Consider the following 121,896-nt stretch of genomic DNA (forward strand, 5'->3'; position numbering starts at 1 on the left):
GTACCTGCCTTTCTGCGCAGGTGGAAAACCCAGGGGGCAATCCATTGTTTCTGTAGGGTGTCACACATGGCCGTCTTCGAGTGGTGCACATTCCCGTGCAGAACCTGTGCCATCATTGGGTACAGTACCTGTGGTAGGCAGACCTTTTCACCCCTCCCCCATAGTCCAGTGACGGTATCAGAGCAAGCCCCTATCTTTTGCCACCTATTTTTCTCCTCCTTACTTGCCTGTTCTTGTAACCGGGCTAAGATGTCTTTCGACACAAGTGGAGATGGTGGGGTGTCCAGGTGACATACTTTAGAGGCTACAGGAGTGCTTGCTGCTTTCTTGGCAGCCTGGTCTGCCAGTGCGTTACCCTTTGCCTGTCCATCAGTGCCTTTTGTATGTGCCTTTACTGTTATGATGCCTGCTTGGGTGGGAAGCTGTAGTGCATTCATAAGTTGCTGGACTGCCTCAGCATGTTTAATGGGGTGGCCATTTGCTGTCAGGAAAGCCCTGGCTCTCCAGATAGGCCCATAATCGTGTGCAATGCCAAAAGCATACCTGGAATCAGTGTAGATATTTACAGTCTTACCTTCTGCTAGTTTGCACGCTTCTTTGAGCGCCTTGAGCTCTGCTTCTTGTGCAGACATATGAGCTGGCATTGACTCTGCCTTGATTACCTCATGTTCTGAGACCACAACATATCTGGTACAGAAGCGTCCTTGGTCATCTTGGTGACGGGATCCATCTACAAAAAGCTCAAAATCAGCATTAGATATAGGCACACTAGAGACAATAGGGAGACCAGCCGTTTCCTGAGACATCAATTCTAGACAATCATGTGGTTTGGAAACCTGATCTTGTTCCTCTGGATCCATTCTAGAAAGAAAAAGAGTGTCCTTTTCCATGTCACCTACTCCTCATTCCCCCCTTTGGATCCATAGGAACTAGAGAAAAGTAGCGGGGTTTAGGACAGTGCACCTTTTCAAAGTCACATTAGTAGGCATGAGAATAGCACACTGAAGACGCAGCTGTCTGGCCATGGACAGGTGGCTAGGTTGTACTTGGTTAAGGATACTATGTACATCATGTGGGGTATGGACCGTCAGTGGGTGATCCAAAACAATCTCTGAAGACTTGTGTAGCAACAGCTGGACAGACAACACAGGCTGAACACAGGAGGAACTTCCTCTTGCCACTGTATCCAAGCGGCCGCTGTAAGAAGCAAAAGGTCTCTGTATTTGCATCTCGTAAGTCTTTGGTCATACCATCAATAAATGTATTTACCAATACTTTAACATCAAGTGGGTTTACTGGACTGTACCCCATGTCTTTCCATTTCAGCTGTAACTGTCCAAAGTACATCTCCACACTCTCTCCTTTTGTCACATCTGTATGTGTCTTAATTATGTGTCCTAGCAAGTCACCTGCTTTTGTGCTCACTAACTCCCTAGGCCTGCCCAGGTGCACTTATACGTCATATTGTCTTTATCTGAAAAATGGGAAAGGTTGGTTCTCAGGGTCAGCCAATTGTTTTAGCGTAGCTAGCTAGTCAGAGGGCCTCCAGGGATAATACTCCTGTATGTTTTACCCTACCTGATGTGGTTGGTTCTCTGGTGGTGGGGGTGACTAGACATGCTGGTCTACAGCTCCTTCCCAAAAGGATTACTGTCAGCCTACTCCCAAAAGTTAATGTCCCCACTATCCACCAACCACAATCCTGTGTCAGCTTCTTATATCACTACATGTGATCTTGTCTGGACAGGATTCAGTGCAATTCTCTTAGGTCGGGTTGCAGCACAGATCATACAAGTATTTCTCCAGTCTGGGTTTGTCTGATCACAGTCCATCTGTCTTATCTGGGTCTCTGGTTATACAAAGGTATGACCATAGCAGTAATGTGTCAGTCATAGTCGGACTTTTAAGCATCAAAACATTCATAATACACCTTACTTTCGTCCTGCTGCACTCTCTCAGACACCATTTATTCACTTGCTATATCAATCACTCAACTTGAAGCAGATGAATCTTTTACCAATCTTTCAATTACACTGATAATCAAACAATCACTTACAAATTTCCTTCTAAAACTAGGCACTAGATTTCACTTTCAATTTACAATATTTCTTTGTACTTCAAAACAATATTGTCGCTTTAAACAAAACACAAATCTACCAGTGCATACTACACCAAGAAAATACAGAGAGAGAGAGAGAGAGAGCAGCCACATACTGCCCCCTCCTTTTCAGGGACACAGAGATAAGAAAAATCACAGCATTCCTCTACACAGAGAAAGGAGGAAACAATAGCGCAGCTGCGTGACCCCTCCCATCGGGTATTTTAGAAAACTTTCACACAGATACGAAATACAGCAGTTCTCAGACTTAATTTCTACAAAACATTCCTCTGATCCTCCCTCTCCATCAACCTCTTTCCATGCTTCGTTCTTTAAGCCTCGCGCAACTCATAAATGAGCTTGCGCTTGTTCTCACAATCCTTTATCTTTCAACATGCCCCTTTGTTCTCTATGAGATTGTGCCATGTAGATGGCTGCAATCTCCCTTACTAGGGCAATCCTACATGCTTGTACAACCTGCCAACATTCCTGACTGCCTTCTTGCCCTCCCGTGACTCTACTATTGTCTTGACTTACACAGCATCCTCATTTAACTTGTGGGGCACAGACTTCTTCTGCTTTAAGAGATGCAGCATGACTCACAGAATACTATGGCCTTCTGCAGTAGGCCACTGACAGCGATATCAACACTGTGTCCTATAGCACGGAACCTCGCGTTCAACGTACTAGGAAAAGAGCCTCGCGCTCAATATTTCCTGTCCCTAACCTGAACAACAGTGATTAACAGACTATCCTGTCACGATATTCTAAACCGTTGGGAGGCAGTCTCCTTGTGAGAGCCCTCCACAAAAATTCTGGTGGTCCTGTATGGGGACATCTTAATTACCTGTTTCTGGTGGTCCCGCACGAGGACGTCTTAATTACCTGTTTGTACTCAAAAATTCTGGTGGTCCCCCACTTGGGACGTCTTAATTACCTGTTAGTACAATATCACAGAGGCTGCGTCTCCTATCCCTTTCTCTAAGCCGCCCCACAATCTACAACTTGCTCAATCTTTCACTCCACTTCACTACTAGACAATAGTCATGGGTAGGGTGGTTGAATGGAGTACAATGACCGGTGGAGGAGGTATGGTGTACCCGAGGACACGCAGGATGTGACATCTCTCAGTTGCTGGTTCAGAGCGTGGCACGGGATCGCGCTCGGTCTCACCACTTGACCGGTCACTCCTCAGACCCAAGGAGACCACAGACAAACCAATAACGGCTGAGACACTAGCAAGTGTGACACATACAAAGTATATGATCTCCACTTACCGTGTTTGGAGGGTGATCAGTCCTCGAGGTCAGCCACTACGGGTGTCGTCCACGGATATCCAGGGATGGGTCCAGGGGGTCTCGGATCGCTGGCCACGCCCCACGTTGGGCGCCAAATTGTCAGGGTCGTCACGACAATAACCCTCATTCACCAGTCATTCCAAATTAAAGTATGAGCCGAGCATCTGGTACCGGGTAAGAATGAGTCAGACAAATAGCTGGTTCAATCTTAGTTGATGCTCGTGCGTCCACAAGTGTCGGCAACGAACACAACAACTGCATTTATTTCCGGATACACAGTACTATATTGTTCTACAAAAAGGAATGCAATAGGCGGGGTTTAAGCAGTATATGTCTAGTATTCAGTCTGTCTGATTTGTCCTGATGTCTCCTGGTGGATCCTCCTTTCTTCACATTCCTGAAGTTTCAATTTCAGAAGAAATGATACTTCTTTCTTCAGAGACGAAAACTAGGGCAAAGGTGAATACTGGCAGCCATTTTAAATACAGTTATATCTGTAAGCATAGGAAAAACTTATTGTTTCACAGTATAAGATTATATAAAAGTACAAAAAGGTATAAAGATATATATTTTCACCTTGACACATGCATACTCCAACAAGAGTGTCCCTCTTCTGCTGTGTGTACCAGGCTTCTCCTTTTGCAGCCATCATTGCCAAATAAAAGATAGGATGGAAAAACAAAGAGAAAGGGAGGGGGTAATTGCAAGTACACACAATTGTCTCAGGACTAGTAAACACTGAGCTTGTTCTCCAAAACTTTTTTGCGCCAAGTCCTCACAAGAAATGTGCAAGTTTTTAGTGAGAGGAATGATTGCTCAAACCCGATCACTAATGCTCTATTACTATTATCCCACCGCTGCCACCAATATGTCAGGAATACCACCGTGCTGCCTCCAATATGTCACGGTTCATGGGGAGGATACCTTTATCACCCCCACCACTCACACCACTTTGTCATGAACCAGGGTTGTTTGATTGCCTCTGGTTCTTTCTGAAGGGGATTTATCTATATCCCACTTCCCAGTTCCGGTTTGGAACTTGCAGCTCTCTGGCGTCCCCCTTACCCTCTGGTCAGTCAGGGTACTGCACCTAGGGTAATTAGTCACCAGAAAGATTGCCTGCTATGTACTGGCTATTGGGCACGCTGCAGTGAGAGCGATATAACTACTCCCACTCAGGCGGGAACAATAATTGTCAACACCGCTGGTCGCTGCAAAGACTCACAATTGCACAGGACAAATTATGCTGCCACCAGCTATGATTGCTTAATTATTAACGGGTCCAGAGCCAACCCAGATTAGTAGTGTAATTCACTGCAGAGGATGCGACAGTTCATTATAGGGCAATGACAGACAAGCTAGTAATTTTATATTTTACTCCAAAAAAGGTAGGCAGTGTTTACAGAGGTATAAAAAATATATTATAAAGACAAATATATGTACAATAGAATTACAAATAAAATGGGATTAAAGTTGAAAAGAACACTTACATTTCGCTATGTCATCTTATTTCATTGCTGGCCGTGTGCTATGGAGGAGGGGCAAGCATATATCTAAATGCATCACAAGTCTGTATAGCAGCTAGACCCAGACCAAAGACACTGAAGACTGCTTGCTTCCCTTACTTATTTCATAGAATAAAACCAAGGCACTCCCCCTGTGGTGACCTCACTTAGCGTCTGAAACCTCCCCTTTTACTTAGTGTTATGGCAACCATTTTTCTACCTAGCTCGCTGTATGAATCTCATATATGAAATACACCAGGATCATGAGGTGCACCATAACGGGGCGATTCTTTTAAGTGTAAACACGTAACACATAACTCATGGGCCGCTCTCGCCCCGCAGGTCTCTCTCTGTATACAGTGATGACTCACGGGCTACTCTTGCCTCTCAGGTCTCTCTCTCTATACAGTGATGACTCACGGGCCACTCTTGCCACACAGTTCTCTCTCTGTATGCTGTGTGTTGTGAATTTGCTTTTTGCTCCCTCTAGTGGTTACTAGTTTTTTGACTCTGGTTTTTCTGTCATTCCTTTTATCCGCACCTGGGTCGTTAGTTAGGGGTGTTGCTATATAAGCTTCCTGGACCTTCAGTTCAATGCCTGGCAACGTAGTTATCAGAGCTAGTCTGCTGTGCTCTTGTCTACTGATCCTGGTTCCAGTTATATCAGCTAAGTCTGCCTTTTGCTTTTTGCTATTTGTTTTGGTTTTGTATTTTTGTCCAGCTTGTTCCAAATCTATATCCTGACCTTTGCTGGAAGCTCTAGGGGGCTGGTGTTCTCCCCCCGGACCGTTAGACGGTTCGGGGGTTCTTGAATTTCCAGTGTGGATTTTGATAGGGTTTTTGTTGACCATATAAGTTACCTTTCTTTATTCTGCTATCAGTTAGCGGGCCTCTCTGTGCTAAACCTGGTTCATTTCTGTGTTTGTCATTTCCTCTTACCTCACCGTTATTATTTGTGGGGGGCTTCTATCCAGCTTTGGGGTCCCCTTCTCTGGAGGCAAGAAAGGTCTTTTGTTTTCCTCTACTAGGGGTAGCTAGATTCTCCGGCTGGAGCGTGTCATCTAGAATCAACGTAGGAATGATCCCCGGCTACTTCTAGTGTTGGCGTTAGGAGTAGATATATGGTCAACCCAGTTACCACTGCCCTATGAGCTGGATTTTTGTATTCTGCAGACTTCCACGTTCCTCTGAGACCCTCGCCATTGGGGTCATAACAGTTTGCCAGGCCAGTATTAAATGTTTAATGCATTGCAGAAGAGGGATTATAAGAAAGAAGATTCTGAGTTTTTTTTTTTTTCTTCTTCCCCTTTACCTCAGAGTGGCTATGCTTGCTGCAGACATGAATGTCCAGACCTTGATTACAAGTGTGGACCAGCTGGCTACTCGTGTGCAGGGCATACAAGACTATGTTATCAGAAATCCTAGGTCAGAACCTAAAATACCGATTCCTGAACTGTTTTCCGGAGACAGGTTTAAGTTTAGGACTTTCATGAATAATTGTAAGTTGTTTTTGTCCCTGAGACCCTGTTCATCTGGAGACTCTGCTCAGCAAGTAAAAATTGTTATTTCGTTCTTACGGGGCGACCCTCAGGATTGGGCTTTTTCGCTGGCGCCAGGAGATCCGGCATTGGCTGATATTAATGCGTTTTTTCTGGCGCTCGGTTTACTTTATGAGGAACCCAATCTTGAGATTCAGGCAGAAAAGGCCTTGCTGGCTATGTCTCAGGGGCAGGACGAGGCTGAAGTGTATTGCCAAAAATTTCGGAAATGGTCCGTGCTGACACATTGGAACGAGTGTGCACTGGCCGCTAATTTTAGAAATGGCCTTTCTGACGCCATTAAGAATGTTATGGTGGGTTTTCCCATTCCCACAGGTCTGAATGATACTATGGCACTGGCTATTCAAATTGACCGGCGGTTGCGGGAGCGCAAAACCGCAAATTCCCTCATGGTGTTGTCTGAACAGACACCTAATTCGGTGCAATGTGATAGAAAAACCGCAAATTCCCTCATGGTGTTGTCTGAACAGACACCTGATTTAATGCAATGTGATAGAATCCTGACTAGAAATGAGCGGAAAATTCATAGACGCCGGAATGGCTTGTGCTACTACTGTGGTGATTCTACACATGTTATCTCAGCATGCTCTAAACGTATAGCTAAGGTTGTTAGTCCTGTCACCGTTGGTAATTTGCAACCTAAATTTATTCTGTCTGTAACTTTGATTTGCTCACTGTCATCTTATCCTGTCATGGCGTTTGTAGATTCAGGTGCTGCCCTGAGTCTTATGGATCTGTCATTTGCTAAGCACTGTGGTTTTACTCTTGAACCATTAGAAAATCCTATTCCTCTTAGGGGTATTGATGCTACGCCATTGGCAGCAAATAAACCGCAGTATTGGACACAGGTTACCATGTGCATGACTCCTGAACACCGCGAGGTGATACGTTTCCTGGTTTTACATAAAATGCATGATTTGGTTGTTTTAGGGCTGCCATGGTTACAGACCCATAATCCAGTCCTGGACTGGAAGGCTATGTCAGTCTCAAGTTGGGGCTGTCGGGGTATTCATGGGGATTCCCTGCCTGTGTCTATTGCTTCGTCTACGCCTTCGGAAGTTCCGGAGTATTTGTCTGATTATCAGGATGTCTTCAGTGAGTCTGAGTCCAGTGCACTGCCTCCTCATAGGGACTGTGACTGTGCTATAGATTTGATCCCAGGCAGTAAATTTCCTAAGGGAAGACTGTTTAATCTGTCGGTACCTGAACATACCGCTATGCGTTCATATATCAAGGAGTCTCTGGAGAAAGGACATATTCGTCCGTCTTCTTCCCCTCTTGGTGCGGGATTCTTTTTTGTGGCAAAAAAGGACGGATCTTTGAGACCTTGTATTGATTATCGGCTTTTAAATAAGATCACTGTCAAATTTCAGTATCCTTTACCGCTGTTGTCTGACTTGTTTGCCCGGATTAAAGGTGCCAAGTGGTTCACCAAGATAGACCTTCGTGGTGCGTACAACCTTGTGCGCATTAAGCAAGGTGATGAATGGAAAACCGCATTCAATACGCCCGAAGGTCATTTTGAGTACTTGGTGATGCCTTTTGGGCTCTCCAATGCGCCTTCAGTTTTTCAGTCCTTTATGCATGACATTTTCCGGAAGTATCTGGATAAATTTTTGATTGTTTATCTGGATGATATTTTGGTTTTTTCTGATAATTGGGATTCGCATGTGGAGCAGGTCAGGTTGGTCTTTAAAATTTTGCGTGAAAATTCTTTGTTTGTCAAGGGCTCAAAGTGTCTCTTTGGTGTACAGAAGGTTCCCTTTTTGGGGTTCATTTTTTCCCCTTCTGCTGTGGAGATGGACCCAGTCAAGGTCCGAGCTATTCTTGATTGGACTCAGCCCTCGTCAGTTAAGAGTCTTCAGAAGTTCTTGGGTTTCGCTAACTTCTACCGTCGTTTTATCGCTAATTTTTCTAGCATTGTGAAACCTTTGACGGATATGACCAAGAAGGGCTCAGATGTAGCTAACTGGGCTCCTGCTGCCGTGGAGGCTTTCCAGGAGTTGAAACGCCGGTTTACTTCGGCGCCTGTTTTGTGCCAGCCCGATGTCTCACTTCCCTTTCAGGTTGAGGTGGATGCTTCAGAGATTGGAGCAGGGGCCGTTTTGTCGCAGAGAGGCCCTGGTTGCTCTGTTATGAAACCTTGTGCCTTTTTCTCTAGGAAGTTTTCGCCTGCCGAGCGAAATTATGATGTGGGCAATCGGGAGTTGTTGGCCATGAAATGGGCATTTGAGGAGTGGCGTCATTGGCTCGAGGGTGCTAAGCATCGTGTGGTGGTCTTGACTGATCACAAAAATCTGATGTATCTCGAGTCTGCTAAACGCCTTAATCCGAGACAGGCCCGCTGGTCATTGTTTTTCTCCCGCTTTGATTTTGTTGTCTCGTATTTACCAGGTTCAAAGAATGTGAAGGCCGATGCTCTTTCTAGGAGCTTTGTGCCTGATGCTCCTGGAGTCGCTGATCCTGTTGGTATTCTTAAAGATGGAGTTATCTTGTCAGCTATTTCTCCGGATCTGCGACGTGTGTTGCAGAGATTTCAGGCTGATAGGCCTGAGTCTTGTCCACCTGACAGACTGTTTGTCCCGGATAAGTGGACCAGCAGAGTCATTTCCGAGGTTCATTCCTCGGTGTTGGCAGGTCACCCGGGAATTTTTGGCACCAGAGATCTGGTGGCCAGGTCCTTTTGGTGGCCTTCCTTGTCAAGGGATGTGCGGTCATTTGTGCAGTCCTGTGGGACTTGCGCTCGAGCTAAGCCTTGCTGTTCTCGTGCCAGCGGTTTGCTCTTGCCCTTGCCTGTCCCGAAGAGACCTTGGACACATATCTCCATGGATTTCATTTCTGATCTTCCGCTATCTCAGGGCATGTCCGTTATCTGGGTGATATGTGATCGCTTCTCAAAGATGGTCCATTTGGTTCCTTTGCCTAAGCTGCCTTCCTCTTCCGATCTGGTTCCTGTGTTTTTCCAGAACGTGGTTCGTTTGCACGGCATCCCTGAGAATATTGTGTCGGACAGAGGATCCCAGTTCGTTTCCAGGTTCTGGCGATCCTTTTGTAGTAGGATGGGCATTGATTTGTCGTTTTCGTCTGCTTTCCATCCTCAGACTAATGGACAGACGGAGCGAACCAATCAGACTTTGGAGGCTTATTTGAGGTGTTTTGTCTCTGCTGATCAGGACGATTGGGTGACATTCTTGCCGTTGGCTGAGTTTGCCCTTAATAATCGGGCTAGTTCCGCCACCTTGGTTTCGCCTTTTTTCTGCAACTCTGGTTTCCATCCTCGCTTTTCTTCGGGTCATGTGGAGCCTTCTGACTGTCCTGGGGTGGATTCTGTGGTGGATAGGTTGCAGCGGATCTGGAATCATGTGGTGGACAACTTGAAGTTGTCACAGGAGAGGGCTCAGCGCTTTGCCAACCGCCGCCGCGGTGTGGGTCCCCGACTACGTGTTGGGGATTTGGTATGGCTTTCTTCCCGCTTTGTTCCTATGAAGGTCTCCTCTCCCAAATTTAAACCTCGTTTTATTGGGCCTTACAAGATATTGGAAATCCTTAATCCTGTATCTTTTCGTCTGGATCTTCCTGTGTCGTTTGCTATTCACAATGTATTTCATAGGTCCTTGTTGCGGCGGTACATTGTGCCTGTAGTTCCTTCTGCTGAGCCTCCTGCTTCGGTGTTGGTTGAGGGCGAGTTGGAGTACGTGGTGGAGAAGATCTTGGATTCTCGCCTCTCCAGGCGGAGGCTTCAGTACCTGGTCAAGTGGAAGGGCTATGGTCAGGAGGATAATTCCTGGGTGGTCGCCTCTGATGTTCATGCGGCCGATTTAGTTCGTGCCTTTCATGCCGCTCATCCTGATCGCCCTGGTGGTCGTGGTGAGGGTTCGGTGACCCCTCACTAAGGGGGGGGTACTGTTGTGAATTTGCTTTTTGCTCCCTCTAGTGGTTACTAGTTTTTTGACTCTGGTTTTTCTGTCATTCCTTTTATCCGCACCTGGGTCGTTAGTTAGGGGTGTTGCTATATAAGCTTCCTGGACCTTCAGTTCAATGCCTGGCAACGTAGTTATCAGAGCTAGTCTGCTGTGCTCTTGTCTACTGATCCTGGTTCCAGTTATATCAGCTAAGTCTGCCTTTTGCTTTTTGCTATTTGTTTTGGTTTTGTATTTTTGTCCAGCTTGTTCCAAATCTATATCCTGACCTTTGCTGGAAGCTCTAGGGGGCTGGTGTTCTCCCCCCGGACCGTTAGACGGTTCGGGGGTTCTTGAATTTCCAGTGTGGATTTTGATAGGGTTTTTGTTGACCATATAAGTTACCTTTCTTTATTCTGCTATCAGTTAGCGGGCCTCTCTGTGCTAAACCTGGTTCATTTCTGTGTTTGTCATTTCCTCTTACCTCACCGTTATTATTTGTGGGGGGCTTCTATCCAGCTTTGGGGTCCCCTTCTCTGGAGGCAAGAAAGGTCTTTTGTTTTCCTCTACTAGGGGTAGCTAGATTCTCCGGCTGGAGCGTGTCATCTAGAATCAACGTAGGAATGATCCCCGGCTACTTCTAGTGTTGGCGTTAGGAGTAGATATATGGTCAACCCAGTTACCACTGCCCTATGAGCTGGATTTTTGTATTCTGCAGACTTCCACGTTCCTCTGAGACCCTCGCCATTGGGGTCATAACAGCTGTGATGACTCACAGGATGCTCTCACCCTGCAGGTCTCTTTCTGTATTCAGTGATGACTCACGGGATGCTCTCATCCCGCAGGTCTCTCTCTGGTGGTCGGGCTGGTTCTCTACATTTCCAGCATTAATGATGAGCTCCTGAATCGGCCGCGGGACGCAGAGTCTGTCTTCGGCTACAAGTTCGGCAGGTCCTTCGCCTTCGCTGCCATCTCCTTCCTGCTAAATTCTTGAGGGAGGGCTGAAATGAGGGGTTTTGGATTCACACACACACAGGCAGAGTGGGAAGAGGGGGGTCGCAAAGGCCCACAGCCTATGTGTCTGGAAGCAATGGAACTTTTAGGGTATGTGTCCACATTCAGGATTGCTTCAGGATTTGGTCAGGATTTTATGCAGGTAAAATCCTGACCAAATCTACACCTGAGGTCACTGGCAGGTCACCTGCGTTGTCCTAGAGTTTTTTCTGCTATGTAAGGACATGCTGCGTTCTTAAAAGACGCGCCGCATGTGAGTTTTCTCGGATGTGCCGCATGCGTCTTTTACTGCATAGTGGAGACAGGATTTCATGAAATCCCCTCCACTATGCTGTAACATCTGGACGCTGCGTTTTTTATGCATGCTGCACAATGCTGTATCAAAAACGCAGCGTTTCCTGAACGTGGACACATACCCTAAGGGTGACACTCAAACATGGCATATTCCCATTATCGTGACGCAGTATCTGCTAGGTGACTTCCCAGGCCAAGAGAGACAGAGGAAGAGAGAGGGGGCTCTAGTCCTGCCTCTGTGTCTCATACTTGTGCTCAAACTTAAGGCTCTCTCACTGTGCTGACCTCACTGTGTGGTTGGGGAACTCCCATTTCTGAACAGTTATGAAATACTCTATTACCCATATCTATTAGGGTGAACCTCGTAGAAGACCAAATTATCATTATGCTCAGCATGACATGGGGATTTAAGTATAAACACAAATTGGATACATGACCTGCTTACAGAGAAATCCATTCCTTGGATTTAGCTGGGCTTGGATCCTAGAGATTTCACTGGGTTATAGATCTATCGGTTGACATTCGGAATATGTAACTTTTATATCTCTATCACTAACTGGGGTCAAGTTATGCCCTACTATTAAGTTTTTAAATGAACAAAAGAGCACGTTTCCACAACTGCCTTCAGCCAGCTTAGGGCCATACACTACTCAGTGGGGGGCTGCTAGCACACTAGTATCACTTTGCACAAAGTGTGTAGTGAGAAGGAGCTGGGAGGGGGGTCAAATAGCCCACAGTGTGTGTCTGTGAAGCCATAGAAGCTTCTAGAACTATACTCAGAATATGGTATATTTACATTATCGTGACAAAGTGCCCAGATCCTGGAAATCTATTTTTCATGTTTCTGGAATTAATGTGTCTTATTGAATTTGACTTTGAGCATTTTGCTTATAAGATAAAGAGATCTTTGGGAGGAAAAACACATTCAGCTCTGCTGGCTGGCAGGTAATAAAAACTCACATTCCGCATGGACCATTTTCCTGAAGGGAGGGGGCGTCAATTCACAGAGAGAGAGTAGGATTTGGTCCTACAGAAACCGATAGTCGGAGGAGTAGAAGGCCAACTCTGGTTGTGTCCTCCAGAACAATGGAAAATAATTCATATTTTCCTGACAGGCAGGAGGATAGGGAGGGGGAAGAGAATTTAGACGAGGAGGAGGAAAGGAATGGGGAAGAGGATAGAGACAGGGAGGGTGATATAGACAGGGAGAATAGGGACTGGGAAGAGGATAGGGATGGGGAGAATAGGTCCGGGGAGGAGGATAGCAATGGGAAGGAGGATAAAGACGAGGAAGATAGGGAAGGGGAGGATAGGGACAGGGAGGAGGATAGTGACAGGGAAAAGTATGGGATAGGGAGAAGGATAAAGAAAGGTAAAAGTATAGGGATGGAGAAGAGGATAGGAATGGGGAGGAGGACATGGAGTAGGAAGAGGATGGGGCGGGGAGAATAGAAAGGGGGAGGATAGTATAGGGAAGAGCCATAACTAATCTGTGGGCTTAATGTCACCAGACAATACAAAGGTGACATCAACCCCACAAATATGAACCCCACTTGCCACCGCTACAGGGCAAGTGGGAAGAGCTTACATGGCAAGTGGGAAGTTACTATAGTGATCAGTACTACACCAAGATCACAGGACATAAAGCTGTGATATCACTGTATATACATCACTGGTGAGAGGTCAGTATAGTGATCAGTACTACAACCAGATCACCAGGACATAGAGCGGTGATATCACTGTATATACATCACTGGTGAGAGGTCACTATAGTGATCAGTACTACACCCAGATCACCAGGACATAGAGTGGTGATATCACTGTATATACAGTACAGACCAAAAGTTTGGACACACCTTCTCATTTAAAGATTTTTCTGTATTTTCATGACTATGAAAATTGTACATTCACACTGAAGGCATCAAAACTATGAATTAACACATGTGGAATTATATACTTAACAAAAAAGTGTGAAACAACTGAAATTATGTCTTATATTCGAGGTTCTTCAAAGTAGCCACCTTTTGCTTTGATGACTGCTTTGCACACTCTTGGCATTCTCTTGATGAGCTTCAAGAGGTAGTCACCGGGAATGGTTTTCCAACAATCTTGAAGGAGTTCCCAGAGATGCTTACGACTTGTTGGCCCTTTTGCCTTCACTCTGCGGTCCAGCTCACCCCAAACCATCTCGATTGGGTTCAGGTCTGGTGACTGTGGAGGCCAGGTCATCTGGTGTAGCACCCCATCACTCTCCTTCTTGGTCACACAGCCCTTACATGGCCTGGAGGTGTGTTTGGGGTCATTGTCCTGTTGAAAAATAAATGATGGTCCAACTAAACGCAAACCGGATGGGATAGCATGCCGCTGCAAGATGCTGTGGTAGCCATGCTGGTTCAGTATGCCTTAAATTTTGAATAAATCCCCAACAGTGTCACCAGCCAAGCACCCCCACACCATCACACCTCCTCCTCCATGCTTCACGGTGGGAACCAGGCATGTAAAGTCCATCCGTTCACCTTTTCTGCGTCGCACAAAGACACGGTGGTTGGAACCAAAGATCTCAAATTTGGACTTATCAGACCAAAGCACAGATTTCCACTGGTCTAATGTCCATTCCTTGTGTTCTTTAGCCCAAACAAGTCTCTTCTGCCTGTTGCCTGTCTTTAGCAGTGGTTTCCTAGCAGCTATTTTACCATGAAGGCCTGCTGCACAAAGTCTCCTCTTAACAGTTGTTGTAGAGATGTGTCTGCTGCTAGAGCTCTGTGTGGCATTGACCTGCTCTCTAATCTGAGCTGCTGTTAACCTGCGATTTCTGAGGCTGGTGACTCGGATAAACTTATCCTCAGAAGCAGAGGTGACTCTTGGTCTTCCTTTCCTGGGGCGGTCCTCATGTGAGACAGTTTCTTTGCAGCGCTTGATGGTTTTTGCCACTGCACTTGGGGACACTTTCAAGGTTTTCCCAATTTTTCGGACTGACTGACCTTCATTTCTTAAAGTAATGATGGCCACTCGTTTTTCTTTACTTAGCTGCTTTTTTCTTGCCATAATACAAATTCTAACAGTCTATTCAGTAGGACTATCAGCTGTGTATCCACCAGACTTCTGCTCAACACAACTGATGGTCCCAACTCCATTTATAAGGCAAGAAATCCCACTTATTAAACCTGACAGGGCACACCTGTGAAGTGAAAACCATTCCCGGTGACTACCTCTTGCAGCTCATCAAGAGAATGCCAAGAGTGTGCAAAGCAGTCATCAAAGCAAAGAAGAAGAAGAACCTAGAATATAAGACATAATTTCAGTTGTTTCACACTTTTTTGTTAAGTATATAATTCCACATGTGTTAATTCATAGTTTTGATGTCTTCAGTGTGAATGTACAATTTTCATAGTCTTGAATATACTGAAAAATCTTGAAATGAGAAGGTGTGTCCAAACTTTTGGTCTGTACTGTACATCACTGGTGAGAGGTCAGTATAGTGATCAGTACTACACCCAAATCACCAGGATACAGAGCGGTGATACCACTGTATATACATCACAGTTGAGTCTAGTGAATTCCTCTGTATTTGTAGTTTCTCCCCCGTTTCGGTAATGCACCGATGTTCATGGCTGAGAACACATGAAGCTAATGTCATCTCTCACACGTGTGACCAGGACATGTAATAATCGGCTGTGACTGACTCTTCTCTGGCCCTCGGTTTCCTCCAATGTTCAGGCTGATTCCTGGAGATTGTCTGAGCTGAAGACAATAAGAGATGACAGTTTGGGGGCTGACGGTGACCCCTCCATGACGACCGCAGAACATCAGAGAGACTCAGCCCTGTGGGGTCCTGAGAAACAGAAGAAATAATGTCACAGAATGCTGAAGAGATGAAGAAAGGAGGGAAAATACAGAGAAGGAAGGAGGGAAGGAAAGAGGGAAGAAAGGAAGAGCAGAGATAAAGAAAGGAGGGAAATACAGAGAAGGACAGAGGGAAAGAGGGAAGAAAGGAAGAGCAGAGATAAAGAAAGGAGGGAAAATACAGAGAAAGAAGGAGGGAAGGAAAAGGGAAGAAAGGAAGAGCAGAGATAAAGAAAGGAGGGAAATATAGAGAAGGAAGGAGGGAAGGAAAGAGGGAAGAAAGGAAGAGCAGAGATAAAGAAAGGAGGGAAATACAGAGAAGGACAGAGGGAAAGAGGGAAGAAAGGAAGAGCAGAGATAAAGAAAGGAGGGAAAATACAGAGAAAGAAGGAGGGAAGGAAAAGGGAAGAAAGGAAGAGCAGAGATAAAGAAAGGAGGGAAATATAGAGAAGGAAGGAGGGAAGGAAAAGGGAAGAAAGGAAGAGCAGAGATAAAGAAAGGAGGGAAATACAGAGAAGGAAGGAGGGAAGGAAAGAGGGAAGAAAGGAAGAGCAGAGATAAAGAAAGGAGGGAAATACAGAGAAGGACAGAGGGAAAGAGGGAAGAAAGGAAGAGCAGAGATAAAGAAAGGAGGGAAAATACAGAGAAAGAAGGAGGGAAGGAAAAGGGAAGAAAGGAAGAGCAGAGATAAAGAAAGGAGGGAAATATAGAGAAGGAAGGAGGGAAGGAAAGAGGGAAGAAAGGAAGAGCAGAGATAAAGAAAGGAGGGAAATACAGAGAAGGACAGAGGGAAAGAGGGAAGAAAGGAAGAGCAGAGATAAAGAAAGGAGGGAAAATACAGAGAAGGAAGGAGGGAAGGAAAAGGGAAGAAAGGAAGAGCAGAGATAAAGAAAGGAGGGAAATACAGAGAAGGAAGGAGGGAAGGAAAGAGGGAAGAAAGGAAGAGCAGAGATAAAGAAAGGAGGGAAATACAGAGAAGGACAGAGGGAAAGAGGGAAGAAAGGAAGAGCAGAGATAAAGAAAGGAGGGAAAATACAGAGAAAGAAGGAGGGAAGGAAAAGGGAAGAAAGGAAGAGCAGAGATAAAGAAAGGAGGGAAATATAGAGAAGGAAGGAGGGAAGGAAAGAGGGAAGAAAGGAAGAGCAGAGATAAAGAAAGGAGGGAAATACAGAGAAGGACAGAGGGAAAGAGGGAAGAAAGGAAGAGCAGAGATAAAGAAAGGAGGGAAAATACAGAGAAGGAAGGAGGGAAGGAAAAGGGAAGAAAGGAAGAGCAGAGATAAAGAAAGGAGGGAAATATAGAGAAGGAAGGAGGGAAGGAAAAGGGAAGAAAGGAAGAGCAGAGATAAAGAAAGGAGGGAAATATAGAGAAGGAAGGAGGGAAGGAAAAGGGAAGAAAGGAAGAGCAGAGATAAAGAAAGGAGGGAAATATAGAGAAGGAAGGAGGGAAGGAAAGAGGGAAGAAAGGAAGAGCAGAGATAAAGAAAGGAGGGAAATACAGAGAAGGACAGAGGGAAAGAGGGAAGAAAGGAAGAGCAGAGATAAAGAAAGGAGGGAAAATACAGAGAAGGAAGGAGGGAAGGAAAAGGGAAGAAAGGAAGAGCAGAGATAAAGAAAGGAGGGAAATATAGAGAAGGAAGGAGGGAAGGAAAGAGGGAAGAAAGGAAGAGCAGAGATAAAGAAAGGAGGGAAATACAGAGAAGGAAGGAGGGAGGGAAGAAAGGAAGCGCAGAGATAAAGGATGGAAAATACAGAGAAGGAAGGAGGGAAGGAAAGAGGGAATAAAGGAAGAACAGAGATAAAGAAAGGAGGGAAATACAAAGAAGGAAGGACGGAGGAAAAGAGGGAAGAAAGGAAGATCAGATATAAAGAAAGGAGGGGAAAACAGAGAAGGAATGAGGGAGGGAAGAAAGGGAGAGCAGAGCTAAAGAAAGGAGGGAAAATACAGAAAAGGAAGGAGATAGTGAAAGAGGGAAGAAAGGAAGAGCAGATATAAAGAAACGAGGGAAAATAAGGAAGGAGGGAGGGAAGAAAGGAAGTGCAGAGATAAAGAAAGAAGGGAAAATACAGAGAATGAAGGAGATAGTGAAAGAGGGAAGAAAGGAAGAGCAGATATAAAGAAAGGAGGGAAAATAAGGAAGGAGGGAGGGAAGAAAGGAAGTGCAGAGATAAAGAAAGAAGGGAAAATACAGAGAATGAAGGAGATAGTGAAAGAGGGAATAAGGGAAGAGCAGATATAAAGAAAGGATGGAAAATACAGAGAAGGAAAGAGGGAGGGAAAGAGGGAAGAACAGAGATAAAGAAAGGAGGGAAATAGAGAGAAGGAAGGACAGAGGGAAAGGGGGACAAAAAGAAGAGCAGAGATAAAGAAAGGAGTGTGAATAGAGAGAAGGAAGGAGGGAGGAAAAGAGGGAAGAAAGGAATAGCAGAGCTAAAGAAATGAGGGAAATACAAAGAAGGAAGGAGAGAGGGAAGAAAGAACAGAGATAAAGAAAGGAGGGAAATGCAGAGAAGGAAGGGAAAGAGAAGTGGAGCGCCTGCTACAGCCTTAGGGTACTCAGAACTGGGAAGGTCCTTAAAGGGATGTGTCACGGTGCCTGTGACCTGGTCCGTGGCCCTGGGCGTCCAATATAAGGGGGCACAGTTTATGGAAGTAAAGTCTATGGTAGTAGTGTTCATGATGCCACCTGTGGTATTCGGTCAGGGATGACCGACGCTGCTTAAAGGGGTCCTCTGGGGTGATGTTATGGCAGCTGGGATGGTATGGCTTCCCACAAGTGAAACCGGATCCCCAGGGTTCCCGGTGTAGTAGGCAAAGATGGTGTGGTGCCAGAAAGAATCAGAGGACACAAGGTTGCAGTCTCTTTACCTTTTACTGTAGTAATCAGCCACAGTTCAGGCTACGGAGCTCAGGTGATGGTGAGGTCTGGCCAGCTTGGAAGCGATTCAGGAATCCCCCTAGCCAGGTAGGGTTGGAAGCCTTCCTCTATGCGATGTGTTGTAGTCCCTTGCTGCCATAGGCCTCACACAAGGTCCTCACTTTCTGTCTGTCTCCTTTTGGTAGGACACTACCCACATGGTAGGCAACTCGAGCCTTTTTATAGGTGTCTCTAGGTATGACTCCGGGCTCTATGTGCTGCTGTGCCTTTGGGTGTTAATGGTGGGCAGGTGACTTGAAATCTCCTGCCTGACGGTTTCTGCTGTGGGGCATACAGTTACCCCCACAACCTCGGAATTCCGGCCTCCGGTATTCTGCGCTTCAGTGTGGAGGGAGCTCAGTCGCAGCTCCCCTCTAGCTCTTTACTTCTCCTCTGCTTCTTCTCCCCTATCAGTCTCCTACAGACTGTTCTGTTCCTCTTTCCAGGAGCTGCAGAACCACTTGTCTGCACGGCCCCAGCCTTCAACTCCTCAGACGCTCTCTGTCTGACTCCTTTCTCCTTCTGTTTCTGACAGACTCCCTCTAACTCCTCCTCCAGCCAGAATACATAGGGAAGTTCCCCTGAATCCGGGTCTCGAGCTCACCCCTTCTGGCCTGGAGTCAGAACAGTGTTGCATGTACTTGTTACCTGTTAAAGGGATCCTTCCTTGCTTCCAAGCATGGCATCACCCTCCCCGAGAGGAAAGCAATGCCACTGTAACATCCGGTTACCTGGGGTGTTACAGAAGAAAGGAAGAGCAGAGATATAGAAAGAAGGGAGAATACAGAGAAGGAAGGAGGAAGGGAAGAAAGGAAGCGCAGAGATAAAGGAGGGGAAATACAGGGAGGGAAAGAGGGAAGAAAGGAAGAGCAGAGATAAAGAAAGGAGGGAGAATACAGAGAAAGAAAGAGGGATGAAAAGAGGGAAGGAAGAGCAGAAATAAAGGAGGGAAAAACGAAGAGAAGGAAGGAGGGAGGGAAAGAAGAAAGGGAGAGCAGAGCTCAAGAAAGGAGGGAAAGCAGAGAAGGAAGGAAGAGCAGAGCTAAAGAAAGGAGGGAGAATACAGAGAAGGAAGGAGAGAGGGAAAGAGGGAAGAAAGGAAGAGCAGAGATAAAGAAAGGAGGGAGAATACAGAGAAGGAAGGAGAGAGAGAAAGAGGGAAGAAAGGATGAGCAGAGATAACGAAAGCAGGGAAAATACAGAGAAGGAAGGAGGAAGGGAAGAAAGGAAGCGCAGAGATAAAGGAGTGGAAATACAGGGAGGGAAAGAGGGAAGAAAGGAAGAGCAGAGATAAAGAAAGGAGGGAGAATACAGAGAAAGAAAGAGGGATGAAAAGAGGGAAGGAAGAGCAGAAATAAAGGAGGGAAAAAAGAAGAGAAGGAAGGAGGGAGGGAAAGAAGGAAGAAAGGGAGAGCAGAGCTCAAGAAAGGAGGGAAAGCAGAGAAGGAAGGAAGAGCAGAGCTAAAGAAAGGAGGGAGAATACAGAGAAGGAAGGAGAGAGGGAAAGAGGGAAGAAAGGAAGAGCAGAGATAAAGAAAGGAGGGAAAATACAGAGAAGGAAGGAAGAGCAGAGATAAAGAAAGGAGGGAGAATACAGAGAAGTAAGGAAAGAGGGAAGAAAGGATGAGCAGAGATAAAGAAAGCAGGGAAAATACAGAGAAGGAAGGAGGGAGGGAAGAAAGTAAGGGCAGAGATAAAGGAGGGGAAATACAGGGAAGGAAGGAGGGAGAAAAATGGGGAAAGAAAGAAAGAACAGAGATAAAGAAATGAGTGAAAATACAAGGAAGGAAAGAGGGAGGGAAAGAGGGAAGAAAGGAAGAGCAGAAATAAAGAAAGGAGGGGAAAAAAGAGAAGGAAGGAGGGAGGGAACAAAGGAAGAAAGGGAGAGCAGAGCTAAAGGAGGGAAAAACAGAGAAGGAAGGAGGGAGGAAAGAAAGTGAGAGCAGAGCTAAAGAAAGGAGGATAAATACAGAGAAGGAAGGAAGAGCAGAGATAAAGAAAGGAGTGAGAATACAGAGAAGGAAGGGGAGAGGGAAAGAGGGAAGAAAGGAAGAGCAGAGACATAGACAGTAGGGAAAATACAGAGAAGGAAGGAGAGAGTGAAAAAGGGAAGAAAGGAAGAGCAGAGCTAAAGAAAGCAGGGAAAATACAGAGAAGGAAGGAGGGAGGGAAGAAAGGAAGCGCAGAGATAAAGGAGGGGAAATACAAGGAAGGAAGGAGGTAGAAAAATGGGGAAAAACCGGAAGAACAGAGATAAAGAAAGGAGGGAAATACAGGAAAGGAAAGAGGGAGGGAAAGAGGGAAGAAAGGAAGAGCAGAGATAAAGAAAGGAGGGAGAATACAGAGAAGGAAGGAGGGGGAAAGAAGGAAGAAAGGGAGAGTAGATCTAAAGAAAGGAGCGAAAATACAGAGAAGGAAGAAAGAGCAGAGATAAAGAAAGGAGGGAAAATACAGAGAAGAAAGGAGAGAGGGAAAGAGGGAAGAAAAGAAGAGCGGAGATAAAGAAAGGAGGGAGAATACAGAAAAGGAAGGAGAGAGGGAGAGGGAAGAAAGGTAGATCAGAGATAAAGACAGGAGGGAGAATACAGAAGAAAAACAAAAAAGATGGAAATTAATGGAGAAAAGGAATGAAATGAGAGTTGAAGTATAGAGGGAAAGCAGGAAAGAGGGCACTATGGAATTAATGATACAAAAGGAAAGAAAAATGAAAGACTAGTGGTGTAGGAGGGATAAAGGCATAAATTAGGAGAGGCGGGCACCGTGTGCTCTCTGCGGAGAACATGGGATCGGTTGTTCCGTTCTTGCCTTTTGCGAGGTTCTGGAATGGTAAATACTGGCAACCACCATCACCGTGTAAAAGAACGTCACAGGAGTGGTGGAGACTCCTGGGTGTGGCTATGGAGGTTCACAGGTCCTAGGTCCCAGGACTTGGACATCACAGAAGTGGTGGAGACCCCGGGTGGCGGCTATGGAGGAAGGAACACGGGTCCCAGGACTCGGACATTACTGGAGTGGTGGAGACCCCTTGGGGGAGGCGGTGGAGGAACACGGGTCTTAGGTCCCAGGACTCGGACATCACAGGAGGTGTAGAAACTCCTAGGGACGGTGGTGGAGGAACACGGGTCATAGTTCTCAGGACTCGTACATCACAGGATTTGTGGAGACTCCTGGAGCGAATATGGAGGAACATGGGTTACAGGTCTCAGGACTCGGACATAACAGGAGTGGTGGAGACCCTTGGGGCGACTATGGATGAACACGGGTCATAGGTCCCGGGACTCGGACATCACAGGAGTGGTGGATACCCCTGGGGACGGTGATGGAGGAACACGGGTCATAGTTCCCTGGACTTGGACATCACAGGAGTGGTGGAGACGCCTGATGGCGGCTATAGGGGAATGCAGGACCTAGGTCCCAGGACTCAGACATCACAGGAGTGTTGGAGACCTCTGGGGGCAACTATGGAGGAATACGGGTCCTACGTCCCATGACTCGGACATCACAGGACTGGTGGAGACCCCTGGGGAGGCGGTGGAGGAACACAGGTCCTAGGTCCCAGGACTTGTACTTCACAGGAGTGGTGGAGACCCCTGGGGGCGACTATGAAGGAACACGGGTCCTAGGTCCCTTGACTTGTGTGACGCCCCAGGGTCCTGGTCGTCACAGTGGCATTGCTTTCCTCACGGGGAGAGTGATGTCACACTTGGAAGCGATGAAGGATAACTCTCACCAGGTAACACAAACATGCAACATGTTCACACTCCAGCCCACAAGGGGGAGCTGTTGATCCTCTTTTTAGGTGACTCCCCTGTATATAGAGATATATTGTTGTTACTCATGACTGTTGTGTTTGAAACTGTTAAACTGTAAAGAGCTGCGGAATATGTTGGCGCTATATAAATAAAGATTATTATTATTATATATTGTGGTTTGGAGGGAAAGTTAGTGCCGGAGAGCAGACTGGAGCAGTCTGAGGCAGCAAGAACGTATGAGGAGCCGTGCAGCCACGAGAAAGTGCTGCAGCTCCTGGACAGAGATAATACCGAAAGCCGAACAGATTGTAGTGAGCGTGTGGGAGAGCGAAGCACAGGAGAGGGACACCAGTAGAGCAGAGCAGAGAATTAGCTACCTCCCTGGCTGGCACAGATTACCGGTAACCGGAACACCGAGGTTGTGAGGGACTCTAAGACTGACAGCAGAAAACGGCAGGACAGCTGGATTACACGTCACCTGTCCACCCGAATACCCATGAGGCACAGTGTCAGATAGAGCCCGGGTCATGATAGAGATCCTGTAAAAAGACTCGAGTCACCTGCCATACGGGTTTATGTCCCACCTTTATGGAGGACAGAGAGAACTGTGAAGACGTTATCAGAAGCCATAGGCAGTAAGGGACTGCAACACCACCGTGCTATGAGGAAGGCTTTTAACTCCATCTGGTAAAGGGGACTCTGAATTCGCTTCCAAGCTGGCCGGACCCTGCCTGCCCTGTGATCTGGTGCCCTGGACTGTGGCTGCCTGAAGCTACAGTAAACCAGGTAAAGAGACTGCAAACCTGTGTCCTCGTTCTTTACTGCACTATTCACCATCGTCCATCTACACACTGGGAGTCTTGGTGATACACTTCACCTGTGGGAAGTTATACCATCTAGCTGCCATAACATCACCCCAGAGGACCCCTTAAAGCAGCATCGGTCCTCACTGATCGAATACCACAAGTGGCATCACGAACATTAACTTTATTCAATTTCCCTTTTACATGGGCGCCCAGGGCCACGGACCGGGTCGCCACCGTGACATCCCCCTGTGAATACCGAACCCTGTACCGGGTACCCCACGGCGCTGGCGGGCGTTGCACTTGGACATCACAGGAGTGGTGGAGACCCCTGGGGGAGGCAGCGGAGGAACACGGAACACAGGTCTAGGTCCCATGACTCCGACATCAAAGGAGTGGTGGAGACTCATGGGGATGGCGGTGAAAAAACACGGGTCGTAGGTCTCAGAACTTGGACTTCACAGGAGTAGTGGAGACCCCTGGGGGTGACTATGAAGGAACAGGGGTCCCAGGAGTTGGACATCACAGGAGTTGTGGAGTCACCTAGGGTCTGCTGTGGAGAAACACGGGTGCTAGGTCCCAGGACTCGGACATCACAGGAGTGGTGGAGACCCCTGTGGGAGGCGTTGGAGGTACAACGGACCTAGGTTCCAGAACTCGGACATCACAGGAGTGGTGTAGACTCCTGGGGGTGACTATGGAGGAACACGGGTCATAGGTCTCAGGATGTGGACATCATGGAGTGGTGGAGACCCATGGGGGTGACTTTGGATGAACACGGGTCATAGGTCCCAGGAATCGGACATCACAAAAGTGTTGGATACCCCTGGGGACGGTGATTGAGGAACACGGGTTCTAGGTCCCAGGACTCGGACATCACAGGAGTGGTGGAGACCCCTGGTGGCAGCTATGGAGGAACACGGGTCATAGGTCCCAGGACTCAGACATCACAGGAGTGGTAGAGACTCTTGGGGAAGGCAGTGAAGGAAGACGGGTCCTAGGTCCCAGGACTCGGATATCACAGTAGTGGTGGAGATCCTTGTTGGTGGCTATGAAGCAACACTGGTCCTAGGTCCCAGGACTCGGACATCACAGGACTGGTGGAGACCCCTGGTGGCAGTTATGGAGAAACACGGGTCATAGGTCCCAGGACTCGGACATCACAGGAGTGGTGGAGACCCTTGGGGAGGTGGTGGAGGAACACGGGTTGTAGGTCCCAGGACTTGGACATGACAGGAGTGGGGAAGACCCCTGGAGGAGGCAAAGGAGGAACACAGGTCCTAGGTCCCAGGATTCGGACATCACAGGAGTGGTGGAGACTCCTGGTGGCGGCTATGGAGGAACACAGGTCATAAGTCCCAGGACTCGTACATCACAGGAGTGGTGGAAACACCTGGGGAGGTGGTGGAGGAACACGGGTTGTAGGTCCCAGGATTCAGACTTCACAGGAGTGGTGGAGACCCCAGGGGGCAGGCAAAGGAGGAACACTGGTCCTAGATCCCAGGAGTCGGACATCACAGGAGTGGTGGAGGTCCGTGGGGGAGGCAGTGGAGAAACACGGGTCCTAGGTCCCAGGACTCGGACATCAAAGGAGTGGTGGAGATCCCTGGTGGCGGCTATTGAGGAACACGGGACATAGGTTCCAGGACTCGGACTTCACAGGAGTGGTGGAGACCCCTGGGGGAGGCGGTGTAGTTACATGGGTCCTAGGTTCCAGGACTCGAACATCAAAGGAGTGGTGGAGATCCCTGGTGGCGGCTATTGAGGAACACGGGACATAGGTACCAGGACTCGGACTTCACAGGAGTGGTGGAGACCCCTGGGGGAGGCGGTGTATTTACATGGGTCTTAGGTCCCAGGACTCGGACATCAAAGGAGTGGTGGAGACCCCTGGTGGCGGCTATTGAGGAACACGGGACATAGGTTCCAGGACTTGGACTTCACAGGAGTGGTGGAGACCCCTGGGGGAGGCGGTGTAGTTACATGGGTCCTAGGTTCCAGGACTCGAACATCAAAGGAGTGGTGGAGATCCCTGGTGGCGGCTATTGAGGAACACGGGACATAGGTTCCAGGACTCGGACTTCACAGGAGTGGTGGAGACCCCTGGGGGAGGCGGTGTATTTACATGGGTCGTAGGTCCCAGGACTTGGACATCAAAGGAGTGGTGGAGACCCCTGGTGGCGGCTATTGAGGAACACGGGACATAGGTTCCAGGACTCGGACTTCACAGGAGTGGTGGAGACCCCTGGGGGAGGCGGTGTAGTTGCATGGGTCTTAGGTCCCAGGACTCGGACTTCACAGGAGTGGTGGAGACCCCTGGGGGAGGCGGTGTATTTACATGGGTCGTAGGTCCCAGGACTCGGACATCAAAGGAGTGGTGGAGACCCCTGGTGGCGGCTATTGAGGAACACGGGACATAGGTTCCAGGACTCGGACTTCACAGGAGTGGTGGAGACCCCTGGGGGAGGCGGTGTAGTTGCATGGGTCTTAGGTCCCAGGACTCGGACTTCACAGGAGTGGTGGAGACCCCTGGGGGAGGCGGTGTATTTACATGGGTCGTAGGTCCCAGGACTCGGACATCAAAGGAGTGGTGGAGACCCCTGGTGGCGGCTATTGAGGAACACGGGACATAGGTTCCAGGACTCGGACTTCACAGGAGTGGTGGAGACCCCTGGGGGAGGCGGTGTAGTTGCATGGGTCTTAGGTCCCAGGACTCGGACTTCACAGGAGTGGTGGAGACCCCTGGGGGAGGCGGTGTATTTACATGGGTCGTAGGTCCCAGGACTCGGACATCAAAGGAGTGGTGGAGACCCCTGGTGGCGGCTATTGAGGAACACGGGACATAGGTTCCAGGACTCGGACTTCACAGGAGTGGTGGAGACCCCTGGGGGAGGCGGTGTAGGTCCTAGGTCCCAGGACTCGGACGCTCCACTCCGCTTGGGCTTGTGCCTTATATGAGAGCAGATCACCAGCTTTGTGCACTGGGGTCTGCAGGAACCTTCCATCACGTCCTATTACATGTCAGTCATGATGACAGGGGTCTGCACTGACATGTCTGCTCAGGGGTCCGTGTATACACAGCGATCAGAGCCTCTGCGGACCCCCGGGGTCACGTTCTCTAACACAACTGCTTTTTAATAGAATCCAGAGGAAATCTTAAATGTCAGCCTGCCGGAGCGAGGAGCAGACGTCATCTGGTGTCACCCTCATGTGCAGCGCCGGCAGGGGCCACGGGCAGAAGACCACCTGACATGACTTAGTAGGGGTCGCACTGAATAATGGGGGTCCTACAAGTGTGCAACACTATGTGTGCCTGGATGATAGTGGGAGTGATTAAGTAACCAAAGCTTGATCTCCTAATTGTGCCCAGTAATTCCAGCTTCTCCATGATTAAGAGGGGTCCTCTGCCCAGAACCAGTATGATGGGGGGGTCTCACCTACTTTCAGATATCTAACCAATTCCTGCCTGCATAACATCGCACACTACATCAGAGACTCCCCGAACAGCAGTATAACCCCCACCAGACATCAGTATAACCCCCACCAGATGCTGCCCCCCACATTAGTATAATCCCCACCAGATGCTGCCCCCCACATTAGTATAACCCCCACCAGATGCTGCCCCCAAAACATCAGTATAACACCTATCAGAGATCAGTATAACCCCCACCAGACATCAGTATAACCCCCACCAGACATCAGTATAACCCCCACCAGATGCTGTCCCCCAAACATCAGTATATCCCCCATCGGACATCAGTATAACCCCCATCATCCTCACTCTTTCTTGCAGACAATGGTGGGGGCTTTCCTTGCTCTATTCGCTCATCAGCGACTTCTCTATTTCTTTCCAGCAATGAATGGGTTAAAGAGGGAGGAGGAGGAAGCAATGGGTGTCTGACTCCTAATCTGCCAGGTTTCACTTACTGTCATTAATATTTAACCAGCCCCTTATACTACATAATTGTACCCCCTATAGTCTCTGTAAAAGACTGGGAGCACAGTTAGAGGGTGCAAAGTTAGAGGGAGTACAGTCAAGGGGTGCAAATTCAGAGGGTGCAAAGTTAGAGGGTGCACAGTAAGAGGGAGTAGAGTACAGTCATGGAAAGCACACTCAAGGGGCACAGACAGTAGGAGCACAGTCAGGGGGTCCACATCCAGGAGAGCACATTGGGGGGTGCACACTGAGGGGACCACATTGGGGGGGTTACACATCCAGGGGAGTACATTGGGGGGTTACACATCCAGGGGAGCACATTGGGGGGTTACACATCCAGGGGTGCACATTGGGGGGTTACACATCCAGGGGTGCACATTGGGGGGTTAGACATCCAGGGGAGCACATTGGGGGGTTACACATCCAGGGGTGCACATTGGGGGGAACACATCCAGGGGTGCACATTGGGGGGTTACACATCCAGGGGTGCACATTGGGGGGTTAGACATCCAGGGGAGCACATTGGGGGGTTACACATCCAGGGGTGCACATTGGGGGGTTAGACATCCAGGGGAGCACATTGGGGGGTTACACATCCAGGGGTGCACATTGGGGGGTTACACATCCAGGGGAGCACATTGGGGGGTTAGACATCCAGGGGAGCACATTGGGGGGAACACATCCAGGGGTGCACATTGGGGGGTTACACATCCAGGGGTGCACATTGGGGGGTTACACATCCAGGGGTGCACATTGGGGGGTTAGACATCCAGGGGAGCACATTGGGGGGTTACACATCCAGGGGTGCACATTGGGGGGTTACACATCCAGGGGAGCACATTGGGGGGTTAGACATCCAGGGGAGCACATTGGGGGGAACACATCCAGGGGTGCACATTGGGGGGTTAGACATCCAGGGGAGCACATTGGGGGGTTACACATCCAGGGGAGCACATTGGGGGGGAACACATCCAGGGGTGCACATTGGGGGGAACACATCCAGGGGTGCACATTGGGGGGTTACACATCCAGGGGTGCACATTGGGGGGTTACACATCCAGGGGTGCACATTGGGGGGTTACACATCCAGGGGAGCACATTGGGGGGTTACACATCCAGGGGTGCACATTGGGGGGTTAGACATCCAGGGGTGCACATTGGGGGGTTACACATCCAGGGGTGCACATTGGGGGGAACACATCCAGGGGAGCACATTGGGGGGTTACACATCCAGGGGAGCACATTGGGGGGTTACACATCCAGGGGTGCACATTGGGGGGTTACACATCCAGGGGTGCACATTGGGGGGTTACACATCCAGGGGTGCACATTGGGAGGTTACACATCCAGGGGAGCACATTGGGGGGTTACACATCCAGGGGAGCACATTGGGGGGAACACATCCAGGGGAGCACATTGGGGGGTTACACATCCAGGGGAGCACATTGGGGGGTTACACATCCAGGGGTGCACATTGGGGGGTTACACATCCAGGGGAGCACATTGGGGGGTTACACATCCAGGGGTGCACATTGGGGGGAACACATCCAGGGGTGCACATTGAGGGGAACACATTGGGGGTTACACATCCAGGGGAGCACGCTGAGGGGAGCACATTGGGGGGAGTACACTGAGGAGTGCACATTGGGGGAGCACACTGGGGGGTGCACATTGGGGGGAGCACACTGAGGGGAGCACATTGGGGGGAGCACACTGAGGGGAGCACATTGGGGGAGCACATTGGGGGGAGCACACTGGGGGGAGCACACTGGGGGGTGCACATTGGGGTGCCCTGTACCCTCCCCAGCATCCTCTGACCACACATGGAGCTGCTCTGCCATCATCAGTGCCATCATGTAACATTGGAGGGGGGCTTGTTGTTTTCGTCTCTTGTTCTCCCTGGGGGTCTCGGGCAGTCAGAGCCCCACATGCCAGTGTGCAGAGCCCTCGCTGATTGGTGGTGGGGGCAGGAGGAGGGTCCTGGTGGGAGATGGGAGCCCCGCGCCCTGATCGGTGACATTAGGGGGCTCCTTCCTTCCCGGAGCACCGCGCACCTGTGCTCCGCTGCCCGCTGCTCCGCTGCTCCCCGCCGCCGGGAGTCCTTTGTCTGCAGCCTCTCCCACCCTGCGCGGGGCATGAGGCGCCATGGCGTGGTGTGACCGCGGGGTGCAGGTGCTGCTCACCACTGTCGGGGCTTTCGCAGCCTTCAGCCTTATGACCATCGCCATCGGGACGGACTACTGGCTGTACTCCCGGGCGCACATCTGCAACGGGACCAACGTGACCACGGAAGACCCCCAGAGCCAAGCCAAGAAGACCAAGGGGGACCTCACCCACTCCGGGCTGTGGCGGGTCTGCTGCATAGAGGGTGAGTGCGGCAGACACCAGAGAGCAGCAGCAGCAGCGCGCCGTGCGGAGCCGTGTGTGGGGGCCCGGGGACCAGCCTCAGGTGGACGGAGGAATACTGAGGGCCACGGGATCCACAGTGGGGATGGAGCTCTCAGGTGGGGTGTGAAGACTTCTGCACAGTCCAGTAATTGCACAGACACTCAGACAGTAATGTAGGCGTGGAGGAGGGGTGAGGACAGACAGGTAAGTGCTCCACAGGACACAGCGTCACACAGCACCACAGGACACAGAACACAACACCACACAGCGCCACAGGACACAGAACACAACACCACACAGCACCACGGGACACAGAACACAACACCACACAGCGCCACAGGACACCACAGGACACAGCGCCACACAGCACCACACAGCGCCACAGGACACAGAACACAACACCACACAGCGCCACAGGACACAGAACACAACACCACACAGCGCCACAGGAAACAGAACACAACACCACACAGCGCCACAGGACACCACAGGACACAGCGTCACACAGCTCCACAGGACACCACAGGACACAGCGTCACACAGCTCCACAGGACACAGCGCCACACAGCTCCACAGGACACCACAGGACACAGCGTCACAGGACACCACAGGACACAGCGCCACTGGACACCACACAGCACCACAGGACACATAACACAACACCACACAGCGCCACAGGACACCACAGGACACAGCGTCACAGGACACCACAGGACACAGCGTCACACAGCTCCACAGGACACAGCGTCACACAGCTCCACAGGACACCACAGGACACAGCGTCACACAGCACCACAGGACACAGCGTCACACAGCTCCACAGGACACCACAGGACACAGCGCCACACAGCTCCACAGGACACAGCGCCACACAGCTCCACAGGACACCACAGGACACAGCGTCACACAGCTCCACAGAACACAGCGCCATACAGCGCCACAGGACACCACAGGACACAGCGCCACAGGACACAGAACACAACACCACACAGCGCCACAGGACACAGCGTCACACAGCTCCACAGGACACAGCGTCACACAGCTCCACAGGACACCACAGGACACAGCGTCACACAGCTCCACAGGACACAGCGCCACACAGCGCCACAGGACACCACAGGACACAGCGCCACACAGCTCCACAGGACACAGCGTCACACAGCTCCACAGGACACCACAGGACACAGCGTCACACAGCACCACAGGACACAGAACACAACACCACACAGCTCCACAGGACACAGCGTCACACAGCTCCACAGGACACAGCGTCACACAGCTCCACAGGACACAGCGTCACACAGCTCCACAGGACACAGTGTCACACAGCACCACAGGACACAGCGTCACACAGCTCCACAGGACACAGAACACAACACCACACAGCGCCACAGGACAGCGTCACACAGCTCCACAGGACACAGCGTCACACAGCTCCACAGGACAGCGTCACACAGCTCCACAGAACACAGCGTCACACAGCTCCACAGGACACAGCGTCACACAGCTCCACAGGACACAGCACCACAGGACACAGCGTCACACAGCTCCACAGGACACAGAACACAACACCACACAGCGCCACAGGACACCACACAGCGCCACAGGACACAGCGTCACACAGCTCCACAGGACACAGCGTCACACAGCTCCACAGGACACAGCGCCACACAGCGCCACAGGACACAGCGTCACACAGCTCCACAGTGCCACAGGACACAGCGTCACACATTTCCACAGGACACAGCGCCACAGGACACAGAACACAACACCACACAGCTCCACAGGACACAGCGTCACACAGCTCCACAGGACACAGCGTCACACAGCTCCACAGGACACAGCGTCACACAGCTCCACAGGACACAGCGTCACACAGCTCCACAGGACACAGCGTCACACAGGACACCACAGGACACAGCGTCACACAGCACCACAGGACACCACAGGACACAGCGTCACACAGCTCCACAGGACACCACAGGACACAGCGTCACACAGCTCCACAGGACACCACAGGACACAGCGTCACACAGCACCACAGGACACAGCGTCACACAGCGCCACAGGACACAGAACACAACACCACTCCACAGGACACAGAACACAACACCACACAGCTCCACAGGACACAGCGTCACACAGCTCCACAGGACACAGCATCACACAGCTCCACAGGACACAGCGTCACACAGCTCCACAGGACACAGCGTCACACAGCACCACAGGACACAGCGTCACATAGCTCCACAGGACACCACACAGCTCCACAGGACACAGAACACAACACCACACAGCTCCACAGGACGCCACAGGACACAGAACACAACACCACACAGCGCCACAGGACATAGCGCCACAGGACCATGCTCCACAGGACACAGCACCACACAACGCCATGCTCCACAGGACACAACACCACACAACGCCATGCTCCACGGGACACAGCGCCACAGGACACAGAACACAACACCACACAGCGCCACAGGACACAGCATCACAGGACACAGCGCCACGGGACACAGCGTCACACAGCGCCACGCTCCACAGCACCGCACTTCACACAACACCACACTCCACAGCAGCACGCTCCACAGCACCACGCTCCTCAGAACACAACACCACAGCGCCACGCTCCACAGAACATAGCGCCACAGGACACAGCATCATGCTCCACAGAACACCACACAGCACCACACTCCATACCACACAGTGCCACGCTCCACAGAACACAACACCACACAGCGCCACGCTCCACAGAACAGCACCACGCTCCACTGCACACAGCGCCGCGCTCCACACAGTGCCACGCTCCACATCACACACCACCACGCTCCACAGAACACACCACACAGTGCCACGCTCCACAGAACACCACACAGCGCCACGCTCAACACCACAGAGTGCCACGCTCCACAGAACACAACACCACACAGCGCCACGCTCCACAGGACATATCGCCACAGGGCACAGAGCCACGCTCCACAGAACACAACACCACACAGCGCCACGCTCCACAGAACAGCACCACGCTCCACTGCACACAGCGCCGCGCTCCACACAGTGCCACGCTCCACATCACACACCACCACGCTCCACAGAACACACCACACAGTGCCACGCTCCACAGAACACCACACAGCGCCACGCTCAACACCACAGAGTGCCACGCTCCACAGAACACAACACCACACAGCGCCACGCTCCACAGGACATATCGCCACAGGGCACAGAGCCACGCTCCACAGAACACAACACCACACAGCGCCACGCTCCACAGAACAGCACCACGCTCCACTGCACACAGCGCCGCGCTCCACACAGTGCCACGCTCCACATCACACACCACCACGCTCCACAGAACACACCACACAGTGCCACGCTCCACAGAACACCACACAGCGCCACGCTCAACACCACAGAGTGCCACGCTCCACAGAACACAACACCACACAGCGCCACGCTCCACAGGACATATCGCCACAGGGCACAGAGCCACGCTCCACAGAACACACAGCACCATGCTCCACACCACACAGTGCCACGCTCCACAGAACACACCACACAGCGCCACGCTCCACACCATACAGCGCCACACCACACAGCACCACGCTCCGCAGCACACAGCGCCACGCTCCACACAGTGCCACACTCCACACGCTCCACAGAACACAACACCACACAGCGCTACGCTCCACAGAACACCACACAGCGCCACGCTCAACACTACACAGCACCACGCTCCACAGCACCACGCTCCACAGAACACAACACAGCACCATGGCACACAGCACCACGCTCCACACCACACAGTGCCACGCTCCACAGTACCACACTCCACAGAAAACAACACCACACAGCGCCACACCACACAGCACCATGCTCCACACCACACAGCACCACGCTCCACATCACACAGCGCCACGCTCCACATCACACAGCGCCACACTCCACAGAACACAACACCACACAGCACCATGCTCCACAGCACCACGCTCCACACCATACAGCACCACACTCCACAGCACACAGCATAAGGGTATGTGTCCACGTTCAGGATTGCATCAGGATTTGGTCAGGATTTTTCATCAGTATTTGTAGCCAAAACCAGGAGTGGTACAATTAGAGGAAAAGTATAATAGAAGCATATGCACCACTTTTGCATTTATTACCCACTCCTGGTTTTGGCTTACAAATACTGATGAAAAATCCTGACAAAATCCTGATGCAATCCTGAACGTGGACACATACCCTTACACTGCACAGCACACAGTGCCATGCTCCACACCATACAGCACCACGCTCCACAGCACACAGCATCACACAGCACACAGCGCCATGCTCCACACCATACAGCACCACGCTCCACAGCGTCACACTGCACAGCACACAGTTCCACGCTCCACACCACATTCCACAACACAGAGTGCCACACTCCATACCATATTCCACAACACACAGCGCCACGCTCCACACCAAACTCCACAGGGCCATGCTTCACACCCCACAGTGCCACACTCCACACAGCGCTATGCTCCACAGCAGACAGCGCCACGCTCCACACCACACAGCGCCATGCTCCACACTACACTCCACACCACACAGCGTCACGCTCCACACCACACAGCCCACAACACAGCTCCACGCTACCCAGCACATAGCACCACTCTCCACAGCACACAGCTCCACACCACACAGTGCCACCGGATACAGCATCATGCTCCACAGCATGGAGCGCCACAGTCTACACCACACAGTTCCACACTCCACAGCACACAGTGTCACACTCCAAATCGTGCAGTGCCACACTCCACACCACACAGTGCAATTCTCCACATCACACTGTACCACGCTCCCACATCACACTGTACCACGCTCCCACATCACACTGTACCACGCTCCACATCACACTGTACCACGCTCCACATCACACTGTACCACGCTCCACATCACACAGTGCCACAGGACCCTTAGGGTACCGTCACACAGTGGCATTTTTATCGCTACGACGGCACGATTTGTGACGTTGTAGCGATATCGTTACGATCTCGCAGTGTCTGACACGCTACTGCGATCAGACACCCAGCTGAGAATCGTACGTCGTAGCAGATCGTTTGAAACTTTCTTTCGTCGCTGGATCTCCCGCTGTCATCGCTGGATCGTTGTGTGTGACAGCGATCCAGCGATGCGTTCGCTGGTAACCAGGGTAAACATCGGGTTACTAAGCGCAGGGCCGCGTAAAAGTAAAAAAAAACAAACAGTACATACTGACCATCTGATGTCCGTCAGGTCCCTTGCCGTCTGCTTCCCGCTCTGTCTGTCTGCCGGCCGGAAAGTGAGAGCAGATCACAGCGGTGACGTCACTGCTGCGCTCTGCTCTCACTGTACGGCTGCACTCAGTCAGAGCAGGAAGCAGACTGCAAGGGACCTGACGGACATCAGATGGTCAGTATGTACTGTTTGTTTTTTTTTACTTTTACGCGGCCCTGCGCTTAGTAACCCGATGTTTACCCTGGTTACCAGCGAACCTCGGCATCGTTGGTCGCTGGAGAGCGGTCTGTGTGACAGCTCCCCAGCGACCACACAACGACTTACCAACGATCACGGCCAGGTCGTATCGCAGGTCGTGATCGTTGGTAAATCGTATAGTGAGACGGTACCCTTAGTGTTTCCCCCACCTCTGACGGGTCAGGTAACAAGCTCTGGCCACTACTTCTACCAATATTATTACTCTCACACACAAAAAATCTACAAAAGTAAAAGAGTGGCGTACTTTAATGACATAATAGGGGGCAATATCAGAGCTAGATGCAGGAATCACCCATTGTTTCCCACCTGTTTACACAACACCAGGGACTCAGCGACATTCACCCCTGGCCTCCTACACATGACTTTTGGATATGGGACGGACCCCCACTCCATTGTAACACAACCATAGCTGCAGTAAACCTAGGCACTAGAATAAATACACAAAACACATTATTTTGGTTGTCAAAATGGCCACAACTTTATTTAAATCACAGGATTAAAACAACCACAGTAGGGGTCAGGTGACGTGCTAGTACATTGGTATTCACAAGTACTGCGATACCCCCAGCTGTCTGACATACAGCACCAGGACAGACAGCCATAAAGGGGCGGCACCAGGACAGACAGCCATAAAGGGGCGGCACCAGGACAGACAGTCATAAAGGGGCAGCACCAGGACAGACAGTCATAAAGGGGCAGCACCAGGACAGACAGTCATAAAGGGGCAGCACCAGGACAGACAGCCATAAAGGGGCAGCACCAGGACAGACAGTCATAAAGGGGCGGCACCAGGACAGACAGTCATAAAGGGGCGGCACCAGGACAGACAGCCATAAAGGGGTGGCACCAGGACAGACAGCCATAAAGGGGCGGCACCAGGACAAACAGTCATAAAGGGGCAGCACCAGGACAGACAGTCATAAAGGGGCAGCACCAGGACAAACAGTCATAAAGGGGCAGCACCAGGACAGACAGCCATAAAGGGGCAGCACCAGGACAGACAGCCATAAAGGGGCAGCACCAGGACAGACAGCCATAAAGGGGCGGCACCAGGACAGACAGTCATAAAGGGGCGGCACCAGGACAGACAGTCATAAAGGGGCGGCACCAGGACAGACAGTCATAAAGGGGCAGCACCAGGACAGACAGTCATAAAGGGGCAGCACCAGGACAGACAGCCATAAAGGGGCAGCACCAGGACAGACAGCCATAAAGGGGCGGCACCAGGACAGACAGTCATAAAGGGGCGGCACCAGGACAGACAGCCATAAAGGGGCGGCACCAGGACAGACAGCCATAAAGGGGCGGCACCAGGACAGACAGCCATAAAGGGGCGGCACCAGGACAGACAGCCATAAAGGGGCAGCACCAGGACAGACAGCCATAAAGGGGCGGCACCAGGACAGACAGCCATAAAGGGGCGGCACCAGGACAGACAGCCATAAAGGGGCGGCACCAGGACAGACAGCCATAAAGGGGCGGCACCAGGACAGACAGCCATAAAGGGGCGGCACCAGGACAGACAGCCATAAAGGGGCGGCACCAGGACAGACAGCCATAAAGGGGCGGCACCAGGACAGACAGTCATAAAGGGGCGGCACCAGGACAGACAGTCATAAAGGGGCAGCACCAGGACAGACAGTCATAAAGGGGCAGCACCAGGACAGACAGTCATAAAGGGGCGGCACCAGGACAGACAGCCATAAAGGGGCGGCACCAGGACAGACAGCCATAAAGGGGCAGCACCAGGACAGACAGTCATAAAGAGGCAGCACCAGGACAGACAGTCATAAAGGGGCAGCACCAGGACAGACAGCCATAAAGGGGCAGCACCAGGACAGACAGTCATAAAGGGGCAGCACCAGGACAGACAGCCATAAAGGGGCGGCACCAGGACAGACAGCCATAAAGGGGCGGCACCAGGACAGACAGCCATAAAGGGGCAGCACCAGGACAGACAGTCATAAAGGGGCAGCACCAGGACAGACAGTCATAAAGGGGCAGCACCAGGACAGACAGTCATAAAGGGGCAGCACCAGGACAGACAGTCATAAAGGGGCAGCACCAGGACAGACAGTCATAAAGGGGCAGCACCAGGACAGACAGCCATAAAGGGGCAGCACCAGGACAGACAGCCATAAAGGGGCGGCACCAGGACAGACAGCCATAAAGGGGCGGCACCAGGACAGACAGCCATAAAGGGGCGGCACCAGGACAGACAGCCATAAAGGGGCGGCACCAGGACAGACAGTCATAAAGGGGCGGCACCAGGACAGACAGCCATAAAGGGGCAGCACCAGGACAGACAGTCATAAAGGGGCAGCACCAGGACAGACAGTCATAAAGGGGCAGCACCAGGACAGACAGTCATAAAGGGGCAGCACCAGGACAGACAGTCATAAAGGGGCAGCACCAGGACAGACAGTCATAAAGGGGCAGCACCAGGACAGACAGTCATAAAGGGGCAGCACCAGGACAGACAGCCATAAAGGGGCAGCACCAGGACAGACAGTCATAAAGGGGCAGCACCAGGACAGACAGTCATAAAGGGGCAGCACCAGGACAGACAGCCATAAAGGGGCAGCACCAGGACAGACAGCCATAAAGGGGCAGCACCAGGACAGACAGCCATAAAGGGGCAGCACCAGGACAGACAGCCATAAAGGGGCAGCACCAGGACAGACAGTCATAAAGGGGCGGCACCAGGACAGACAGCCATAAAGGGGCAGCACCAGGACAGACAGTCATAAAGGGGCAGCACCAGGACAGACAGCCATAAAGGGGCAGCACCAGGACAGACAGTCATAAAGGGGCAGCACCAGGACAGACAGCCATAAAGGGGCGGCACCAGGACAGACAGCCATAAAGGGGCGGCACCAGGACAGACAGCCATAAAGGGGCAGCACCAGGACAGACAGTCATAAAGGGGCAGCACCAGGACAGACAGTCATAAAGGGGCAGCACCAGGACAGACAGTCATAAAGGGGCAGCACCAGGACAGACAGTCATAAAGGGGCAGCACCAGGACAGACAGTCATAAAGGGGCAGCACCAGGACAGACAGTCATAAAGGGGCAGCACCAGGACAGACAGTCATAAAGGGGCAGCACCAGGACAGACAGCCATAAAGGGGCAGCACCAGGACAGACAGTCATAAAGGGGCAGCACCAGGACAGACAGTCATAAAGGGGCAGCACCAGGACAGACAGCCATAAAGGGGCAGCACCAGGACAGACAGCCATAAAGGGGCAGCACCAGGACAGACAGCCATAAAGGGGCAGCACCAGGACAGACAGTCATAAAGGGGCAGCACCAGGACAGACAGCCATAAAGGGGCGGCACCAGGACAGACAGTCATAAAGGGGCAGCACCAGGACAGACAGCCATAAAGGGGCAGCACCAGGACAGACAGCCATAAAGGGGCGGCACCAGGACAGACAGCCATAAAGGGGCGGCACCAGGACAGACAGTCATAAAGGGGCAGCACCAGGACAGACAGCCATAAAGGGGCAGCACCAGGACAGACAGTCATAAAGGGGCAGCACCAGGACAGACAGTCATAAAGGGGCAGCACCAGGACAGACAGCCATAAAGGGGCAGCACCAGGACAGACAGTCATAAAGGGGCAGCACCAGGACAGACAGTCATAAAGGGGCAGCACCAGGACAGACAGTCATAAAGGGGCAGCACCAGGACAGACAGCCATAAAGGGGCAGCACCAGGACAGACAGTCATAAAGGGGCAGCACCAGGACAGACAGTCATAAAGGGGCAGCACCAGGACAGACAGTCATAAAGGGGCAGCACCAGGACAGACAGTCATAAAGGGGCAGCACCAGGACAGACAGCCATAAAGGGGCAGCACCAGGACAGACAGCCATAAAGGGGCAGCACCAGGACAGACAGCCATAAAGGGGCAGCACCAGGACAGACAGCCATAAAGGGGCGGCACGCACTGGCTTGCCATTCAAGCATAGCCAGTAAATTTCAGGGCACCAATGACCCTATTATCCTCACTCCTGTGCTTAACCACTGTTCCCGTCCCTGATTGACATTACCTGGCCACCAAAGCTGAGCCTGTTCACCACCATGAGGTTTTTACCTCCACTAATAGTTAAAACGAGTCCACCTTAACTTGTCCGCAACTTCCACCTGAGTGATTGTTTCCTCCAGTTCATCCGGTGAAAGAAAGAGGGAGAGAGACAGATTTACCTCCTCTATATAGTCCCCACAGAGAGAGGCATTACGGCCCACCCTCCACAGTGACACACCAGGCACACACATACTGTGCTCCTTCGTCTTAAAGCAACATCACTCTTGGTTAAAATCTACACCACAATACAAACAAAACTGCAGGAGTTAAAAATCCACCCCTCCCAAAGTCATGTCCTCCTCCGCTTAGTGCTCTGGTGGTTTCTTTACATGTCAATCATAAAGATAGTCATGGTCACTTATATAGCTGCACTACACTGGGGCTGTTTTGTCCATCCTTTGATGGATAACATAATGGAAACCAATATGACACCATTATAGTTAAAAGGATTCATCTGACGATGGGACCAATACAGCTTGTGAGAGAACTATTGGTGTTCCTGGTACCATATTTCTGTACTGATGATGGTTCTGGTAATGTAATCATGTACTGACGGAGGTTTTGGTGCTATATTCATTTACTGAATTTGGTTCTGGTGCTGCATTTATGTACTAAAAGTGATTCTGCTGCTGTATTCATGTACTGATGGTGGTTCTTGTGCTTTATTTATATTTTGATGGATGTTCTGGTGATATATTCATGTACTGTTGGTGGTTTTGGTGCCATATTCATGTACTATTTGTGATTCTGGTACTGTATTCATGTACTGATAGTGGATCTTACGCTATATTCATGTACTGATAGGGAGTTGTGTGTATATTCATTTACCAAGGTTGGATCTGGTGCTGTAATTATGTACTGAAAGTGGTTCGGCTGCTGTATTCATGTACTGTTGGTGGTTCTTGTGCTGTTTTCATATACTTATGATCATTCTGTATTCATGTACTATTAGTGCTTCTAGCTCTGTATTATTGTACTGATAATTTTTTTTGTTCTGTATTCATATACTGATGGTGGTTATGGTGATATATTCATGTACTGATGGTGGTTCTGGTAATATATTCATGTATTGATGAGGGGTTCTGGTGCTGTATACATATACTGATGGTGATTCTGGTTTTGTATTTATGTACTGATGGTATTTTTAGTGCGGTATTCATTTACTGAAGGTGATTTGGGTGATATATTCACAGTATGATGGTCTCAGCAGCCCCTCATATAGTATGAGGTCCACCACAGCTTACCTGTCACTATGTTGTACGTCATAGCATCCCCACATTGTATGGAGTCCACCACCGCCCACCATACACAGTCTGATGTCCCCCAGAGCCCCTGATAGTGCGTTAATCTCACCATCTGACTCCCAAATAATATAACAGAAATTTAAAGAAAGCTTATATTCACCTAATCTGGGCTCCCCATCCATCACAGCCTGTGTCTACTCTTCTATCCTGTGTAAAAGTAGAGGCGGGAGATGTGACGCAGTGATGTCATTGCGCCACTCGATGCCTCCTACAGGCCAGAGACTGGAAGTAGCCTGTGGCATACCGGAGAGACCACCAGAGAGGGGATATTATTAGAGTGTGGTGCTAATTAAAGCTCCTCTGCCCCTGTCTCAGGCAACCATCACATCTTCAGGACCAGAGAAATGGACTGGAAGACTCCAGAAAGTGGTAATGAGCCCTGCAGCAAATCAGCAGTCAAAAACAGGCTGATTCGCTTACACTTCCTACAGACATCCGAGGTTCATCTAAAAGGGATGTGAGAACTATAGCTTATTAGTGGCTACTGATAGGCTGCAGTGCTCACGGGGAATGATGAATTCATGTGAACCTCAGGAGACCGCTGGAACGAGAGGTGATTATCTGATATTTTTATATTTTTATTTTACAACATACATTTGGGAATATAGTATTTAAGAGGGTTTTCTCTGAGTGATGAACAACCCCTTTAAATAACGATGAAACACTTTATCTTGTTTATGTAAGCAGAAGAGATGCAGAAGCTCCTGGACATGGAGTCCTCCTCATGTGTGCCAGTATACATACCATTTAGCTGTATCAGTAGAAGACGTGTTGTTTCTTCCCAGTCTAGAAGGAGGACGGTTGTCCATAAAGTGTATCACATCTATAGGATGACACCGACGAGATGGCTACATTCAGAGCAGAACTTCTCCACCGTCTGACCTGATACACAGTGACATGTGCCGTCAAATGAAACCTCCTGTACCCGGAGGCCACAGCCAAATACAGACCTTTATAGACGACTAGTGAATAACTGGAGTGGCGATGTGGAGAAACTAGAAGACCATGTAACACAGACAAGTAACAAGTGTCAGTGGAAGCCGCGATGCTCTGTAGGAACCGAGCGTGAACCATTCTGAACGTGGCGGTGTAATGTAGGAGTGACGGCTGCCACCACCACGATCCCCCCAGCAGAGCGGAGAGAAAGGCCGAAAAAAAAGAGACAGAAATATGAAGCTAAAATACGAAGTCTGGTGAAGAAAAAGGAGAAAGACAGAAGAGAGTGTTCCCCCCCCCCAGAGCCCCCCGCAGGGCGATTATCTCAGGTGTGAACAGCGCTCCATGTCACAATGTAACCATGTCCTCCACAATTCTCATCCCGTAGAAACACTTGTCTGACATTGTGAGATGTGATTAACTGCTCCTGCAAATGAAGCCTTCACCTCAACCACCGGAGGCGTCATCACTGCACCATCTACTACCCTAGACCACCAGGGATGTTATCATAAACCCATCTACTACCCTAGACCACCAGGGATGTTATCATAAACCCATCTACTACCCTAGACCACCAGGGATGTTATCATTAACCCGTCTACTACCCTAGACCACCAGGGATGTTATCATAAACCCGTCTACTACCCTAGACCACCAGGGATGTTATCATAAACCCATCTACTACCCTAGACCACCAGGGATGTTATCATTAACCCGTCTACTACCCTAGACCACCAGGGATGTTATCATTAACCCGTCTACTATCCTAGACCACCAGGGATGTTATCATTAACCCGTCTACTACCCTAGACCACCAGGGATGTTATCATTAACCCGTCTACTACCCTAGACCACCAGGGATGTTATCATAAACCCATCTACTACCCTAGACCACCAGGGATGTTATCATTAACCCGTATACTACCCTAGACCACCAGGGATGTTATCATAAACCCATCTACTACCCTAGACCACCAGGGATGTTATCATTAACCCGTCTACTACCCTAGACCACCAGGGATGTTATCATAAACCCGTCTACTACCCTAGACCACCAGGGATGTTATCATAAACCCATCTACTACCCTAGACCACCAGGGATGTTATCATTAACCCGTCTACTACCCTAGACCACCAGGGATGTTATCATTAACCCGTCTACTATCCTAGACCACCAGGGATGTTATCATTAACCCGTCTACTACCCTAGACCACCAGGGATGTTATCATTAACCCGTCTACTACCCTAGACCACCAGGGATGTTATCATAAACCCATCTACTACCCTAGACCACCAGGGATGTTATCATTAACCCGTATACTACCCTAGACCACCAGGGATGTTATCATAAACCCATCTACTACCCTAGACCACCAGGGATGTTATCATAAACCCATCTACTACCCTAGACCACCAGGGATGTTATCATAAACCCATCTACTACTCTAGACCACCAGGGATGTTATCATTAACCCGTCTACTACCCTAGACCACCAGGGATGTTATCATTAACCCATATACTACCCTAGACCACCAGGGATGTTATCATAAACCCATCTACTACCCTAGACCACCAGGGATGTTATCATTAACCCGTCTACTACCCTAGACCACCAGGGATGTTATCATTAACCCGTATACTACCCTAGACCACCAGGGATGTTATCATTAACCCTTCTACTACCCTAGACCACCAGGGATGTTATCATTAACCCGTCTACTATCCTAGACCACCAGGGATGATATCATTAACCCTTCTACTACCCTAGACCACCAGGGATGATATCATTAACCCTTCTACTACCCTAGACCACCAGGGATGATTTCATTAACCCTTCTACTACCCTAGACCACCAGGGATGTTATCATAAAACCGTCTACTACCCTAGACCACCAGGGATGTTATCATTAACCCGTATACTACCCTAGACCACCAGGGATGTTATCATTAACCCTTCTACTACCCTAGACCACCAGGGATGTTATCATTAACCCTTCTACTACCCTAGACCACCAGGGATGCTATCATTAACCCTTCTACTAAACCAGGACCACCAGGGATGTTATCATTAACCCGTCTACTACCCGGGACCACCAGGGATGTTATCATAAACCCTTCTACTACCGGGGACCACCAGGGATGTTATTATTAACCCTTCTACTACCCTAGACCACCAGGAATGTTATCATAAACCTTTCTACTACCCTAGACCACCAGGGATGTTATCATTAACCCTTCTACTACCCGGTACCACCAGGGATGAAATTATTAACCCTTCTTCTACCCTGGAACACAAGGGATGTTACCATTAACCCTTCTAATACCCCAAACCACCAGGGATGTTATCATTAACCATTCTACTACCCTAGACCACCAGGGATGATATCATTAACCCTTCTACTACCCTAGACCACCAGGGATGATTTCATTAACCCTTCTACTACCCTAGACCACCAGGGATGTTATCATAAAACCGTCTACTACCCTAGACCACCAGGGATGTTATCATTAACCCGTATACTACCCTAGACCACCAGGGATGTTATCATTAACCCTTCTACTACCCTAGACCACCAGGGATGTTATCATTAACCCTTCTACTACCCTAGACCACCAGGGATGCTATCATTAACCCTTCTACTAAACCAGGACCACCAGGGATGTTATCATTAACCCGTCTACTACCCGGGACCACCAGGGATGTTATCATAAACCCTTCTTCCACCGGGGACCACCAGGGATGTTATTATTAACCCTTCTACTACCCTAGACCACCAGGAATGTTATCATAAACCTTTCTACTACCCTAGACCACCAGGGATGTTATCATTAACCCTTCTACTACCCGGTACCACCAGGGATGAAATTATTAACCCTTCTTCTACCCTGGAACACAAGGGATGTTACCATTAACCCTTCTAATACCCCAAACCACCAGGGATGTTATCATTAACCATTCTACTACCCTAGACCACCAGGGATGTTATCATTAACCTGTCTACTACCCGGGACCACAGGGATGTAATCATTAACCCCTCTACCCTAGACCACCAGGAATGTTATTATTAACCCACTCACTACCCTAGACCACCAGGGATGTTCTAATTAACTCACATACTACCCTAGACCATCAAGGATGTTATCATTAACCCATCTACTATCTTAGACCACCAGGGTTGTCATCATTAACACATTCATTACCCTGGACGACCAGGGATGTATCATTAACCCTTCTACTACTGAAGACCACCAGGGATGTTATTAATCCTTCTACTACACTAGACCACCAGGGATGTTATCATTACCCCAATCTACTAACCCTTCTGCTACTCTAGACCACCAAGTATGTTAGCTCTAACACTTATGCTACCCTAGACCACTAAGGATGTTATAATTTATATAATTTACCCTTCCAATACCCTAGACCACTGGGGAAGTTATTATTAACCCTTCTACTACTCTGGACCACCAGTGATGTTTGCATTAACCCTTCTACTACCCTAGACCTCCAGGGATGTGTCATTAACCCTTTTACTACTCAAGACCACAAGAGATGTTATCATTAACTCTTCTACTACCCTACACTATCAGGGATGTATCATTCATTAACCCATCCACTACCTTAGATCACCAGTGAAGTTTGCATTAACCCTTTTACTACCCTAGACTACCAGGGATGTATCCTTAACCCTTCTACCCTAGAAAACCGGGGATGTGATAATTAACCCTTCTACTACCCTAGACCACCAGGTATGTTAACTCTAACACTTCTGCTACCTTAGACCACTAAGGATGTTATCATTAAACCTTCCACTACCTTAGACCACCAGGGATGTTATCATTAACCCTTCCACTACCCTAGTCCATAAGGGCTGTTATCATTAACCCTTTCACTACCCTAGACCACCAGGGATGTTATCATTAACCCTTCCACTACCCTAGACCACCAGGGGTGTATCATTAACCCATTCATCACCCTAGACCACCAGAGATGTTATCATTAACCCTTCCACTACCGTAGACCACCAGGGGTGTATCATTAACCCATTCATCACCCTAGACCACCAGAGATGTTATCATTAACCCTTCCACTACCGTAGACCACCAGGGGTGTATCATTAACCCATTCATCACCCTAGACCACCAGAGATGTTATCATTAACCCTTCCACTACCCTAGACCACCAGGGGTGTATCATTAACCCATTCATCACCCTAGACCACCAGAGATGTTATCATTAACCCTTCCACTACCGTAGACCACCAGGGGTGTATCATTAACCCATTCATCACCCTAGACCACCAGAGATGTTATCATTAACCCTTCCACTACCCTAGACTACCAGGGGTGTATCATTAACCCTTCCACTATCCTAGACCACCAGGGGTGTACCATTAACCCATTCATCACCCTAGACCACCAGGGATGTTATGATTAACCCTTCCACTACCCTAGATCACCAGGGCTGTTATCATTAACCCTTTCACTACCCTAGACCGCCAGGGATGTTATCATTAACCCTTCCACTACCCTAGACCACCAGGGGTGTATCATTAACCCTTCCACTACCCTAGACCACGAGGGGTGTACCATTAACCCATTCATCACCCTAGACCACCAGGGTTGTTATAATTAACCCTTCCACTACCCTAGACCACCAGTGATGTATCATTAATCTGCAATATACTATAGGCCCTTCACGATGAGGCATGTGGTAGGATTTATCGGGGTCTTTGGTGTTGCTAACAGTTCTGCAGACATTATTCATCCTGGTGATATCACCGGCTCCAAGCAACAGAGAACATGACGATGACGGCGAGAGAAAAGCCGGAGCCGGGAGGGGAGAAAATGCAAATGTCAGAGTCAGGCTGCAGTGATGGGGGCAAGGGATCGTGTCACAGGGACCACCGGTCATCCCCGAGATGTCTGCACTGTACCCCTGTCTGCAGACCCCCACCCACAATGTAAGGTGACTCTACAGCACACTGTGTGCAGGACTATCAGCAGGGGGCACTGTGCAGAGTATCACTACTTTATATAGACCCTATACACACTGTGCAGAACCCTCAGCAGTGCACTTTCATTTTCTGCAGATTTCTCGCCTCTTGAATGCTGATTGGATGGAGCAGACCAGGCAATGTGTATGTATTTAATGGGGGCGTGGCCTCCGGATGCCCCACCCTCTATAGGGGTGTACTGAATTATTTCCTGACTGCAGAGGATGCCGCTCCTGAGATTGCAGTGAATGGAAGTTGCAAATTATTTGCACAAAAATTTTTGAAAGTTTTTTGACGGCAGAAAACTAAAATCTTGCTGGAGCCGAGCTGTGTCCTCCACCTGTGGACATGTCCCATCAGACCGCGGTCCGTGTATGCGGAGTACACACGTGAGTCATCATCTTCTCCTGTCCCCGTGGGTCACTTTTCGGATGAGAGTTCATTAGAGCTGACAGCCATGAGCAGCCGCCGCACACTTGTGTATGAGATGTGGCATTTGGGGAGAGGTTGGGGACAGGCGTCCGCCGGCAGGAGCGGCCCCCCGTCACCTCATTAGGAGCCTGGTTACCCCCGAGCTTCAGTCCCATCAGAGCCCGTGCGCTGCAGACAGGTCTGCTCCCTGACATCGTCCATGATGACACAGAGTCTGCTGCGGAGAGTCACTGATAGGCTTGGACTGGCCGGCAGGAGTGCAGGAGGATTCCCTGGTGGGCCCCCATGCAGGGATGGACTATGTACAGACAAGGGCTTCATCTCAACATTCATTAATCAAACTACAACGATACGTAGGACTAGGAGTAAATTTGTGAGAGAGGGCATGTCACTGAACAGTGGGCCACCACACTCCTTGTTACTGATGGGCCCTTGGCACCCCACCATTCCGGCACTGGGAGAAATGGGGATGGCGACTGTGGGGCCAGAGGTCTCAGGATGGCAGCATTCACAGCCACTGGTGTAGGACTTCTAGGTGATGCATATTCTGGTATGTTTGCACCCTCAAAACGGGGCCCCCAGAAATGTTCCTCAGGGAAGTCAGGAGTCTGATGGGAGCAGTCAGGACGCTTCCTAAGAAAGGGAGGTAATATATCACTGGAGCAGAATGTCTGCGCCTCTGGTCTCCACCTATGATGACTATGACTCTACGTCTTCTGCTCCCATCTCTAGATCTTCAGGGCCCTTTATATGTACAAATATCTGACCAAGTTCTGTCCAATCAGACCAAGATGGCCGTGTGTATACTGTATGTGGCCATTTGATCTGATTGAAATCTGTCTCGTCTCCCAGAAAATTGAAGGACTTAAACAATCCACCTGTCAAAGATGACTCCCCTATAGAATAGAAGGCATGATTACCTCCAACGGGAGGTCAGTAGATCTAGTGGTGCAAATGGCAAACTCAGTCCAATGTCATCATTGGTCTGATTGGTTTTATATCTGATTGTGTAAACCCAACTTATTACTCTTACGGAGATCCTCTATCATAGTAGGGTCTTCAACTGAGATGGTTGTGAGGTCCTCTACCATAGTAGGGTCTTCTATTGAGATGGCTGTTAGGTCCTCTACCATAGTAGGGTCTTCTACTGAGATGGTTGTGAGGTCCTCTACCATAGAAGGGTCTTCTATTGAGATGGTTGTGAAGTCCTTTACCATAGTAGGGTCTTCTACTGAGATGGTTGTGAGGTCCTTTACCATAGTAGGGTCTTCTACTGAGATGGTTGTGAGGTCCTTTACCATAGTAGGGTCTTCTACTGAGATGGTTGTGAGGTCCTTTACTATAGTAGGGTCTTCTACTGAGATGGTTGTGAGGTCCTCTACCATAGTAGGGTCTTCTACTGAGATGGTTGTGAGGTCCTCTACCATAGTTGGTTCTTCTATTAAGATGGTTGTGAGGTCCTTTACCATAGTAGGGTCTTCAGCTGAGATGGTTGTGAGGTCCTCTACCATAGTAGGGTGTTCTACTGAGATGGCTGTGAGGACCTCTACCATAGTAGGGTCTTCCACCAAGGTGGTTGGATCTACTGATGTCTTGTTCTTCTACCATGATAGTTAAGTCTTTTCCTAAGGCAGATAGCTCTTTTATTCTAATGTATCAGTCTTCTACCATAGAGTCCTCTACTACAAGAGCTTGGTCTTCTACTCCTATATCTGAGTCTTCTAAAAAGGTTTTTGGGTCATTTACCAGGATGTTGGGGTATTTTACTATAGCAGTTAGCTTTTCTATACCGATGTCTTGATCATCTGCTACATGCCTGGGTGTTCTCAGATGGTTGGATTTTCTGCCAAGATGGTTGTGATTTCCTCTATGATTGTTAACTCTTCTTTTCTGATGTCTTGGTCTTCCACTGTATCAGTTGGATCTTCTACTCCCATGATTGTTGACTATTTTATCGCAATTATCTCTTCTACTCCAATGTCTTGGTCTCCTACCATAGTGTTTGGGTCCTCTACTACAAGGGGGTGGGTGTCACAACCAAGTCCCGCCGCTCGGGGCTTCATGGTGGCCAATAATTTAAATACACCTGCACACTTGCTTGGTTTCCATATGTCTCTGCCCTACTCTGGCTTTGAGCTGTCAATCACAGAAGAGGGGGTGGAAGTTGAGGGAAAACAAGCAGGGGTGTAGGTGCATTTCAATAATTGGTCCTGCCGTGAAGCACCAAGCGGTGGAACTTATTTTGAACAGTCATCCTGTGCTGAGAAAGTCCCTTTAAAATCCATAAGACATCTTCAGAAGAAAGACGAGCTGACACTTCAACTTCCTTTGAAGTTGAATAACGCACCGACAGATGATGCTATCCATGCCATGTTTGATCTCTATATAAACATAAAATAGTGATAAGACATATGAAGTCAATATCTACCACCTGGGACCTCCAGGGATGAAGACATCCTGCAAGTTGGGGGATCTTATACAATCCTAAACGGCTGAGCACATCCACAATGAGCCCCCACATGGGCACATCAAGGTGAGGTAGTAAAAAGCAGAGTTTGGATTTCCAACGAGGATTTTTCTCTTGTATTTGCAGATATTTGCTCATGTTCTCATGTACGGAGCTAGTTTTGCTACTTGATCATCCTCCATGATTATTCTGTTTCTTCAGGTATCTACAAGGGAAACTGCTTCAGGATTAATCACTTCCCAGAAGACAATGACTACGACCACGACAGCTCTGAATATCTGCTACGTAAGTGACTATTCCACTATAACCGTGATGTCACCAGTAGGGGGCGGTGCTGACAACCTCTCACACATGTACACAGGCTGGTTGTCAGCAGTAATAGATGATATCCCTCTGGACGTAGCATTATATATAATATATATATAGATAGAACTCTTTAGAGGTCGTGGCTACACAGTGCCGTTCACTACGCTGTTCAATATTTTGGCAAATTTTACTCTTAAAAGAGGCAGTAACATGATTCCATAGAGAAACTGCAGCCCCCGGGCATCTCATTCTTAATGTGACATTTGTGGCCACTGACAGACGAGACAAGATCTGCCCCCCGAGAAGGCCTCAAAAAGCACAAATGTGGGTGCAGGCCCAGTGCCTGGCGCCATTCAATGACTTTCCAGGTTTCCAGTTTATTTATTGGCTTCAAATAGGAAAGGAAACGTTTCCTAAAGTAGTCCGGGCCTCGAGGACTGAACTGAAGCATTAACCAGAGCCCTCAACACAAAGAGAGTACACCCGGGGCTGAGAATTTAGTAGAAAACACCGGATACAATGTAACAGAGAGAAATGAAACCCCGGAAACAATGTAACTGTGTGTGTGTGTGTGTGTGTGTGTGTGTGTGTGTGTGTGTGTGTGTGTGTGTGTGTAACAACGGATACAATGTGAACCAAGAAAACTGTAGGAGAGATCAGCACAAATGGGGTCTTATCGGAGAGATACAGTGAGCTTTAGGCTCAGATTAAACTCACCTGTTTAATCTGTAGAAGCCGCATATAATGTGAAGTCAGCTGCAGTGGATAAACGGGTCAGACATCAGAAGCTAAAAGGAGTTAGTGGATAATCTCTGCGCTGCTGACAGGATTAAGACATACATCCCAGTGTGGTAAAGTAAGATGATGGTTTATTTTAACGCTTTTCAAAAGTACAAAGTTACGTCTTCTTCAGGAAAAAACATATACATATTGCTATATACACTCACCGGCCACTTTATTAGGTACACCTGTCCAACTTCTTGTTAACACTTAATTTCTAATCAGCCAATCACATGGCGGCAACTCAGTGCATTTAGGCATGTAGACATGGTCAAGACAATCTCCTGCAGTTCAAACCGAGCATCAGTATGGGGAAGAAAGGTGATTTGAGTGCCTTTGAACGTGGCATGGTTGTTGGTGCCAGAAGGGCTGGTCTGAGTATTTCAGAAACTGCTGATCTACTGGGATTTTCACGCACAACCATCTCTAGGGTTTACAGAGAATGGTCCGAAAAAGAAAAAAAATCCAGTGAGCGGCAGTTCTGTGGGCGGAAATGCCTTGTTGATGCCAGAGGTCAGAGGAGAATGGGCAGACTGGTTCGAGCTGATAGAAAGGCAACAGTGACTCAAATTGCCACCCGTTACAACCAAGGTAGGCCTAAGAGCATCTCTGAACGCACAGTGCGTCGAACTTTGAGGCAGATGGGCTACAGCAGCAGAAGACCACACCGGGTACCACTCCTTTCAGCTAAGAACAGGAAACTGAGGCTACAATTTGTACAAGCTCATCGAAATTGGACAGTAGAAGATTGGAAAAACGTTGCTTGGTCTGATGAGTCTCGATTTCTGCTGCGACATTCGGATGGTAGGGTCAGAATTTGGCGTAAACAACATGAAAGCATGGATCCATCCTGCCTTGTATGGAGCATCTTTGGGATGTGCAGCCGACAAATCTGCGGCAACTGTGTGATGCCATCATGTCAATATGGACCAAAATCTCTGAGGAATGCTTCCAGCACCTTGTTGAATCTATGCCACGAAGAATTGAGGCAGTTCTGAAGGCAAAAGGGGGTCCAACCCGTTACTAGCATGGTGTACCTAATAAAGTGGCCGGTGAGTGTATGTTTTTTCCTGAAGAAAAAGTAAACTCTCCCCGCTCCAATCTGTCCTGAATGCTGCTGCCAGGATCATATTCCTCACCAACCGTTACACCGATGCCTCTACCTTGTGCCAGTCATTACACTGGCTACCCATCCACTCCAGAATCCAGTACAAAACTACTACCCTCATCCACAAAGCACTCCATGGCTCAGCACCACCCTACTTCTCCTCTCTGGTCTCAGTCTACCACCCTACCCGTGCCCTCCGCTCCGCTAATGACCTCAGGTTAGCATCCTCAATAATCAGAAGCTCCCATTCCCGTCTCCAAGACTTTACCCGTGCTGCGCCGATTCTTTGGAATGCACTACCTAGGTTAATACGACTAATCCCCAATCCCCACAGTTTTAAGCGTGCTCTAAAAACTCATTTGTTCAGACTGGCCTCCCGCCTCAACGCATTAACCTAACTATCCCTGTGTGGCCCATTCAAAAAACTTAAACCATAATCAGGTTCCTCGCATCATGTTCTCACACACTTTATGCAGTTAATAGCCTATGTGTCTGTACTGCTACATACTTAGGCTGATAACTGGTTCATGCAGCTTTACATGAACACCCGAGCCTTACACTATGGCTGGTCCGAACAACGAAAGCAATTGTTACCATCCACCTCTCGTGTCTCCCCTTTTCCTCATAGATAGTAAGCTTGCACCCAGGATACAATGTAACTATCACCGGACACAATGTAACAGAAAGGGCAAGAAGTGATACAATGTAACAGTGTCTAACACCGAATACAATGTAACAGTGTATGTATGAGTAACACAGAACAACATGTAACTGTGTGTCTAACAGAGAGATGGAATAATGGGTACAATGTAACAGAGAGAGAAATGAAACACCGGATAGAATGTACCAGTGTGTGTTTAACACCAGATACAATGCAACAGTCTGTGTAACAAAGGCTACAATATAAGAGAGTAGGGAAACGCTGGAAAAAAAGTAACAGAGAAGTTAAATGCCACCAGATTAGTGATGAGCAAGTGTACTCGTTGCTCGGGTGACCTTCGAGTATTTGTTAGTGTTCAGAGATTAAGTTTTCATCGCTGCAGCTGAACAATTTACAGCTGTTAGCCAGGCTGAGTACATGTGGGGGTTGCCTGGTTGCTAGGTAATTCTCACATGTATTCAGCCTGGCTAATAGCTGTAAATCATTCAGCTGCGGCGATGAAAACTTAATCTCCGAACACTAACAACTACTCGGAGATCACCCGAGCGTGCTCGGAAAACCCAAGCAACGAGTACAGTCGCCCATCACTACACCAGATACAATCCAACAGAGAGGTGAAATCCCAGATACAATGTAACAGAGAGGTAAAACACCACATACAATGTAACAGAGAGGTGAAACACCAGATACAACGTAACAGAGAGGTGAAACACCACATACAATGTAACAGAGAGGTGAAACACCAGATACAATGTAACAGAGGTGAAACACCAGATACAATGTAACAGAGGTGAAACACCGGATACAATGTAACAGAGGTGAAACACCGGATACAATGTAACAGAGGTGAAACACCAGATACAATGTAACAGAGGTGAAACACCGGATACAATGTAACAGAGGTGAAACACCGGATACAATGTAACAGAGAGGTGAAACACCAGATACAATGTAACCGAGAGGTGAAACCCCAGATACAATGTAACAGAGGTGAAACACCGGATACAATGTAACAGAGAGGTGAAACACCAGATACAACGTAACAGAGAGGTGAAACACCACATACAATGTAACAGAGAGGTGAAACACCAGATACAATGTAACAGAGGTGAAACACCAGATACAATGTAACAGAGGTGAAACACCGGATACAATGTAACAGAGGTGAAACACCGGATACAATGTAACAGAGGTGAAACACCAGATACAATGTAACAGAGGTGAAACACCGGATACAATGTAACAGAGGTGAAACACCGGATACAATGTAACCGAGAGGTGAAACCCCAGATACAATGTAACAGAGGTGAAACACCGGATACAATGTAACAGAGAGGTGAAACACCGGATACAATGTAACAGAGGTGAAACACCAGATACAATGTAACAGAGAGGTGAAACACCAGATACAACGTAACAGAGAGGTGAAACACCACATACAATGTAACAGAGAGGTGAAACACCAGATACAATGTAACAGAGAGGTGAAACACCAGATACAATGTAACAGAGGTGAAACACCACATACAATGTAACGGAGAGGTGAAACACCGGATACAATGTAACAGAGAGGTGAAACACCAGATACAATGTAACAGAGAGGTGAAACACCGGATACAATGTAACAGAGAGGTGAAACACCGGATACAATGTAACAGAGAGGTGAAACACCGGATACAATGTAACAGAGAGGTGAAACACCGGATACAATGTAACAGAGGTGAAACACCGGATACAATGTAACAGAGAGGTGAAACACCGGATACAATGTAACAGAGAGGTGAAACACCGGATACAATGTAACAGAGAGGTGAAACACCGGATACAATGTAACAGAGAGGTGAAACACCGGATACAATGTAACAGAGAGGTGAAACACCGGATACAATGTAACAGAGAGGTGAAACACCGGATACAATGTAACAGAGAGGTGAAACACCAGATACAATGTAACAGAGAGGTGAAACACCGGATACAATGTAACCGAGAGGTGAAACACCGGATACAATGTAACAGAGGTGAAACACCAGATACAACGTAACAGAGAGGTGAAACACCACATACAATGTAACAGAGAGGTGAAACACCAGATACAATGTAACAGAGGTGAAACACCGGATACAATGTAACAGAGGTGAAACACCGGATACAATGTAACAGAGGTGAAACACCGGATACAATGTAACAGAGAGGTGAAACACCAGATACAACGTAACAGAGGTGAAACACCAGATACAATGTAACAGAGGTGAAACACCAGATACAATGTAACAGAGAGGTGAAACACCAGATACAACGTAACAGAGGTGAAACACCGGATACAATGTAACAGAGAGGTGAAACACCAGATACAATGTAACAGAGGTGAAACACCACATACAATGTAACGGAGAGGTGAAACACCGGATACAATGTAACCGAGAGGAGAAACACCGGATACAATGTAACCGAGAGGTGAAACACCGGATACAATGTAACCGAGAGGTGAAACACTGGAGACTATGTAACAGAGGTGAAACACCACATACAATGTAACAGAGGTGAAACACCAGATACAATGTAACAGAGGTGAAACACCAGATACAGTGTAACAGAGGTGAAACACCAGATACAATGTAACCGAGAGGTGAAACACTGGAGACTATGTAACCGAGAGATGAAAAACAAGATACAATGTAACAGAAGTAAAACACCAGATACAATGTAACCGAGAGGTGAAACACCAGATACAATGTAACAGAGGTGAAACCCCAGATACAATGTAACCGAGAGGTGAAACACCAGATACAATGTAACAGAGAGGTGAAACCCCAGATACAATGTAACAGAGAGGTGAAACACCAGATACAATGTAACAGAGAGGTGAAACACCAGATACAATGTAACAGAGGTGAAACCCCAGATACAATGTAACCGAGAGGTGAAACCCCAGATACAATGTAACAGAGAGGTGAAACACCAGATACAATGTAACAGAGGTGAAACACCACATACAATGTAACAGAGAGGTGAAACACCAGATACAATGTAACGGAGAGGTGAAACACCGGATACAATGTAACTAGAGAGGTGAAACACCAGATACAATGTAACTAGAGAGGTGAAACACCAGATACAATGTAACGGAGAGGTGAAACACCGGATACAATGTAACAGAGAGGTGAAACACCAGATACAATGTAACGGAGAGGTGAAACACCGGATACAATGTAACAGAGAGGTGAAACACCGGATACAATGTAACAGAGAGGTGAAACACCGTATACAATGTAACAGAGAGGTGAAACACCGGATACAATGTAACAGAGGTGAAACACCAGATACAATGTAACAGAGAGGTGAAACCCCATATACAATGTAACAGAGAGGTGAAACACCGGATACAATGTAACAGAGGTGAAACACCGGATACAATGTAACAGAGGTGAAACACCAGATACAATGTAACCGAGAGGTGAAACACTGGAGACTATGTAACCGAGAGATGAAAAACAAGATACAATGTAACAGAAGTAAAACACCAGATACAATGTAACCGAGAGGTGAAACACCAGATACAATGTAACAGAGGTGAAACCCCAGATACAATGTAACCGAGAGGTGAAACACCAGATACAATGTAACAGAGAGGTGAAACCCCAGATACAATGTAACAGAGAGGTGAAACACCAGATACAATGTAACAGAGAGGTGAAACACCAGATACAATGTAACAGAGGTGAAACCCCAGATACAATGTAACCGAGAGGTGAAACCCCAGATACAATGTAACAGAGAGGTGAAACACCAGATACAATGTAACAGAGAGGTGAAACACCAGATACAATGTAACAGAGGTGAAACACCACATACAATGTAACAGAGAGGTGAAACACCAGATACAATGTAACGGAGAGGTGAAACACCGGATACAATGTAACTAGAGAGGTGAAACACCAGATACAATGTAACTAGAGAGGTGAAACACCAGATACAATGTAACGGAGAGGTGAAACACCGGATACAATGTAACAGAGAGGTGAAACACCAGATACAATGTAACGGAGAGGTGAAACACCGGATACAATGTAACAGAGAGGTGAAACACCGGATACAATGTAACAGAGAGGTGAAACACCGGATACAATGTAACAGAGAGGTGAAACACCGGATACAATGTAACAGAGGTGAAACACCAGATACAATGTAACAGAGAGGTGAAACCCCATATACAATGTAACAGAGAGGTGAAACACCGGATACAATGTAACAGAGGTGAAACACCGGATACAATGTAACAGAGAGGTGAAACACCGGATACAATGTAACAGAGAGGTGAAACACCAGATACAATGTAACAGAGGTGAAACACCGGATACAATGTAACAGAGGTGAAACACCGGATACAATGTAACAGAGGTGAAACACCGGATACAATGTAACAGAGGTGAAACACCGGATACAATGTAACAGAGGTGAAACACCGGATACAATGTAACAGAGAGGTGAAACACCAGATACAATGTAACCGAGAGGTGAAACCCCAGATACAATGTAACAGAGGTGAAACACCGGATACAATGTAACAGAGAGGTGAAACACCGGATACAATGTAACAGAGGTGAAACACCAGATACAATGTAACAGAGAGGTGAAACACCAGATACAACGTAACAGAGAGGTGAAACACCACATACAATGTAACAGAGAGGTGAAACACCAGATACAATGTAACAGAGAGGTGAAACACCAGATACAATGTAACAGAGGTGAAACACCACATACAATGTAACGGAGAGGTGAAACACCGGATACAATGTAACAGAGAGGTGAAACACCAGATACAATGTAACAGAGAGGTGAAACACCGGATACAATGTAACAGAGAGGTGAAACACCGGATACAATGTAACAGAGAGGTGAAACACCGGATACAATGTAACAGAGAGGTGAAACACCGGATACAATGTAACAGAGAGGTGAAACACCGGATACAATGTAACAGAGAGGTGAAACACCGGATACAATGTAACAGAGAGGTGAAACACCGGATACAATGTAACAGAGAGGTGAAACACCGGATACAATGTAACAGAGGTGAAACACCGGATACAATGTAACAGAGAGGTGAAACACCGGATACAATGTAACAGAGAGGTGAAACACCGGATACAATGTAACAGAGAGGTGAAACACCGGATACAATGTAACCGAGAGGTGAAACACCGGATACAATGTAACAGAGGTGAAACACCAGATACAACGTAACAGAGAGGTGAAACACCACATACAATGTAACAGAGAGGTGAAACACCAGATACAATGTAACAGAGGTGAAACACCGGATACAATGTAACAGAGGTGAAACACCGGATACAATGTAACAGAGGTGAAACACCGGATACAATGTAACAGAGAGGTGAAACACCAGATACAACGTAACAGAGGTGAAACACCAGATACAATGTAACAGAGGTGAAACACCAGATACAATGTAACAGAGAGGTGAAACACCAGATACAACGTAACAGAGGTGAAACACCGGATACAATGTAACAGAGAGGTGAAACACCAGATACAATGTAACAGAGGTGAAACACCACATACAATGTAACGGAGAGGTGAAACACCGGATACAATGTAACCGAGAGGAGAAACACCGGATACAATGTAACCGAGAGGTGAAACACCGGATACAATGTAACCGAGAGGTGAAACACTGGAGACTATGTAACAGAGGTGAAACACCACATACAATGTAACAGAGGTGAAACACCAGATACAATGTAACAGAGGTGAAACACCAGATACAGTGTAACAGAGGTGAAACACCAGATACAATGTAACCGAGAGGTGAAACACTGGAGACTATGTAACCGAGAGATGAAAAACAAGATACAATGTAACAGAAGTAAAACACCAGATACAATGTAACCGAGAGGTGAAACACCAGATACAATGTAACAGAGGTGAAACCCCAGATACAATGTAACCGAGAGGTGAAACACCAGATACAATGTAACAGAGAGGTGAAACCCCAGATACAATGTAACAGAGAGGTGAAACACCAGATACAATGTAACAGAGAGGTGAAACACCAGATACAATGTAACAGAGGTGAAACCCCAGATACAATGTAACCGAGAGGTGAAACCCCAGATACAATGTAACAGAGAGGTGAAACACCAGATACAATGTAACAGAGAGGTGAAACACCAGATACAATGTAACAGAGGTGAAACACCACATACAATGTAACAGAGAGGTGAAACACCAGATACAATGTAACGGAGAGGTGAAACACCGGATACAATGTAACTAGAGAGGTGAAACACCAGATACAATGTAACTAGAGAGGTGAAACACCAGATACAATGTAACGGAGAGGTGAAACACCGGATACAATGTAACAGAGAGGTGAAACACCAGATACAATGTAACGGAGAGGTGAAACACCGGATACAATGTAACAGAGAGGTGAAACACCGGATACAATGTAACAGAGAGGTGAAACACCGTATACAATGTAACAGAGAGGTGAAACACCGGATACAATGTAACAGAGGTGAAACACCAGATACAATGTAACAGAGAGGTGAAACCCCATATACAATGTAACAGAGAGGTGAAACACCGGATACAATGTAACAGAGGTGAAACACCGGATACAATGTAACAGAGAGGTGAAACACCGGATACAATGTAACAGAGAGGTGAAACACCAGATACAATGTAACAGAGGTGAAACACCGGATACAATGTAACAGAGGTGAAACACCGGATACAATGTAACAGAGAGGTGAAACCCCGGATACAATGTAACCGAGAGGTGAAACCCCGGATACAATATAACAGAGAGGTGAAACACCAGATACAATGTAACCGAGAGGTGAAACACCAGATACAATATAACAAAAAGGAAACAAACTTTACACAATTTTTTCCACTGTTCCAATTCACAAATTTCATCCAAGTGCAGCCATTTAGTGCAGAGTGTAATTTCGGCTTTTTGGAGCAAAAAGACACCCCTAGTTCTTCACCCACTGCGGACTAAATGTCAATAGCCCCTCTCAGCACTGATTTCCATGGTTCCCCCTCCTTCACAGCCCCCGACCTGCATTGTCCCCGGACCCTCCTTTCCTTACATTTACCCCTGCCGGCTCCTGAGCCTCCCTGCCCCACTCTGTGAACTGTTAATTATCCCCTCTGTACAAAGCCCCCCTAAGCCCTGGACCCTTGTGCTTCAGCATTGCTGGTAACTGATCACCCCCTGCACCTGATTTTGTATCCCACAGGTATCGTCCGCGCCTCCAGCGTCTTCCCCATCCTCAGCACCATCCTGCTGTTACTGGGAGGACTGTGTGTCGGGGCTGGCCGCCTCTATAACCGGCGGAATAACATCATCCTGAGCGCCGGCATACTCTTCGTGGCAGCGGGTGAGTGCAATCATACGTCTACTCTATGCTTTACACTGCAGCTCTGCTCTACTGGAGTGACTCAGTACTTCATATCCATGGCCTATAGAAGGCTAAGGTACGTCACTTCATCAGCTGTAGAGACTATTGCCATGTCTGTCCCTAGTGCTTTATAGTGAAGCTTTGCTCACTTAGGTCACAGCTATAAACAGCGCATCTCCATTGTCTTTTGGAGATGGATGAGGTCTAAACTTCACCCATAGTTGTAGTAACGCCACCTCCTCCACCCCCAGTGTTAGTAACGCCACCTCCTTCACCCCCAGTGTTAGTAACGCCACCTCCTTCACCCCCAGTGTTAGTAACGCCACCTCCTTCACCCCCAGTGTTAGTAACGCCACCTCCTCCACCCCCAGTGGTAGTAACGCCACCTCCTTCACCCCCAGTGTTAGTAACGCCACCTCCTTCACCCCCAGTGTTAGTAACGCCACCTCCTCCACCCCCAGTGTTAGTAACGCCACCTCCTTCACCCCCAGTGTTAGTAACGCCACCTCCTTCACCCCCAGTGTTAGTAACGCCACCTCCTTCACCCCCAGTGTTAGTAACGCCACCTCCTCCACCCCCAGTGGTAGTAACGCCACCTCCTCCACCCCCAGTGTTAGTAACGCCACCTCCTCCACCCCCAGTGTTAGTAACGCCACCTCCTTCACCCCCAGTGTTAGTAACGCCACCTCCTTCACCCCCAGTGTTAGTAACGCCACCTCCTTCACCCCCAGTGTTAGTAACGCCACCTCCTCCACCCCCAGTGTTAGTAACGCCACCTCCTCCACCCCCAGTGTTAGTAACGCCACCTCCTCCACCCCCAGTGTTAGTAACGCCACCTCCTTCACCCCCAGTGTTAGTAACGCCACCTCCTTCACCCCCAGTGTTAGTAACGCCACCTCCTTCACCCCCAGTGTTAGTAACGCCACCTCCTCCACCCCCAGTGTTAGTAACGCCACCTCCTCCACCCCCAGTGTTAGTAACGCCACCTCCTTCACCCCCAGTGTTAGTAACGCCACCTCCTCCACCCCCAGTTTCAAAGACTTGTTGCTCTGTCTTCCCTCAGTGCTTTACACTGCAGCTTAGCTCCATTAGGGTACAGCTATAATCAGTGACACCATCTTTTTTTTTTTTCTGCATTGTCTATTGGAGTCTGACAAAGTCTGAACTCCTCCACTTTCAGAAGATAAATCGGATGTTCTGTCCATACTCCATGCTTTACACTGCATCTCTGGTCTATTAAGGTGCAACAACAATCACTGACAGTAACTCAGACATTGTCTCAGATAGCGTTGTGCTTTAAACTGCATCTCAGTCCCATTAGGATAGGACGGGCTATAATCAGTGCCTATTGCTCATTTTCATGACTCTCCACCATGCTTTAAACTGCAGTGCAGTTCCATTAGGGCAGACTGTAATCTGTGACTATAGCTCATTTTCATGACTCTCCACCATGCTTTAAAGTGCAGCTTTGTCCCATTAGAACAGACTTTAATCAGTGGTTGTTGCTCATTTTTATATCTCTCCACCATGCTTTCAACTGCAGTGCAGTTCCATTAGGACAGATTATGATCAGTAGCTACAGCTCATTGTCAGTTCAGTTCCATTACTGCACAGTTGTGATCAATGTCTCCAGCTCATTTTCATGACTCTCCACCATGCTTTAAACTGCCGCGCTACATTTTTCTTCTATCCCCAGGTCTCAGCAACATCATTGGTATCATCGTGTACATATCGAGCAATGCCGGCGACCCCAGTGACAAGAAGGACGAGGACAAGAAGAACCACTACAACTACGGCTGGTCCTTCTATTTCGGGGCGCTGTCCTTCATAGTGGCGGAGACTATTGGGGTCCTGGCTGTAAATATCTATATAGAACGGAACAAGGAGATAAGGTTCAGGTCCAGGAGGGAATTCATGAAGTCATCTTCCTCGCCGTATGCCAGAATTCCGAGCTACAGGTATCGGAGGAGACCATCTCGGTCCAGCTCCAGGTCTACAGAGGCTTCTCCATCCCGGGAAGTGTCTTCAGCTGCCATCAAATATGCTAGTGCCATCCCCATGGGGGACATTTCCATGTACACCCTGTCCCGGGAACCACTGAAAATCACCACCCCTGCCAGTTTTCACCCTGATCAAGATATCAGCTTCATGCAAGTCCACAACTGCTTCCAGAAAGAACTAAAGGAAGGTATTCACATCAGCTTGGTAAACAGAAGGACCACCCCAGTGTGACCAAGGCCTAGGGTTGAGGGGTCGGCCATTGTGGTGGACCACGAGTCAGATCAGTATTTGGAGGGTAAGATGGCAGAGACAGGATTTTAAGTTATTGCTGTAAGTAACAGAGAAAAGGTGGCACCGCCATGGGGTCTGCAATTACCCAAACTCATGTTTTGTGCTAGACTGAGTAGTTTTTTTACCATACCCTCCTAGCCATAAAGTAATGCACTGAGGTTTCCAGGTCACCTATAGGCAGGAAAGGTCTAGGATGAGAAGAAAAGGAAAACAATTAATTGTGTGTCTCAAAATTATTGTTGGAATAGGAATTATTGTTCTGCCAAATAAGCCATTTGCAACCACAACCCCCAAAAATGCAAAGCTTCGTGTTGTATGGAGAAGTTGTTTGCTTCAGGAAGGTTTTCTATTATTATTATTTGGGGGTCCCATAAGACTAAGGAGATCTTGTGAGAAGGTGGCACCGACCATAGACAGATTCCGTCATGGCCCTGCTGTTAAGCTTTTTAATCAGCGTGACTGTTATTCAATACCTAAACTGTTGCATTGGTCTAATACAATTAAGGGTATGAATACTTTAGCAACTATGGTCTTCATTGTAAAGTGTCTACTGTTTAGAGCTCCTATGCAAAGCTATGTGTATCCATGGTTACAGACTACGAACCCTTTGACCATCCTCCAAATGGCCGTTATGAAGGCCTGAGGGTCAGAAGGAAATATGAGGGTTTCTTGTAGTCAGTGAGATATAAAGCTTTGCCCAGGAGATGTATACACCCAATGTGAGACTACTGATTTTTTTTTATGCAAATCTGTTGCAGAAGTGTACATACCCTCAAAGTCATTTCCACCCATTAAGTCAATGTTTTTCACCTGGAGTTTTGGAGAACATTTGTGAGTCCTTGGTGCTTTACTCGCAGCCTCCTGGCTCTGGTAAAAAAGATCAGAGACCTATTGCAAACACCTCATGACCATGTCTATAAGATAATAGTATATGGTCCTCCTGCCATAATACATATCAGTAGTGACACCTCCAAAAGACCCTCTGACCCCACCCCCTCCCCCCACCTCTATGGTCTCTCAAGGACTTGGCTGACTTGTTGACCATCATCCTGAACCCTGGAGGAATGAAACATTGACTAAAACTTGAAGTATAAAGGTTGGGGGGAGTATTGGCATTCATCTTCCCATCCATGTGAAGTTCTTCATGAAGATTGATCCTCGTCTTAAAGACAATGCCTTACTAGAGTCATCAGCATCTAAGGACCCATCTCCTACCATCATCATCATCAAAGGCTCTTCCATGAGTAATGGTGGCCACAGGTTTGGCCAACATCAGTATTCCAATTGACCAAGACTTGTATGACCTTGGAGATGCCTCAAGATAGTCAACGTCAAATGTAGAGAGTCTTTAGAAAATATCGAAGTCTCTCACCAACCGGTCACCTCCAGGGTCTTCTCCACTATTGGTGATGACCAAACTTCTAAGACGATAGGTTTGGCTACCAAAGCATAGTAAAACATTTACTACAAAACTCAGGAACCCCCTCCACAACCCCAAACCCTCTCATGTGACACTTTGTATCCTCATTCATTGATATTTTGTAGCCCCACAAATGTGATACTTTGTAGCCTCTGTTCTCTCCTCACTTTTGATAGATTTGTCCTACACTGTGAACGTCCGAAAAACTTTGTATGCTTCAGGGTGGAAACTGCAAAAATTACTGTAGGACCCCCTTAATATCCAACATGATGTTCTGTAGATACTCAGGACACCCAAGTCTTGAAGTCCAGAAGTAGAGAAGAACCAACTTCACCAGCGTGGTCTACAGGTGAGACATGGTGACCTTGTTATTCCTGGAGCCAATGACCAGGACATTTTGCACTATGAAAATAGACATGTGACTCGTCAGATCTATAGAACATTCCCCATAGTTTAGATCCAGAGTTTGGGACTTTGTTTTCCTCCAGACCATTCTGGGGGGACAGGATCGTAGTGGAGGGGTGGGCAGTGGGTCCATTCTGCCTCCAGATAAGTACTTCCTCCAGGAACAAATACTCGACCCCACCCCTCCACTAGCGCCACCCTCACAACTCCCACAGTAATACAATAAAGGGGTTAATACAGTTTCCACCCAGAAAGTGCGAAATCTCAGAAATGTCCAAAATGTGATATTTATAAAGGAAAATTTTCCAAATCTGAGTGTGATTCCTTAATACAACTACAGGGGGCAGTAGGATCTAATCCTATCATGCGTGATACTGAGAAATGTATCTAATCCTTTCATGTGTGATACTGTCTACTGAGCTGTGAATGGTAGGGGTTCATTCTCTTGGGCAGTCGCTTAGAATACGAAGCCACAGGGTTTTTTAGGTCACACACGGAATATTGTTTATTTCCACAGGTTGGTCAGTATCGAAAATAAAGTCATGAACATAAAATCCCAGCACTAACTAAACAAAACAGATCCTGGCCAGGAAGGCACGGCTGACCTGTCCGGTCAAACAAAACGACTATCGTCCATACCAAGCAGTGATACTTGCAGTTTGGTGCTACATCGCGTCCTGACTCTTCTGAGAGGGATTCTAGTTTGTCTCTCTAAAGCTCCAATACAATCCATTCTTCTCAGCATCCCCCAGCAGACTGACCAGTGATCACAAGGCCTAGCTATCCAGGTGCAGCTAATCAGGACCTGAAATGCTAGGAATTAACCCTAGCCTACCTGGCTTTCCTACATATCTCCCCCTTCTGCCCGAAGCCATCTGTCAATCCATAGTACCTACAGAGGGCCAGTTCCGTGTCTCCTCTTCTGAAACTTATCTTCACTTCGGTCTCAGGAATCCTACAGGACTTTGAATTGACCGGAGCGAGAGGCTTACGCTTATTGACACAAGAGTGACCTACCATTTCCGAGAACCAGCCCCTATTTTTAGGTACCATGCTGTTTTGGGAACAAGACAAACTTTCTGCCACTTTGAAACCCACCATGTTGGTTTCTGACTGGGCCAACAAGCAAGGTGTTTCAAGCTGGTCCCTATCCTTCCAGGGTTTTAGAAGGTTGCCATAACATATGAGGAAGGGCTTCCTTTTCCCATGTTGGTGTACTTTACAGTTGACCTCTCCCACCTTTTCCACAACACTATAGGGTTCTTGCCACTGGGTAAGGAACTTGTTATCCCCTGTGGGCACTAACACAAGTACCTGATCCCCAGCATAAATTGTCTCACTCAAGCCGACCGATTATTCCCCCTGGATTGTTTCTCTTGAACCTTGAGGAGGCGCTTTTTTTATCTGGCCCCAGATTATTATGCCTGACCAAATACGGAAAATGATTACCGTCTCTTATCTCCTGGGGAAACCCATGTAACAGCATTACATTTTTTATATTTCCCAGAGTACCTTTTACTGTTAAGTCCCTGAGCTGGCCAGTCCCATAGTTGTCCCAGGACTTCTCCAGCTCAGGGACATTGGCTTCAGGGGAGGCTTCGTCATCCTCCTCTCTAGCCGGTACAGTGACCGGAAATTCACCATTTACACCATAGGACCTTTTACCATAGCGACTCCTGGAGTCTTTCTGGTCTACAGCTTCAGCCCACAAGTCCCAGAACAATGGAAAATCATGACCGATAACAATGCAATAGGTCCTGGACAGTTCCCACTTGGTGGGACACTGAACCACAGTCTGTGTATGTCCACCTGGGCCATGGGATAGTTCTTGGTGTCTCCACAGATACCCCTTACTTCCACCTCCTTCCCTCGACTAGCACATGCGGAAGTCTGGCCCTTACCAGGGTTATCAAACTCCCTGAGTCCAGGAGTCCCGTAACTTGGACATGGTTCACAATCACCTGGCATGCCTGAGGCCCCTCACCATTAGGTAAACTAGGAGCAGCGCTGGCCTCCACTGTAGTCCATTGGTCCAAGGTCAAGGGATAAACAGTTGATATGTGACTCAACACCTCCAACAGACAATGATACCCCTGGAACCTCACTCTGATACATCCTTGGTCTTTGGACGCCCATCAGATGTGGTTTTGGGCCCTGTCTTTTGCATGTCCCAGAAATGTACCCTCGGGCTCCCTTGATTTCTCAGGGAGTTGTTCTCCATGGCCAAGTATCTTTCCGCCAGGCTCACTAGGTCATCTACATTCTTGGAATCTCCCTGGATAACCCAGCTTTGTATGGTTTTCAGTAGTGAGTGAATATATCAGTCCACCGCCACTCCACCATCTGCATGGAGAGCAAGTCTCAGACTGTAGTCATTTTTGCACCAGGTGTGACAAGTCAAACATCTGGGAACGGGGAGGCTTGTCCATATTGTAGCACCAAAGGTGCACCTATTGTGCCCTGATGAACTGGGTTACTCCCAATTGCGCCACAATCTCCACTTCTAGACTGCATCCCGCAGGGTGCTGTCAAAGTGCATTTTCTGTGGTTCCCCAGTAAGGTATGGAGTGAGGACCTCTGCCCTTGCTCTGGGTAGTTTGTCCCTCTTTGTCACCCTCTCAAAAACAGTCAAGAAAACCCCGACATTGTCCTCCAGAGTAATTTTCTGCAAGGTCTTTCACAATGTTCGACGGATACCGGTGCCATCTCTCTGGCCCTGACAATTTCTGCCAAGAGAGCCTTCTGCTGCTGGTGCAACTGCTGGACCAGGAGTTTGTTGGTTTCTTTTTGGGTCTGCTGCTGTTGCTGCTACTCTTGCTACAGATTGGCCTGGACCAGTTGATTAATAAACTCCTCTATGCTTTCTGACCGTGTTTGCAACACTGTCGCTGCCTTTACCCAGGACACTCAGTCTTTAATCTGTAATGACCTGTGCTATTTGAGATTTGCTGCCCGCATTCTCCACCAATTGTATGAGTTCACTCTCTCGGGCAGCCTCTTTGGACACAATGTCCCTAGTATTGTACAGGTACTAACGAAACACAGACCCTGGCTACTCACACACGGCTGAGCTGTTCGGTGGCAAAAAACCCAGGTCTTATCCATAGGAAATAGTGATACTTACTGTTTGCTTCACACGACCTGTGCAGTCTCTTTTCAGAGTCACTCTCTAGCTCCAACACAATCCGCTCTGCTCAGCTTCCCTCGGCTTACAGACGAGTGAACACATGGCCTGGTTCTAGTCATAGCTATCCAGGTGCAGACAATCAGGACTTGTAGGGCTGGCATTTAACCGTACCCTACCTGGCTCTCCAATAGCATCTAATCTCATCATGTTTGATACTGTCTTCTCAGCTGTGTATCTGTGTCAGGACTCCGTTTCAGTAATAGTCATCCCTGTGCCCCCATTCTGAATGGAGAAGTGTCATAGGGTTAGTATGGATCTAGTTGATAATAAGCGGTGGTCGTAGATCTGGTTTACAGAGCTGAAATGGATCCATCTCCATGTAATGTGCGACAGAGACTAGAGCGGTAATCACACTGCGAGTATCCTCGGCTGCACACAGCGTCCGCCGCCCACTTATAGGGTCAACCACGCTACGTCTGTAATAGCCCCGTCCCACACATTTACACGTCTGGTGGCACCAGAAAATGTTACGTATCAGGAACGTTGCTCACATGTATCTCAGACAATGAGGAGAGAAGCAGAATATTAGGACAATGGGGGTTATAGTCCCACGGCTGGAGACAGGTGATGCCATAGTCTTGTCTATCATATCATCAATGTTCATACCAGCAGATAATCAGATGAACGATGTGAATGTAGAGAGGAAGAAAGGTCCGACAAGAGTCTATAGGAAAAGGATTATGGAGGAAAGTGATACATTGTAACATCGAGCACTGTCCACACATCAGATAATTGCCGCGCGGCTGCGGTATATCGGACAAACATTCAACTTGTGCAAAGAAGATTTCATCGAATTTGATAATACAGTATCACTGCTCAACCCCAGGGTGATGACATCACTGCTCCTCCCCAGGGTGATGACATCACTGCTCCTCCCCAGGGTGTTGACATCACTGCTTCTCCCTGGGGTGATGACATCACTGCTCTTCCCCAGGATGTTGACATCACTGCTACCTGGGGTAATGTCACTGCTTGTCCCTGGGGTGATGATGTCACTGCTCCCCGGGGTGATGACATCTCTGCTCCTCCCCAGGGAGATGACATCACTGCTCCTCCCAGGGGTGATGATGTCACTGCTCCTCCCTGGGGTGATGATGTCACTGCTCCCAGGGGTGATGATGTCACTGCTCCTCCCTACGATGATGAAGTCACTGCTCCTCCCAGGGGTGGTGATGTCACTGCTCCTCCCCGGGGTGATGATGTCACTGCTCCTCCCAGGGGTGATGATGTCACTGCTTCTCCCTGGAGTGATGAGGTCACTGCTCCTCCCTGGGGTGATGTCACTGCTCCTCCCTGGGGTGATGTTGTCACTGCTCCTCCCTACGATGATGAAGTCACTGCTCCTCCCAGGGGTGATGATGTCACTGCTCCTCCCTACGATGATGAAGTCACTGCTCCTCCCAGGGGTGATGATGTCACTGCTCCTCCCAGGGGTGATGATGTCACTGCTTCTCCCTGGAGTGATGAGGTCACTGCTCCTCCCTGGGGTGATGTCACTGCTCCTCCCTGGGGTGATGATGTCACTGCTCCTCCCTGGGGTGATGAGGTCACTGCTCCTCCCTGGGGTGATGAGGTCACTGCTCCTCCCTGGGGTGTGCAGAGAATGGCATGGTCTCTGGTTTGGAGTCAGTTCTGGCTCCTCTGCACAGCTGGTATTCTCATTATCTGGGAGGGTGAAGAGGAGGCTGCGGTGACTCAGACATTCGGCCTCCTGGGAGATATTATCAGATTACCAGACTGAGTCACAGAGTGGCACATGGGGCCGGGATGGGACCTCAGCTGCTGCAGAACCTCATCATGCACCTCAGCCGCTGAAGAACCTCATAATACACCTCAGCTGCTGCAGAACATCCATAAAATCACAGCATAAATAGTAAATAAACAATGTAAAGAGCTGAACCCAATGTTCCCGCAGCTGGTGATCGATTCCCCACATATGTCCGTGTTACCTGAGCCGCTCCATATTGCGGCCCCGCTCCTAAAACATACTATAGGTGGGGTCCGGGCACATGGGAGCCGTCACCGGAGACACAGAGAGGAACGTGCTGCAGCATAAAGAGAAATTAGTGCCCCCCACAATATGACACCCCACAGGGAATTCTCCCACACTATTTGCTCCACAGTACACCCCACACTCGCAGTAGGACGACCATACCCAATATAGGAGCCCACCACTCACCATACACCCCATACCCCAATATAAAAGCCCACCACTCACCATACACCCATATCCCAATATAAGAGCCCACCACTCACCATACACCCCATACCCCAATATAAGAGCCTACCACCCATCATACACCCTATACCCCAATTTAAAAGCCCACCACTCACCATACACCCCATACCCCAATATAAGTGCCCACCACCCATCATACACCCCATACCTCAATATAAAAGCCCACCACTCACCATACACCCATATCCCAATATAAGAGCCCACCACTCACCATACACCCCATACCCCAATATAAGAGTCTACCACTCACCATACACCCCATACCCCAATATAAAAGCCCACCACTCACCATACACCCATATCCCAATATAAGAGCCCACCACTCACCATACACCCCATACCCCAATATAAGAACACACCATCCATCATACACCCCATACCCCAATATAAGAGCCCACCACTCACCATACACCCCATACTCCAATATAAGAGCCCACCACTCACCATACACCCCATACCCCAATATAAGAGCCCACCACCCATCATACACCCCATACCCCAATATAAGAGCCCACCACCCATCATACACCCCATACCCCAATATAAAAGCCCACCACTCACCATACACCCATATCCCAATATAAGCCCACCACCCATCATACACCCCATACCCCAATATAAGAGCCCACCACCCATCATACACCCCATACCCCAATATAAGAGCCCACCACTCATCATGCACCCCAAACCCCAATATAAGAGCCTACCACCCATCATACACCCTATACCCCAATATAAGAGCCCACCACCCATCATACACCCCATACCCCAATATAAGCCCACCACTCACCATACACCCCATACCCCAATATAAGAGCCCACCACCCATCATACACCCCATACCACAATATAAAAGCCCACCACTCACCATACACCCCATACCCCAATATAAGAGCCCACCACTCACCATACACCCCATACCCCAATATAAGAGCCCACCACTCATCATGCACCCCCTACCCCAATATAAAAGCCCACCACTCATCATACACCCCATACCCCAATATAAAAGCCCACCGCTCATCATACGTCCACGCCTCAACACGTCCGATTATCCACCACCCTCGGATCCTTCAGACGGAACCTGAAAACCCATCTCTTCAGGAAAGCCTACAGCCTACAATAACCGAGCCGCCGCCTCACCACCGCCTCACCACCGCCAGAGCCGCCGCCGCCTCACCCCTACCTTCTGTCTCTTCCCCACTATCCCATAGAATGTAAGTCCGCAAGGACAGGGTCCTCTCCCCTCTGTACCAGTGTGTCACTGTAAACCTGTTTACTGTAAATGATATCTATAATCCTGTGTGTAACTCCTTTCTCATGTACAGCACCATGGAATTAATGGTGCTATATAAATAATAATAATAATACACCCCATGCCCCAATATAAGAGCCCACCACTCATCATATACCCAATATAAGAGCCCACCACTCATCATACACCCCAAACCCCAATATAAGAGCCCACCACTCATCATGCACCCCATACCCTAATATAAGAGCCCACCACTCATCATGCACCCCATACCCTAATATAAGAGCCCACCACTCATCATACACCCCATGCCCCAATATAAGAGCCCACCACTCATCATACACCCCATACCCCAATATAAGAGCCCACCACCCATCACACACCCCATACCCCAATATAAGAGCCCACCACTCATCATACACCCCATGCCCCAATATAAGAGCCCACCACTCATCATGCACCCCATACCCTAATATAAGAGCCCACCACTCACCATACACCCCATAACCCAATATAAGAGCCCACCACTCATCATACACCCCATACCCCAATATAAAAGCCCACCGCTCATCATACACCCCATACCCCAATATAAGAGCCCACCACTCATCATACACCCCAAACCCTAATATAAGAGCCCACCACTCATCATGCACCCCGTACCCCAATATAAGAGCCCACCACCCATCATGCACCTCGTACCCCAATATAAGAGCCCACCACTCATCATACACCCCATACCCCAATATAAAAGCCCACCGCTCATCATACACCCCATACCCCAATATAAGAGCCCACCACTCATCATACACCCCAAACCCTAATATAAGAGCCCACCACTCATCATGCACCACAAACCCTAATATAAGAGCCCACCACTCATCATACACCCCAAACCCTAATATAAGAGCCCACCGCTCATCATACACCCCATACCCCAATATAAGAGCCCACCACTCATCATGCACCCCGTACCCCAATATAAGAGCCCACCACCCATCATGCACCTCGTACCCCAATATAAGAGCCCACCACTCATCATGCACCCCGTACCCCAATATAAGAGCCCACCACTCATCATGCACCCCGTACCCCAATATAAGGCCCCTTTCACACATAAGTTTTTTGCTATCAGTCGAATTTTGAAAAAAACGGATCCAGCGACTGATGCCGCTGGATCCTTTTTTTTCTCATAGACTTGTATTAGTGACGGATGGCCTCAAGTTTCATCTGTCGTTCGCTGGATCCGTCGAAAATTGTTTATCCAGTGGCCGGAGACAACGGACAAAGTAATGTTTTTTGTGTACGTCGAAAAAACGGATGGCGACGGATCCATCGCCGTCCGTCGTCTGCTTAAATGGAAGCCTATGGGCGCCGGATCCGTCAAATGACGGAATCCAGCGACGGATTCCGGTTTTTTTTAAACTGAGCATGCTCCGATTTTTTTAGGATCTAATTAGCCAGATCCGCAAGTCGGATCCGGCGAAAAAACGGATCCGTCGCATCAGTTTTTCACAATCGAGCCAAGGGATTGTGACTGACGGCAAAAGACTGATGTGGGAAAGGGGCCTAAGAGCCCACCCACCCATCACAGACCCCATTAATAAACCTCCCCCATTATAATGCTCCAGAGACCATTGTTCACACCTGGAAGGTTGTAACAAATGTTTATAAATACCAAACATTGTATCTTTGCACATCGCTGGCCATGAATCCTGGTGACTCCTAGGCTCCGCTCTCGTCGGATGATGGACTACTTCTGCCTCTCTTTGGCCTTTAGTGACTTTTTTATTTGTGCAGTAAAAATGTTTTTAGAAACTTTTTTCCTTTTTCTTCTTGTTTTTGGCCACAAACAAACAATCGTCAGGAAGCGACAACGTAATTATTTACAGCAACAACTTCACTGCGGCCAAAGAGAAAACCAAAGGGTCCGGCAGTAATAGCACGTCCCAGCATCCTCTGCTCTGTGTGTAACCCACACTGACAGATCCCAACAGCTGCGGGGTCCGGCCCAGCCCCTTCTCCAATCTCAGCCACAGCCTCAGACACGGCAGGGATAAGGAGGCGACAGGACAAGCTGACAACAAGCCCCCCGACACCCCACTGAACTGCCACCATGATGGAATTGAAAGCCTTGAAGATTCGGATCACCTTCTGCATCATCCTCATCGGGGTGTCTCTGATGTTGGCCGCCGTCATGAGTGATCACTGGGCCGTCATGAGCCCCAAAGTGGAAAACCACGAGGAGCTGTGCGAGATGGCGCACTTCGGCTTATGGCGCTTGTGCACCAAGAAAATTTTCGTGGAATGGAACGACGTGATCAGCAAACCGTGCGGCCCCCTCAGTCTTCCCGGAGGTAAGCAGCAAGACCACTAATGAGTGGCTGTCATAAACCTCCAGATTTTTGGTCACACAGACCACCATGTCCCTCTTTGAAGCCCCAAATCTGTAACTCTCTGTTCATACAATGAGGGTTAGCATGTAACAATTACTACCGGGTCTCCATGGCAACACATGATACATTGTTTCAGTGTCTTTACTGGAATGTGATTGGTCACTATGAGCATCTGCACTGATTTCATTGACACCTCTTATGAGCGCTAGCTCTTCGGACAAGGAATCGGTCATCCAGAAAGGGACATTCTAACATGGGGGAAATGATGAGAGTGACAATTCCACAGACACATACTCTGTATGTATAGTGTTAAGGTCAGATCCACCATGATTGATTTTCACTGCTGATTAGATTGTCTACTCGTGAGAAAAGCGGCGCCATCACTGCCTGCATCTCACTGGAGTTCATAACTAAGTAATGACACGGTCTCCACCTTTCTAATGAACTTTATCTTTTCACTCCTCACCCTACAGTTTCATGATTGCTGTCTGCTGTCAGAGGAAAAGAACATCCTTATAATCACAGCTGAGGGGTTAAAGTGACTCAGACACGTCAGAAGTTTTGGTTGCGTTGGTCCAGATGCTGAGACCCCACTGATCGCTAAAAAGAAGAGGTGCTCCCAGCACTATCTGAGTCTCATTGATCAGCTTGACTCTACTGCTTTAATTTAGTGGTGGGGGTCTCAGCACTTGGACCCTCACTGACCAATACTCACATCTCCATCTGTGTTTGTGAAGTCAGTCTTATCATGCCCTCTCCTGCACTTTCTTGCCCTTTCCTGCCATCTACTACCTCTGCTGTCATTTCCTGCCCTCTCCTACCCTTCCCTACCATCGCCTGCACTCTCCTACCCTTTCCTGACATCTTCTGTCATTTCCTGCCCTCTCCTTCCCTTTTCTGCCATCTAATGCACTTTCCTATCCTGCCCTCTCCTACCTTCTTCTCCCATCTGCTGCCACCTACTACCTCTCCTGCCCTTTCCTGCTTTCTCCTACCTTCTTCTGCCGTCTTCTGACCTTTACTGCAATCTCCTGCCCTTTCCGGCCATCTACTGCCTCTGATGCCCTTTCCTACCCTCTCCTGTAATTTCCTGCCCTCTCTTACCCTCTTCTGCCATCTCCTGGCCTTTCATGCTCCCTCTTACCCTCTTCTGCTATCTCCTGCTCTTTCCTACCATCTCCTGCCTTTTCCTGCCATCTCCTGTCATTTCCTGCCCTCTCCTACCCTTTCCTGCCATCTGCTACACTTTCCTATCCTGCCCTCTCCTACCTTCTTCTGCCATCTCCTGCCCTTTCCTGCCATCTCCTGCCTCTCCTGCCCTTTCCTGCTTTCTCCTACCCTCTTCTGCCGTCTTCTGACCTTTACTGCAATCTTCTGCCTTTTCCGGCCATCTATTGCCAATGATGCCCTTTCCTACCCTCTCCTGTCAATTCCTGCCCTCTCTTACCCTCTTCTGCCATCTCCTAGCCTTTCATGCTCCCTCTTACCCTCTTCTGCTATCTCCTGCCCTTTCCTGCCATCTCCTGTCATTTCCTTTCCTCTCCTACCCTTTTCTGCCATCTCCTGCACTTTCCTATCCTGCCCTCTCCTACCTTCTTCTGGCATCTCCTGCCCTTTCCTGTCATCTACTGCCTCCTGCCCTTTCCTGCTTTCTCCTACCCTCTTCTGCGGTCTTCTGACCTTTACTGCAATCTCCTGCCATTTCCGGCCATCTGCTGCCTCTGATTCCCTTTCCTTCCCTCTCCTGTAATTTCCTGCCCTCTCTTACCCTCTTCTGCCATCTCCTGGCCTTTCATGCTCCCTCTTAACCTCTTCTGCTATCTCCTGCCCTCTCCTACCTTCTTCTGCCATCTCCTGCCCTTTCCTGCCATCTACTGGCTCTCCTGCCCTTTCCTGCTTTCTCCTACCTTCTTCTGCTGTCTTCTGACCTTTACTGCAATCGCCTGCCTTTTTCAGCCATCTACTGCCAATGATGCCCTTTCCTACCCTCTCCTGTCAATTCCTGCCCTCTCTTACCCTCTTCTGCCATCTCCTAGCCTTTCATGCTCCCTCTTACCCTCTTCTGTTATATCCTGCCCTCTCCTACCCTTTCCTACCATCTCCTGCCCTTTTCTCCCATCTCCTGTCATTTCCTGCCCTCTCCTACCCTTTTCTGCCATCTCCTGCACTTTCCTATCCTGCCCTCTCCTACCCTCTTCTGCCATATCCTGCCCTTTCCTGCCTTCTACTGCCTCTGCTGCTCTTTCCTGCTTTCTCCTACCCTCTTCTGCCATCTTCTGACCTTTACAGCAATTTCCTGCCCTTTCCGACCAACTACTGCCTCTGATGCCCTTTCCTACCCTCCCCTGTAATTTCCTGCCCTATTACCCTCTTCTACCATCTCCTGGTCTTTCCTGCTTCCTCTTACTATCTTCTGCTATCTCCTGCTCTATCCTGCCCTTTCCTGACATCTCGTGCCCGCTGTAGCCCTTTCCTGCCCACTCTTGTCCTGCCATCTCCTACCCTTTCCTGCCCTATCCTGCCCTGCCATCTCCTGCCTTTTTCTGCTCTCTACTTTCCTGCCATTTCCTGCCCTCACCTGTCCTTTTCTGCTCATTCCTGCACTGTACTACCCTTTTCTGTCTTCTCCTGCCTTTATCTGCCATCTACTGTCGCTGCTGCCCTTTCCTGCCTTCTGCTTTCATTTCCTGCCCTCTCCTTTCCTGCCATCTCCTGTCTCCTCCTGCCCTTTCCTGCCCCCCTCCTACACTTGTCTACCCTGCCATCTCCTGCCCTTTTTTGTCTTTGCCTGCTCTCTACTGTCCTGCCATCTCCTGCCATCACTTGCCCTTTCCTGCCAATTCCTGCACTCGTTTTCCCTTTTCTGCCATCTACTGCCTCTGCTGCCCTTATCTGCCTTCTCCCTTCATTTCCTGCCCTCTCCGTCCTTTCCTGCCATCTCCTGCCCTGCCATGTCCTGTACCCTCTTGTCCTTTCGTGCTCTCTTCTGCCCTCCCACACCCTCTTCTGCCACCTCCCTCCCTTTCCTGACATCCACTGCCTCTGCTGCCCTTTCCCTCCCACTCTTGTCATTTTCTGCCCTCTTCTGCCAACTCCTTCCCTTTCCTGCCATCTCCTGTCTCTGCTGCCCTTCCCTGCAATCTCCTGCCCTTTCTTGACCTTTCCTGCCATCTCCTGCTCATTTCTGCCCTCTTTTAAGCTTTTCTGCCATCTCCTGTCCTTTCCTGCACTCTCCTGCTATTTCCTGTGTTCTCCTGCCCTCTTCTGTCCTGCCATCTTCTGCTCTTTTCTGCCCTCTCCTGCAGTGCCATCTCCTGCTCTTTTCTGCCTTTTACTGCCCTCTACTGTCCTGACCTCTGCTGTTTTTTTCCTACCCTTTAATGCCCTTTCCTTCCCCTCCCTGCTCTCTCCTGCCCTTCCTTGCCCCCTCCTTCCCTTTTCTATCCCGGTGATTTGTTACAATGTATCAGTACAATAATCATCATCTACACTGGATACAAAGGAAGAAAGGAGTAAAACGGAGAAACCAAATACTGCAAATAATTTATTGAATAATACAAAAGTTAATACATGCAAATATAATAGCACTGTGAACAAAGGGGATGGTAAGAAAAGGGGTGAGTCCCGACCAGCATAGGCCACCACCCAGATGGAAAAAATACCCTATACAGTAATAGTGTGAAGGCAGCCACCCATGAACATAAAATAAGTCCTATGGAGACACATAGTGATACCTCATACTAAAAATACCAACAGCCAAAACGGGCGCTTACCGATAGGGTACGGAGGTGGAATATGCCGGGTGGGATTCAGTCCTGCGAGACCCCCGACGCGCGTTTCGCTAGCGCGAATGCTTGAGCTTTATCAAGGGGAATGCCTTAGACCGTAAGAGGACCTGTTCAAATAGTTCCGGGTGTGTATCACGTGAATAATCACGTGTACAGATTCAACCAATAATGGCCCTGGGTTGCGGCGCGTGCGCGGTTACGGTCCCCCGTCCCACGTCCGAAGCGGCGTCAAAAAACATCGCGCAGACGCGGCGGGATAGAGTATCAAGGTATTCAAGTGACAAGAATGAAGAACAAGGGTGATAGGTACGGGTTAAGAGCAGCAGAGAATAAGTATGGAAACATAGGCAATTTATCCCAAAAATGAGGAGAAACTCAGAGACTCATTGAGTGGCCATTGTGTAGCCTGTGTCAATATGATACGGATTTCGACTTTTCAATCCTCTGACGGTTCCAAAATATATGACATTAGACAACACATTTCCTGTGGCACGTCTAATGTCATATATTATGCCACATGCGGATGTTCTCGGATTTATATAGGACTTACTTCCAGGGAACTCCGGGTACGAGTTCGGGAACACGTCAGAGATATTAATGCCGCATGTACAGCTACCGATGAAACTGACTTGAAGACACTCCCTCGCCATTTTAGAAAATACCATAATTGTGATGCAGGGACTCTTCAGGTCAGGGGCATCGACTGTGTCCATCTCGGGGCCAGAGGTGGTAACTATAAAAAAGTATTGGCACAACGAGAGGCTGCTTGGATTGTGCGCCTCAATACTCTGACCCCGAATGGACTCAATGAGTCTCTGAGTTTCTCCTCATTTTTGGGATAAATTGCCTATGTTTCCATACTTATTCTCTGCTGCTCTTAACCCGTACCTATCACCCTTGTTCTTCATTCTTGTCACTTGAATACCTGTTCATCCATCCGGCCCCCTATTTTGGTGGGTCCCTCAGTGGGATTTTTTGTCCTTCTTTTATTGTGTTTTTATTCATTATTTTTTCTTTTTTATTTTTTCAGTTTGTATAATATGCATCTGATGCCCTTTGACCCTTCTTGGACCCCTCATTGGATCATTTCTACTGCAACACTGAACTTTGGTTTTTTGCTACCTTTCAGCGGAATGCTATATATACAAGGCATTCCAATATGGCTATTACTTGTCTAAATTGTATATAATATTGTGAACCCGGCATATTTATGTATATTGCATGTTCTTTTGTTTCTATATTTATAGACTCTTATACATATGTGACAATATAGTCGTCCTTGTATCCCTCTGGTATTAATACTATTTAGCCGATTCCAGTATTATATTAATCTGCTTATGCCATGGTTTGTCACCTGGGCATTATAGGCAGATACTTACATATATGAACAATCTGATCGGGTTCCCCCTTTAGATATATGCTAAAAGTGCTGCGGTTCACTACCTGGTTTTCACCCTTGATTCAAACCTTTTACTTTGGCCTGAGTGCGCGTGCGCGGCTTTTGGCTCCCTCTGCTCCCGGTCCGTGCGGCGTCTGTTTGCCTCGCGCAGGCGCGGTGGGACTCTATCCCGCCGCGTCTGCGCGATGTTTTTTGACGCCGCTTCGGACGTGGGACGGGGGACCGTAACCGCGCACGCGCCGCAACCCAGGGCCATTATTGGTTGAATCTGTACACGTGATTATTCACGTGATACACACCCGGAACTATTTGAACAGGTCCTCTTACGGTCTAAGGCATTCCCCTTGATAAAGCTCAAGCATTCGCGCTAGCGAAACGCGCGTCGGGGGTCTCGCAGGACTGAATCCCACCCGGCATATTCCACCTCCGTACCCTATCGGTAAGCGCCCGTTTTGGCTGTTGGTATTTTTAGTATGAGGTATCACTATGTGTCTCCATAGGACTTATTTTATGTTCATGGGTGGCTGCCTTCACACTATTACTGTATAGGGTATTTTTTCCATCTGGGTGGTGGCCTATGCTGGTCGGGACTCACCCCTTTTCTTACCATCCCCTTTGTTCACAGTGCTATTATATTTGCATGTATTAACTTTTGTATTATTCAATAAATTATTTGCAGTATTTGGTTTCTCCGTTTTACTCCTTTCTTCTTATGTTTCTTATGGAGTTGTTTAGTCCTTGGGACTCTGGGTCTTTCTGGCACGATTCTGTGCTTTAAATCTCCCAGACAATATGTTGCCTAGTTTTGTTTTAATGGATACAAAGGTAGCAAACCCTCAACTGTGTGAAAGGATTTCTGTGTAACCTCTGGATATTGATTACAATGTTTCCACTGACTTACATCAATCAGATATCATGAAAATGGTGAGAAATAGAAGAATAAAATCTGTTATAAAGTTGCAGCACTGCACTGAAGAAGTTTTATGTATGGAAGAATGGGAGAGGGGCACGATAGTGGTGTGATCAGACACTGTTAACGCTGGTTTTCATCACACGAAGCAGCATTTCAGCGCGTAACATCCACACTACATCACCGGACACCGACAGCAGGAAAAGAGCAGAGCGAAACCTCACAGAAATAAACGTTACCCAGATCCCAAGCACAAATTGGGAAAGACTCTTGGAACGTGGCCCCTAACAGCTGCCGAGACGTCTCACTATTCACGTGCACCTGCCAAGAAGCATGCCAGTAATATTAATCACATGCAATACCGTGCAGAAGGAAGGGTGCCGAAACCCGGGAGTGGCTGAAACATAAAAGCCCAGCAATAATACTGAATACTGGGGGCAAAAAAGAGCGATACTGAACATGATCACATGTCCTGTCCTGTATATATACACTGCACAGTACCACTCCTCCTGTCCTGTATATATACACTGCACAGTACCACTCCTCCTGTCCTGTATATATACACTGCACAGTACCACTCCACCTGTCCTGTATATATACACTGCACAGTACCACTCCTCCTGTCCTGTATATATACACTGCACAGTACCACTCCTCCTGTATATATACACCTCACAGTACCACTCCTCCTGTCCTGTATATATACACTGCACAGTACCACTCCTCCTGTCCTGTATATATACACTGCACAGTACCACTCCTCCTGTCCTGTATATATACACTGCACAGTACCACTCCTCCTGTCCTGTATATATACACTGCACAGTACCGCTCCTCCTGTCCTGTATATATACACTGCACAGTACCTCTCCTCCTGTCCTGTATATATACACTGCACAGTACCACTCCTTCTGTATATATACACTGCACAGTACCTCTCCTCCTGTCCTGTATATATACACTGCACAGTACCACTCCTCCTGTCCTGTATATATACACTGCACAGTACCTCTCCTCCTGTCCTGTATATATACACTGCACAGTACCACTCCTTCTGTATATATACACTGCACAGTACCTCTCCTCCTGTCCTGTATATATACACTGCACAGTACCACTCCTCCTGTCCTGTATATATACACTGCACAATACCACTTCTCCTGTCCTGTATATATACACTGCACAGTACCACTCCTTCTGTATATATACACTGCACAGTTCCACCTCTCCTGTCCTGTATATATACACTGCACAGTACCACTTCTCCTGTATATATACACTGCACAGTACCGCTCCTCCTGTCCTGTATATATACACTGCACAGTACCACTCCTCCTGTCCTGTATATATACACTGCACAGTACCCCTCCTCCTGTCCTGTATATATACACTGCACAGTACCACTTCTCCTGTCCTGTATACACACTGCACAGTACCACTCCTCCTGTCCTGTATATATACACTGCACAGTACCACTCCTCCTGTCCTGTATATATACACTGCACAGTACCACTCCTCCTGTCCTGTATATATACACTGCACAGTACCCCTCCTCCTGTCCTGTATATATACACTGCACAGTACCACTTCTCCTGTCCTGTATACACACTGCACAGTACCACTCCTCCTGTCCTGTATATATACACTGCACAGTACCACTCCTCCTGTCCTGTATATATACACTGCACAGTACCACTCCTCCTGTCCTGTATATATACACTGCACAGTACCACTCCTCCTGTCCTGTATATATACACTGCACAGTACCATTTCTCCTGTATATATACACTGCACAGTACCACTCCTCCTGTCCTGTATATATACACTGCAGAGTACCACTCCTCCTGTATATATACACTGCACAGTACCACTTCCCCTGTATATATACACTGCACAGTTCCACCTCTCCTGTCCTGTATATATACACTGCACAGTACCACTCCTCCTGTCCTGTATATATACACTGCACAGTACCACTCCTCCTGTCCTGTATATATACACTGCACAGTACCACTCCTCCTGTCCTGTATATATACACGGCACAGTACCACTCCTCCTGTCCTGTATATATACACTGCACAGTACCACTCCTCCTGTCCTGTATATATACACTGCACAGTGCCACTCCTCCTGTCCTGTATATATACACTGCACAGTACCACTCCTCCTGTATATATACACTGCACAGTACCACTCCCCCTGTATATATACACTGCACAGTTCCACCTCTCCTGTCCTGTATATATACACTGCACAGTACCACTTCTCCTGTTCTGTATATATACACTGCACAGTACCACTCCTCCTGTCCTGTATATATACACTGCACAGTACCACTCCTCCTGTCCTGTATATATACACTGCACAGTACCACTCCTCCTGTCCTGTATATATACACTGCACAGTACCACTCCTCCTGTCCTGTATATATACACTGCACAGTACCACTCCTCCTGTATATATACACTGCACAGTACCACTCCTCCTGTCCTGTATATATACACTGCACAGTACCACTCCTCCTGTCCTGTATATACACTGCACAGTACCACTCCTCCAGTCCTGTATATATACACTGCACAGTACCACTCCTCCTGTCCTGTATATATACACTGCACAGTACTACTCCTCCTGTCCTGTATATATACACTGCACAGTACCACTCCTCCTGTCCTGTATATATACACTGCACAGTACCACTCCTCCTGTCCTGTATATACACTGCACAGTACCACTCCTCCAGTCCTGTATATATACACTGCACAGTACCACTCCTCCTGTCCTGTATATATACACTGCACAGTACTACTCCTCCTGTCCTGTATATATACACTGCACAGTACCACTCCTCCTGTCCTGTATATATACACTGCACAGTACCACTCCTCCTGTATATATACACTGCACAGTACCCCTCCTTCTGTTCTGTATATATACACTGCACAGTACCACTCCTCCTGTATATATACACTGCACAGTACCACTCCTCCTGTATATATACACTGCACAGTACCACTCCTCCCGTCCTGTATATATACACTGCACAGTACCACTCCTCCTGTCCTGTATATATACACTGCACAGTACCACTCCTCCTGTCCTGTATATATACACTGCACAGTACCACTCCTCCTGTCCTGTATATATACACTGCACAGTACCACTCCTCCTGTCCTGTATATATACACTGCACAGTGCCACTCCTCCTGTCCTGTATATATACACTGCACAGTACCACTCCTCCAGTCCTGTATATATACACTGCACAGTACCACTCCTCCTGTCCTGTATATATACACTGCACAGTACCACTCCTCCTGTATATATATACACTGCACAGTACCACTCCTCCTGTATATATACACTGCACAGTACCTCTCCTCCTGTATATATACACTGCACAGTACCACTCCTCCTGTCCTGTATATATACACTGCACAGTGCCACTCCTCCTGTCCTGTATATATACACTGCACAGTACTACTCCTCCTGTCCTGTATATATACACTGCACAGTACCACTCCTCCTGTCCCGTATATATACACTGCACAGTACCACTCCTCCTGTATATATACACTGCACAGTACCCCTCCTTCTGTTCTGTATATATACACTGCACAGTACCACTCCTCCTGTATATATACACTGCACAGTACCACTCCTCCTGTATATATACACTGCACAGTACCACTCCTCCCGTCCTGTATATATACACTGCACAGTACCACTCCTCCTGTCCTGTATATATACACTGCACAGTACCACTCCTCCTGTCCTGTATATATACACTGCACAGTACCACTCCTCCTGTCCTGTATATATACACTGCACAGTACCACTCCTCCTGTATATATACACTGCACAGTACCCCTCCTTCTGTTCTGTATATATACACTGCACAGTACCACTCCTCCTGTATATATACACTGCACAGTACCACTCCTCCTGTATATATACACTGCACAGTACCACTCCTCCCGTCCTGTATATATACACTGCACAGTACCACTCCTCCAGTCCTGTATATATACACTGCACAGTACCACTCCTCCTGTCCTGTATATATACACTGCACAGTACCACTCCTCCTGTCCTGTATATATACACTGCACAGTACCACTCCTCCTGTCCTGTATATACACTGCACAGTACCACTCCTCCAGTCCTGTATATATACACTGCACAGTACCACTCCTCCTGTCCTGTATATATACACTGCACAGTACTACTCCTCCTGTCCTGTATATATACACTGCACAGTACCACTCCTCCTGTCCTGTATATATACACTGCACAGTACCACTCCTCCTGTATATATAGACTGCACAGTACCCCTCCTTCTGTTCTGTATATATACACTGCACAGTACCACTCCTCCTGTATATATACACTGCACAGTACCACTCCTCCTGTATATATACACTGCACAGTACCACTCCTCCCGTCCTGTATATATACACTGCACAGTACCACTCCTCCTGTCCTGTATATATACACTGCACAGTACCACTCCTCCTGTCCTGTATATATACACTGCACAGTACCACTCCTCCTGACCTGTATATATACACTGCACAGTACCACTCCTCCTGTCCTGTATATATACACTGCACAGTGCCACTCCTCCTGTCCTGTATATATATATATACTGCACAGTACCGCTCCTCCTGTCCTGTATATATACACTGCACAGAACCTCTCCTGTATATATACACTGCACAGTACCACTCCTCCTGTCCTGTATATGTACACTGCACAGTACCACTCCTCCTGTATATATACACTGCACAGTACCACTCCTCCTGTCCTGTATATATACACTGCACAGTACCTCTTCTCCTGTCCTGTATATATACACTGCACAGTACCACTCCTCCACTCCTGTATATATACACTGCACAGTACCACTTCTCCTGTCCTGTGTATATATACTGCACAGCACCTCTCCTCCTGTATATATACAGTGCACAGTACCACTCCTCCTGTCCTGTATATATACACTGCACAGTACCACTCCTCCTGTCCTGTATATATACACTGCACAGTACCACTCCTCCTGTCCTGTATATATACAATGCACAGTACCACTCCTCCTCTCCTGTATATATACACTGCACAGTACCACTCCTCCTGTATATATACACTGCACAGTACCACTCCTCCTGTCCTGTATATATACACTGCACAGTACCACTCCTCCTGTCCTGTATATATACAATGCACAGTACCACTCCTCCTGTCCTGTATATATACACTGCACAGCACCACTCCTCCTGTATATATACAGTGCACAGTACCACTCCTCCTGTCTTGTATATATACACTGCACAGTACCACTCCTCCACTCCTGTATATATACACTGCACAGTACCACTTCTCCTGTCCTGTGTATATATACTGCACAGCACCTCTCCTCCTGTATATATACAGTGCACAGTACCACTCCTCCTGTCCTGTATATATACACTGCACAGTACCACTCCTCCTGTCCTGTATATATACACTGCACAGTACCACTACTCCTGTATATATACACTGCACAGTACCACTCCTCCTGTCCTGTATATATACACTGCACAGTACCACTCCTCCTGTCCTGTATATATACACTGCACAGTACCACTCCTCTTGTCCTGTATATATACACTGCACAGTACCACTCCTCCTCTCCTGTATATATACACTGCACAGTACCACTCCTCCTGTATATATACACTGCACAGTACCACTCCTCCTGTCCTGTATATATACAATGCACAGTACCACTCCTCCTGTCCTGTATATATACACTGCACAGCACCACTCCTCCTGTATATATACAGTGCACAGTACCACTCCTCCTGTCCTGTATATATACACTGCACAGTACCACTCCTCCTGTCCTGTATATATACACTGCACAGTACCACTCCTCCTGTCCTGTATATATACACTGCACAGTACCACTCCTCCTCTCCTGTATATATACACTGCACAGTACCACTTCTCCTGTATATATATACACTGCACAGTACCACTCCTCCTCTCCTGTATATATACACTGCACAGTACCTCTCCTCCTGTCCTGTATATATACACTGCACAGTACCACTCCTCATGTCCTGTATATATACACTGCACAGTACCTCTCCTCCTGTCCTGTATATATACACTGCACAGTACCGCTCCTCCTGTCCTGTATATATACACTGCACAGTGCCACTCCTCCTGTCCTGTATATATACACTGCACAGTACCGCTCCTCCTGTCCTGTATATATACACTGCACAGTGCCACTCCTCCTGTATATATACACTGCACAGTACCACTCCTCCTGTATATATATACACTGCACAGTACCACTCCTCCTATCCTGTATATATACACTGCACAGTACCACTCTTCCTGTCCTGTATATATACACTGCACAGTACCACTCCTCCTGTCCTGTATATATACACTGCACAGTGCCACTCCTCCTGTCCTGTATATATACACTGCACAGTGCCACTCCTCCTGTCCTGTATATATACACTGCACAGTACCACTCCTCCTGTATATATACACTGCACAGTACCACTCCTCCTGTATATATACACTGCACAGTAGCACTCCACCTGTATATATACACTGCACAGTACCACTCCTCCTGTATATATACACTGCACAGTACCACTCCACCTGTATATATACACTGCACAGTACCATTCCTCCTGTCCTGTATATATACACTGCACAGTACCACTCCTCCTGTATATATACACTGCACAGTACCACTCCTCATGTCCTGTATATATACACTGCACAGTTCCACTCCTCCTGTCCTGTATATATACACTGCACAGTACCACACCTCCTGTCCTGTATATATACACTGCACAGTACCACTCCTCCTGTCCTGTATATACACTGTACAGTACCACTCCTCCTGTCCTGTATATATACACTGCACAGTACCACTCCTCCTGTCCTGTATATATACACTGCACAGTACCACTCCTCCTGTCCTGTATATATACACTGCACAGTACCACTCCTCCTGTCCTGTATATATACACTGCACAGTACCACTCCTCCTGTCCTGTATATATACACTGCACAGTACCACTCCTCCTGTCCTGTATATATACACTGCATAGCACCACTCCTGTCCTGTATATATACACTGCACAGTACCACTCCTCTGTTTATATACACTGCACAGTACCACTCCTCTTGTCTTATATACACTGCTCAAAAAAATAAAGGGAACACTAAAATACCACATCCTAGATATCACTGAATGAAATATTCCAGTTGTAAATGCAGCGCCCCAGAGTCCTGGTCGTTGCAGTACTGGATCTCCGCCACTATGGGGAGCTATGGTACGTCTGATGGCACTGAAGGAGTTCACCTGATCAGGTATCACAGACACCAATACACTTCACAGTCTGGCCTCCAGGGGGAGCTAAGGGCGCTATGTATTAGGCCACTCCTCACAGTCTGGTAAAACTGGGGGTTAGGCAGGAAGTTAGAGAGAAAGCTGACTGGGTTGGAACCAGGCAACACCTTGTGGCAGAGGGTGTTGTAGGAGAAGATTCAGAGGGGTCCCTGTCAGGGGTGGGATCCTGACAGAGGCCTAGCAATGAGAGAGAATGTTACGGGATCGCGCCTGCACGATATAGCGGCGGTACCCCAAGAAAGGACAAGAAGCGAGGTTTATTGTGCTGAGTGAGAAACGAGATCAACGCAACAAGGAGAATACCAGTAGGAGTCGTGCTGTTAGACCGAGGCAACATCCTACTGAGGCGCACAGCCGGCGGCCGGAACGCCGAGGAAGTACTAGGCTCCAAGCCAAACTTCAAACCTACGGCAGGACAGTCAGTTACAGGCGGGCTGTCTCACCCAGACCCAGGAAGACACAGGGGGGGTAACAACAGGAGTGGGGCGACGCTGGAGTCCCGGAAGAGCTCCGAGCCTCCCCGTCATACGGGTGCGTCCTAACCGTAAGATCAGGGGGACGTAGAGGGAGAACATCAGAATCGAGTTGTGAGGGAACACGAGAAACAGACACAACAGTTGTGGGGACTATCCCGTAAGCACAGCAGGGGAGGACCACAACACATAGCGCTAGCAGGAAGGCACAGATTTCCACCTGCAAAGGGAACTCTGGAGGTGCCATCGGACCGACCAGGCTTGCGCAGCCCGGTTAACCGTATTCTGGACTGAGGACCCAGAAGCCTTCAGTAAAGAGGTAAAGAGACTGCAACCTGGTGTCTTCGTTATTGACCGCGACCGGCACTACACCGCACCATAACATCATCACCATACCCACACCTATTATTTGGGCGCCCCTCAGCAGGGTCACGGACCGGGTCTAGCCACCGTGACAACCCCAGAACAGAGACTCAGAGGCCCGGTACCGGGTACCCCTCGGCCCTGCGACAGTGGGGGCGCTGCATAAATCTTTATTCATTACATAATGGAATGTGTTGAGAACAATAAAACCTAAAAATGATCAACGTAAATCACAACTAATATCCCACGGAGGTCTGTAGTTGGGATGATGCTCAAAATCAAAGTGGAAAATGAAGTTACAGGCTGATCCAACTTCAGTTCAAGACAATAAAAGGATGCTCAGTAGTGTGTGTGGCCTCCACGTGCCTGTATGACCTCCCTGCTGTACAATGCCTGGGCATGCTCCTGATGAGGCGGCGGATGTTCTACTGAAGGATCTTCTCCCAGACCTGGACTAAAGCATCTGCCAACTCCTGGACAGTCTGTGATGCAATGTGACATTGGTGGATGGTGCGAGACATGATGTGTTCAATCGGATTCAAGTCTGGGGAACGGGCGGGCCAGTCCATAGCTTCAATGCCTTCATCTTGCAGGAACTGCTGACACACTCCAGCCACATGAGGTCTGGCATTGTCCTGCATTAGGAGGAACCCAGGGCCAACCGCACCAGCAAATGGTCTCACAAGGGGTCTGAGAATCTCATCTCGGTACCTAATGGCAGTCAGGCTACCTCTGGCGAGCACATGGAGGGCTGTGCGGCCCTCCAAAGAAATGTCACCCCACACCATTACTGACCCACTGCCAAACCGGTCATGCTGAAGGATGTTGCAGGCAGCAGATCGCTCTCCGCGGCATCTCCAGACTCTGTCATGTCTGTCACATGTGCTCAGTGTGAACCTACTTTCATCTGTGAAGAGCACAAGGTGCCAGTGGCGAATTTGCCAATCCTGGTGTTCTGTGGCAAATTCCAAGCGCCCTGCACGGTGTTGGGCTGTGAGCACAACCCCCATCTGTGGACATCGAGCACTCAGACCATCCTCATGGAGTTGATTTCTTTTTTTTTTTTTTTTTCCAGTTTAATATTTATTTTATTTTCAAAAAGTGACACATAACAACAAAAACATAAATTATTTCCATTACAAATTATAATTACATAAAAAAAAAAAAAAATTTTTTAACAGCTATGTTAAGACAAATAATATTTACTCACAGTCCAGGTTTGCCAAATCTTTGCTACCTTTTTTCTCCTAATGCGAGACTGAGACAACATTAATTCATATTTACAGGTCACATTCAGCTTTTCGGTCAGCTCTTTTAGGGTTGGAGGAGAGGTCTCCTTCCATTTTCTAGCCAACAGTATCCGAGCCGCTATCAATATATGTGATATCAACCCTCTAATTTGTTTAGGAAATATTTCCAAACCGATGTGTAAAATCGCCATTGAGGGAGTAATTTGTACCATTATCCCCGTAATCTCCATAATCAGCTTCAGCACACCGCCCCAGAAGGATAAAAGCTTCGGGCACAAGTACCAGATATGTCTCTGGTTACCTACTTGTCCACATCCTCGCCAACATAAATGGGAGGATTGCGGATTAAATTTTGCAATTCTCTCTGGGCATAGATACCATCTCATTTGAGTTTTCTTTAATTGTTCCACGTGATTTATACAGGATGACACTCTCTTAACCTCCTTTATGCTATTTCCCCATAGTTTTAATTCTAATACCTCCCCTAACTCTAATTCCCATTTTTTCATATAGGGCAGTTTAATCTCTTCCACTGGATTAATTAAAGCTCTATAAAACACTGATATTCCTTTTATAATTGGACCTGCTGTTACTATAAGTTTTCCCATCTTTCCCTCTCCCGTAGTACCAGAGTGTCTCGCTATTACAATTTTATTTAGAAAATTCCTAATTTGTAAATACTGATAAAAATATTTTCGTATTCCAATATATTTATTAGCCAATTGATCAAAAGGAATAACTCCAGTGATTTCCATTATATCTGCTAAAGTGGAGTTGATTTCTAACCGTTTGTGCAGACAAATGCACGTTTGTGGCCTGCTGGAGGTCATTTTGCAGGGCCCTGGCAGTCCTCCTGTTCCTCCTTGCAGAAAGGCTGAGGTAGCGGTCCTGCTGCTGGGTTGTTGCCCTCCTACGGCCCCCTCCACGTCTCCTGGCGTACTGGCCTGTCTCCTGGTAGCGCCTCCAGCCTCTGGACACTATGCTGACAGACACAGCAAACCTTCTTGCCACAGCTCGCATTGATGTTCCATCCTGGATGAGCTGCACTACCTGAGCCACTTGTGTGGGTTGTAGAGTCCGTCTCATGCTACCACGAATGTAAAAGCACAACCAACATTCAAAAGTGACCAAAACATCAGCCAGAAAGCATTGGTACTGAGATGTGGTCTGTGGTCCCCACCTGCAGAACCACTCCTTTATTGAGGGTGTCTTGATAATTGCCAATAATTTCCATCTGTTGTCTATTCCATTTGCACAACAGCATGTGACATTGATTGTCAATCAGTGTTGCTTCCTAAGTGGACAGTTTGATTTCACAGAAGTTTGATTTACTTGGAGTTATATTCTGTGGTTTAAGTGTTCCCTTTATTTTTAAGCACTGTATATACACTGCACAGTACCACTCCTGACTGATATATATATTTATCTACACTGCACAGTACCACTCCTGACCGATATATATATATATATATATATATATATATATATATATATATATATATATATATATCTACACTGCACAGTACCACTCCTGACCGATAAATATATATATATATACACTGCACAGTACCGCTCCTGACTGATATATATATATATATATATATATATATATATATATATATACTGCACAGTACCACTCCTCTTGTCCTGTATATATACACTGCACAGTACCACAGTACCACTGCAGGGAGGATCTTATCATGTATCTCTGTATACAGAGAGCTCCCCCTAGTGGTGGCTGCAGACAGGATCTTATTATGTATCTCTGTAGACAGGGAGCTCGCCCTAGTGGTGGCTACAGACATAATCTTATAATTTATCTCTGTATACAGGGAGCTCCCCCTAGTGGTGGCTGCAGACAGGATCTTATTATGTATATCTGTAGACATGGAGCTCCCCCTAGTGGTGGCTACAGACATAATCTTATCATGTATCTCTGTATACAGGGAGCTCCCCCTAGTGGTGACTGCAGGCAGAATCTTATCATGTATCACTGTATACAGGGAGCTCCCCCTAGTGGTGACTGCAGACAGGATCTTATCATGTATCTCTGTATACGAGGAGCTCCCCCTAGTGGTGGCTACAGACATAATCTTATCGTGTACCTCTGTACAGGGTGTTCCTGTCAGGAACATGAGGTATTTGATTGTCTATGATCACACACACTGAGCTCTGCTACATCCAAGAACAGAGAACAGACATGCTGTGGGCCATTCTGAGCCCCCTCTTCTCACTCTGCCTGTTGCCGGTGTATGTAATTCAAAACCCCTCAATTTCCCTCCACCCACAAGAATTTATATAGTTTTACGCTGCAAATACGACTCTGTGAAAACCACTCATTCCCTCCTCTCCCATGATACCAGCCAAAACTGGTATAGCCCTTTCCAAACTGCATGAGATCCTATGTTCTATTAACGTGATATATACGGGCACCGATCCAGGCTAGATATATAAGAATTATATATTCCGGATGTCCATCAATCGATCTATCACTCACTGAAGCGCTAGCAGCTAAACGCAATGAGTGCAAAGTGCGGGTTTCTCCGTAAACGGTTCAGGTAATTACTTGTGTGTACACTTAAAAGAATCTCCATGATGTGGGGCACATTCTGGTCATCGTGTCTTTCTTATACGAGGTTCATACAGCGAGATATGCGTAAAAATAGTTTTCATATTCTAAGTAAAGAAGAGGTGTCAGCCTCTAAGTGATGTCACTACCGGGGGTAGTCCTAGGTAGGCCTAGGTTTTGGGTTAGGAATAACTTAGTGAGACAGCATTCTTGCAGTGTATTTTGTCCGGGGTCTAGCTGCTGTACAGATGTATGATGCATCTGGATATATAGTCATCCTTCTCCTCCTCAGCATACGGCCAGCCATGATGATGCAATGACATAACGACATTTAAGTGTTCTTTTCAATTTTACTCCTTTTTTATTTGTTATTGTATTGTACATATAAAATTGTTCTCCTTTATAAGATCTTTTCATACTTTGTAAACACTGCCTACCTTTTTTGGAGTAAAATATAAAATTACTAGCTTGTCTCTCCATGCACTATAATGAACTGTCGCGTTCTCTGAGGTGAATTACGTTGCTGATTTGGGTTGGCTCCGGACCCGTTAATACTTGGAAAATTGGAGCTGGTGGCAGTGGAATTGTCTTGTGCAATTGGGAAGCTTTGTAGCGACGGCGGAATTGATAATTACTGTTCCCGCCTGAGTGGGAGTAGTTATATCGCCCTCGCTGCAGCGTGCCCAATATCCAGTACATAGCAGGCAGCCTGTCTGGCGACTACCCTATGTGCAGTACCCTGTCTGACCTGAGGGTAAGGGGGGCGACAGAGAGCTGCAAGTTCCAATTGGAACTGGGAAGTGGGATATAGATAAATCCCATTCAGAAGGAACCAGGGGCAACCAAACAACCCTGGTTCATGACAAATTGGTCTGAGTGGTGGAGATGATAAAGGTATCTTCCCCAGGAATCATGACAGATTGGTGGGATCCCTAACATATCCGGTGGGATCCGTAACATATTGGTGGGATCCCGGTGGGATTCGTGACATATTGGTGGCAGTGGTGGGATCCGTGACATATTGGTGGCAGAGTGGTGGGATCATAGAGCATTAGTGATCTGGTTTGAGCAATCATTCCTCTCACTAAAAACTTGCACAGTTCTTACAAGGACTTGGCGCAAAAAAAGTTTGTGAGAACAAGCTCAGTTGTTACTAGTCCTGAGACAATAGTGTGTACTTGCGATTACCCCCTACCCTTCTCTTTGTTTTTCTATCCTATCTTTTATTTGGCAACCATGGTTATGCTCGGAGAAACCATTTTATAAGTAGCAGACCAAGGACACTCTTGTTGCCTTGTGCATGTCACAGCAGATTGTCTTGGCGGGCAAAAACAAAGACCAACTGGTCGCGGATCTGGTGCAATGGGAAGCTACTCCAGAAATCTCTCACAGCACAGCGGGTGCAGAAGCCGGCCCAAGCGAAAATGGTGCTGCGGCTGAGTTCCAACCACTGAATTCCGGCCCTACAAGCAACCAGGGCGGATGGGACCCTCACCTGCTGGCGGCCTTGGAACAACTCCCTGCCGACGACCGGGAGGGACGTCTGCAGCTGATCCAGCAATATCACGAGAGAGCTGAGCGAGAGGCCCAAGCTCGGAGGGACCATGAACTGCAGCTGGCCTAACTCAGAGCCAACCATATACTACATACAGCAACGCGCAGTTCTCAAAATCCCTGCCAGAGCACTTTTCTGTGATGGAAAAGGACGGGGACTTGGACACTTTTCTGCGGGCCTTTGAGAAAGCCTACAGACAGTACCGGCTGCCTGGGAACCAATAGGCCCGATACCTGACCCCAGGGCTAAAAGGCAAAGCTCTGGAGGCGTTTGCTTCTCTCCCGCCAGACCAAGATGACGACTATGAGGCCATCAAGCAGGCCTTGATAACCAAGTACCAGCTTACACCTGAGGTTTACCATAGAAAGTTCCAGAATCTCCAACGTGGCCCACACGACAGCTACGGAGATGTGGCGCATGGACTCGGGACCCACCTTGACCAGTGAACCCAAGGACTGTCAGTGACCACCTTTGCACAGCTGCGAGACCTGATGATCAAAGACCAGTTCTTACATCTTTGCCCAGTTGAGGTGCGACAGTTCGTGATGGACAGAGAGCCCAAAGACGTGACGAAAGCAGCGCAGATTGTGATGCCTATGAGGCCAACTGGAAGTCAGAAGTGGGAAGCCAGTCACCGCCAGCTAGAGAGAACATAAGCCTGCAACCAACGACAGTGCCCCTGCCAGCCAACTCACCAGAGGCCCTGTTTCCATTGCCAAGAGCACCAGACCTACCCCCGACCTTCGCCAGTGTTTTTCCTAAACCAAACAGACTGCTCATATCAGCGTCAACTGTCCGGAGAAGCAGAGGAACCCCCCCAGCCAAGGCCCCAGGGCCTAATGCAGCAGTTCTTTTGGTGGGTGGGGAAGTTGGGAGGGTGTTTGACAACGTGCAGCACGTCACCGTGGGAGGCCATGTCGCTACAGGCCTCAAGGACATCGGGGCTGAACGAACCCTCATCCGGCCCGAACTGGCGGCCCTGGAAGAGATTATCCAGGGAAAACCATGACTGTCACTGTGATTGGGGCAGTATCCGCTGTCCCCTGCCAATGGCAAGGGTGTATATAGATTGGGGTGCCGGGAGCGGGGTGAAGGAAGTGGGGCTGTCCGATAGCTTGCCCACTGATGTTTTATTGGGGACTGATTTGGGGAGGATGGTTGCATACTATGTCCCTGACTCCCCTCCCCAATTGCATGCTGATGATAGTGATGGAAAATTGCATGTGTTACCTGACAATGCTTTACCGATTAATGATGTACCTGATAATTATTTTTCTGAAAATGCCGAAGGTAATACTGATGATGCCGATGATGAAAATGTGCTTATGTTATCTGATAACCATCTGTGTACCAAGAATGATGTATTTACAGGTGCAGGGGTGCTCAGCCACATCACTCTGCGGGGTGGGATGGCTGAGGAACCCCTAACAGGAGCAAGCCATGGTGCTCAGGGAAATGGGGAGATGCATGGGAACCGTGAGGAAGGAGATGCCATGCAACTGATCAGTGCCTCAGAGGACGGTAACTGCCCCATAAGTAGCATTGCTCCTGGGATGTTGGGGTGGATGGGGAGGTAGTACCCATAGCAGCGTCGCCTGATAGGTCTGTGGAAATCCCCGAGGAGACAGCCTACGTAGCTGCTGTCACTCGCAGTCAGAGTGCCCGGAATGCAGATAACGTTCTGCCTTCTTGACCCTCCTCAGTCACAGGGGTGACTGAACCAGAGATGGATCCAGAGCAGGTCCCAGAGGGTTCCTGTGGGGAAGGGACCCTGATGTCGCTTCTGGCTGCCCCTAGCCTGGAGTTCCAGGCCGCTCTGCACTCAGATGCGATCCTGGAGAATTTGAGACACCTCACCGAGACTTCCACCTCCGTGATGGATAAGGAGATGGTGTTCTGGGAACAAGAGAGGTTGTACTTGGAGACAGTACCCAGAAAATCCCAAAAGGTGTGGTTGAGGGAAAGACAGCTGGTCATCCTGCATCAATTCAGGGGTGAGTTGTTGCGGATTGCCCATGACATCCTGCTCGCTGGACACTTGGGGATCAGCAAACTAAGCAAAACAATCAGCAAACAGCGGATGCCCGGCTGTCTCAACACTTCTATTGGCCTAAGATGGGGACAGATGTGACAAACTACTGCCGCACCTGTATTACATGTCAAAGAGTGGGGAAGGCGGGGCCTGCTCTTAAGGCTCCCCTGATCCCTTTGCCAGTGATAGAGGAGTCTTTCCAGAGGATCGCGGTGGACATTGTGGGCCCTGGAAAGCAATACATCCTCATTGTGGCAGACTTTGCTACCCGGTACCCAGAGGCAGTGGCTCTGTCCTCAATTAGGGTAAATAAGGTGGCGGATGCACTGTTGGCCATCTTTTCATGTGTAGGATTTCCCAGGGAGATGCTTACCGATCAAGGGCCCCAATTCATCTATCGAAAAGGGAAGCTCTCTGTAAGAAAATGCAGGTGAAGCGTCTGGTATCGAGTGCGTATCACCCACAGACCAATGGCTTGTGTGAGCGCTTCAACAGTACCCTCAAACAGATGCTACGCATGCTGGTTGAGACCCAAGGACGTGACTGGGAGCGGTACCTCCCACATCTGTTGTTTGCTTGCCAAGAGGTTCCGCAGGCCTCGACGGGGTTCTCCCCCTTTGAGCTCCTGTACGGCAGGTGACTTCAGGGACCCCTTGGGTTGGTAAGGGAATCCTGGGAAGAGGAGCCGAACCCTTCTGAAGTGTCCATAGTGGAGTATGTCATGCGCTTCCGTGACAAAATGCAGACCTTGACGCAGTTGGTGCATGACAACATGACGCAGGCTCAGGCTGATCAGAAACACTGTATCGACCAGAACGCATGGGAACAGACCTACCAGGTGGGTCAAAAGGTGTGGGTTCTTGTCCCCATACCAAAGGATAAGCTTCAGGCAGCTGGGAAGGTCCATACGTCGTCCACCAAAAGCTCAACCCAGTCACCTTTGTGGTCACGCTTGGCCACACTCGGGGTAGGCGAAAGGCCTTTTACGTCAACATGATGAAGGCTCATCATGAACGTGAAGCTTAAGTCCTACCGGCCTGCAGCCTGCCCGAAGATGGGGAGGAAGACCCCCTCCTGGACATGCTGGCCCAATCCAAGGCCGGTGGGTCCATTAAGGAAATGGAGGTAAGCGCCTTGTTAACCGAACCCCAGCAGTCGCAGTTGCGGACCACGCTGGAACCCTTCCGGGCTGTGTTCTCCAACCGACCTGAAAGGACTGAGTTAGCGTCCACGAGGTGGACACTGGGAATCATGTCCCACTATGGCAAACACTATCGGATCTCCGACGAGGTGCAGCAGGTTAGGCGCCAGGAGATCGATGAGATGTTACAGCTGGAGGTGATTCAACTGTCAAAGAGTGCATGGGCCTCACCTGTAGTTCTCTTGCCAAAGAAGGATCGGGTCACCCGGTTCTGCGTGGACTACAGGGGGCTCAACGCCATCACAGCCTCTGATGCGCACCCAATGCTGCGCATTGAGGAGCTGCTTGAGCGGTTAGCTGGCGCAAAATATCTGACCATAATGGATCTGAGTCGAGTATACTGGCAGAGTCCCCTGAGCCCCGAGGCGCAGAAGTCCGCTTTTATTACACCCTTCGGACTGTATGAGTCCCCGGTCATGCCCTTCGGCATGAAGAATGCCCCTGCCACTTTCCAGCGGATGGTCAACTACCTGCTTCAGGGACTGGAGAAGTACGTGGTGGCGTACCTGGATGACATTTCCATCTTCAGTTCCTCCTGGAATAAACACCTGCAGCATCTTCAGGGGGTGCTCAGGTGAATTCACCAAGCCGGTCTGACCATCAAGCCATTTCGTACAGAACTATAGTAGCCTGGCAAATCCCTTGACGGACCTCCCCAGGAAGAAGCTACCCCACATAGTCGACTGGAGCGACGGCTGTGAGGGGGCCTTCCATGCATTGAAAACAACCCTGTGCAACATGCCAGTGTTGAAAGCAGTCGACAGCAGTTGACCGTTCTTGGTGCAGACCGACGCCAGCGAGTTTGGCCTCGGTACTGTGCTCAGCCAGTTCGACTTGGGGAACCACGAGCTTCTGCCGAAGGAAGTGGCCTATTCCACCATTGAGAAGGAGTGCCTGGCCATAGTATGGCCCTGCAACGTTTGCAGCCCTACCTGTACGGTCGAACCTTCACTGTGGTGACGGACCACCACCCTCTGCGCAGGCTACAAGCCATGTGTGGAACCAACGGAAGGTTGCTACGCTGGAGCCTTGCCCTCCAGCAGTACGACTTTACAATCAAACACAAAATGGGCAGGGAGCATGGCAATGCAGATGGGTTGTCCCACCAGGGCAAACCTGCTGAGGTGCACCTGGAGGAGTACCGAGAGGTCCTACCTCCGTAGCGCAGTCCAAAAGGGGGAGGTGTCAGGAACATGAGGTATTTGATTGTCTATGATCACACACACTGAGCTTTGCTACATCCAAGAGCAGAGAACAGACACACTGTGGGCCATTCCGACCCCTTTCTTCTCACTCTGCCTGCTGCTGGTGTGTGTAATTCAAAACCCCACAGTTTCCCTCCTTCCACAAGAATTTATATGGTTCAACACTGCAAATACCAGACTCTGTGAAAACTACTCATTCCCTCCTCCCGCATGATACCAGCCAAAATTGGTATAACCCCTTCCAAACTGCATGAGATCCTTTGTTCTATTAACGTGATATATAGGGGCACCGATCCGGTATCTCTGTATACAGGGAGCTCCCCCTAGTGGTGACTGCAGACAGAATCTTATCATGTATCTCTGTATACAGGGAGCTCCCCCTAGTGGTGACTGCAGACAGGATCTTATCATGTATCTCTGTATACAGGGAGCTCCCCCTAGTGGTGACTGCAGACAGGATCTTATCATGTATCTCTGTATACAGGGAGCTCCCCCTAGTGGTGACTGGGTACTGACTACAATATTAGATTGTCAGTAGGATGGTGTAATAAATGTACCTGAGTAAAATAATGAAATTTTCCTTATGTAAATTATTTTTAGTGCTGCATTGTGGTAGCAGTCGTTTTCCCAGCAGCACAGAGTATTTCAGGAGAGTATTGACGTTATGTCTCTCTTTGGGGGCCACATAGGGTCACCCTAGAATATACATTATTCAGGGTCATGAAAATTCTCCTTTGCTCGGTGGCTTCGCTCATTAACCCTGTAACAGAAGACGTTGTGCACTTCTCCCTGACTCCGGGTGGCACCTGCCGGTCTGTATGGGATCACTTACACTGTGCAGCCCCCGTATGGGTGACTCCGGGCAGGTGCGGGGTGACATGCCTTGAGCCCCTCCGTACTCGAGCCTATTTTGGGTGGTCCTGCCCGCACCCTCTTTAGACCTGAGCACAGAATCTGACAGCTGCTTGACTGCCAGTATCACAGCCCCCAACAACTCAGAATTGGACCGACCACCGTAATGCACAAGTGATGTGGACCCCAGACCACTCTCTGCCTTGGGGTCTCGCTGATCTATAGCTGACGCACGTCCATGTGGAGCAGAATTTATTGCAACAAATGTCACTCACTCTAATAATAATCCGCTCACATAAAACAGAGGGATCGTCGTTCGATGGCCGCTCATAAACAGCCAGCTGTCCACACCTCTGACTGACAGCGGCAGACGAGGGCCCCGAACGGGGGTCCCCACCACCCCATCCCCCGGCTCATTACACACCAGATATAAATACCCCATGTCTGAGGTCGGGTCATACCCGAAATGCTGCAATCTGTCCATTAGTGACGGTCGTGATATAATACTGTGGGTTTGACGGATTTATTCTGATACGCGATGTGTTCCACCCGTAATATTCGATCGCTGTACTAAACATGGCGCACAAGACGCGCAGAAAAAACTCACAAGTTTCAGTGCAATACACCTGATCTGCCACCGGGGGCGCAGCTTCATTGCCTGTTTAATGGTGAAGGGACCCAGAAATCATAATGTTTATCCATCTGAAGTATCTATGGAAGAGACCCCCATTATACCACCCCTCCCCCGGCAGCTGCTTTCCCACCCAGGACAGTGGCGAGTGGAAGATGATATCCTGCTAATGAATCTGGATTGCAGCTGATATCCTAATGGGATCAGGGAGAAATCTGGAGGCGGCGTAATGTGAGGGGTCAGCGACAGTGGGGGTCCCAGGGCGGAGGAGTGAGAGGAGACCGCCGCCGTACACAGGTGGCACCGAGCAGTCAGGAGATATTTGCCGCCATCAGCCCCCCAGAGCGCTGCTCACACTGATGTGCGGCTGGGGGGCAGCTTGCTGCAGCAGAAACCTCCCCCCATAGCCCCCTTGTATGGTTTCCCACTATGATGTAGCTGGACGCGGGCCGTCCGTGCAGGTGAAGTCGCCATCTCCCGCTCGTTTTCCGAGGCCCCTTTAACCTTCTCTGCTTTTATTCTGCTCTTTATGAAAGCTATAAATATAGCGAGGCAGCGGCGCTGTCAGCGTAGGGGTGATGGCGACGTGATACGAGGTGACAGCTCCTGTTTTCTGCGGCCGGCAGTCCGGGAATCGCAGTAATGAAGCAGAAAACCTGCAGGAAATGTGTTGGGATGTGGCAGCTGCTGGGAGCGGTGAGAATGATGGTCTGCGCTGCCCCCCAGGAATTCACAGACGATACCCGGGCGGCGGCCATGGTGCTGGAGCTCATCAGTGCTCGAATGCTGTTCTAGAAATAAAAGGTCTGAAATATTGTATAAACATACGTTCACCTGGGGAGGGCGTTGTGCCGGCTGCAGTACCTGCCTGTCACCTCTGGGGGGCTCTGTGTCAGCTGCAGTACCTGCCTGTCACCTCTGTGGGGCGCTGTGCCGGCCGTAGTAGTGACCTGTCACCTCTGTGGGGCGTTGTGCTGGCCGTAGTAATGACCTGTCACTTCTGTGGGGCGCTGTGCCGGCCATAGTACTTACATGTTACCTCTGTGGAGCGCTGTGCCAGCTGCAGTACTTACCTGTTACCTCTGTGGGGCGTTGTGCCAGCCATAGTACTTACTTGTTACCTCTGTGGAGCGCTGTGCCAGCTGCAGTACTTACCTGTCCCCTCTGTGGGGTGCTGTGCCAGCTGTAGTACTTACCTGTCACCTCTGTGGGGCGCTGTGCCGGCCGTAGTAGTGACCTGTCACCTCTGTGGGGCGTTGTGCTGGCCGTAGTAATGACCTGTCACCTCTGTGGGGCGCTGTGCCGGCCATAGTACTTACATGTTACCTCTGTGGAGCGCTGTGCCAGCTGCAGTACTTACCTGTCCCCTCTGTGGGGCGTTGTGCCAGCTGCAGTACTTACCTGTTACCTCTGTGGGGCGTTGTGCCAGCCATAGTACTTACTTGTTACCTCTGTGGAGCGCTGTGCCAGCTGCAGTACTTACCTGTCCCCTCTGTGGGGTGCTGTGCCAGCTGTAGTACTTACCTGTCACCTCTGTGGGGCGCTGTGCCGGCCGTAGTAGTGACCTGTCACCTCTGTGGGGCGTTGTGCTGGCCGTAGTAATGACCTGTCACCTCTGTGGGGCGCTGTGCCGGCCATAGTACTTACATGTTACCTCTGTGGAGCGCTGTGCCAGCTGCAGTACTTACCTGTCCCCTCTGTGGGGCGTTGTGCCAGCTGCAGTACTTACCTGTTACCTCTGTGGGGCGTTGTGCCAGCCATAGTACTTACTTGTTACCTCTGTGGAGCGCTGTGCCAGCTGCAGTACTTACCTGTCCCCTCTGTGGGGTGCTGTGCCAGCTGTAGTACTTACCTGTCACCTCTGTGGGGCGCTGTGCCAGCTGTAGTACTTACCTGTCACCTCTGTGGGGCGCTGTGTCAGCTGCAGTACTTACCTGTAACCTCTGTGGGGGCTGTGGCAGCTGTAGTACTTACCTGTCACCTCTGTGGGGCGCTGTGTCAGCTGCAGTACTTACCTGTCACCTCTGTGGGGCGCTGTGCCGGCTGCAGTACTTATCTGTCCACTCTGTGGGGCGCTGTGTCAGCTGCAGTACTTACCTGTAACCTCTGTGGGGGTTGTGCCAGCTGTAGTACTTACCTGTAACCTCTGTGGGGCGCTATACCGGCCGTAGTACCTACCTCTCCCCTCTGTGGGGCGCTGTGCCATCTGCAGTACTTACCTGTCACCTCTGTGGGGCGCTGTGCCGGCTGCAGTACTTACCTGTCACCTCTGTGGGGGCTGTGCCAGCTGCAGTACTTACCTGTCACCTCTGTGGGGGCTGTGCCAGCTGTAGTACTTACCTGTCACATCTGTGGGGGCTGTGCCAGCTGTAGTACTTACCTGTAACCTCTGTGGGGCGCTATACCGGCCGTAGTACCTACCTCTCCCCTCTGTGGGGCGCTGTGCCATCTGCAGTACTTACCTGTCACCTCTGTGGGGCGCTGTGCTCTCAGTAGTACCTACCTGTCCCGTCTGTGGGGCGCTGTGCCAGCTGTAGTACTTACCTGTTACCTCTGTGGGGCGCTGTACCAGCTGTAGTGCTTACCTGTCACCTCTGTGGGGCACTGTGTCAGCTGTAGTACTTACCTGTCACCTCTGTGCGGGGCTATACCGGCCGTAGTACTTACCTGTCCACTCTGTGGAGCGCTGTGCCTGCTGCAGTACTTACCTGTCACCTCTGTGGGGCGCTGTACCGGCTGCAGTACCTACCTGTCCCCTCTGTGGGGCGCTGTGCCATCTGCAGTACTTACCTGTCCTCTCTGTGGGGCGCTGTGCCACATGCAGTACTTACCTGTCACCTCTGTGGGGAGCTGTGCCTGCTGCAGTACTTACCTGTCACCTCTATGGGGCGCTGTGCCGGCTGCAGTACTTACTTTTCCCCTCTGTGGGGCGCTGTGCCGGCCGTAGTACTTACCTGTCACCTCTGTGGGGCGCTGTGCAATCTGCAGTACTTACCTGTCACCTCTGTGGGGTGCTGTGCCGGCCGTAGTACTTACCTGTCACCTCTGTGGGGCGCTGTGCCATCTGCAGTACTTACCTGTCACCTCTGTGGGGCGCTGTGCCATCTGCAGTACTTACCTGTCACCTCTGTGGGGCACTGTGCCAGCTGCAGTACCTACCTGTCCTCTCTGTGGGGCGCTGTGCCATATGCAGTACTTACCTGTCCTCTCTGTGGGGCGCTCTGCCACATGCAGTACTTACCTGTCACCTCTGTGGGGCACTGTGCCGGCTGCAGTACTTACCTGTCACCTCTATGGGGCGCTGTGCCGGCTGCAGTACTTACCTGTCCCCTCTGTGGGGCGCTGTGCCATCTGCAGTACTTACCTGTCACCTCTGTGGGGCGCTGTGCCACATGCAGTACTTACCTGTCACCTCTATGGGGCGCTGTGCCGACTGCAGTACTTACTTGTCCCCTCTGTGGGGCGCTGTGCCATCTGCAGTACTTACCTGTCCTCTCTGTGGGGGCTGTGCCACATGCAGTACTTACCTGTCACCTCCTTGGGGAGCTGTGCCTGCTGCAGTACTTACCTGTCACCTCTATGGGGCGCTGTGCCGGCTGCAGTACTTACTTGTCCCCTCTGTGGGGCGCTGTGTCGGCCATAGTACTTACCTGTCACCTCTGTGGGGCGCTGTGCCATCTGCAGTACTTACCTGTCACCTCTGTAGGCTGCTGTGCCGGCCGTAGTACTTACCTGTCACCTCTGTGGGGCGCTGTGCCATCTGCAGTACCTACCTGTCCTCTCTGTGGGGCGCTGTGCCACATGCAGTACTTACCTGTCACCGCTATGGGGCGCTGTGCCGACTGCAGTACTTACTTGTCCCCTCTGTGGGGCGCTGTGCCATCTGCAGTACTTACCTGTCCTCTCTGTGGGGGCTGTGCCACATGCAGTACTTACCTGTCACCTCCTTGGGGAGCTGTGCCTGCTGCAGTACTTACCTGTCACCTCTATGGGGCGCTGTGCCGGCTGCAGTACTTACTTGTCCCCTCTGTGGGGCGCTGTGTCGGCCATAGTACTTACCTGTCACCTCTGTGGGGCGCTGTGCCATCTGCAGTACTTACCTGTCACCTCTGTGGGGCGCTGTGCCATCTGCAGTACTTACCTGTCACCTCTGTGGGGCACTGTGCCAGCTGCAGTACCTACCTGTCCTCTCTGTGGGGCGCTGTGCCATATGCAGTACTTACCTGTCCTCTCTGTGGGGCGCTCTGCCACATGCAGTACTTACCTGTCACCTCTGTGGGGCACTGTGCCGGCTGCAGTACTTACCTGTCACCTCTATGGGGCGCTGTGCCGGCTGCAGTACTTACCTGTCCCCTCTGTGGGGCGCTGTGCCATCTGCAGTACTTACCTGTCACCTCTGTGGGGCGCTGTGTCACATGCAGTACTTACCTGTCACCTCTATGGGGCGCTGTGCCGACTGCAGTACTTACTTGTCCCCTCTGTGGGGCGCTGTGCCATCTGCAGTACTTACCTGTCCTCTCTGTGGGGGCTGTGCCACATGCAGTACTTACCTGTCACCTCCTTGGGGAGCTGTGCCTGCTGCAGTACTTACCTGTCACCTCTATGGGGCGCTGTGCCGGCTGCAGTACTTACTTGTCCCCTCTGTGGGGCGCTGTGTCGGCCATAGTACTTACCTGTCACCTCTGTGGGGCGCTGTGCCATCTGCAGTACTTACCTGTCACCTCTGTAGGCTGCTGTGCCGGCCGTAGTACTTACCTGTCACCTCTGTGGGGCGCTGTGCCATCTGCAGTACTTACCTGTCCTCTCTGTGGGGCGCTGTGCCACATGCAGTACTTACCTGTCACCTCTATGGGGCGCTGTGCCGACTGCAGTACTTACTTGTCCCCTCTGTGGGGCGCTGTGCCATCTGCAGTACTTACCTGTCCTCTCTGTGGGGGCTGTGCCACATGCAGTACTTACCTGTCACCTCCTTGGGGAGCTGTGCCTGCTGCAGTACTTACCTGTCACCTCTATGGGGCGCTGTGCCGGCTGCAGTACTTACTTGTCCCCTCTGTGGGGCGCTGTGTCGGCCATAGTACTTACCTGTCACCTCTGTGGGGCGCTGTGCCATCTGCAGTACTTACCTGTCACCTCTGTGGGGCACTGTGCCAGCTGCAGTACCTACCTGTCCTCTCTGTGGGGCGCTGTGCCATATGCAGTACTTACCTGTCACCTCTGTGGGGCGCTCTGCCACATGCAGTACTTACCTGTCACCTCTGTGGGGCACTGTGCCGGCTGCAGTACTTACCTGTCACCTCTATGGGGCGCTGTGCCGGCTGCAGTACTTACCTGTCACCTCTGTGGGGCGCTGTGTCAGCTGCAGTACTTACCTGTCCCCTCTGTGGGGCGCTGTGCCATCTGCAATACTTACCTGTCACCTCTGTGGGGCGCTGTGCCATCTGCAGTACTTACCTGTCACCTCTGTAGGGTGCTGTGCCGGCCGTAGTACTTACCTGTCACCTCTGTGGGGCGCTGTGCCGGCCGTAGTACTTACCTGTCACCTCTGTGGGGCGCTGTGCCTGCCATAGTACTTACTTGTCCCCTCTGTTGGGGCTGTGCCAGCTGTAGTACCTACCTGTCACCTCTAGGGGTGCTGTGTCGGCTGCAGTACATACCTGTCACCTCTGTGGGGCGCTGTGCCAGCTGCAGTACTTACCTGTCACCTCTGGGTGATGCTGTTTCGGTGGCAGAACTTACCTGTCTTCTTTGTGGAGGCTCTGTGCCAGCTGCAGTGCCTGCCTGTCACCTCTGGGAGGCACTGCCACCTCTGGGGGGCACTCTGACCTCTGGGGAGCGCTGTGACCTCTAGGGGGCATGCTATTTATCAGCAGATTGGTTGGTGACTAAATGTCTGTGATAATAACTGCAGATTTCTCTTCCAGATGTGAACTGCTCGTATTTCAAACACTTCACCTCCGGAGAAAACGCTGAAATCCTAGAAGTCACCACCCAGAAAGGTAAGTGTGGCAGTTAGGGGCAGGTGCAGATGGCAGCAGGGAGAGGGGTGCAGATAGCAGTAGGGAGAGGGGTGCGGGGGCAGGTGCAGGTGGCAGCAGGATGCAAGGGCCGGTACAGGTGGCAGCAGGGTGCAAGGGCAGGTACTGGTGGCAAGAGGGTGCTTGGTACGGAGACATGGACAGTTGGCAGGAGGGTGCGGGTGGCAGCGGCATGTACAGGTGGCAGCACGGTGAAGGGGCAGGTGGCAGCAGGGTGCAGGGGCAGGTACAGGTGGCAGCACAGTGCAGCTTACATGGGCAGGTAGCAGGAGTGTGCTGGTTGCAGTGGCATGTACAGGTGGCAGCACGGTGCAGGAGCAGGTGGCAGCGGAGTGCAAGGGCAGGTACAGGTGGCACCAAGGTGCAGGATGCATAGGCAGGTACAGGTGGCAGCATGGTGCAGGGGTAGGTCCAAGTGGCACCAGGGTGCAGGATGCATGAGCAGATACAGGTGGTTGCAGGGCAAAGGGGCAGGTGACATCAGGGTGTAGGATGCATGGGCAGGTACAGGTAGCAGCAAGGTGAAGGGGCAAGTGCAGGTGGCAGTATTTTGCAGGATGCATAGGCAGGTACAGGTGGCAGCAATGTGCAAGGGCAGGTGCAGGTGGCAGCAGGGTGCATGGGCAGGTACAGGTTGCAGCAGGGGCAGGTACAAGTGGCACCAGGGTGCAGGATGCATGGGCAGGTACAGGTGGAAGCAAAGTGCTGGTGCAGGTGGCAGCAGGGTGCATGGGCAAGTACAGGTGGCAGCAGGGTGCAGGGGCAGGTACAGGTGACAGCAGGGTGCAGGATGCCTAGGCAGGTACAGGTGGCAGCAATGTGCTGGTGCAGGTGGCAGCAGGGTGCATGGGCAGGTACAGGTGGCAGCAAGGTGCAGGGGCAAGTGCAGGTGGCAGTAGGGTGCAGGATGCATAGGCAGGTACAGGTGGCAGCAATGTGCAAGGGCAGGTGCAGGTGGCAGCAGGGTGCATGGGCAGATACAGGTGGCAGCAGGGGCAGGTACAAGTGGCACCAGGGTGCAGGATGCATGGGCAGGTACAGGTGGAAGCAAAGTGCTGGTGCAGGTGGCAGCAGGGTGCATGGGCAGGTACAGGTGGCAGCAGGGTGCAGGGGCAGGTACAGGTGGCAGCAGGGTGCAAGGGCAGGTACAGGTGGCAGCAGGGTGCAGGGGCAGGTACAGGTGGCAGCAGGGTGCAGGGGCAGGTACAGGTGGCAGCAGGGTGCAAGGGCAGGTACAGGTGGCAGCAGGGTTCAGGGGCAGGTACAGGTGGCAACAGGGTTCAGGGTGCATGGGCAGATACAGGTAGCAGGGTGCATGGGCAGGTACAGGTGGCAGCAAGGTACAGGGGCAAGTGCAGGTGGCAGTAGGGTGCAGGATGCATAGGCAGGTACAGGTGGCAGCAATGTGCAAGGGCTGGTGCAGGTGGCAGCAGGGTGCATGGGCAGGTACAGGTGGCAGCAGGGTGCATGGGCACGTACAGGTGGCAGCAGGGTGCAGGGGCAGGTGCAGGTGGCAGCAGGGTGCAGGGGCAGGTACAGGTGGCAGCAGGGTGCATGGGCAGGTACAGGTAGCAGCAGGGTGCATGGGCAGGTACAGGTGGCAGCAGAGGGCAGGGGCAGGTACAGGTGGCAACAGGGTTCAGGGTGCATGGGCAGATACAGGTAGCAGCAGGGTGCATGGGCAGGTACAGGTTGCAGCAGGGGCAGGTGCAGGTGGCAGCAGGGTGCAGGGTGCATGGGCAGATACAGATGGCAGCAGGGTGCATGGGCAGGTACAGGTGGCAGCAGGGTGCATGAGCAGTTACAGGTGACAGCAGGGTGCAGGGGCAGGTTCAGGTTACAACAGGGTTCAGGGGCAGGTTCAGGTTACAACAGGGTTCAGGGTGCATGGGCAGATACAGGTAGCAGCAGGGTGCATGGGCAGGTACAGGTTGCAGCAGGGGCAGGTGCAGGTGGCAGCAGGGTGCAGGGTGCATGGGCAGGTACAGGTGGCAGCAGGGTGCATGGGCAGGTACAGGTGGCAGCAGGGTGCAGGGGCAGGTGCAGGTGGCAGCAGGGTGCAGGGGCAGGTACAGGTGGCAACAGGGTGCAGGGTGCATGGGCAGGTACAGGTAGCAGCAGGGTGCATGGGCAGGTACAGGTGGCAGCAGAGGGCAGGTGCAGGTGGCAGCAGGGTGCAGGGTGCATGGGCAGGTACAGGTAGCAGCAGGGTGCATGGGCAGGTACAGGTGGCAGCAGAGGGCAGGTGCAGGTGGCAGCAGGGTGCATGGGCAGGTAGAAGGTAGCAGCAGGGTGCATACGCAGGTACAGGTGGCAGCAGGGTGCAGGGACAGGTACAGGTAGCAGCAGGGTGCATGGGCAAGTACAGGTGGCAGCAGGTGCAGGTGGCAGCAGGGTGCAGGGTGCATGGGCAGGTACAGGTAGCAGCAGGGTGCATACGCAGGTACAGGTGGCAGCAGGGTGCTGGGGCAGGTACAGGTAGTAGCAGGGTGCATGGGCAGGTACAGGTGACAGCAGGGTGCAGGGGCAGGTACAGGTGGCAACAGGGTTCAGGGTGAATGGGCAGATACAGGTAGCAGCAGGGTGCATGGGCAGGTACAGGTGGCAGCAGGGTGCATTGGCAGGTACAGGTGGCAGCAGGGTGCATGGGCAGGTACAGGTGGCAGCAGGGTGCATGGGCAGGTACAGGTGGCAGCAGGGGGCAGGTGCAGGTGGCAGCAGGGGCAGGTACAGGTGGCAACAGGGTGCATGGGCAGGTACAGGTGGCAGCAGAGGGCAGGTGCAGGTGGCAGCAGGGTGCAGGGTGCATGGGCAGGTACAGGTAGCAGCAGGGTGCATGGGCAGGTACAGGTGGCAGCAGAGGGCAGGTGCAGGTGGCAGCAGGGTGCAGGGTGCATGGGCAGGTACAGGTAGCTGCAGGGTGCATATGCAGGTACAGGTGGCAGCAGGGTGCAGGGACAGGTACAGGTAGCAGCAGGGTGCATGGGCAGGTACAGGTGGCAGCAGGTGCAGGTGGCAGCAGGGTGCATGGGCAGGTACAGGTAGCAGCAGGGCGCATACGCAGGTACAGGTGGCAGCAGGGTGCTGGGGCAGGTACAGGTAGCAGCAGGGTTCATGGGCAGGTGCAGGTGGCAGAAGGGTGCAGGGTGCATGGGCAGGTACAGGTAGCAGCAGGGTGCATACGCAGGTACAGGTGGCAGCAGGGTACAGGGGCAGGTACAGGTAGCAGCAGGGTGCATGGGCAGGTACAGGTGGCAGCAGGGGCAGGTGCAGGTGGTAGCAGGGCACAGGGTGCATGGGCAGGTACAGGTAGCAGCAGGGTGCATAAGCAGGTACAGGTGGCAGTAGGCAGGGCAGGTAACATTGGTGGTCACCCCCAGTGTTGCCTGCGGGGCAGAATTGTCTTCGCTGAGGGATGGCATTATCTGCGGTGAGGACAGGACAATAATCCCCACTGGGCACTGTGGGATTATCACCTCACTGACCCCGGAGCGAGCACACAATTCCCGGCTGTCACATTCCCGTTGGCAGCAGCTGTCTATTAGACGTCTTCATTCTTTTTACTCTCGGGATCTCCGCTTGCTGTCAGAAGTGTAAATTGCTCTCCTGACCTGGTCCTCCTTACACAGCTGAGGGTTTGTTACAGTGTATCAGTGCAGACAAAGACAACATCAGCTCTCCTCCTACCTACACCACGCTGATACAATGTAACAGTGCCTCAGCTGTGAGCAGGACAATTTGCTGTGTTGGAGGGGAGACCACCAGTGAGCTGCGCTGACTGCCCTGCGGGTTTCTCTCTGCAGAGTACAGCATTTCGGCAGCCGCCATCGCCATCATTGGGGTGGGCTTCATGACCATCGGCACAGTCTGCACGCTGCTGTCCTTCAAGCAGAAGCTGGACTACCTCCTGAAGCCGGCCGGACTCTTCTATATGTTCTCAGGTACGTCCAGGAAGGCTACACCCACAGGACTCCTAACCTGCACCAAGTAGTCTGTAAGGTGGGGCGCTGTACAGGCGCCTGGCATAAGGCAAGTGGTCCCACTGTCCAAGACATCTTACTTAAAGGGGCGGTAACCTGCTTGTTGGATCCCTTTTAATATACACTGTCATGGCCCCCACACATCATTACTACTCCTGACAGACACAGATATACAGATGCTTCTCACAAAATTAGAATATCATCAAAAAGTGAAACTCATTACATACAGGGTGATCTATTTCATGTGTTTATTTCTGGTAATGTTGATGATTATGGCTTACAGCCAATGAAAACCCAAAAGTCATTATCTCAGTAAATTAGAATACTTTATAACCCCAGCTTGAAAAATGATGCACTCAGTATTTGGTCGGGCTCCTTTTGCATCAATTACTGCATCAATGCGGCGTGGCATGGAGGTGATCAGCCTGTGGCGCTGCTGAGGGGTTATGGAAGCCCAGGTTGCTTTGATAGCAGCCTTCAGCTCGTCTGCATTGTTGGATCTGGTGTCTCTCATCTTCCTCTTGACAATACTCCATAGATTCTCTATGGGGTTAAGGTCAGGCGAGTTTGCTGCCAATCAAGCCCAGTGATACTGGAAGTGTTGACAGGTGCCAAGTCCTGCTGGAGAATGACATTCCCATCTCCAAAAAGCTCGTCGGCAGAGGGAAGTGAACTCGCCTATTCTTAACAATCCTTTCAGGGCTGCGGTTATCCCGGTGGCTTGTGCACCTTTTTCTACCACACTTTTTCCTTCCACTCAACTTTCCATTAATATTCTTGGACACAGCACTGTATGAACCCCCAACTTCTTTAGCAATGACCTTTTGTGGCTTACCCTCCTTCTGGAGTGTGTCAGTGACTGCCTTCTGGACATCTGTCAGGTCAGAGTCTTCCCCATGATTGTGGAGCTACTGAAAGACTAAGGGACCTTTATAAACTCTTAGGAAGCCTTTGTGAGTGTTTTTTATTAATTATTCTAATTTACTGAGATAATGACTGTTGTTTTTTCATTGGCTGTAAGCCATAATCATCAACATTAACAGAAATAAACACGTGAAATAGATCACTGTGTGTAATGATTCTATATAATATAGGAGTTTCACTTTTTGTATTTAAGAACTGAAATAAATTCACTTTTTGGTGATATTCTAATTTTGTGAGAATCACTTGTACATGTGTAGATCATTACTCCCTGTGTCCTCTCTGCAAACCATCACTCTTCCTTGTGGTGACACCTGCAGACCATCGCTCTTCCCTGTAGTGACACATGCAGACCATCGCTCTTCCCTGTGGTGACACCTCCAGACCATCGCTCTTCCCTGTGGTGACACCTGCAGACCATCGCTCTTCCCTGTAGTGATACCTGCAGACCATCGCTCTTCCCTGTGGTGACACCTCCAGACCATCGCTCTTCCCTGTGGTGATACCTGCAGACCATCGCTCTTCCCTGTGGTGACACCTGCAGACCATCGCTCTTCCCTGTAGTGACACCTGCAGACCATCGCTCTTCCCTGTAGTGATACCTGCAGACCATCGCTCTCCCCTGTGGTGACACCTGCAGACCATCGCTCTTCCCTGTGGTGACACCTGCAGACCATCGCTCTTCCCTGTAGTGATACCTGCAGACCATCGCTCTCCCCTGTGGTGACACCTGCAGACCATCGCTCTTCCCTGTGGTGACACCTGGGGACCATCGCTCTCCCCTGTGGTGACGCCTGCGTACCATCGCTCTTCCCTGTGGTGACACCTGTGGACCATCGCTCTTCCCTGTAGTGACACCTGCAGACCATCGCTCTTCCCTGTAGTGATACCTGCAGACCATCGCTCTTCCCAGTGGTGACACCTGCAGACCATCGCTGTTCCCTGTGGTGATACCTGCAGACCATCGCTCTTCCCTGTGGTGACACCTGCAGACCATCGCTCTCCCCTGTGGTGACACCTGCAGACCATCGCTCTTCCCTGTGGTGACACCTGGGGACCATCGCTCTCCCCTGTGGTGACGCCTGCGGACCATCGCTCTTCCCTGTAGTGACACCTGTAGACCGTTGCTCTCCCCTGTAGTGATACCTGCAGACCATCGCTCTTCCCTGTGGTGACACCTGCAGACCATCGCTCTTCCCTGTAGTGACACCTGCAGACCATCGCTCTTCCCTGTAGTGATACCTGCAGACCATCGCTCTTCCCAGTGGTGACACCTGCAGACCATCGCTGTTCCCTGTGGTGATACCTGCAGACCATCGCTCTTCCCAGTGGTGACACCTGCAGACCATCGCTGTTCCCTGTGGTGATACCTGCAGACCATCGCTCTTCCCTGTGGTGACACCTGCAGACCATCGCTCTCCCCTGTGGTGACACCTGCAGACCATCGCTCTTCCCTGTGGTGACACCTGGGGACCATCGCTCTCCCCTGTGGTGACGCCTGCGGACCATCGCTCTTCCCTGTAGTGACACCTGTAGACCGTTGCTCTCCCCTGTAGTGATACCTGCAGACCATCGCTCTTCCCTGTGGTGACACCTGCAGACCATCGCTCTTCCCTGTAGTGACACCTGCAGACCATTGCTCTTCCCTGTGGTGACACCCATGGACCATTGCTCTTCCCTGTGGTGACACCTGCAGACCATCACTCTCCTCTGTGGTGACACCTGCAGACCATCGCTCTTCCCTGTGGTGACACCTGCAGACCATCGCTCTTCCCTGTGGTGACACCTGTGGACCATCGCTCTTCCCTGTGGCGACACCTGTGGACCATTGCTCTTCCCTGTGGTGACACCTGTAGACCATTGCTCTCCACTGTAGTGATACCTGCAGACCATTGCTCTTCCCTGTAGTGACACCCACGGACCATTGCTCTTCCCTGTGGTGACACCTGCAGACCATTGCTCTTCCCTGTGGTGACACCTGTAGACCATTGCTCTTCCCTGTGGTGACACCTGCAGACCATTGCTCTTCCCTGTGGTGACACCTGCAGACCATTGCTCTTCCCTGTAGTGACACCCACGGACCATTGCTCTTCCCTGTGGTGACACCTGCAGACCATTGCTCTTCCCTGTGGTGACACCTGCAGACCATTGCTCTTCCCTGTGGTGACACCTGTAGACCATTGCTCTTCCCTGTGGTGACACCTGCAGACCATTGCTCTTCCCTGTGGTGACACCTGCAGACCATTGTTCTGTTTCTTGCAGGCTTGTGTATCATCATCTCGGCGGAGGTGATCCGTCAGTCCGTGCATCGGATGATTGACAGCAAGGAGACGGTGTGGATCGAGTACTACTACTCCTGGTCTTTCGCCTGCGCCTGCTCGGCCTTCGCTCTGCTCTTCATCTGCGGCATCGCCCTCGTGATCATCTCTCTTCCCCGGATGCCCCGGAATCCATGGGAAACATGTATGGACGCTGAACCTGAAATGTAAGAAGACCCCACAATCCCCCCAGGACGACGGGAGAGATGAGGGGGAGGGAACGAAGAAAAGTCCGGGGGCGAGAGACGCTCTGGACCCCGAGCCCCCGAGGACCGCACCTTCCCCTCCGCCGCTTTTATCTGTTTTTTACTGTATATAAGGTTTTATGTGAAGGATACAGCTTGTGGACCCCGGGACGCCAGTGACCACCCACAGGACCTGAAATAAGCAATGACCTCAGTCTCCTCCAGGATATTTAATAGCTCCAAGCCATAAGCTCACAATTCTTAAGAGACCTCATCAAAAATGTCAGTAGGTTCCCCGGACAGTGTGGGGGCCACACTGAGTGATTCCAGGAGTGTCAATGTGTTTATGTCTTAGAGGCCTGCCAGTTACCTTCTAGAAAACACTCTGCCCCGCCCACATGGGCAGGCTCCTCCCATCTACAGGCAGGAAGTTCCCAGTGCCACACCCCCGGAAATGCTGAGTAAGCTCTTCCCATCTATAGGCAGGCAGCTCACAGTGCCACACCCCCACACATACTGAGCAAGCTCCTCCCATCTATAGGCAGGCAGCTCCCTGTGCCACACCCCCAGACATGCTGAGCAAGCTCCTCCCATCTATAGGCAGCTCCCAGTGCTACACCCCTGGACATACTGAGCAAGCTCCTCCCATCCATAGGCAGGAAGTTCCCAGTGCCACACCCCCAGTCATACTGAGCAAGCTCCTCCCATCTATAGGCAGGCAGCTCCCTGTGCCACACCCCCAGTCATACTGAGCAAGCTCCTCCCATCTATAGGCAGGCAGCTCCCTGTGCCACACCCCCAGACATGCTGAGCAAGCTCCTCCAATCTATAGGCAGGCAGCTCCCTGTGCCACACCCCTGGACATACTGAGCAGGCTCCTCACATCTAGAGGCAGGCAACTCCCAGTGCCACACCCCCGGACATACTGAACAAGCTCCTCCCATCTATAGGCAGGAAGTTCCCAGTGCCACACCCCCAGACATACTGAGCAAGCTCCTCCCATCTATAGGCAGGCAGCTTCTAGTGCCCCCTCCCCAGACATGCTGAGCAAGCTCCTCCCATCTATAGGCAGGCAGCTCCCAGTGCCACTCCTCCACACATACTGAGCAAGCTCCTCCCATCTATAGGCAGGCAGCTCCCAGTGCCACACCCCCGGACATACTGAGCAAGCTCCTCCCATCTATAGGTAGGCAGCTCCTACTGCCACTCCCCCACACATACTGAGCAAGCTCCTCCCATCTATAGGCAGGCAGCTCCCAGTGCCACACCCCCAGACATACTGAGCAAGCTCCTCCCATCTATAGGCAGGCAGCTCCCTGTGCCACACCCCCAGACATACTGAGCAAGCTCCTCCCATCTATAGGCAGGCAGCTCCCTGTGCCACACCCCCAGACATGCTGAGCAAGCTCCTCCCATCTATAGGCAGGAAGTTCCCAGTGCCACACCCCCAGACATACTGAGCAAGCTCCTCCCATCTATAGGCAGCCCCCAGTGCCACGCCCCCAGTCATACTGAGCAAGCTCCTCCCATCTATAGGCAGGCAGCCCCCAGTGCCACACCCCCAGAAATACTGTGCAGGCTCCTCCCATCTATAGGCAGGCAGACTACAGTGCCACACCCCCAGACATACTGAGCAGGCTCCTCCCATCTATAGGCAGGCAGCCTCCAGTGCCACGCCCCCAGACATACTGAGCAGGCTCCTCCCATGTATAGGCAGGCAGCCTCCAGTGCCACACCCCCAGACATACTGAGCAGGCTCCTCCCATCTATAGGTAGGCAGCCTCCAGTGCCACACCCCCAGACATACTGAGCAGGCTCCTCCCATCTATAGGCAGGCAGCCCCCAGTGCCACACCCCCAGACATACTGAGCAGGCTCCTCCCATCTATAGGCAGGCAGCCTCCAGTGCCACACCCCCAGACATACTGAGCAGGCTCCTCCCATCTATAGGTAGGCAGCCTCCAGTGCCACACCCCCAGACATACTGAGCAGGCTCCTCCCATCTATAGGCAGGCAGCCTCCAGTGCCACGCCCCCAGACATACTGAGCAAGCTTCTCCCATCTATAGGCAGGCAGCCCCCAGTGCCACACCCCCAGACATACTGAGCAGGCTCCTCCCATCTATAGGCAGGCAGCCTCCAGTGCCACACCCCCAGACATACTGAGCAAGCTCCTCCCATCTATAGGCAGGCAGAGCCCAGTGCCACACCCCCAGACATACTGAGCAGGCTCCTCCCATCTATAGGCAGGCAGCCTCCAGTGCCACGCCCCCAGACATACTGAGCAGGCTCCTCCCATCTATAGGTAGGCAGCCTCCAGTGCCACACCCCCAGACATACTGAGCAGGCTCCTCCCATCTATAGGCAGGCAGCCTCCAGTGCCACACCCCCAGACATACTGAGCAAGCTCCTCCCATCTATAGGCAGGCAGCTCCCAGTGCCACACCCCCAGACATACTGAGCAGGCTCCTCCCATCTATAGGCAGGCAGCCTCCAGTGCCACACCCCCAGACATACTGAGCATGCTCCTCCCATCTATAGGCAGGCAGCCTCCAGTGCCACGCCCCCAGACATACTGAGCAAGCTTCTCCCATCTATAGGCAGGCAGCCTCCAGTGCCACACCCCCAGACATACTGAGCAGGCTCCTCCCATCTATAGGCAGGCAGCCTCCAGTGCCACACCCCCAGACATACTGAGCAAGCTCCTCCCATCTATAGGCAGGCAGAGCCCAGTGCCACACCCCCAGACATACTGAGCAGGCTCCTCCCATCTATAGGCAGGCAGCCTCCAGTGCCACGCCCCCAGACATACTGAGCAGGCTCCTCCCATCTATAGGTAGGCAGCCTCCAGTGCCACACCCCCAGACATACTGAGCAGGCTCCTCCCATCTATAGGCAGGCAGCCTCCAGTGCCACACCCCCAGACATACTGAGCAAGCTCCTCCCATCTATAGGCAGGCAGCCTCCAGTGCCACACCCCCAGTCATACTGAGCAAGCTTCTCCCATCTATAGGCAGGCAGCCTCCAGTGCCACGCCCCCAGACATACTGAGCAAGCTTCTCCCATCTATAGGCAGGCAGCCTCCAGTGCCACACCCCCAGACATACTGAGCAGGCTCCTCCCATCTATAGGCAGGCAGCCTCCAGTGCCACACCCCCAGACATACTGAGCAGGCTCCTCCCATCTATAGGCAGGCAGCCCCCAGTGCCACGCCCCCAGACATACTGAGCAGGCTCCTCCCATCTATAGGCAGGCAGCTCCCAGTGCCACACCCCCAGACATACTGAGCAGGCTCCTCCCATCTATAGGCAGGCAGCCCCCAGTGCCACGCCCCCAGACATACTGAGCAGGCTCCTCCCATCTATAGGCAGGCAGCCCCCAGTGCCACGCCCCCAGACATACTGAGCATGCTCCTCCCATCTATAGGCAGGCAGCTCCCAGTGCCACACCCCCAGACATACTGAGCAAGCTCCTCCCATCTATAGGCAGGCAGCTCCCAGTGCCACACCCCTGGACATACTGAGCAGGCTCCTCCCATCTATAGGCAGGCAGCTCCCAGTGCCACACCCCTGGACATACTGAGCAGGCTCCTCCCATCTATAGGCAGGCAGCTCCCAGTGCCACACCCCTGGACAGGCTGAATAAGCTCCTCCCATCTATAGGCAGGCAGTTCCTATGCCACACCCCCGAACAAGGTGAGGAAGCTCCTCCCACCTATACACAGGCAACTCCCAGTGCCATCCCCCTGGACAGGCTGAGCAAGCTCCTCCCATTTCCTGCTGAGGTCACTGATATGGCCAATGAGAAGTCTAATGATAAATGAACAGTACAGTGAGTCGTTGACTTGTGGGGTCCGCACTGCCCCCTGCTGGTGTGATATCAGCCCTGCTGTATCAGTAAACGTGATGTCTTTGGAGCTTTATTATTTCATTCTCACCTGATGACCACACGCCAATCACTGCACCCATCAGGTGGCTGCAGATAAAGGGGGTGATAGTCCAGCACTGGGCGGAGGGGGAGGATAAGGGGGATCTGTCAGTAAAGAGGAATATCAGAAAACAGGAAATCCTGGGGACATCAGTGATTGCTGCACTCCACCCACCCGATACACACCGCGGCCTCCTCATGCAGCCTTCCTTCCAGACGTACTCCGCCCACCCGATGCACTCCAGTCACCTGACACACCCCGTCCTCCTGACCCACCTTGCACACCTAATGCACCCTGCCCTCCAGACCCACTCTTCCCTCCTGCCACACATGGCTCTGCAGACCCACTGTCCTCCACTCCCACTCTGACCACACGACAGACTCCACCCTCCTGACCCACTCTGCCCACCTGACACCCACCCTGCCCTATTAATGCACCCTGCCCTCCAGACCCACTCTGCCCTCCTGCCACACACGGCTCTGGAGGCCCACTCTGTCATCCAGTCCCACTCTGACCACCCGACAGGCTCCACCATCCTGACCCACTCCACCCACCTGACACCCACCCTGCCCTCCAGATCCACTCTGCCCTCCAGACCCACCTGACACACTATGCCCTCCTGACACACACCCCACCCTCCTGCCAAACCCTGGCCTCCAGACCCACTCTGTCCACCTGTGAAGACACGGGGGGTCCAGGGCCGGTTTTAGACAAAGTGGGGCCCTAGGCAAAAGTTTAAAATGAGGCCCCCAATGCTCACATACATATTGCACCATGACGCTCAAACATTTTGGTTGCATTTACATGCGTTGAGTTCAGACCGTTCGATGCGTGCGATTGACAACATTGAAGTCGTTTGGCTCTTGTTTCTCGGCCTCTTTACACCGTCTGAGGATGAATCGAATGATGGGGACAGAACACTAGTAGATCGATCTGTCCCCATATAGTATCATGCTATAAGCAGCAGGGGTGTGTGTGTGTGTGTGTGTGTGTGTGTGTGTGTGTGTGTGTGTGTGTGTGTGTGTACACACACACACACACACACACACACACACACACACACACACACTCTAGTCTGTTCAACCATTATTTTAAAATGTGCATGGAACACACACACTATCACTGTATGTTTATATAGAATAATGCAAAAAATTATATATATATACACACACAATTAAACACACACGCACATGACATGCTTATACACACACACTTATACACACATTCATACATGTACATGGCACGCACGTATACACACATACACGGCACACACTTATATACACACACATATATATGGCATGCACTTATACACAGACACATACATAGCATTCTTATACATACACACATACATAGCGTATATATATATATATATTACACACACATAAACACACATATGGCACGCACTTATACACACAAATATATACATGGCACGCATTTATACACACATACATACACTCACATATATATACACATAGATACACACACATTATATATATATATATATATATATATATATATATATATACACACACACACACACACACACGGCAAGCAAAGACACACTTATACACACACATACACGGCACACACATGCAGCACAACAAATGCTCATTTGATACGTGATTCACATAAGCACACACTACACATGACACACGCTATACACACCACCCACACACACACACACACACACACACACACACACACACACACACACACACACACACACACACACACACACACACACCACACACACACACACCTTTATGCTGGAGGGAATGAGATGATGCACACTATCAGATGCAGCTCCTCCTGCTCCCAGCAGACACCTTCCTGCCCTCTCCTCTGCTGGGACTGCCGACAAGAGCAGGAGTTGCTGACAGCAGGACAGGAGCCATCCTTACCAGGAGCAGCACACACAGTGGGACGGTGCTCTTTACTTATCTGCTGGGTCTCTCTCCCTTCCCCTCAGAGGCTCCGTACAGCAGGACAGGGCGCTGGCCAATGAGCGCTTCTATCACGCTGATGGGGGAGGTTCAGTGGCCGCTGCTCCTGTGCTTCACTGCAGGCTCCTATTTTACTGCTACAAACATTCCCAGAGTACATGGCCTGTGGTGACATCACGGTCACATGGCAGGTCACCTGATCGTGATGTCACTACAGGTCCTTAACCAGTCTCTACTCGGAAGCTTCACTGATAATGCTATTATCAGTGAAGCTTCTGCTGTAGATGCTGGGGGCCCCCAATGGAGTGGGGGCCCCAGGCAGCTGCCTAGTCTGCCTGGCCCTAACGCCGGCCCTGGGGGGGTCAGCGGGAGCCCTGATCCGCTAGCCTAAACCACATGGACCAGGGATAATCCCGCAGAACGCCCGCTCTCATTTTAACATGGGTTTAACGCTATTCTGACAACACAGGGTGAGGGTAACAGTGTGACAAAGCTTTATAGTACCACAAAATAGGCAGATAACACATAGTCCCAGCACATACCCAATATGGTGCACATTACACAGTCTCACCCTTCCACTGACTCACCAGGATAATGCCAGCTGTTACATCAGAGCTCCCAGGGTTGACTTCCCCACCTGTGGCACACATACAGGGTAGGAAGATGACAGTCCATTGAGGTGTGTGGCCAGGTGACCGGAGGGTCCCAACCTGGCTTCTCCATGGAGCCAGGCAACCAGCGGGTCCGAATCCTGGCGTTCTCCAAACGTATCCATGGTTCAGCAATGGTCAATGGAGCAGATCTGTATTCTTCCAACCAGGGGCTGAAGTCCCCAAAGCTGGGATCCTGTAGAATGATAAATCAGTGTCCCTCATAATGGAGCCATGATGTCTTGGCTGCAGTCCAGTAGAGTCCCTGGATGTTTGGATGTCTTGGCTGAATCTCTGGCTGTCTCTGTCTCTCTATATAGAGGCATGTAACCTCTTTTTATAATTATCAAGTGTCCTTCAATCCGGCATCACAGATAAGGGGAAGAATGGTGAATACCAACTCACATTGTTTGATTATGTAGTCTATTTGCATAGATTTTCCTCCTGTTTCAAATGCCAACAAACTGTCCGGCCTAGACAATGCATAATTAGCATATCCGTAAACATCACTAGTCATCAAGCATAAGAGCACAATATGTTACATGAAATGTCAAGTTACATGTCAATATTACAGGCTTACACAAGCAAAAGTCTGTTTTTTTGACCAACCAGAATAAAACACATAAATTCAAAAGTCAACATATAGATAAAAGTCTATTCTTTCTGGCTTGCAAAAAATAGTCATCTGGTTAATTAAGATACAATGCTGTGTCTCCAAATGACCCGACACACTCCGCCCACCTGACACCCAACCCTCCTGACGCAGTCCGCCCTCCAGACCTACTTCGCCCATTCGATGCACTACACTCACCCACCAGATGTACTCTGCGCCCACTCCACACACTCCACTCACCCGACACGCCATCCTCCTGAATCTGTCAGCCCACCTTATGAATGCCTGCCCTCCTTATGCATCCTTCCAACCGACGCACCATGCCCTCTGCTTTCTCAACACACTCTGCGCTCCTGACATACATCCCGCTTTCCTGACGTGCTCTGCCCCACACACTAATCCCACTGGACACTCCACCCACTCGACACTTTTCTGACACTCCCACCCTCTTGACTCAGCTTTCCCGACACTCTCGACACTGTACTAGGAGCACCAGCGGTGGGATATCAAGTATCCAAGACATGCAAGGAGCTGTAATAAATGTTCTATCTACTATACAGTGTGCTGCCTCTCCATACTACACAGACCTGTACTATCTACTGTGCCATACGCTGCCTCTATATAATACAGACCCATTAGCTACTGTATAGTGTGCTGTCTTTTGATGCTGCACAGACCTGTACTATCTACTGCGCCATATGCTGCCTCTATATGCAGATCTGTTATCTACTGTATAGTGTGCAGCCTCTCCACACTGCACAGAATGGTATTATGTAGTGTAGAGCGCAATGCTTCTCCATAAAACACAGTGTCAAAGATCGCAGCCTGGGAGGTCGCACAGATTCACCCACTGTGATCTTTGTATTGAAAAGCTCTCTGCTGCCCCCTATAGTCCAGACAATTACACGATTGACCAGCGATCAACAGCGGAGGCCACGGCTACTTCCACTAACAGATCTTTATCAGCATCTGAGTTACCCCCACACACACCCCCATGATTACCTCATGTGTGCCAGGTCATGGGATGCCCTTAACCCTTCAGGATTTTATGAAATTCCCAACTTGTATATCTTCATTCCTGACGATCGCATAAGTTTGAGATCATCACCAAACATTATTGGGATTTTACCTTGACTCAGAGACCAAACATGACATGGCTGTTGTCAGCGATCTGTCCACTATTGATTTGTGGCTTGTAGGCAGGGGTTGCAGTTATGAAAAAATATGCAACTTCTTCCCCGATTCATCCTGAAGCTGAAAATGTATGCCCCATCACTATCGGATCTATATAAGTCCAAATATTCATAATTTTCTATCAGAGACCCCAAGTCTGGGGGGTACAACAGGTTCTTCCACTTCTTGATCTATGTGAAAACACATGTACCTTTGTTATCCAACCCTCTGAAAAGACCATTCCTGCCTTAATTACCTATCCAACCTACAACCCCTGGCAAAAGTTATGTAATCACCGGCCTTGGAGGATGTTCATTCAGATGTTTATTTTTTTTAGAAAAAGAGCAGATCACAGACACGGCACAAAACTAAAGTCATTTCAAATGACAACTTTCTGGCTTTAATAAACACAAAGAAATCAAGAACAAAAAATGTGGTAGTCAGTAATGGTTACTTTTTTAACCAAGCATAGGGGAAAAATTATGGAATCATGAAAAACAAACGAACAAAAAACACTCCAACACCTCACTAGTATTTTCTTGCACCACCTCTGGCTTTTATTCCAGCTTGCAGTCTCTGAGGCCTGGACTTAATGAGTGTCACACAGGACTCTTCATCAATCTGATTGCTGTTGCCAGATCAGCTTTGCCGGTTGGAGCCTTGTCATGGACCATTTTCTTCAACTTCCACCAAAGATTTTCAATTGGATTGAGATCCGGACTATTAGCAGGCCATGACATTGACCTTATGTGTCTTTTTTCAAGGAATGTTTGCACAGTTTTTGCTCTATGGCAGGATGCATTATCATCTTGAAAAATGATTTCATCATCCCCAAACATCCTTTCAATTGATGGGATAAGAAAAGTGTCCAAAATATCAACATAAACTTGTGCATTTATTGAAGATGTAATGACAGTCATCTCCCCAGTGACTTTACCTGACATACGGCCCCATATCATCAATGACTGTGAGAATTTGCATGCTATCTTCTGGCAGTCATCTTTATAAATTTCATTGGAACGGCACCAAACCAAAGTTCCAGCATCATCACCTTGCCCAATGCAGATTCGCGATTCATCACGGAGTATGACTTTCATCCAGTCATCCACAGTCCACGATTGCTTTTCCTTAGCCCACTGTAACCTTGTTTTTTTCTGTTGGGTGTTAATGATGGCTTTCGTTTAGCTTTTCTGTATGTATATCCCCATTTCCTTTAGGCGGTTTCTTACAGTTTGGTCACAGACGTTCACTCCAGTTTCCACCCATTCGCTCCTCATTTGTTTTGTTGTGCATTTCCTGTTTTGGAGACATATTGCTTTAAGTTTCCGGTCTTGACGCTTTGATGTCTTCCTTGGTCTACCAGTATGTTTGCCTTTAACAACCTTCCCATGTTGTTTGTATTTGGCCCAGATTTTAGACACAGCTGACTGTGAACAACCAACATCTTTTGCAAGATTGTGTGATGATTTACCCTCTTTTTTTGTGGTTGAAACATACATTTTTATTTACAAGTTGGGTGGAGCATTACATCTTATTGACAGTAAATTCTTAATGATATTAACACAATGTTATGGGGGTTAGGGAAGGGAAGAGGAGAGGGGAAATGGTGACATTACAATAACTATGCAATCACATTCTCTATATGCGAATCTGCAAAGTTATTTAATAACTGTATTTAAGCGGAAAGATTGAAAAACATCTGATGAGAACCTCCAATGTCTCAGCTTTTTACCATGCACATCAAACTATAGTCCAGAAACCAAAAAATATCCCCAATAGACGCGGCTCTGGAGCTATGGAGAGTGCTGACTAATAAATTAGGCCTTATACAAACCGCATTCCTCAAAGCTCCCATAGAGACACTGGAGCATTGTATCCCGGACCTCAAACTTAAAAATTGGAAATTTTAAAGCCAGAAAGTTGTCATTTAAAATGACTTTAGTTTTGTGCCATG

At 49.6% G+C, this 121,896-nt stretch overlaps 2 protein-coding genes across 2 annotated transcripts; both read left to right on the top strand.

Moving 5' to 3' along the window:
* The first annotated feature begins 28,949 nt into the window (after positions 1-28,949).
* CACNG4 (calcium voltage-gated channel auxiliary subunit gamma 4) lies at positions 28,950-63,863 on the top strand. The gene is made up of 4 exons (XM_077257841.1): positions 28,950-29,287; positions 49,267-49,350; positions 59,195-59,335; positions 61,053-63,863. Exons 1-4 carry the CDS (start codon positions 29,065-29,067, stop codon positions 61,586-61,588), a joined length of 984 nt encoding a protein of 327 aa, XP_077113956.1. The 5' UTR covers positions 28,950-29,064; the 3' UTR covers positions 61,589-63,863.
* An 8,347-nt stretch (positions 63,864-72,210) lies between these two features.
* Positions 72,211-113,211, top strand: CACNG1 (calcium voltage-gated channel auxiliary subunit gamma 1). Its single transcript, XM_077257842.1, has 4 exons — positions 72,211-72,511; positions 104,120-104,194; positions 108,037-108,174; positions 111,397-113,211. The coding sequence occupies exons 1-4, from the start codon at positions 72,271-72,273 to the stop codon at positions 111,621-111,623; spliced, it is 681 nt and encodes a 226-aa protein (XP_077113957.1). The 5' UTR covers positions 72,211-72,270; the 3' UTR covers positions 111,624-113,211.
* Positions 113,212-121,896: the final 8,685 nt, after the last annotated feature.

This window comes from Ranitomeya variabilis, chromosome 4 (assembly GCF_051348905.1).
Source record: "Ranitomeya variabilis isolate aRanVar5 chromosome 4, aRanVar5.hap1, whole genome shotgun sequence".
Taxonomy (NCBI): Eukaryota; Metazoa; Chordata; class Amphibia; order Anura; family Dendrobatidae; genus Ranitomeya; species Ranitomeya variabilis.

Coding starts and splice junctions, on each gene's coding strand:
- CACNG1 (XM_077257842.1), top strand. CDS start 72,271: ATGATGGAATTGAAAGCCTTGAAGATTCGGATCACCTTCTGCATCATC. Junction 104,195..108,036: donor AGAAGTCACCACCCAGAAAG/GTAAGTGTGGCA, acceptor TTCTCTCTGCAG/AGTACAGCATTTCGGCAGCC. Junction 108,175..111,396: donor ACTCTTCTATATGTTCTCAG/GTACGTCCAGGA, acceptor TGTTTCTTGCAG/GCTTGTGTATCATCATCTCG.
- CACNG4 (XM_077257841.1), top strand. CDS start 29,065: ATGGCGTGGTGTGACCGCGGGGTGCAGGTGCTGCTCACCACTGTCGGG. Junction 49,351..59,194: donor CAGCTCTGAATATCTGCTAC/GTAAGTGACTAT, acceptor TGTATCCCACAG/GTATCGTCCGCGCCTCCAGC. Junction 59,336..61,052: donor CATACTCTTCGTGGCAGCGG/GTGAGTGCAATC, acceptor TTCTATCCCCAG/GTCTCAGCAACATCATTGGT.